Source organism: Camelus dromedarius, chromosome 7 (assembly GCF_036321535.1).
Source record: "Camelus dromedarius isolate mCamDro1 chromosome 7, mCamDro1.pat, whole genome shotgun sequence".
NCBI lineage: Eukaryota > Metazoa > Chordata > Mammalia > Artiodactyla > Camelidae > Camelus > Camelus dromedarius.
The window spans coordinates 24,850,682-24,994,860 of record NC_087442.1 but is presented as its reverse complement, the minus strand read 5'-3'; the positions used below and the strand labels follow the sequence as shown (position 1 = coordinate 24,994,860).

The 144,179-nt window shown below is 37.3% G+C and overlaps 1 protein-coding gene across 1 annotated transcript; it reads right to left on the bottom strand.

Moving 5' to 3' along the window:
- Positions 1–50,713: 50,713 nt before the first annotated feature.
- Positions 50,714–124,888, bottom strand: SLC13A1 (solute carrier family 13 member 1). The gene is made up of 15 exons (XM_010975605.3): positions 124,597–124,888; positions 106,176–106,304; positions 97,190–97,326; positions 94,823–95,010; positions 94,153–94,210; positions 94,023–94,065; positions 78,629–78,780; positions 69,705–69,824; positions 65,308–65,406; positions 64,857–64,958; positions 61,608–61,714; positions 59,477–59,586; positions 54,563–54,724; positions 53,093–53,230; positions 50,714–51,387 (listed from the first exon to the last, which is right to left on the bottom strand). Exons 1-15 carry the CDS (start codon positions 124,693–124,695, stop codon positions 51,250–51,252), a joined length of 1,782 nt encoding a protein of 593 aa, XP_010973907.2. The 5' UTR covers positions 124,696–124,888; the 3' UTR covers positions 50,714–51,249.
- Between the last annotated feature and the right edge of the window lie 19,291 nt (positions 124,889–144,179).

Genomic DNA, 144,179 nt, shown 5'->3' with positions numbered 1-144,179 from the left:
CCCTACCTGTCCTAGAGTTGGGAGATGCTTTGATGATATTTTTCTCTTTACATGTCTATTACAGCAGGCAATTATGATTCTGCTGGCTAAGCCCTGTTTTAACATCACTATGATTTGAATTCAAGTTAAGTGAAATGAAACTTTCACCTCAATGTACATCACTTCTTCAAAACTTTGAAGGAGTCTTTATGAAAAAAAAAATGTTCAGCTCTTGTGGGACTATATAGGTTTTAATTCTGTTGGAGAGCTAACAGTCTTTGACTCTCTGTGTCTCCTAGTAAGTAAATGAAAACTGTTTCTTCTGTTGATGTAAGGCCTATGATTTTATTAACTTGGGTGGTAACCACAGTTGGGCTCTGACTGCCGTTAAGCATTTTATGCATTCATGAATGTAGAAGTGAAAAAACAAATGTATTTATAGTCTTAAAGATTAGGCTGTATTTCTTGGTTTGGGCAATTCATAAATCAGAAAATATAAAGTGTGATAATTTAATAGTAACTACAATTAATGAAAGTAGCTCTATTAGTTCCTAGGGCTGTTTTAACAAACCATTTATCTAGTGGTTTAAAACAACACACATTCATTTTCTTCCAGTTCTTGAGGTCAGAAGGCTAAAATGGGTCTGCAAGGTGACCTTCACTCTGATGGTTCCCAGGGAGAATCCATTTCCTTGCCTTTTGAGCTTTTTGAAGGCTGCCTGCATTTTTTGGCTCATGGCCCCTTCATCTTCAAGGCTAACAGTGTGGCATCCTCAGATCCCTCTCTCTTCCCCCTCTGCCTCGATCACTACATCTTCTTCTCTTTCTCTGTCTCTGTCGCCACCTTGCCTTCTCTGCCTCCTCTTGTCTCCCACTTATTAAGACCCTTGTGATTTACATTGGGTCAACCAGGATAATCTGGGATAATCTCTCCACCTCGAGAAGCTTAACTTAATCATACCTGCAAAATTCCTTTTGCTCTGTAAGGTAACACATTTACAGGATTGGAGATGCCCCAAGGCATTTTTTGGAACCATTATCCTGGTCTACCACCGTAGCTTAAAAGTAATAACAGTTAAAAACAACAAGAGTTAAGAAAATATAGGCATTCCACATTTGTCTGGGAGTACAGATCCTTAAATTCTGTAAAACGTTTTAGTAATATGCACCAAAGAACTTCAAAATAGCTATATCCTCTTGGTCCCCAGAATATGTATGCATATATATATGTATAATATGCATATTATATTATTTATCAGAAAGGAATTTAATCACAATAAACAGAAACAACTTAATGCATCATAGGAGAATTACTTAAACACATTTTGATATAACCATAATAATGTACCAACAGTATCTTAGTAAAATCATTTTTAAAGGATATTTTAAAATATGGAAAAGTCTTTAAGGTTATTTTCATAAGTGAAAGAAAAATTTACACTCTATTATATGCCATATGACCCTAAAATTCAAATTTACATGTTATAATACTTATAGGCATATTTAGATGGATATGAATGGATATACAGCAAAACTTTTACTACTCACATTTGGGTAATGGAGCTGGAGTAATTTTAATTTTTGTGGATATGTTTCTCTATATTTCCCAGTTTTCTAAGTTGAATAGGTATTATTGCTATGATAAAAGAGAAAAATCAACATGTTTTTAGAAATTTCAGTGATCTTGGCCCACCTTAGAAGATGATAAAGCAGCAATGAATGGGCGAACTATCGCATTTTAACTGTGACCATCACAAATACTTCTCAAGCCTCTGTTATTTCTCAGAAACACCTCAGACTTCTTATTTTTGTGACTGCTTTATTTTGGTGTTGTTAATACTATTCTTAATTCCTTAAGCTTTCTACTTATGTAAAATTTAGAGGATTTATTTTTCCTGTGTGCCGACTTAATTAAACTCCCTTTAAAATGTATTAATGTTGTTATTGGTTATCTTGCTGTCAGATTTTAGTTTATAGAATTACCATATTTCTAAAAACACATTGTTCAAACAGAAAACCACGTAATTATACACACATAAAAGAAAATTTCTGTGGCAAAATCTTATGCAATGTTATCATACAAGGAGATGAAAGCTCAATTAGCCAGAAAGCTTGAGGAGTAATTAAAACACCCTATACCTCAGTTAATAAATGTCTGTGTATTTACTACTTCTTTGTACCAAGATCTTAGAGATACATGGTAAACACATCATACTCTTCTCTACAGTCCCCTTTGTAGCCTAATTTTAGTAACTGGGAGACACTGAAGACATTTCCTTTAGTCATTCCACAGGTCAACAGCAGAGATTCAACAATAGTCTTGCAAATAATTTTCTCTGGAATTCGAAAGCATTCTTTCAGTGATTGCTTTAACATCCTAGTGAGTTATCAGTATTTCATATTTGCAGGTCTAAGAAGGAAGAATCATTCGTCTCGTGACAGCAATAGAATAATACTCCTTGGAGGCTGTCCAGGAGTCCTGAGCCACGACCTTTGTGTTTGCAGACAAGTGACTTAGTTCTCTGGGCTTCAGTTTTCTCACCCCTCCATGGAGGGCAGGAGATGGTGTTGAAGGCTTCAAATATCTGAGTGACTCCTCTGATGTCCTAGAGGGAAGAGAGCTGAGATGTCAACCAGATGCTCTTTTGACAATTCGAAAATGTCCAAAAAGATGCCAAGGCTAGAGAGAAACCAGTTAACTGTCTCATGTGAGGATTTGGAGAAATTTATCAGAGAGAAGTGATGACAGAAAAGAAACTTATTTAAAAATATATGTAGAACCATCATAAGGCTGTATCCAGTGGGCTAGGGTCAGAGGGTCTGGAGAACATAACCAAATGCCAGGCAGACTGCCCTACATAGAAAAGGCAAATGCTGTAGATGCTGGGAAGCTGAAGGGAAGAAGATACTGGCTCCATAGAAGACAGGACAACTCAAACTAACATGGAACAGGCTGGCATACACAAGACGGAAAGCTCCCTGGCATTGGTACTGAAGAAGAATCCAGAGGATGTGATACGCTGTGGAAACGATTTATGGGTAGAGTGAGAGACTGGCCTGTAAGAGTTTTATCATTTTTAGAGTCTATTTTTCAATAATCAGAACAATACCATTTTTATGAAGGAAGAGAAGCAGACAGTTAAATATTATTTTATGTTATTTTTAATTTTAAATGCATAGAAAGGCAGTTTGGGGAGTGGAATCGGATGACTGTTTTAGTCAAAATTTTTATTCATCTGAAGTGTGTGACTTTGATAAAGTCACTTGAAGTCTCTAAGTTTCCTCATCTGTGGTATCCACTAGCTAGCTATTTCCTGATTTGCTGTGAGGTCAAGTTAGGAAATACACATACAGGAAACCTGCATGTGAAGCCCCTTTGCATTGCTGCAATTGCTAGGCAGACACTCGCTTCCTGTTACTAGTATCCTCATTATAACCTCTTTAATTGATCATGCAGTAGGACCTTTGTCTACTCTCACAACCACTCTAAAAGGATTATTCATCCCTATTTAATAATTTCAAAATGAGGTTGGATGCAGGTTAAATTATTACTTATATCTAAACCCAGAATAGGACACGGACTTTCTCCTCAGCATAAAAATGAAGATGCTTTTCTCAGCTGAAGGAGACATTTCTATGACCTTCTTCGTTTCAACCTACTGTGCTTGAAATTGGTGTTCAAGATTCCTGGTGTCTGATGTGTCATTTGATCTGCAAATGGGTGAAAGCTGAAAAAATGACATAGAGAAGTAATGGGGCTGAAACTAAGGGGTAATTCACAGGGAAAAAAGGAGAGAGTATTTGTAAATTGTCCAATACAAGCCAGCCCTGGAGTAATTCGGACTGAGTTCAACCGCTTGATGAGCAATTATGGGATGGGGGATCACTTAATTTGACATAGATTTTATCAGAGTTTAAACTGTCTCTCAGAGAGGTCACATTTTCAATTTCCCCAGTGGGTGAAGGAAAAAGTACCTTTCATTACCTTCAGACATTTTTCTCTTCACTTTTTTGTGAAGGACTGAAATTTCGAGAATGAAAGTAAAAGATACATTCTATATTTCCCGGCTGTCGGAAGTAGGAGAAGAAACTAGAAGGCAGAAGGAACAAATAAACCCCAAAAAAGATGATACAAATCCTGCCAAAAGCACATACAATAAGAAGAAAAAAAAAACCCCAGAAAGTTTACCTGAGCTGCCAAGAATATTTACCACTTAAAAAATGCAATCATCATTATTAAGGAACTACAGAAAGCCGTAGGGTGTGATGCACCCAACTGACCACCGAGATGTGGCCAGCTCAGAGGAGTCTGGACGTGTTGTCTCTGAGCTGGTGCAGGACACATAAGTATAAGGAATGGCTCCAATTCCTGAAAAACATCTGTAATTCTTGGTTGATAGATTGATAGATTTCACAAGAAGTGAAGAAAACTGTCACAATGGAGATTCATGGGAAATAAAAGTCTTAAAGGTTTTGTGTGGGATTATGTTCATAAAATTGTCATAGCATTAATATTTTTCACTAAGTACTACTTTAAAAGGTAAATAGGACGATAATTGGAAAGGAAACGTATGAGTCATCAAAGGAGTAGTGTTGGAAAGAGTAGGGTGATTGGTGGATATGTTTTTGAAGCAGAAATGTCAAAAATTGGATTGTTTATATAATAATCATGACCATAATAAGTGATTTTTATTTAATGAGCAATTGCTTAGACAAAGAATATCAAAATTTTTTTTGGAAGGAAATGCAATATTCCGCGAACTTTGTCATTGTACTAACACTTGGCAGTGGGAACGCCAGAGTACAAACCAAGAAACTGGACTTACAAGGCACGTTTACCAGCAAGCAAACATCACAAGTAGGCAAAAGCAAAAAAAAAATATCACTGGGAAAAAGATAGAAACTTAATTGAGTTACCTTTTCCCCCCTCTTTCTGGAATTAAAAGACCCCTAAGCAACACTTCTTTATTCTATTTCTCTAAACTTTCTCTGACCTTCTTCTATAAATGCTGGCAAGCTTCTGAAAAACTCCAGAGAGATATCTGAGCTCCAATCTGACTAAGAGAGTGGAGGTTGTTCATAGTTTTGTTTCTCATGTTGTGACCTCCTTACATTGTCATGTGTTCAAGTCTTAATTTGTTTGAAGATTCTCTCCCTGGTATACAAAGATGTTTAAATTAAGTGTCAGCTGGAAAGGACCTCTAATCTCGGAGGCAGCACCATAATTTGGCTGTAACCATAGACATGGAGACTAATTCTCCTGACACGTGGCAATCCAGAAAGAACCCACTTTGTTTCTCCCGTCTCTTGCCTTCTCTTCCACCTGAGTCTCTCTGACTTCTCTAGACTTTTGTCACTCATACAAGGTCCAGTTTTTCTGAAGGCAAGTTTCACCATCTCTGTGGATAAGGACAGTTCCCATGGCCAGACAGTGATGGATTCTCACCACCCCTCAAAGCAAGAGGCTTCTTTTTTTCCAGTCTCTTGAGAATGGGCCATCTACAATATACATATTCAATTGTGTCTCATGGTAACATTTGATTAAACGAAGTCTCTGCGTTACCAAAGCCCCTCCCCACGAGAGTAAGACACACACGAGAGTAAAGGGGTGAGAGCGAGCTGTCTGATCATTCATTCTCCTGATGTCTCCTTACCCTCACACACACTTGATTGCATCCATTTGAAGGGACTTTGTGATGCCATCCTAATAATAGCCTTTGAATTGTTTAGGCAAATTGTAGACTCTTTTTTTTTTTCCAACTTGATATCAACCAGAAAATAAGCCAGTAATTTCCTGTACCTTCTGAAGGATGGAGAAACTGAGCCAACATAATATTAAAAACATCTTGTCAATTCAGTTAAAAAACAATCAGTCTTGTTCCCTGTTACCATGGCAGAAATCCTAATCTTATAAAATTTGGCTTTTCATTTTATTTTCACTTCTTACTAGCTCTTGTTTTTCTGTTGCTTCTTTAAAATCACCGAGAAAACGTTTACTTCTTATCTATTTCACTGGGTGGTTTTGAGGATCACATGAGCTAACGTACGAGAAAGTGCTTTGAAAAGTGCAAAAACAAACCAACAAAAAACCCTTTTGTAATTGTGGAGTGGCATGTTTTAATAATAAGTGCTCATTTGATTTTTTCCTCTTTTTAATCAATGTAGGTTGAGTGCCAGGGACTATTAGTAATACAGTCAGTGTTTAATCTCCCCTTTTCCTTCCCAACTGGGATGGCAACGTGCGCAGCTGAAAAATCACATTCCCAGGCTTCCTTGCTGACGAAGGCAGCCACGCGTCACGGTTTTGATCACCCAGGTATGGATAGAAGTTACTGTCTAGGATGTGTGGGAAATCTTACCAGAGTGACTAAACTCAGCTGGTGAGTGCCCTTTATCCTCGCTTCCTGCTCCTCTTCCTTCATGGATTGTGGATGTTTGGGGTAGAACTACAGCCGTCATTTTATGACCCTGTGGTGATTTTAAGGCTGGAAACCACCAGAAAGCAAAGTGCCGTGGAAAAGCCTAGGGGTGCCTGGGTCACTGGTCACACCTGAAGCGGATGCATCAAGTCCTGGCGTATCCAGCTCCAGTCTGGTCCACGCTATCTCGGGGGAAAAAATGTCTATCTTGTTCAATTCACTTTTTCCCATATTTGTGATTCACAATCAGGGCGGTTTCTAACAGGAACAGAATAATTGTATCTATAGTTTCCATTACCTGATTTTAAGTACACATATATCCAGTAGTAACATTTGCTATTTCTCTTAACATTGCACATGTATCATATTTGTCCCAGTGGCATTTGATATGCAATGTTCCACTCTTCCTTCTCACAAAAACCTTTTCTTATCTTTTATTCTTCAACTCAGTAAAAGGTATCATGATTCCCTTAGTCAGCGGAACCAAAATGTGGGCTCATCCTTTTTCCTCCTTGGAGCTATTAATGGTACCTTCTTGTTAGCAATTCTCAACTCTGTATTTGACCTTTAAACCTTCTTTATCTTTTACGCAATTGCTACTGAGCCTTTCAGATTGCATGTAATTTATTAGTTTAAAAGTTTTAAATAGCTCCTTACTATCTAGTGGAGTATGTCTCTGCTTTTCCCTTATCATGTCACACATAGAAAATGACATGTATCTTGGGGTAAATGGGTGAGATTACTTGTCCTGAGTGACTGGCCAGCGAGTCTCTCGAGAGCTGAGTTGTTCCTGGAATGTGTGCCTATAACAGATTCATCCTAGAATTTGAATGTGGCACACTGGGAAACTTTGGCCTAGAGGATACAAAGTCAAAATACTGTAACATGTCACACAAAGCTCTCCCAGTCTATGCCCTCCCTTCCAAATTTATCTTGAGCTGCCTTCCATTTCTGCTCTTTCCCTTACCCTCCCTAATCCATGGCAATAAATATCATAGATATATGATGTATTATATATGTGCATATATGTAAAACATACTAATATATGTTTTTGTGTGTTTCTATATCTATATCTGCATCTACATTTTATCTGTGTCTCTCTTTCACTCTGGCTATTCTGAAGTTTCTTCAAGAAATATATGTAATTTCCATCCTCCTGGCCCCTACGTCCTCATGTCATCCACATCTCCAGTGCGCATGTTGAATATCAACTTGTCTTTTCAAACTCAATTCAAGCGTTGTCTCTTCTGTGAAGTCTTTCCTTCTCTGTCCAATGTAATTGATCTTTTCCTCTGTATACCCATTGATCCTTGTTAACACTTCTGTAACACTTCACTGCTTTTTTGTTAACGTATTGTTCTCCCTGTACAAGGCTCTCGACAAATAGAAGTCAGAGGCCATGAAATATTCATTGTTGTGCTCAGCATCTAAATACAACAGTGCCTGACTCATGGTAGATACTCAATAAATATTTGTCAAATATTGTTTGGTGACTTAAAAAACACTTTGAGAAATTGTTCAGAAAAGTTAGACCATATTTATAGATCTTATAGACAGAAAATTTTCCAATTTACCCGGCTTAAGAATTCAGTGTTAGTTAAAAATAAAAGCCCCCAATATTTGTCACCTGTATCTGTCTCTTGACTATTGTACCCTGTGGCCTGTGGTTAATTTTAAAGACAAACACTACATTTAAAATAAGTCTTGAATAATTTTGGCTTTGCCACTCTGGTTATGGATAAAGCCTTAAAACGTAAGGCTTTAAACTTCCTGGCTCTTGCATAAGGAAACAGATGTTCCGCTTCCTTGAAGATATATGTGTCCCTGGTATTTCTTGACCACCATGAGCTTTACTACTGACCCTTCATACAAGTCACTTGGCAGTACTTTGAAGTCTAAAGCCTATCCCAAGAATGATGATGAATCAGAGTAAAAGCAAGAAGAATCTGATGATCCACAGAAACATCCGCAGATTGAGTAAATTTTTGTAGAATAGATGGGAACAAGTAATTTTCCTTTCCCCCTTCCCCCTCCATATTTAAAAAAAAATAGATTTTCCATAAATTTACATCTTAAATGCTACTTCATAACACAAAGATGCTTACATCCCTAAAGAAAAAGAGAATTCATCAAGTCTTTGCCATTAAAGACATTTATTGCTGGAGGGAAACTGACTGCATCTATCAAAATTTAAAATGTACCTCCATTTAATCCAGCAATTCCTCTCGCTGTGTGAAATGTAATACGAGGATATTCATGAAAGCATTGCTTGTTAGTAGCAAGAGTAGGAAAACGAATGTCCCTCAGTGGGGGCTGATTAAGTGCATTATGCCATATCCACTTTTACATGGACTGATACGGAAATACCATAGATATGATAGAAACTTTAAGCTATGATATTTAGTGAATAACCAGGTACAGTGTGTCTAGCCTGCTGCTAGTTACATCAAAAAGCAGAGTATGTATGTATGATTTTCAAAGGTATAACACTTCTCTAGAAAGATGCACAAGTCACTGGTAAAAGTTTTATCTCAGAGAAGGGGGGCCTGGTAACTATGGAAGAGAAAAGAGATTGGGATTTACCCTCCATTGTTTATATATTTTACCTTTTGAATACCCTACCAAGTGCATTTATTACCTGTCAAACAAACAAAGAGACAGACAGCGGGAATGTATTTCAAAGAAAACATGTTCTTATTTCAAAAGGAATGATATTCTTATGTCAATGACAAAGTCTCAACATAGAGATTATGTGGTAAAAGTTTAAGACCACAAAACTTATCTCTGAACAGTTACTAATCAAGGGTCTATGCTCTTGTCTAAGTGTGGTGTGCTTTTCATTTAAAAGAAAAAACAACTCTAAATTTCCATAGCTTTATCAATTCTACAAACTTAAAATATAGCATATGATCTCATTTTTATTTTTGCATATATGATTTTCTTCCCAAACTAGATGTCATCTTCAAATCAGTGACATTATTTGCATTTTTTAATGCATCAAAATACTTAATATAGTTTCTTATATATGGCAGGAGGTCGAAAATGTACTTACTGATTGTGCAAGAAAGAGATTAGTAACGGTGCTTAGCATCTTCGTAATCCTTACCTCTAGCTGCATGAAATCAAAATGTAGTAATTTATTTCAGTGCCTGCAAACAAAATCTTAGCATGTGCCACCTTCTTTAGCAATTGAGCGATCTTAGTGAGTTATTAGCTATTAACTGGATTTATGGAGTGTACTCCTCAAATAGGTCTGTAGATATATTCATAAAACTATGAAATAAAGATGGAATTCTTGCTGTTAAGGTTTATAATGAAGTCATCTAGAGGCAATTCATAAAAGCAGGTAGTGGATATCATCACACATGTACACCCCGCTGCTCCTCATCTAGTTTAGGAAGAAGAATGAGTGTAATGTTCCTCTTGCTTTAGCGTACTTTTCTTTCCTAACATCCTGTCATCACTTTTCATCCTTTATAGCCTTTTTTAACTGATGTGCTAGAAATTTTGAGAAGTCTTAATAAATGCTTGTGGAAGAAATGAATGTGTACAGGTTATCCTACCTGTGACTTAAAATGTCAAAAAGCCTTTTGGAGCAAACCATAGATGGATTAATCTGGATTAGTCATTTTGCATGAGACCTTCTGTTTCTGACAATAGAATAAGAAGGTGCTGGTGCTGGAAAAGCTCAGACAGGAAGGGGAAGAAAAGGAGGAAGAGGCAGGGACAGTGCATTATATGTCTCTGTTCAAAACTTCTTTGGGAGCAGGGAAATGCACCAGAATGGCCCGTTTTCAGAACGGCCATTGAAGAACACATGACATGGTCAAGTCACAGCACAGTGAGAACACTGGTATCTGGTGGCCTCACTGGTACTTTCTAGGGAAGGCTTTAGGGGGAAGAAATGTGGTGGGGCAGCAGCGATGTCTTACAGAATTAGAATTGTTTGAGAACAGACATGATTCATGGGAATCCCAGAAGTAATTAATGGGAATCTACATGGCTGAAATTTTAGTTGATAGGATGACAAGAATGAAATGAGCTATTACCATTATTCTGTTTCTATCAAAATCATAGGTCAGGCTTTTATAAACAAATGTAGATAAGGCACACTCAAACTTACGTGAGGGAATTTGGTAAAGAAATACTACCATGGGCATATATTCATAACATGGCAACTATTTTTTTTTCTGAATTAAAAAACATTAGCCTATTATTCTGGCATGAAATCAGGATAGGCTTTCTGTTGTTTGATCAAGTGTTAAAACTCGTGATGAATTAATATCATCTTTGTAAACAAACTTCAGGGTGTTTTCCTAATAAAAATGTTTTTGTGTTCACAGAAACAGATGGAGTGATAAGAGATCATTTAATAGGCTCTTCTATTAGAATTACTAACCCTATCCAACTGCCTAGCACACTAGGAAATGGTGAAAGTGGAGTTTTAAGTCAAAGGTTTGGGTTTCGGTTAAGACAATGGAATTCTTGACATGAACTTCAACAATGACCACATTAGCGTCACACATTTTACAAAATTTTACAATAGTTGGTTGCTCAGTTCCTCAATAAAATAAGACAAAAGCTTTAAAAATACTGCATATATACATACATATATATACATACACACACTTGTGTATGTATTCCTTCATTTACAAATTGGAAATATGTAACGTTTATGATCTATGCTGAGTTCTTGGGTAAAATCCTTTTTCCAATGTGAAGGGAGCTGCTTTCAAAGCAATGCTGTACTTTTTGTATTTTTCTTATTTAACCACCAGGCATTCAATGTTTGCTTGAATCATCAAAAAATTTATTTCAGACGGCAACTGACATTTTCTCATATTAAAAAAATAAATCCTTGAGTTGACAGACATCCAACAGTAGGAGGGAAGGCTTGAGCTGACAGTTGCTTCCTTGCACAGGCTTTTAATTACAGAGTCAGCATGCAAGCGTCAGAAGCCCCCAGGAGTTGGTAGCTAACACTGACTGGCTTTCAATCCATTGCTAGAACAGTAACAGAAGGAAGTGTGGCAATTATTATGTTTCAGTGGGAACATGGAGAGTATATACCTGCCCCGGGGCCAGGAGTCATAGTTTTACATAGCAAAAGGAAAAAAAGACTCATTTCACCTATTTAGCTTTATCAGAAAATGAGTTGCTTCCCATAATTAAAATTTTTAAATAATCAAGACTTAGATTTTATTCACTCTAATATTTAAGCCATGTAGATATTTAAGTCACATCTTTTAAAATGCACATTAGATATTTTCCCATCTTATTAAGCACAGTATTCTAAGCAAACCATAAACTTCTCTTAGGCAATGCAGTGGTGAATTTGAGTTATTTCAGTTTTCCTGTGAACACAATGAGACCCTGTTTTTCTAGTTCTGGGTCTTATAGCAGCTATTTTTTCTCCGCATCATCTATCAGCACAAGAGTCTGGTGGTTTTTTCTAAAAGATTGTTTTCTGTAATCTCGGGACAGAGATAACCAAATGTGTTAAATTTAAAAAATTCATTTCCTCATCATGGTAAATCTGGGGGATTTTATCAGAGGTTCGAAAGAGGGCTTCTTTTCCTGTGAATTCAAGGATTTTATTATTGCCGTCTTTGCCAATCAGTTCCCTGAATATTTACAAAGCATCTATTATGTGCCAGGCCTGGGGGCAGTTGCCAGAAATGTGTCCTTTGGATGAGCAAAATGCCCCTGAACTCAAATAATTTGGAAAACAATGAGTATGGGTTTTGCTATTTCTGCCCAGGCCGTCCACACTTCCAAGCCTGGTTAGGAACTCTTGCTTTCCTTAAAGACTGTCTCTCTCCTTCTGCATCAGCAGAGGATGGGACGTTGACCTCTCCAGACTTTCAGTTTTGGAATCAGAAGCGTAGTGTTTTCTATGGCTTGTCACCCTTCACAGGGCCTTTAGATTCTACTGGGAGAAGTCCTAAGCTAACTGTATAAAGAACTCTGGTCCAGATTTCCACATAAAGAAGCTTGTCTGGGGGTTTCACACTTAGAGTAACGTGGCTCATTAGTTTCTCTGTGAAGTTTGTCGCCCTGTCTGCTTGCTCACAAATGAAGGCCCTGCATGAATTTGGGCAGACCAAATTCAAGAAAATATATAGGAAGACCAAACATAAGAAAGGAGATAAGGGAGTTTTGTACCATTGTTTAGCCTTAAACCTTTCATGGAATAAAAAGATATAAACTAATGTACAACCAGACTCCTGGTCTTACAGCTTCTCCTAACCTTTCAATGTTGTCTTTTAGGGAAAATCAATGGTCAATCAGTCAAATCTTGGTTCTTTTTAGAAGCCCCACTCTTGTCCCATGAAGTTAAAAATCTTTGGGCTCCTCCACTAATAACACCAAAAAATTAAACTTTCTCAGGTGACTCTAATTAATGTATAGCACTGAATTTGATTGAATTAAAAGGCACAGTGACCAGACACTGCTTTTGCAAATTCCTAATCTAAACAGGCATTTGATGTTTTAGTTAATCTAATTTCTGAGACAATTTCACTTAAGCAGAAAGTTGGAACAAATATGATTGAAAATAATCTTTGGAAAAATTGTAAGTCAAAGACAACATATCAGAGACATATTTTTCCTCCAAATGGGCTAATCACAGACTACAAGATGTGAAAAGAGTGTGACATGTTTTGACATTTCAACAATAGCTATTAATCAGAGTCTCATATTTTACTGTTAAAAAATTGTTATTTAAGCACCATTTGTTAACGATAATTTTTCTGGAAGTCTATCCGTATGTAATCTAACAATGAAAATAGTTCATAGTCTATCTTGAATTATACATCAAATTGAAAAAACCTTTTGCTAAAAATAATCTGGGACAGAGAAGATATTGTGCAAGACACTAAAAATGTATGCTTGGGAAAGGAAAGTAGGTGAGCTAGTTTCTACCTCTTTTGATTTTTTTTTCTTTACAAAATTTTCATGTAATAAAAAGTGCAATTTACCAAAAAAAAAAAATCTTAGGAAATAAGAAAGTTACATCAGTTCCTTTTGGCCAATGTGGAATCTTTAAATGAAAGCATTATAACTTCCCCCTCCAGGGTGCTAGAATTCTTTAGGGAATAAAAATTTTAAACCATTGGAACTGGGAGAAAATCACTTTCTAGGTTCTTTGGAGAAATCTATAATGTATCCTTAAATGTACAAATAAATCACATTATGACACATCAGAATTATGTTCAAGGATAGTTCACTTACATTCTGATCAATCTTGGGGGGAACTGTTCTGGTAAAATTAAAGTGGTTTCATACACTTAAGAAAATCTAGAGTCTGAGTGCGTTCCAGATATTTTCATGTGAACAACAGTGTCTTAGGATCTTGAAGATTTCAAGGAAGAGAGATGCTCAGGTTAACTTAGCAATGAGTCCTCATCTGTAGTCAGATGGGGAGGGGTGGCCCCCGAGGATCTCATCACAGGCAGCTGAGCAGCCCTCCTGATGCCAATTTGTCCAACTGACATCAACAGAAACGGAGCACAGAGCAGTGGCTGAATAACCTACCAGGGAGCGTGGAGCTGGATGTCTCAGAACCTGCCTTCATGACCACTGAACCTCACTGCCTCTCTGTGAAATCTCAGAGAAGCAGAATCAGTTAACAGAGACCCTATGGGGAGCGTAGAAAACCCAGGTCTGGAATTGAACTTTGAAATCCACTTAGGAGCCAGGACGCCAACTGTAAAACTTTAGAATTTAGTTTTGTATCTTTGTACTTGTGTATTTACCTTATCCAATCTCCTGAAAGCATCAGCTGCAAAATAAAAAGAGAAGAGAAAACAGTTGCTTTACAAATATGCTGTTATAAAGCACAGTTGAGTGAGGAGAAAATATTCCCAGTCAGGGCGACCTCTGGGCAGAGGGAGCAATTGGGTTTCTCACTATTGTGCAAAAGGTCTGTAAGAAAAGCCTTTATGCTTGACTCAAGACGGCCAGCATCTAAACTCCACTTCACACGTAGAAGCTGGGAAATTCCAAGGAGGCTGCTTTTCCCCCCTCCCTTCTTTACTTCCTTCTTTTCTTCCTTCCTGCCTTTCTTTTTTTCTCTCTTTCTTTCTTCCTTTGCTTCTTCTTCTTTTTTTTTTTTTTCCTAAGAAAACCAGCTCAAGCTGGAGGCAGTTTCTCCTCCCAAGGTGAGAATTTGTTGCAGGAAGATGGCCTTCGGGTTGGCTGGGGCTCAGATGAGGCGCCCTGAAAAGGAAGGAAGGAAATGGAAGAGGCAGATCAGGTCTTAAAAAGGATTGTGTGCAAAGAGAAAAGGACCAGTTTTTGACCTGCTGTATCCAAGAGTAGAAATTTAAGGAGGAGGAGAAATAGCTAAACACATCTCTATAGTTTCTGATGCATCACCATACGGAGTCCCCAGGGAGCCCTGTTTTATTGTGGTCATATTAAGATCTAAGAGCTATTGACTGCTTTGCCTACCTACAACTCTAACTGAATTGGTAGCCTCTAACATCACCTTTTCCAGGATGCTTGATTTATGGTTTCAGGAGAATGGACGGCAACCACCTTAGAATAAGAAGATTATGGAAGCTATTCTGGAATAGGGATTGCAAGCACTGTAATAAAGCAATGTCTGGGTTTGGTGTATTAGACAGAGAATGGAAGAGGAAATCAACCCTCTTGTAATCAACAGAACTTTGTCACACTTTCTCAAAGTTAAAAATGCAATTTAAACATCCTGAATGATTTATTTCCTTGAATAATCATCAAAACCTCTTTATAGACCTCATCTTTGTTCTGATTTCCCTGGCTTTCTTACCTTTTAAATACATACCTAAATCTCAAAAGGTGATGGGAAGGGATAAATTTGGGAGCTTGAGATTTGCAAATGTTAACCACTATATATAAAAACGGATAAAAAACAAATTTCTCCCTGTATAGCACAGGGAACTATATTCAATATCTTATAATAACCTTTAATGAAAAATAATATGAAAACAAATATATGTATATATATGCATGGCTGGAACATGGTGCTGTACACCAGAAGAAACTGACACATTGTAACTGACTGTACTTCAAGTTAAAAAAGATTTAAAAAAAAAAAAGAAATCAGATGTCCTTATGAGGTTTGTTCTCCTTGGTTAAAGGCTCATCTTCCACTGTGGATCTTAAAGCAATTCCTAAAGATGCACATGGGATAATCTTGGGTTGAGCTGCGCACTGAGACGTCAAGAAATGAGATTTGGCAGTCCCTGGCCTCTGGTTGATAATCACCTCATTTTTTCCTGAATATACACAAAAGCCATGTTTCAAATTTCGTCGTCTATTCCCCACCCTGCCCCACACACAGCTGAATTAGATTTAGGCAGTGTTATGTGACATATCCAGAATGAAAGAGTGTAAGAAACTCTACTTTAAATTTATAGGTTGGAAACAAGTTTTTGTCGTTCCTATCTGTCACTCACAGTTTATTTAGGAATCAGAGTCCCTCCTAGAAATGGAGCCGAAGTCTCTGATGCTCATAATTAGACTGAAAACTTGTCAGCAGCTGAGACCAGGTCCCTTGGAGACTGGGCTGCCAAGATCAAGCAGGTCTGGGCAACACTGCTATAAGCTGTTTGCTACAGGAATTTCACAGGTATTACTATGTCGAGTATGAGGCAAGAGGACATTGTTTCATGGTTAGAAAATATATTGAATTATCACAGGGCTTGCAGACCTTGGGGGCTGAGCAGAGATTTAGGTTAATGGGATAGTCTGCAGGAGCCAGTATTAGGAAATAATTATGCCCACTTTGATTTTTGTAGCAGATCATCAATCACAGAGGCTAAAACAAGGAGTGTAGTTCCTGGGTTTTCACGTTGAGATCACACCTGCCTGTTGACAGCAGGGTAGATGTGCCCTACCTTCTTGTTTAGGCTTAGGGGAAATTGACAGGGGTCCAACCAGCCAGGTGTTGTGAAGCACAGTTAAATGAAACTAAAAAAAAAAAAAAAAAAAAAAAAAAAAAATCTGCATTAAGCCAATGAGGGGCCTCAAAGATGGCAGAAGTTCCTATCAAGCATTGATATTCCTCAGAATCCCAGAATTCTTGCTACTTGTGAAGCTACTAATAAAGTATAAAAATAGAAGCAATGCCTCAGACTAAGCAGAGACATCATGACCCGACCTTAGCTATGAACTTGAGGGCCGAGAGGTGAGGCAGGGACATCCCAGACTCCCGGCCAGCAAGTGCTGGGGGAGCTGAGAGGTAGATCTTTCTCCTGGGTCACCTCTCCCTAACTTTCCAGCACCCGGGGCATCCCATGGGCCCCACCCCACCCCAGTTTGCTTTTCTAAGAGCAGGATGTTTTCCAAGTGAGGCTGTTGACAGCAATTTAGCAGGAGCCCCTTGGCATTTTGCAGACCTCAGCATGGTCGAGACATTAAGAAACACCTGGACTCCAGAAAGGAAATACCTCTTTGTCTGCCCCCAGTTTGTTCGAGCTGCTGTGAGGAAGGACAACTCCTGGCAGAGTGCAGTCAAGAGCATAAAAAAGGCCTAACACCTCTCCTTCTCTCTCAGAAGAAGCAAGATTCATGGGGCAGGGGGAAGAGAGAAGTCAATTCTGATGTTGCTGTGTTGGTTTTTTGGATAGTTACCAGTGTTCCAGTCTCGAAGTAAGCTCATTATCATGCTGATTATAAACACACACATGTACACACACTATACCTATATTCATCCCTGTGTGTTGTGCATCTACACCGTAACAAACGTTTGTTGACTTCGTTATATATAATAACATATTACATAATATAGATCCAAACTGGGTAATTTTCAAGGTAATAGAAGAGAATTCATTTTCTCTTCAACAGATATTCACAGAACAGTCACAGTGATTCAGATACGGTTTGGGGTGCCAGGAATTTAAGTCAGACAAGGTCCTTCCCCTCATGGAATCTATTTTCAAGTTTGGGGGAGACACAAAGTAAACAAATAACAATATAAATGAATTCCAGGTAACACTAATTGCTAGGAAGAAATGAAAACAGAGCAATATAATTGAGAATGTCTGGAGTGAACTTGGGAGGTTAGGCAAGACCTTCAGAACAAACTTCTATTGAAATCTGAATAATAGTCCAACCATACAGGTATCTGGAAGAGACAGATGTGCAAAAAGTCTGAGGCAGCAGTGAGCCTGGCTTTTTTCAGGAACTGAGGGAAGGCTCTGGAAAGAAGGAAACTGGTGAGAAAGTTGAAGTGTTGAGCTCAAAGAGGTAGGAAAAACCAAGTCACTCAAATGTTGTAGACAATCGTAAGAAGGAAGGATTCTATTCTCACAGCCATTAGAAGCTACTAGAGAGCTTTAAGCAGGGGAGTGACATATTCTTATTTATGTTTTAACAAGTGAGTCTTTCTTGGTGTTGCCCAGATAAAGTTGAAAGAGAGATAGGGAGATAGCTTTTGGAGTTTCAACCCCACCAAATTAGAGCAGCTTAAGAAATACTTCCGGCAATCTTTCTATATGCCCAACAAAGTGTAAAAGGACATCTTTTCAAGTTCAAGGTAGATCACCCTATAATCGCACCATCGATTCACAGGAAGGTAACAGAATCTAGAATCTCTACAATGTATCATTCTCAAAGCCTAGACAATCAAAAATTATTCAGCATGCAAAGAAACAGGAAACCATGACTCACAGTCAAGAAAAAAAGTCATTAATACACCCCACCAAGACAGCCTACATATTAAATTTAGCAAACAAATATTTCAAAGTAAGGTTTCCAAAAAATTATGGAAAATATGTTCAAATAATGAAAAAAATATTTTCTTGCTAAGGGAACAAATAAGAAATCTCAGCAGGGAAATGCTATCTATTAAAAATTGCAAATTCTAGAACCGAAAATTATGAGAACTAAAATGGAAACACTGACTGGGCTTAATGTAAAATTTAGGGGAGTGGAGAATGAATCAGCGATGTTGAAGATACAGTGTTAACTATTTTCTAGTTAGAAGAACATAGAGAAAAAATTGGAGAAAAACAAAATATACTTCAGAAATATGTGGGGTAATGTCCAGTAGTCTGGCGTACATGATACTGAAGTCCCAGGATAAAAAAAAATGAGAACAAGTAGGGGAAATATTTGAAGACAAAGACCAAAACTCCTTCAAATTGCTGAAAACCTAAAAATGGAAGAAGCCCAGTGACCTCAAGCAGGATATTCTTCCAGCAACTTATTCAGCAGTTCAGTCAATTTATTCATTTAATACTTGTCGAGTACTTGCTGTGTTGGGCAGGAGGGAATATACATCTGAGCATGGCATGGTCCCTGCCATAGGCAACATTCCAGGTCTATAACACCCAGTTCTCTAACCACTAGCCACCTGTCACGATGGAGCACTTCCTTGAAATGTAAATGTAGAGAGTAGAATATGGTGAAATGGCAATATTTGGGATTAAATTAAATACATTCTAGAAATTAATTTCACCTGTTTCTTCATTTCTTTAAACTGTATTGGTAGAAAAATGTTAAATTACACAGGTAGTTTGCACGATATTTGTGTTAGAACCAACCTAGGAGGTCATTATCTAGTTGGTAAGACAGGGTCCATACAAGTAGCTAGGTCTTAACGCAGATACACTGGGGCTAGATACTTTTGCTAGTATTTTTTTTTATTTCGTTAGTACCATTTTCAGTTAGTATAGTTTTCTTTGTTTCTTTTGAACTAGCCTTAATTTGCATTTCCAGAGAGGAAGCAGAAACACAGTGAGTAACAGAGGATGTCTGTCATTAATAATAACAATAACTTATTCTGAACTCAGGATAGGACACGTGGGGTTTTAAGGTTATCAGTTTGGACGACTTCCCCTCTTTATCTCATGATCCACATCACTGAAAGGAGGTATGACTTCGTCTGCTTAGTACTTAGATTTCACATGGTCCTCTCAAATATAAAATGAGGAATATTAGAAATATTTTAAAAGCTCAAGTGTTGCGTACAATGGAACTTAACAGATCATTCGAAATAGAGTAAACTTCACTTTTATGTTCTACTCTTTCAACATTTTTAAACTTTTATTTGGTAGACACATTAAATTAAGGGGAAAATTTTTACCTCTAGTCACATAAACTCTGCCCAACAAAACATTTTTAATTGGGCTAGATTTCATGGGTATTAATCACTATACTCTTAAAGGAGAACTATTAAAAAGAAAATGTTGAAGTGATTTATTCATTTCCTTGGGCACGTGCTACACGGCAAAGACTACTTCAGCACTGAAACGCCACAGTTGACGCAATCTGTGTGATCCTTGCCCTGAGGGAACCAGCCGTCCTGTACGGGGTTATTTCCTTTGCAGAGTTAGGTTTGCTCCTCCACAAACGCTTTGCTAAAGTTTGGTCTTTGATCTTACAGATTTCAATTTTTCAAAAGTGAATAGCTTTAAGTTCTCTCTTTGGGAGCTTCCTCTTTTGCCTTCCTCAGATGTGACTCTCCCTTCTCAGATGCAGCTTTGCAGGTTAGTGTGCCCAGTGGGCCGTGGGGCTAGCGGGTGGTGAGATGGCTCAGAGAAAGAGGGCTCCTAAAATCGATTAGAAATGATGGGGGCTAAACGGTTCACACTGACAGTTTGCACGGTGATGATTTCCTGGCGTTCGTACTTTGCCAAACTGTGAGATACTTAGGAAATCACCACTGCAGATTTTGCGGTCCCTGGCAAGGTAACAAGGCCAGACTTAAGTGAAGACACCTTTGCTGGGAATACTTTGTTCAAACAGATATTCTGTTTCCATCTCCAGAGCATGCCTTGGCCCAAACAGCGTCTATTTCCAGCCATACACATATTTATAAAGGACACTGCAAATCTGCTGCTGTGGTACCTATAACCATAAACGGTGTTCTGACAGATGCTCAAAGGTGGGAAAAATCTATGAGGAAAGTATCTCAACAGGATTAGAATCTGAGTTGCTTTAGGAATCAAAGTGTCACATATGAGACATCCATGCAAAGTTGGATGGGAAAAATGAGCGAAGGCATCTTCTGCTAACATTCCTAAATTTCCACCAAAAAGACCAAGGGCATGTAAAATCGTGTTAAAGCCCACAACTGTGTTAGAAACTAGGAAGAGGTGTCAGCCACATCACAGAAACATCAAAGAATTCTGCTGGATATAAACGCTAAATCTGCTTGGTTATTCTAAGAAAAAAATGGCATCGGGGAAGGAAATAAAGGAAGCTCTGTAAGAATACAGCCACCCTTCCTAAGGAGGAGAAACAATTTGGACCCTAATTAACCAATATTCAACACTAATATTTGAGACAAAAGCACAAAAGGGCCAAGTTTAATTCTGCCAGGCAGGAAGTTTGAGTATTAGTAACATCAAGCAGAAAGTTAGCATGAGCTAAGGAGTGGATAAATAACTAAAGGAAAATCCTGTTGTATATCCATACAATGGAATACTGTTTAGCAATGAAAAGGGGTGAACTACTGATGGATGGTACAACATGGATGAAAAAAAAAATTTGTGTGAAGTAAAAGAAGCCAGAGGCAAAATGTTACATAGTGTATGATTCCATTTATATGAAATGTCCTGAAAAGTCAAATCTGCAGACACAGAAAGCAGATTAATGGTTGCTTAGAGTGGCATTTGGAATGAAGATAGGTTGGAAACCTGCAAAACTGATCTTTTGGGGGTGATAGAAATATTTTAAAGCTGGATTGTGATTATGGTTGCACAATTCTATAAATTAAATATCATTCAATTGTACACTTAAAACAGATGAACTTTATGATCTATGTAATATAGTTCAATAGTGCTGTAAACCAAAACAGAACGCAAACGTCAAATGGCAAAAAATGTCACTAATAACATGCAGGGTTTAAAAAATTCAAATAAATATCAACTGGTCTAAATTAAATAGAGTTTAGGTAGATAATGGAGGGTAAGAGATAATCACAAGCACATAATCTAATATTTGAGATCACTCTGTTTGTAAACATAATTATGCTTCACACACGAGGCCGAAGTGTCCTGTGCTCACTGTCCCAACCCCAGTCCCCTCTGCTGCTGTCGTCACATTGGTGTGTTTCTTTCTAAGCATTTTTTATACATTTATAAATGTAACCATATAATGTATAACTGGTCTGTTGTTTTCTTTTTTATGTTATTACAAAAAGTGTATATCAAGATAATGTTGAGTTCATTAAATGAGTGGGGAAACCTTCCCTCTTTTTCAAGTCTGTGGAAGGATTTGCAAAACATGGAAAATAACTATTCCTGAAAAGCACAAAGTCACCCAAAATACTCTCTTTGCCTAAAGATTTAAAAATATCACCCATCCATTTTTTTTTTCCAAATTATCTCCTCTCTTTAGGCTCTCCCCTTCATCTTCAGTCAACCATGAGTGCTGAATGGGTAGACTAGGGAAGGAGGCCAGAGTTCTACCCCATCGTCCTGCTGGAATCACAAAGCTTGCACCTAAGGGAACGGCTGGGCTGGGCCTTCACCATCACGACCTTGAAATCCAGGGCTTCTCTCTGGCGCTTCTTTTTCCTTGAGCACTGGCTCTAGGTGTGATGGACACCAGGGAACTGTGCACCTGCCACAGATGACCCCTGCCATGGCTAGTTTGCTCCAATAAATGCTGTACTGGGTCTGGTATGGACACTGCTGGGTCATAGCACTCCTTTGTTTTTAAACACATGTGAGGGTGTGTTTATGAATGTTTATTGTGAAAGATTTTATAATAACAAAAATATAAATATTATAAATGTCCAACAATTGAATACTGATTAAATGAGTAACTTATACATATTAAAAAATATGACAAAATGAATGTGAATCACATTGTTCTGAGGAAAAACCCTGCATTTTGCTAATCCTATAACCCATATCCATTTTATCCTTCCTTCTTTCTTTCTGACCAATTTTGTTATGAACATTCAATAAGTAATTTTTTCCCATGAAGTTTGTGTCATGTTACTTCAAGGGATTGATAACAAAATCTAATCTTACTAAAGTGACTTTAGTCACTTCATGATTTTGCCCTGTATCTAAAATCTTCAGTGGTCTCTCTCATTTAAGTTGTTGGTCACACAGACTGAGTAAGACTGCAGATGACTTGGTGTTAACCAAAACATATGCCTTGCAGAAGTGAGGTTGAAGTATATCCTTCTGAATAGATGGCCATTATCTTTAAAAAGAAAAACTTGGGGGGAGGTAATTAAGTTTATTTATTTATTTTAATGGAAGTACTGGGGATTGAACCCAGGACTTCGTGCATGCTAGGCATGCACTCTACCAGAGCTATACTCTTCCCCCATTATCCTAGCTATTCTGGAAATGTTAAGACTTGAGTTAAGAGTAAACGTGGGCAGTCAGAGGTTTTAAAAAGTTGCAGTCTGTGTTCACCTAACTCAACTGAGTAGCCAAACATGCTCCAAACGAATAGGATTTCCTCTCAAGGAAACCCATGGGGTGTGGGGAAAACGGCGAGATGTCGGTCAAAGGGTACAAATTTTCAGTTGTAACAGAAATAAATTCCAGCGCTCTAAGGTGCAGTTTGATGACTGCAGTTAACAATACTGTATTGTATACTCAAAAGTTGAGAGAAGAGACCTAAAATGTTCTCACCACACACCCACAAAAGGTAGCTACATGAGGTGATGAAGGTGTTCACTAATCTTATTTTGGTAATCATTTCACTATATATATATATGTCAACACCTTGTATACCTTAAACTTACACAATGTTATAAGCCAATCGTATCCTAATAAAGATGGGAAAAGACAAAAGAAAACACATAGGAATTCTAAGAAACCGTACCCTTTAGAAAAAATGCGGTACTGGGAGCCCTTGGCTTTGAGCAATTCATAGAGAAATAGCAATTAGGGCAATATTCTAGCTGTGAGGCTGGGTAATTTTTGACAGCTACTGATAGTAGCAAAACTGCTACGGTGCACAATTTGTGCGGGTTTGGGCGATTAATCCAAGCAGCATCCTTGTCTGTGAGTGTTACGAAATCAAGCTCCGACGATTGGGAAGTGAGCTTCTTTCTAACTTACACTTTGCTTGTATGATGATAAGTATGATTAAAAATACACACAGAGATTTATACACAGAACATTACTCTTTAAGCCACTGTTATTTTATTTGTTGGGACAGGTGTTCCAAATGCAGGGATGAGAGTTGATTTCCATTCAGTTTCCATTAACCAGCCTAGAGCCTGGTTCCAAATGCAGTTAATTTTATTTATGGGATGCTTTCTGGCTTCTGGGTGCCTGAAGAAACATCACTCAAGTCTTGTTTAAAAAGTAAGATGTTAAATAAACTTCTCAACTTCAAAACAAAAACAAAAACAAAAACCCAAAAATGCTGTGGGTGGGAGTAAGGGAGGGTTTAAGTTGGGAATGAAAATGGAAATCCTTAATTTTTGATGAGAAAGTTTGTTGTGTGGGATATGGAACAACTTCATCATTGCATATCACTAAAAAGAAAAACAGGGTCTAAGAATGCCGCCTCTATGTCTGAGCATAAAGCAAGTGCCCAGAAATGAACTACTCTTTCTTCAGGTCACTTGAACCATATGATGACTTGATTTCACTTGAAAATGAGTTTTGTGCTTTAATCATATTAGTCAGGAAGACTCTGGAAAACCATGCTGATGTCATATGGTTTTCAACATGTATTTGGGTAGAGATCTGACTTAGAGGAAAAACTGCTCCCAGTGAAGTCATTCTTTAGCCAAACCTTCTTGTATGGAATTAAGATAAATCTATTTCACACCAAATTTTGTTTTGTCAGAACTCATACTGTGGAGACACTGTGGTTCAGCAGGATCTAACATGGCCTTCACATAACCCTAACCTGGCGTGACTTTAGACAGGCTCTTTCCTAACTCCAGGCTTCTGACCTCCTTTGTCCTCAGAGGATTTCCTTTAGAAAGCATGTAAATTCTTTCTGTGCCCCTTTGAGATATAAACCTTTTAGGAGCTTCAGTGCCAGCTTTACAACCCAGGGATGTCTTTCTGCAGGACCTGGGAGTCATCCCTTTGAAATGTAATCATCATGGAGATAGAGTCCCTATCTCTCAGTTTCTGTGGGAGAATAAGAGCCTAACTTCTAAACTTTTAAGGGTTAGCAAACACAGATGGCATAATCACAGAGAAAACCATTTGCAAGCTCAGGAATAACTCAACGGCTCCAGACATTGCCTTAACCAACCATCCCCCGTGATAACCTCCAACACTCTCCCCATAAGCCCACCCCAGCGCTTTAAAACTCTCCTGCTTTCTGTTTTAGTGGTGATGAATTCAAACCCAGCTCTGGCCTTGCTCCTTTGTTTCAATAGCTTTGAATAGAATCTTTCTTACTTGTTTAACTTTGGCGGAATTTTTGCTTTGACATCCAAATGTGAATGTCTATGGTGGTTGTGAAAGTCTCTGATGTCCCTGTCAGCTGCCTCATAGAATTAGTGAGGTTAGAAGGATTTTTTTTTTTTGGTTAAGGACAGGGACAGGCTGCGTTTAGGAAAAAATTTATTTGCATGTAGCAATTAGTTTCTATTACTTCATCTATTCAATTTTAATGAAAATAACAATAAAACCGTGGATTACATTGCATAATTTGTGTAGCTATCTTATTACAAGGAGTTTGACAGTTTCTGGTGTGAATGATTGATTCTGTTTTATTTTCTTTCAGCAACATTATTGGCTGTCGTACAGAAGAGTATTCCGACTGATCGTTGGAGAGAGATTGAAATAGAGACTGAGCAAGCTGGGTTGGTGCCCCTCTTTCTTACATGCTTAGAATAAATCAGGCAGGACTCATTGAGACCCCTGAAAGCAAACATTAGGGACCACAGCAAAGAAAGCAGCAAACCAAGGGGAACTTTCTGCCCTCATGTTAACTGATTCTGACTTAACGTAGTGACTGTAAGGAAAGTTATTTTTGGAAAACATCTATGGACTTAGAGCAGACCATGCACATTTGTAGATATCCATTATGAACCGAGCTCCTTGAAATTCTTAAAACCTAAACGAAAGATTTCCAAAAATGTTAAATATATCAATAATTGAATTTTCTTTTTTTGAGACATTTTATTACTGTTTATCTTCAGATCATCCCCAGTAGAACATGATTATACCAAAGAAAAGAGAGTTTGTTTGTGGTGGTGACATGGCAGTGGTGCGAGGAAAGGACTGGAATTTAGAATAATACAAAGAACAAAAAGATGTACAATTGTAATCTCTAGTCACTGCCTAATTAGGCAGTCCTACTCTCTTAAAAATGATAATAGCACAATTTAATAGCTTTAAGTGTCACTTGAAGATCAATTTCACAGATAACTAGGAAATTGCCTAAACTTCAAAAGTTTTCAGTAAAGCTCCTGAGTTAAAGTCAACATTTCTTGTGATGAAATACTTTCAGAATTCTGGGAAGAATAGAGGGAGGCTCTAAGGTGGGTCTTGGAGGGAGAAAGATACCTGAGATTCTTGTTTATGACAAAACAAACGTTGATGCCCCCTAAAACTAAGCAGTTTCCTCTAGATCAATAGCAAAGCAGGATCAGAGGCAAGCTGGTCTTTTGCAGAACTCAGAGCTGTCAGAGTCCGTAACTGTTTTGAAGTACTTCAGCTTAAACTCAATGAGGGACTTTCTTTGAAGATCTGGTTTGAAGCTGTTGCTTCACCTTTTGGAGGTTTCAATGATTTCAAGACCCTAAATTCTACTGCAGATTAAACCTGATCCCTGCACATCTTCAAGGTCCAAAGTCTTTCACATGTGTTCATTGTCAGGGAGAACAATCTCCCTGAGCCCTGTGGGGGTGGGTATTTTCAAGGTAGTCTAGTTTCTCTGAGAGATGAGTGTAGAAGGCTGAGATTTATACACATCCTTTCTCTGGTCCCCCCAAACAGCAAACTTTATCTTCTTAGTACAGACACTCCAGCTCCACTGCAAAGTTCAAACATGTTGCGAACGTTCACCTCCAGTGGTAGGTGGGGGGTTGAGCATGGGAGTCCCCTTTCGCTGAGGTTGCTACAGAATAGAAGTCTCCAGCTTCTGAGTTAAGTTCACTAAATGCTTATAGGATGCATAAGAATTCTTTTATGTTGTTAACCCATCAGTTTTTAGACTCACATCTAACAAACATTAATATTAAAAATACTGTTTTCAAAACACGTTATTTACTGATAGTCTCTACAGTACTTAATCATTTAGGAAATCTTTTATACAAACATTATTTCAGCCTAATTTCATAACTACCACCCACCCATCCATTTTTGTATTTATTCAATCAGCATATAATTTTCAGTAATTATTAAATGCCAGATGAAAACATATAAGCTACGTATTTATACATTTTTGGATTGAGGAGACTGCAGGTAAGGGAGATTAAATGACTATCTCAGCATCACAAAGAGAGTAATTTTTAGATCCAGGACTTGCGCCCAGAGATGAAAGCAAATCCAGCACCTTTCTCGTTACTTTTAGATTTGGAAACGGAGTTTATTCTGGCAGTACAAATGACTAAGACCTTTTGTTGCTAGGTTAAGTTTGAGCTTTAAAGTGTTTTTTTTTTTCCCCCCTGAGAAGTAAATCTTCCTCCCATGTAGGTGGGAAGGCTAGCTTAGGAGCAAGAGAAATATTATAAATATTATGTTTGTGTTTCATCATTTCCAGAAGGAGAAGAAGTAGAAGAAAGAGCAAAGTCAGATACGTCATGTCAATTTGTATCATCCTGTGATACATTTAGGCATCTAAAATTATGTAATCGCCATTTCTTTATTTGTATGTGCCCTGGAAGGTCAGCCTCAAATAAAAGCTGTGCTGTTTTTTGTTAAGTGTTTTCCTCTGAGACACTTACAAGATCAAGTTCAAAAACTAGTCAACGTTCTAATTTTTATAGCATTGTGGTAAAGAAACAGTGGCACAGGGAATTTAAATTATTTGGACAATAATTTCAGAAAAAAGTGTGAGACAGAAGAGTTGTGTCTATACACATAAACTGGTTTAAACAATCTGAACTCAAAGTAACAAATAACAGTGATAGTGTTAATATTAGAACTTCATCATATTCAGTTTTTATTATATTAATTCTGTATTCAACTTATTAGTTTTTTAGAGAGTCCAATCGTGTTTCATAAGGATATAGTTGCAATTAACTTTCCTTCCAGCAGTTATGCTGTGCCAGCAAGGATGCATTGCTGTGTATTTTAGGATATGGTAAAACATTAGTCATGAATCCCAGTGCTTTAATACAGTCAAGGTTCATTTCTGTATCGTGCTACATGTTCAAGGCCAGACAGAGGCAGGCTTTGCTCCAGAGTCGCCCAAAAACTCTGGTTAAGAGAGGCATTGACATTTCAACATGAAGTTTCAGGGTTTGCTGCCAGAGATGAAGGGAGAGACTGGAAAATTGCCCAGGGAGGTTTTTACTCCCTCACCCTGGAAGTGACATGGTCATTTCCATTGACATTTCTTTGGCCAAGACTAGTCACTTTGGCCTGCTTAATGGCAAGAACTTCTAGGGAGTTTAGTTTCCCATATGTCCAGGAAAGAAGGAGAACTGGATAGTTAGTATTTATCTCAGCACATTTGTGATACTCACAGCATATAGATGAGATCTGAGAGTAGAGATTTTAAAAAAAAAAGTATAAAAAATAGTCTGAGTAAGTGAAAACACAACTGGCTACTCAACATTGTGTATAACTCTGCTTAAATCAAAATATATGTTTATCCATCTTTCTACATATTGTTGAGACATCATAAGTTGTTTCTTTATATACTGTATCACTTAGGGTTTTTCAGAGAAACAGAACTAATAGGATGTGTATATATACTTAGAAAGAAATTTATTTTAATGAATTAACTCATGTGATTATTGAGGTTGGCAAATCCAAAAATCTGCAGGGTAGGTTGATCCAGAGAATAGCCAATTCTGCAGTTCAAGTACACAGGTCATCTGCTGTAGAATTCCTTCTTGCTCAGAGGAGGTCAATCTTTTGTTCTATTTGGGACTTTACCTGATTGGACAAGGCCCACCCACATAATGGAGGGCAATCTGCTTTAGGTATTATTTGTATGTTAATCTCATACAAAAAATTCTCGTAGAAATATCTGGAAAAATATTTGTCCATGTATCTGGACACCATGACCCAGCCAAGATGACACATAATTAACTGTAATACATTCTCAAGTATAACCCTACTCACCAGCTATGAGAGCAAGGATAATAAACTTGCCCTTACAACTAATAACCTCAGTATGAAATATTCTTTTATAGCCACATCCAGATTTATGATTCCTTAAGGATCATCAATACTTTCATAATAATCCTTTCAGAATTACTGAAAAATGTTTTATTTTCAAACATTAAGCTCAGAAATAAAATCTAATGAAATCTAAAACTTAATGGCATTGTTTTATCATGATTAGTTTAGTAAATTCCTTTACAACATTAGGTTTTTTTGGAGGATTCTAAATCACTAAACCATTACAATTTTTTTTAATAAATACTTTCCTTAGATTTTCATTAAAGCATGACAATATTTCTACCCACCCAAATAAAATTTTAAAATGTGTATTAAAACTAGATTCATTTCTATGCTAAGAATTAAGTACTTAGAATTCAATAGTATGTTGAAAAGTAGGAAGAATGTTTTTGCCTTAAAAGAAAAGTCATCCAACTTTTATAAGCAGAAGAAAGGAAGAAATGGTTAACCATCACATAACAGTTGAAACAGAGAACTTCATGAATTACGTTTTCAATACTTTTTCTTTTATAATGAACATGGGTAAAGCACTTAATCTGTCTCTGAAGTAATAAAACAAGCCTAATCAAGCTGACACCTATTTCTAGAGCATTGAATCAAGATTAACAAGATAACATTGGTAAATTGCTTTGAGAATCTCAGATAAAGGGAAGCACTGATTACAATACATTCACACACATACAAACATATGCATGCACTTATATGTATGTATATGTGTGTCACAGTGGGTGCTACATGTCCCTGTGTCATCTGGAGCAAAGATTCACAACCTTGGCACTATTTACATTTGGTCAATTAAGTGAAAAATGTTTTATATGTTTATCTTGGCATATACACCTTTGTAATGACCTGAAGGGCGAGTATGAATTTATAATTCTTGGATCCCTGAAGTTCTGTGAGAGAACGTGATGCTGCAGGAAAAGCAAGCCTCTGACTCCAGCTCATGAGCCTTTGCCCAATCCTGTTTTCTTCCATCCCCAAAGGTCTCATGCACACATGTGTGTGGACACCAGGGCCTTAGCTTGAACATCCAAGGTCTTTCCACACACCCCTCAGGACAGCTTCTACTTGGCCAGCCTTCATGGTTATAGGTGGTATGGTATGGCTTTGGGGGAAGCAGATTGTGCAGACCCTATAAGCAGACTCAGAGTTGTTGGGCAGAAAATTCACTGCAGCATCATTTGTAATAAGGAAACACTGCTAATGTTCTCAGTGTAGATCAGTGGAGGAAATACAAATACTCCACAATATAGTCTTACAAAGACATTTTCTACATTCATTAAAATGAATGAAATATGTGTATTATCATGTTATATTTTGAATATGTATTAAGAGAATGCATACATAAAAGAAACCTGTATGAATATGAACAAATGACAGGTCACTTTCAAATCATGTTTGTCCAGTCATGAAAACAGATCCCCTAAAGTTTTGGTGTTAAATTTTTATTACTTTAGTTTGAATAACATCAGGCAATGCAAATAAAAAGATTTACGAAATAATTTTTGAGAACTTACAACACTCTACTGCTGAATAAAATTAGTGAAATTTTACTTTTTATTGACACTTGTGAAGTTAAGCTTTTATTCAATATCTACTTAATACTATGTTTCTATTCCTTAACGTTTTTAAGATTATAGCTTTAGAAAAACTCTTTGCCAACAACGTGTTACTTGAAGAAAGGGACTGTTTGGTTTTGATTTCATGTCTGCGATCTACGTCCTCTGCACAATTTCTAGAGCAGAGTAATTATTCCAAACTGGCTGAAGGAAAGAGTGAGTGGTGCCTCTCGGTTGCTGTCATGCAAATGCCTAATAGCCAGCTGTTATGTCCTGGTGGCTGTAATGCAACGTAAATTTGTTAATATTGTTGTCAATCGGACCAATTTAAAAAAGTACTTTACTTTCTTTAAATATAAAATTTCAAAACATATTTTGTTATAATAGCCACCCTGTTTTCTGTCATTATTTATCTTCTGTAAATTATATTATTATATATAATTACAATTAAATATATATATAATTAAATAGAATATATGACTGTGGTTCTCAACTGAGGGCAATTTTGCCCCCTTAGGGGCATTTGACACAGTCTGGAGATATTTTTGGTTGCTGCAAATGGAGGGTGTTTGCAACTGGCATCTTGACAGCAGAGGTACGAATGCACAGGACAGCTCCTCACGTAAAAACAAAAAACAAAAAACACACAGAAAAAACCTCAGCTGGACCAAAATATCAATAGCGCTGTTTTTGAGAATTCTGATTTATATTGAAGGGAGAAGGAAAGACATTCAAAGATGAATTAGTAAGCAAATGTGTAACAGAAAGCAGACTCTCTTAGAATAAGACATTCTAATGAATGTTAAAGGCTGCGTGTTTCACTTGTTTGCTTGACTTCTTCTCTGTAGGAGTGGTTGGTGGAGGTGCCCCTGTCCTCTTCACTGTTCTTTATGGGACTGGAAGTTGGGGCAGATCCTGGCTAAGGGCAAATACTTCCCTACCTAGTGATTAGAAAGAAGGACTTTTTGCCAGAACACAGAAGATGAAGGGCAAGCCTAAAGAATCTGACTCAAAAGAGAGCTAAAACCCTGGATCTCTTGGCTCTATCAATAGATACAATACAGTTTAAAAACAAAAACTAAAACAAACAAACAAACAAAAAACAACAAAAAAACCCAGAAGGACAAGGAGATAGTTACCAGCATTAGAAAACAGTCCTCTATTGGAGAGCTCAGCTTTCAGAATAACACATTAAAGCCAGGTCCTGCCTCCACAGACTGTATGAGGACTCTGTATGTACTTTCCCTCATCTATTTGAACATGAACAAAAACCATTAAATAAGCATGCAAAGGCAGTGAATACAGCTTTAGTAAATGGCACCAAATAGATGGAGATGGAAAATGATTTTGAAAAATTGCGAAGATCACTTATAACCTTCCATAGTAAATGGCCAGACTTAAAGTGTATTTAAGGCTAAATAATAAATTATATTTCACTGACTTCGCATATTTTTCCAAAGCCTATGCAAATAATAACTGAAATTATGTTAATCTAATAACTGCAGCAATCTTAACTTGTGAAACAAACATTAAGTACATCTAACTGTAGGAAGAAGGTTAAAAGTGTTATTATGAATACTGTGAAATAAAGTATCCACACTCGAAATATGTAAGTACGTGTATATCCCCTAGGACCATGCCTGCTGCATGATAAACACTCAATAAATGTGAGCTACTGTTTTTATTAAAGCCAAGTCCAAATACAGCTTTGAATCTAGTGTCTTGTTACTATAACCAAATGAAGGAAGCGTAAGAGAGGTGTTCTCAGTCCTGAAGTCCTCCTGTAGTTGATTCTGAACATTAGGAGGAAAATCTGTCTACCCATAAAAGGAATCTATTCTTCTAAGATTTGTAAGAGGAATATATTCCTTTGAGATACCAGCTCCAGTAATGGCCATGCACAACCGTCATTCTTTGCGTCCAGCAAATGTTCTTCAAGTTGACCCCTTTCTGGAGTTAGAAAGAGAAGAGGTAATCTGAACACAAACAAAAATCTGAGTGAGAAAAATCGGTGACACATGCCATCTCCCAGCAAGAACAGATGGAATGACAGTTTTTAGCCACGTTGAAACAAGCGGAGGGAGGCATGTACTGATTATGGTGAGTCTGTTGAACACTGTATGGAATTAAACAGGATGAGTAGCCCAGTTGAAAAGTATTTGTTCTGCTGATGATAACATGAGTAACACAAAACCAGCACGCGACTGTTAAGAATAAAACTGGGGAATCTCATTAAAGTGCATACAATGAGATCTGAACAAATGGAGTACAAAAGAAAATGAATATTGAATATAATCACAAATCAGTTGGTAGCAGTACATGCTGAGAGCATGAAGATGTTTCAGGCAAGTAACAAACAGAGCATATGTACCATACACTACAACATATAATACAGCATTATATTAAAATTTATTAGAACTGTTTTTTAAATTTCTAAACTTGTGGGGTAATTTTGAACTATCTTTTTGCTATTAGCTATGATTTTATTGCCTTGTGGTCAGAAAACACTGTCTAGAATTGAATTTATTGAGACTTGCTTTGCAAACTAGCTTATGATCAACTAATCTGTAAAAACAAAGAAGAGAGATGGAGCATAGTTACAAATACAGTAGACAAAATAACAAGGATCATGTTAAACACTTTATTCCAGTAATTTTGAAAGCTAAAGTGAAAGTCACTCTTAACAAAATTTTTAAAAATTTGAATTGAATTATAACAGTAAATCAGAATCAGCATTTATAATCTGTTTACTCACCAGTTGGATAGAGGGGTGTACAGACAGACAGATAGGTGGTAAGCAAGCAGAGTGAAATGTTACTGATGGACTCTAGGAGGTGGTATAGGGATGTTCACTTAAATTCTTTCAAATCTGCTGTTTCCTTGAGAATTTTCATAATAAAATGTTCAGGGGAAATTGTAAATGTTGATGTCGTCGGTATTTTCCAGGCTTGGAAGAAAGACAACCCATATCGAATATAAATGATTTCAGAGAATAGAAATGGTGGAAAAGAGACTGAGCTCACATAATAAAAATAATGCAAACCTTGGTAATAAAATTGGACAAAGACAAAAAAGAAAACAATTATAAACTAATTTTATATGTGAGCTTTGGAGCAAAACTTGAGAGAATAGCTTTAAGACACTGCCGGCAGGGACGTGTTTCCTAAATAAGATGCATAAAGTATATCCATAAAGGGCAAAAAATGCAAAGGCTAAAGGAAAAAAACACATTTTACTATACTAAAATTGACAATTTGACTCAGCAACAATCCACCATGAAAAAATTAAAAAAAATAAAAAAACAAGAATCTGCCAATCAGAAGGATGATTATTACCTAAAGTAAAGAATTCTTATAAATAAACACTAAAAAGAAATCGTAAAAAAATAGGGAAAATATATTTACAGATAATTCAAAGAATATGAAATTCCAAGGGCTAGTAAATATACGGAAGGATGTTCAGTCTCATAACACATTAGGAAAATGTTAAAGTAACAACAAGATAAAATTTCTACAAGAACAGTAAGCACTGAAATGTCTAACAGTAAATATTGACAAGCATGTGGGCAGATGGAAACTTTCATGCACTGCCATCGGGAGTCTAAATGGCAGCAACCACTACTGAAAACAACTAGGGGATATCTAGTAACACTGGAGGTGTTCATACTCTAGAACGGAGCAGTTTCAATGACAGTGATCTTCTCTAGAAAAATTCATCCATGTGCACAACAAGCCATGTGCACAACAAGCCATGTGCAAGGTTGTTACTAGGGAAAAAACATATTGTCCATCATTAGGAGAATCAATAAAGGTGTCCTTTAAAATAAAACCTAAGGCTGGAGAAAAATTAAAATGAATAAACTAGATCTACATATATTAATACAGTTATGAAGAAAAATATGTTGTAAAAATGCAGCCACAGAATAATAGTTATATAAAACTTGTAAAACACTATAAACACAGCATTATAAATCACATATATATACATACACAAAAATGTAGGAAAACCATGAAATCATGCAGAGGGGATGACATGTACCAAACTGAGGCTAGTGACTACCTCTGGGAGCAGTGATGAGTTAGGAGGCTTCAGCTGTTTCTTTCTTTTGGGAAAAATATATGGAACAAATATTACAAATTGTTACATGGGATGATGGACACACTGGTGTTGTTACTATTATGTTTGTACTTTTCTATATGTTTGGGATATTTCATAATTAAACATTTTTAAAAGATAAAAAGAATTGATATATATATGGAAAATATTCCAAAGACTATGATGTTCCTTCTCTAGATGAAATATTCAGTCAAGATGGTCAGGTATCCTTTACCTGAAACACAATGGTGTCCTTTTTCCTCCACTCTGCCCTCATCCCATCTCAACACACTTCCCCTACCCGCCTCCTCCACCTCGGGTTGTGACAAGACTTGCTTTCCTGAGTGATGTTTTGTCATTACTCTATGGGCTTTTAGTATTGCATATTCTGAGAAACAGTCCAGGCATTTAACTATTATATTAATGTCATTAAGGATGAGATCATTTATATTACCAAGATAAAAAGACACATGACAATATGGAAAATATCTTAAATGTACCATAAGATATTTAGCTTAAGCTGACTTTCCCGTATTTATTTTCTTTACATTCTTTCTTCCTCTATTTGTAAAAAATTTCTCTTTGATTTAAATATCTAGACTCTAATTGAAATCCTTGTCGGAAGGAAGTCCAGATAAATGTTTGAAAATAAGCAGATTAAAAGAAATTATCAAGAGGATTCAAAAAAAGGAGTTGAATCCCTGATTCTTCTCTTGAGTAAAAGCAGTTATCCACATAGGCAAGAAAACATTTTATAAACAGTAATGATATATAGTAAGGACTATTTAAGAGTGCTTCCTGAAAACTAAATATATGAATTATATCTTATAATCCTAATAGTTAAGTACTATTATTATGACATTTTACAGGCAGGGAAACTTGAGATTTAAGAATTAAGTAACAGGGCCAAAGTAATGTAATTAGAAAATGGTAATATTCAAGCCCTGATATTTCTTACTCCAAAACCATGCTCTTGCCTCTAATTTTTTTTATTATATTACTTTGCTGAAAAAAATGTTTTAACTACAGTAATGTTGGTTTATAACATTGTATCATTATATATGTTTCACATATACAACAGTTTGACTTCTGTATACACCACAGCCTGCTCACCACCAAAATTTTAGTTTCCATCTGTCACCATACAGTTGGCGCCATTTACTTGTTTCACCTCTGCCTCTTCCTCTCTGATAATTACTGCTCTATTTTTTGTATATACATGGGTTTTTGTTTTGCTTTGCTTTGTGTTTCATTTATTTCATTTATTTTTTTTATATTCCACATTCGAGCAAGATCATATGGTATTTGTTTTCCTCTGTCTGACTTATTTCTTAGCATAATACCTCCAGGTTCCATCTGTGTTGCCATAAATGGCAAGTTTCTTTTTTGACAGCTAAGTAGTATTTCATTGTAAATATGTATATCTATATCTCCACTCATTCGTTAATGGGCATTTAGGTTGATTCTGTATCTTGGCTACTGTAAATAATGCTGCAATGAACATAGGGGCACATATATCTTTTTTCAAGTTAATTTAACTCTTATTCTTTACTTTCCTAGTCTTTAACTAGATAATTGCACTCTGGCAATTAACCTAAATGCAAAGGCATTTTGATAATATTCAAATAAAACTCTACAAAAATCTTCCTATTGCATTCTTTAGATATGTCTTTCTTCACCTTAATTCCACACCCCCAGGCTCTCACAGCTCTACTCATACAATCAAAACAACAAACCAGTCATATTTTCTTTAAAATCAACTGATTGATGAATGACTTTTTCATACGAAGGATCTTTATGCATTCATATTTATCCCAAAAGTGAAAATGTGGACTAAATGGTCTTCTACAGATGACCATTGTTGATTTAAAATTTTTCCCTAAGAGAGACAAGAGTGTTTATTATGCTGATGCATTTTCATGAAGAAATCCTAGAACCTATCACAAGGTCTTGCTTTTGAATTATGCTTTGTACAATGGGTTGAATCAACCCACAACTAGTTCTAACCTCTGAACAAGGGGGAATAGCTGGTTTTCTAACTCTTCCAAGAATTTTTACTCTTTTGTAGGAATTCAGAACAATACTGGAGAGACAGAAGGCACTATTAAATCATCATTTGTTATATTTTTTTCTAAGAGGATAGAGAAAAGGGATTAGAAAATGTCAACACTTTTTTTTTTGAAAATCTCCTAATTCACAAGCTGACATTTCTTCATGGAAAAGAGTTAGAAGATACGCTGGCGATGATTACTTTGATAATTCAGATATCGTGCTTTACCTCTTAGGGGGCACTTAATCAGACTCTAATAAAAATGAACAATGTGAAAATTCCTTGAGAACATGCAATTATGGTGTGATGCATCTTTCAATTCACACACTGCAATTCTGAGTGCTTTAAAAAGGTACTTCATCAGCCATTCAGATGGTGGAAATGAAAAGCAGATGGATTGTGAAAAATAAAAATAAGAAGAGAAAAACAAGACTCAATATCACTGTGGCATGTGCAGCGTATTGCTTCCATCTCCTCAGTTTACCAAAGCTCAGGCGTAGCTAAAAGTGATGTCTGTACCTCTGAGAGCCAGTCTTTCAATAACGTCTGCTGTCTCAACCTCCATCTCCACATTTGTTTTTACTTTAATTTACTCTTTGTAGAGAGAGTCCTTAGACAATATAAGGAATAAATATTTACAGCTACTCCACAAAGTTCTTAGCACTTCAATAATGCAAACCATCACTGATACTGAAGAAATAGTCAAGGCACACCTGGTCATCTTGTGTCACTAGAAACACTTCAAGAAGTGCATTGGACTTGAGACCTTAAAAGGACCCAACTCAGTGAGAAACAAAGATGGAAGGCTATAGTTTAACAAATAAGGTTGATTGTCCAGGAAAATGTGTGTAAGCCTTTCAGCTTTCTATAGTCTTCTTAATGTTTTTTTCCATTGATGTGGACAATAAAGGGGTACGCTAAATGTTTGCAGGCTTAGAGTTCAAGAGGAGATTTTAAAGATAATACTAGGCACCCTATTGCCTCAGGAATAACTGGAAGTAACATTTTAAGTACTCTTAGTAGGTATGAGTTTCTCCTTTCTGTCTTGACACTTAAAAAATGTCTATTTTGATCACTTTTAAAAAAACATTCCCACCACACACCCACACACACACACAAGCAAAGTTAACTATGTGAGGTGATAAGTGTGTTAATTATCTTGATGTTGGTAATCATTCCACAATGTTTACATGTATCAAATTATCACATTTAAAATATATTAAAAATGTATTTATAATGTATCTTCTAAGTTAAGTTTTTTTACTTTGACATAATTATAGATTCCCATGAGGTTATAAGAAATAATAGAAAGAAATTGCCTATACTTTTTACCCAGTTTTGCCCATCTTACAAAACTGTAAAACACATCACAAGCAAGATATTGACAGTGACACAGTCAAGATACAACACAATTCCTTTCCCACAAGGATCGTTCACGTTGCCCTTTCATAGCCCCACGAGCTTCCATGCCACCCTCACCTCCTCCTTAACTTCTGGCAAACATCAGTTTGTTTCCTGTTTCTGTAATTTTCTCATTTCAAGAATGTTCTATAATTGGAGTCATACAGTTTGGAACCTTGTGAGATTGGCTTTTTTCCCTCATCAAAATTCTCTGGAGGTTAATTTTAATTTACATGTATCAAAAGTTTGTTCTTTTTTTTTTTAATGCTGAGTAATATTCCATGATATGAATGCATCACTGTTTCCTGAATGAGTCATACTTTGAAAGACATCTGGGTTGTTTCCAATTTTTGACTTTATTAAGCTGCTATAAATGTAGATTTTTGTGTGAAAATCATTTTGCATTTTCATTTTTCTGAAATAAATGTCCAGAATTGCAATTACTGGGTTAGAGGGTAGTTTCATGTTCAGATTTCTTTTTTTTTTTATTTTAAGAAATTGCCAATCTGTTTTCCAGACTGCCTGGACCACTTGCACTCCTACCAGCATTGTCTAAGTGATTGTTTATTCACATCCTCACCAGCATTTGGGGCTGTCACTATTCTTCTTTTTAGCCATCTGACATGTATGTAGTAATAGCTCATTGTGGTTTTAATTTGCATTTACCTAATGATTAGTAATGTTGAAAGTCTTTTCATGTGTTCAACATCTGTATATGCTCCTCTCTGAAATGCATCTTCATATCTTCTGCCCATTTTCTAACTGGATTGTTTATTGAGTTTTAAGAGTTCTTTATGTATTAATCAATATTAGTCCCTGTTGTTTGCAAAAATTTTCTCTCATTATGTAAAATTTATTTTTTCATCCCCTTAATGGGGTTCTTTGCTGAGAAAAAGTTTAAACTGTTAATATCCAATTTAATAATTTTTGCTTTTGTGGACTATGCTTTCATATCAAGTCTATAGATTCTTTGCCAAGCCTTAGATCCTGAAGATTTTCTTCTGTATTTTTTTCTAAAGTTTTAATAATTTTATGTTTTACATTGAAGTGTTTAAGTCTATGATCAATTTTGCATTAATTTTTGTATACGGTATGACACTTAAAGGTCAAGGATATTTTCTGTTTTTTGTTTTTCCTGTGGATGTCCACCACTCCAGCATCATTTGCTGAAAAAGGATATTTTTCTCTATTGAATTGCTTTTATGCCTTAGTCAAAATTCAGTGAGGCATATTTATACAGGACTAGTTCTGGGTTCTCTATCTAGTGTCAATTATATGTGGCTGTGCCTTTGCCAGTCCCATAAAGTTTTGGTTATGATATCTGTGTAATGTCTCAAAGTTGGGTAAAATAGCCTGGCTCTATTTTGTCACTAAAAGAAATCTAAATTTAAAGTCTATTTTAAACCCCTTGAAATACTCTTAATGGATACACAGAACTATCTAAATACTGATTCAACATCCATAATGTTTGGCAAACAGGTTCAGAGGAGGGTGCACGAGATGCAATGGCATATTATCTAGCAGCTAGTACTTGGGGCTTAGTTATCATCTCTGCCTTCCATACACGTTTTTCCAGAAGATACACAAAGGATTACTGATTAAAAATACTCTTTCTTGCAAATTTGCTTTATATTCTGTAAAGTAGTTGACCCACATCAGATTTTAAAAGGCAAGTTACTAAAAATGGTCAAAAACACTTTAGGGAATTGTATGCAGTTTTGTTTCTTCATTTACATTCTTTAGTCAAGTGAATATATGAAGAGAAAGAAAATTGATGCAGGAGCTGGAATGTAAATAGGGACCAATGGGACCTCTCTCCCCAGGGGAAGACTGAGGCTCCTTATAACCCTCACGGTTCTGGCTTTAAATAAATAGGGAAGTAAATACAAGTAACACTAGCCTTCGGGAAATATTACCTATAAAGCTGGCTTTAACCCAACGTATAAATTATCTGGCACATTAAATCCCACATGTAGTCCTGACTACAGCTGCAATAACAGAGATGCCAAGTTCCAGTTCTGATGATTGATTCTGGCCCTTTTCAAATTCTAAGGAGGACCCGTGAGTAGGTTCTGTATGGAGGAAGGTGAGGGCATCTCAAAGCAACCTAGTAGATTCTCTGAGGACAGGAGTGCTCACACCCAGTGGACCCTCATCTCTGACCAGAAGTAATTACTTTCCCAGCTGAGATGGAGATTAAAAGTTTATGGAGAGGAATGTCAAGGACTGTAGTCAAATACGATTTCCCAGCCCCTGAGAAATAACCTGCGATTATTAATTATTCATTTAACATTTGTTAGATGAACCACCCAAAAAGCCCTGTGGCTGTGGAGATAAAATTTCTGTCAAACCATGTCAGGGACCTGCTTCCTCAGGTTGAACTGATGTTGGGGTTGAATTATTTTCTGAACAATTTCCCCAAGATTTAAACCTTTACATCATCCCCTAATTCTTTTTACATAAAACAAGAAAGTATAAATTATGTTTGTCCCAATATACTTTCAACCATGGCCATGAAATCTTGCAGTCTGAATTAAAATAATAATTCAAAAATATAACAGTTCAGGATATGACTATCAGGTAGCTATCACAGTATTGAAGTTGAAGAAAAATAGAAAAGAGGTTCTTACACATTTTTTTTTGTATGCTCTGGACTCACTGCATCTTATAGAAACATATTTTAAACGTGTGTGGACAGAAATGCAGGTGTGATCACTGTCCTCAGTTTCACATCTGGATTATTCAAGTGCCATTAGTCATTTCTTCTTGACTCTCACATAAGTGATGAATAAATCTCAAACTCAACAAATTCAAAACTGCACTCACAGAAGAATCCTCTCTACTTCCCAATGCCACTACAGAGGCTCCTTATCCACTATTTACTCTCTTATTTAAGAGCTGCATTATACACCAGTGATCAAAATTGGAGACATCAGAGTCATCCAATTAACTCAACTCGTCCTGATTCCAAATTTACTAGGAGAAAAAAGGATTATAATTAAATTTGACTTTTCTTGAGATTTCCACTTTTGGCAAGATGCAGCATTAGGAACAGGATTTACTCTTCTTCCTAAAACAACTGAAAAACAGAAAGATTTTAAATGAAATAACAGTTTTCAGACATTGCATATCAGGTAACACAGGATAGTGATCTCTAGCAGAGAGGAAATAATTGCATCCTATGATTGCTCCAACTTATAACATGAGGAAAATTTCCAGGCAGCAGCACCAAAAAATAAAGGGGGGAATCCAGGTAGATCCTGGTGATAACCTGAGTTGCTTAGATGGAGTTGGGAGTCTGGAGAGGACAGGTGGCTACTGTTTGCCGGGCAGAGTACCAGGGAGGAGAAACATGCACAGACAGAAAGATCTCCAGAAATCCTGTCCATTTTCCTGCTGAATACTGATCAGCACGTGTCTATCAGGAAGCTACCTGAAAGAAAGGGAAGAATCACTCAAAATTATTAGATGAGGTAATCACAAGGGCTCACACAGAGTTGGGAGCAATCCATATTCCAACAAGAGTGTAAAAACCTCAAAATTAATGGAGCATCAAGTGCAATACTCAGAAAAATACTGCCTCAGTAGTGACGCAAATGTAGCCCTAAATTAAAGATAGTTTTGGTCTTACCCAATAAATCTTAAGAGCAAACTGTTTCCAAATAATGTAACTGTGCCCCAGAATAACACTAAAGAATATTTACAGAAATAAAAATACATCCAACATTAAACAATAGATCAAATGTCTGACCCTCAACTGAAAAAAGTTACTGGGTAGAAAAAGAACTAAAATATGGCTCTTAAAAGAGAGGAAAATCAAGCAATAGGAATAGAGGCAGTTAAAATTAGTAGACAAAAATATCAAAAATTTTAAAAGTATATTATATGTGTTCAAGAACATAGAAGAAAAAATTGAGTATGATAAGTAGCAAGAGGAAAAATATATGAAACCCAAAACAAATTTCTAGAGTTGAAAATTAGAATGTTTGAGATAAAAAATAGCCTTGATGGAATTAACAGATGTTTAAACACTGCAAAAGAATGAAAGAGTGAACCTAAAGATACAGCTGTAGAAACTTCACAACTTTGTGTTATAGTTGTCATGTTTGATTAAAACCTAAAAAAGCAAGATTCAATTTATATTTTACCTATAAGAAATTCACTTTTTTTGTGTATATATATTTTTATTGAAATATAGTCAGTTTACAGTGTGTCAATTTTTGGCGTACAGCATAATGCTTCAGTCATACATGAACATACATATATTCATTTTCATATTCTTTTTCACCATAAGTTACTACAAGATATTGAATAGAGTTCCCTGTGCTATACAGTATAAACTTTTTGTTTATCTATTTTAGATATAGTAGTTAGTGTCTCTAAATCTCGAGCTCCCAATTTGTCCCTTCCCACTCCCTTCTCTCCCTGATAACCGTAAGTTTATTTCCTATTTCTTTGACTTTGTTTCTATTTTATAAATAAGTTTGTTTGCCTTTTTTTTTTAGATTCCATATATAAATGATATCATATTATATTTTTCTTTGTCTTTCTGGCTTACTTCACTTGGAATGCTGATCTCCAGGTCCATCCATGTTGCTGCAAATGGCATTATTTTATTCTTTTTTTATGGCTGAGTGGTATTTCAGTGTATAAATATACCACAACTTCCTTATCTAGTCATCTGTCGATGGACATTTAGGGTGTTTCCATGTCTTGGCTATTGTTAGTAGTGCTGCTATGAACACTGGGGTGCATATATCTTTTTGAATTAAGGTTCTCTTTGGATATATGCCCAGGAGTGGGATTGCTGGATCAAGAAATTCACTTTTAACTATAAAGACACAGTAGGTTGAAAATAAAAAGATGGAAAAAGATACATCATACTAAAATAAAACTAATTTTAAAAAGTTGTGATAGTTACATTAATAGCCATGTATTTCAGAGTAAAGAATATCAACATTGATCAAAAGAGCTATATATAGTGATAAAGACATATATTCACAAAGAATACAAAGCAACTTCAGATGTTTACATACCAACCAAATACCAGAATATAACAAAACAGTACAGAACAGAACATTCAAAAACATAAAGCAAAACCCAATAAAAATGCAAGAAGAATTGACAAATCCACAACTGTTGGCAAAGATTTCAACATTCTTCTCTCAATAATTGATAGAACAAGGAGAAAATCAGTAAGAATATAAGATAATTGAAAATTCTATCAACCAACTTGATTGACTGACATTTTAGAACACTCCACCCAACAACAGCAGAATACATATTCTTTTCAAGGGCACCTGTAATATTTACTATGATAAACCATATTCTGTTGTAAATAAATCTCAATAAATTTAAGAGGGTTCAAATGCTACAGACTTTTCCAGGTATTTGAAGTGAAGAGAATGCTTCCTAACTCACTCTCTGAGGCCAGCATTACCCTAATACTAAAATCTGACAACAAACAAACAAAAAAACCTGTAAGAAAGAAAACTATAGACCTATGTCTCTCCTGAACATTGATGCAAAAATTCTTAACAAAATTTTACTAAATATAATTTAATAATATATAAAAGTATAATATATCATGCTCAAAGTTTGTTTAGTTCAATGTAATTTAGCATGTTAACAGACTAAAAAATAAAACCATAAGATCTTCTTGAAACATGCAACAAAAACATTTGACAAACTCCAAAATCCATTCCTGACAAAAAAACTCTCAACAAACTAGCAATAGAAGAGTTTCCTCAATCTGAAAATTCTACAACTAACATTGATAATTAATGGTAAAAAAAAAAAAAAAAAGGGCTTTATTGCTAAGGGAAGATAAAAAAGGTAAGGCTAGATCTTAAGACAAAATAAAAAATAAAAGTATCCAGATTGAAAAGTAAGAAGTGTCACTGATTTTATTCACATAAGACATTACTGTTTATGGAGAAAATCCTATGATCTACAAAAAAGAACTAAAACTAATAAGTAAGTTTAGAGAGTACAGAATAAAAAAAAAAAACCCAATGTATTGTACTTCTAAATCCTAGCAACTATTGATCAGAAATTGAAACTAAAAAAAAAAAAAAATACCACTTACAATAGCATCAACATGTGAAATAGAGTAGTGTCAAAAATATGAAATACTCATGGATAGATATTTTTAAAGATGAGCAGGACTGTACACTGAAAGCTACCTAACATTGCTCAGAGAAATTAAGGAATACCTAAGTAGAGACAGTGTGTTCATAGGTCAGGAGACTCAAAAATTTTAAGATGTCAACTCTTCCCAAGATGATTTATCATTTACGACTAGAGTTCATTGAGTTCCTATTATAGTCTCACAATGTTCCATTGCAAGTATACACTTTCTTTTAAATTCTCTAAGGTGATAAAAATCCATAAACACTCTAAAGAAGCGTGAGAGAAGGAAGGATTCTGGAAAACAGTTTGGAAACCCAACATCTAAAAGACAGAACATTGTTTGAAGAATTGGAGTCTTTAAACCAGAAACAGATTTCATGGCAGTCAAGTTTAGATGGATCAAACATGATGTCTTTAGAACATCTTTTCTCTTCTGCCCTAAGCTTTCCCACCAAAGTTCAACCCCTACCCCACTCTCTTTCAGGATGACCTGGAGTTTGAAAACCATTGCATAACGTATAAGGTATGTTATTTTCAAGTTTCATTTGAAATTGTATCCCTAGGTCATAGCACATGAAGTAGATGTAGGAAACGATTTATAATTTCTTCATGTAGAAGCACTATGAGAGGTCACTAATTTAGAGACACTGTAAGAAACACAGTTTCTGACTTCTCTGAAGAGTCCAAGCACTTCTGCAGCTCTTAAACAAGGACACTGTGTCAAGAAAGAAAGGCGCACTAAATAAAATAAGATGGAATTAAGCAATTAGAATAAATGAGAAAAATAATGGAAATGCTGGCTATCACATAGATGCAAGTGCACATTAGTGTTCTTTGAATGAAGGAGAGGCTATGTGACTTTTCTGACATTTTGGTAATCTTCAGTATGTACTTTTTATAGAACAATGACCACAGAGGCTGACTCGGTGGCCCAGCCGCAGACTTGCCGTTGAGGGGAAGTCAAAGGGTAGGTTCAGCTTAGCAGGTGTACAGAATTACAGCTGTCCAGATCCATCAACAACCCTGCACACAGTGCTCCAGGGAGCCCTGACAACGCAGGGGTTTGAGCTTTCTCAACATCCCTGAAGAGGAAGCTAATGATGAGAATCATTTAATAGAGTGGCTCATTCATTACCAACATGTCACATTCTTCCAATAAGCTATTGAACTTGATTTTTAGTATTGTATACACTGTCTAAATTTCCTGTGTTTTCTTTGTGTGCTGAATTCTGTAAAATGGAGATGCATTTTTTTTAAGTGTACACTTTGTACACTCTTTTACCTCCAGTATTCTCTCTCAACCAAGAAGTAAGTAATTGGGTAAAAATTAAATCATTCTCTGGAAATCTATTTTATGTGTATTAACCCTGTGAAGATATTCTTGTGCCATCAGTGGTCCATTTTTGGATGAGGACACTGCAGCATGTAGAGGTCAGGTAACATGTCTTAGGATGGCGTGGTGAGCAGAGGAAGTCAGTCTCCAGATCTGATGCTTCTAAGCACTGCTCTAAACACAGTGGTTTTGGTCTCAACTTGAGCTCGGCTGATATGCTGTTTTGTGGCCACAGGCTACATCAGCGATTTTTTTTTGCCATGAATTAATTAATATACTGACTCTTCTCGAGAAAGATGTGAGCTTCAGGCTCCCTCTCTCTTGCACTTAACGGGAAGACCTGCAGTAGACAAGACTGCAGTAATGACAAGACTCCTAGGATCCAAGAGAGGTACAGAGGGTATCAAAAGTTCCCTAAGCCCTCAAAGGGGTGGGTCAGTGGGACTTGTGGCTGTGATGAAGAGGTGTTGATTTCAGGCATGATGTGAGGGGCATGAGCCAGAGAGCAGGAACAGATTCTGGAATCAGAAGTGGATGATAAAACCAACAGGAATCATACATTTCAGAGGATCGTACATCTCAGTGGAAGCCAACATAGACAATTGCTAATCACAAAGACCAGATGCATCTCACCCATCTGGTGCGAGTCTCATATGTAAGATTCACAGAACTTAGATAAAAACTGCAAGAAGAAAGGAGTAAGAGAGGGAATCTAAAAAACAAAAGCCTAAGTTGACTAAGTTAAACTCTGAAATCAGTAAAAACACTGAAATGACTAAATTGACTTTGATTTAGTTAGATTAAGTGTTGTGCCGTGAAGAAAACGGATGCTTAAGAGCTAAATTAGAATACTCTGTCTTCTTTGAACTTGTATCTTATGCTTTTTCAGTATTTTCATTCGAGTTGTATTTTTTTAAGCCATATGTTTAGCAATACTCGCCGTTCCTTATTGTGTCACACGTCTGTCTTGAATTATTTTTCTTTTTCCATTGATACAAGCATTAGGAGTACCTTCACAAGCTTCAGTTAGTGGTAAGCTCTCTTAGTTTTGTTGGTTTGAAAATTCCTTAGTTTTCCTTCATTCTTGAAACAGATTTTCTAGACATACAATGATAGCTCTTTATTTTAGCACTTGGAGACGCTTAACTGTTTCCAACTGTTCTTGAGAGGGTAGTCGCAGTCTAATTGTCATCCCTTATATGTAGTCTGTCTTCTGTTTCTTTTCTTTCTTTTGAGTGTTCCACTATTTCACTATTATATAGGTAAAGGTAGATTTCCTTTTCTAAAATCCTGCTTTGGCTTCATCATGCTTCCTGCAAATCTTGATTAGCTTCTTTCATTAGTATTGCAAAATTTTCACCCATTGTGTCTTCAATGATTGTGTCTCCCTCATTCTTTTTATTTTCTACTCTTGGAATTCTGACTGAACGTATGTTTCATTTATCATTCTAGCTTGCCTTTTTCTTAACTTCCTTTTCAGAGTTATTTCTTTGTCCATCACTGGGTTGCATTCTAAATCAGTTTTTAGACTGTGTCTTCGACTTCATACACTTTCTCTTCTGGTTTGTACAGTGTACTATTTCACCTGTTCATTAAGTTTTTAATTTGAATCATTATACTTCTTCTATCTAAAATGTCTATCTGACATCTTTTCATATCTATCTGATCACTTTTCACGGTCTGTTGTTCCTTATTGAATTTGTTTTCTATTGTTGCTATAACAAACTACCACAAATATAGTGGCTTAAAACAATACTCATTATCTCAAAGCTCTGTAGATTAATTGACTTGTCCAAAACAAGCCTCATTGGGCTAAAATCAAGGTGTCCGCAGGGCTGTGTTCCTTAGTGGAGGCTCTTAAGGAGAATCTATTTCTAGGCTTATTATATTGTTGGTAGAATTCAGCTCCATGCAACTGTAGGACTGAGGCCTCTATTTCTTTGCTGGGTTTCAGCCAGGGGTCATTCTCAGTTTCTAAAGGCTACTTGCATTCCTGGGCTTGTGACGCTTTTAATCATCAAAGCCAGCAACAATGGGTGTAGTTCCCATGTTTCAAATTTCTCTGATTTCCCATTCTGTCCCATCACACCCACCAGACTCTTCTGCCTTCCTCTTCTGCTTTAAAGAGCTCATGTAATCACATCAGGTCTACCTGGATAGTCCAGGATAATCTATTTTAAGGTCATCTGATTAATAATCCTGACTACACCTGAAAAATCCTTCATAGCAGTATAGTAGTACCTAGATTAGTGTTTGATTACATAACCAGGAGACAGAAATCTTGGCGGGACATTTTTAGAACTCTGCCAATCATACTTATTATACTTCCGTTACCCTCTTTCATATTTTCAAACATTATGCTTCTTCATTTTATATTCTTTACTTGATAATTAGAGTATCTCTTGTCTTTGTATATGGGGTTCTATTTCTTTTGTTTATGTTGTCTCTTGCACAACATGATTTACGTCTTGGCAGAATTTATGAGTTTTGATTAAAATCTTAGAAATTCATTGAGCTCCAGGTTGAAGAAGGTGTTCTTTCTTTTGCCAGGTACTTGGTGAATCTACCAACCTAGGATTGTTTTAAAATAAAGCTTCAGATTAATGTCCCCTGCACACACACACTGATATTGCGACTTAAGCCTCCTAATCTGTATGGTTATGAATTTTCAAAGATTTTACATTCTCCACCAAGTGCATAGGCCAAAACATTAAATTTCCCTTGAAGTTTCCCTCAATTGGGTGTTGTTTTTTTTTTTTTTTCTCTCATTTTCATTGAGAATATAGCCTTTTGAGATCCTAACTCTATGGAATTTTCATTCAAGCCCTAACTTGCTTAGCTCTTAGCTTTGTCTCCCGTCCCTTGTAACCAGTGTACTTATTAAAAGAAAATTTCAATATCTCTAGGGATTAGCAGTTGCCACCTTCAGTCCTTGCCTAAGTCTCTAGATTCTTGCTGGTCCTTCACCATAGTCCTCTTTTGAGGGCCTCCGTTATTTTTTTGCAGCCACAGTAATGTATGATATACAATATGTTTTATTATTTGGCTTAAAGATCTTCCTCTTCCTGCTCCCAATATCTATACCACCATACTGTCATTAAGAAAAGCACTTTGCTTTTTTAAAACCCCATGTCTTTTTCTTCCTAGAGGAATTAAAACTCCCTATATTCGGAAAAAACCTTTTAATTTCTACTTTCTTTATATGCTATTTTTGTTGTACTCCTGGACTAGTCTGATCTTGCTTTGCACTGGGGACCTCTGTTTTTGATATTTGCATTCCCAAAACTTACCTAGTAAATTTCTACTTTCACTAAAATACTTCATTTGGGAATAACATGGCTGATGCTGAGCTGGGGCAACAATTTAAACCATTTTCATTTTTATATTACGTTACAGTAGTAAAACTGTTTGGGTTTACCCTTCCATTGCTAGTACAACCTCCCCCTCCTAAAAACAGAAACATTTAATTGGGAAAAATCCACACACAAGATAATAGTCATGCATTAATTGCATTAATCGAACCAAAAACTCCGGAACAAAAGTGCCTTGACAAAGATTTTTATCAAATATTTAGCCAAAGCAAAGATACAATAAAATAGTATTAATCTTTGACATCTAATAATACACAGCACAAATGTCCAGACAATTAATGTGTCATGATATTGTTTTATCAATTTTTGCTAATAAGTTTAGTTAGTAATATTGGCTAAAAGTGTACCTCCCCACCTCCCAGGCTGAGAAAGAGAGAACAAAGCCTTGGAGACCAAGTAGGGTGAAAACAGTGTGCACATTTGAAAAGAAGGAAATGTGAATTCTAGAGGTGTTGAGATGCACAGTGGCAGCTGTGGTGAGTGAAGGATACCTATGTGCTGGGGGAGCCTTCCAAGCACTCGCAGAAACAGACAGTAAATAGTCACTTAGTGAAATTGCTCCTACTATCCACACAAGACCTGATCCTAAGTAAGATGCAGGGATTTAAAGTGACAAAGATTTCTAGTTAATCTCTGAGTAAGGCTCAAGACAAAAACAAAAACGCTATCTGCCCTAGAGTGGGAGGACAAAGATTTGTTAGATAATCTGCTTCTGATGCCTTTTGGAAACTCTCAAAGACAGCCTGCAACTTCCAGACTAAAAGAGCTTGAGAACTCTGATGTGTATGGGACAAATGTGAAACGGATGAGTTGAGTCATTTTTGATACATCAACTAAACATAAAGATGTAGAGAACCATATGGCTCACTTAAACAAATTTTGACTAAGGATCATTTTCCTGTACTCAGCTGGCAGCTGTTGGAAGCAATTTATTAAAATGATTCAAGCTGAAATGTTTCTATTATTTTCTTGAGAGCAAAATTTACTCATTATAATTTGAAAAGTCATTTCATTTTTTCATAATGAAAATATATTTATCCTATAATATAATTCAGCAGAGATAAATTGAATGACTAGAAAAAAGCAGCAAAGTAATAAATACTATGGATCATAAACAAATGTGTAACATATGATACAGAAGGGAACAAGTGCATAGGGTGAGCATAGATGATCTACACAAAGCAGCAATATTATATTGTCAGGTTTAAATGGACACTTTTTTTTTTCTTGAAGAAATGATTAATTTTGCATTAATAAATTGACAAATAATGAACATGGGCAATGTACCATAAATAATTTTTTTAAGAAATGTATTACTTAAAAAAATCCTCTTTACCATATTTAATTTTCAAAAATAATTTTATAATTTCATTTGTAAAATCTATACAGGTCTGATGACTTCTTTGAAAATTAAAAATAGCAAAGGTGTTTTTTTCACTTTTTCTTCTATTTTATTGTTAGCATATTTTCTTAACTGTACACATTTTTTTGTCTTGGATTGTCAATTTTTTCCCTTTAGTCTAATTTTGGAATGTCAATAGACCTTACTCATTCATGTCCTGAATACTAGGAGACTATTCTTTTCCCATTTTTATTTGAATGTTTAGTTCTCTTTTCTTTTTATTTGCCCATCAATAATTTATTTATCTCTTTTGTAAATATATCAACAATTTCAATTATTTATTCTTTACTTTCTCTGGTATTTCATTTCAATGTTGATGTCATGAAGTTATGTGACATTTTAATGGCTGTATACACAGTGATAATTCATTTAAATTTCTAAATCTCTTGTCTTCACGTATGACATTATGTATTTCTGAAATAAAATAAATACTTAAGTAAAACTATTGTACAAATATACAAATGTGTTAATAGATTTATACTGTTTACCTTTCTTTTCTAACTATACTTTGCTAATTGTGCAAATCATAGGAAGCCTTATCCATAGCTCTACAAAACGCATTTCTCAGTGCACTGAGATCATAGAAGTGTGAATTATATTATTTTAGCCTTTGAATCAAACAGAAATTAATCCTTATCTGTTTTCTGTTGTTTAGTGGATTCAGCCATTATTTTATAACTACTACTTAATTTCAATTTTTATGCTCTATGTATATATCAAGAGTAATCTGACAGGAATTTTTTTAAATGAGGGAATGTACATTTTATTTAGATTAAACTTTTCTCTTGCACCACCAGATGACCACAGCTTTGATTTTTCAGAAAATTCTCTTGGACAAAGACTACAAAAATGATTTATACAAATACCTAATTAACTTGTTTTATTTTCTATTTGCAGCTTCATGGAAAGTTTCTGAAATAATGAATTGACATTTGAAATGTTACATTGAACCCAAACTGTAAGATGAAGCAAATGACATAATCTCTTTCAAGAAGGTTAAGTTATGAATTATTCTTATGATGAAGCAGGTTGCATATGGTTCAGGAGCAAAATCTCAACTGTGGGCTTCTGGATGAAGGCATATAGATGATCTTGGTTACATCTCAAAGGAATGCAGACTCTTGAGTTGTGACAGATTTTGGGTGTTCACTGGAACTGTAGCAGCTATACCAGGGCTGATTTAAGTGTGTCATCAGTTTTCTATAGCCAGATTTTGCAGTGATTCTTAATGGTTCCCCAAACTCACCACAGGATAGTCAGAGCATTCATGTTGTTAGGGCATGGTCTCATTGGAAATTGTAGGAGCCCAAGAAGGGTAAGTGTGGAGGTCAAACATGGGTGCAATCCAGGTAAACATGCCAAGCATCACCACAGCAAGACCCACAATATTAATGCCAAGTCCAGCTTTAACCTTGAATACGAAAAACATCAATTTCAGCCTTCTTCCACAAAAAACAAACAAACAAACAGAAAAAACCTATAGGAGAATTGGAATACTGTTGCAGAGGCATATGGCAGATTTGCATGCATCCTAAATGATTAGTATCAATGATTGTTTTCATAAGACAAGGAGTCCTTCCATTTATGTTGAAAGAGAATCTGTTGCCAACTAAATGCCATTTAGCTAAAGAGACTCAGAGAGCTTTCTCTTAGGAATATACTGAAGTCATTCTGATTAGAGAATCCCTTTAGAAGTCTACCATTTCATGTCAAATCAGGATTTGAGTTTTGTAGTTTTGTACTTCTGTGAATGAGGTTAAGGTCATTATATGATGACTGGTCCCTTCATGTTCAATCGACGTCATCTTTAGTTTAGCCTTAGTGAGTACATCTCTCACTTAAATTTAATGCCTCTCTTAGCCATCTTTCTTAGAGGTCCCATTTTTCTAGCTCTGACATCATTATTCTCATGTCCATTGACAATCTCAAAGTTGCTTTCTAGCTATTAAAACAGAGGGTGGCAAACTGCCCATAGACTGTTTTCGTAGATAAAGCTTTGCGGGACCACAATCATGCCCATTTGTTTACATACTGTTTTTGGCCACCTTCGTGATACATGTGACAGAGACCATATGGCCCCACAGAGTGTCAGGTATTTACTACCTGGCTCTTTACAGAGGAGGTTTGATTATCTCTGCATTTTCTGCATCAAAACGTGGAGCCGCAAGGCAAAATGGGGACACCTAGCAGTGAATGCTACAGAGGCCCCCTCTTCTGTCCGTGCAAGCTTCTCATTTATTTCAGAATCCTGTTTTTATTTTTTTAACTCACAAACCTAGCACATTACTTTCATTGTATATTATGTACATTTCCTTTACCCAAAGGAGATTATATGGCTTCTGCATAGAGGCATTCACAGAATTTTTACATTACAGGGGTTTAGGGACAGCAATCTGTGTGGAAGGAAGGAACCTGGGACTTAACTTGAAACTTTATGTTACACAGCTAACTCGTTGAAATTACTTTATTATATACTTGGTTTGGTTCGGAAGTTGGTGATCAAAATTAAGAGAAGGCTAGAATGTTCTTCAGTTAGTTCTTGACTACCACTACTTTTGTATTTGGCAAAAATGTGCATGTTTTGTCAGTTAGATTTTCTATTATTACTTGTGCTAATATCATTTCATTTCATTTTATTTCAGATGCCACTATTAGAATCGGAACAAGAAAGATGACTTTTCATCAGTCAGGCACTGAGCCCAGCGTTTTATTCAGAACAAATGTTGGTTTGTGTGAATATTCGTGATAGCAAACCACAGCTTGATGGTTGAATGTCATTAACCCTATTTCCTTCTTTTGTCCAGTCAGGCTGGATCCTGATCTCGACATGTAAGTTTAAGCCGTTGTGTTGAGTATATTCAATGCTGTCTTCCTCTTCCAGCATATTACTGATGCATTCAGTATCTCTGTATTTGAGACTGTCCATATTAATGGCATGTTTGCTGCTGGTTATCACTCTTGAAAACAATTCTATGGCCAGTCACGCACTTACCTTCCAAAGCAGAACTCAAGCTACGTATTCCCTAGCAGTTGATTAGTGTGTAAAATGACAGACAAGCTAAGACATCACAGAATCATGTACGTTGGACCCGACGGTACTCCTTCAGCTTACTCACCATGTCGATGACCTTTAGGTGGCCGTATGAAAAAACAATAGCATTGGGTGGATTTGCTACTGGGAGGAGGAATGCAAATGAAGTGGACAGAGTAGAAGGTAACAAAATATAAAGAGGGTTGACATGAATGGCTTCAGCCTGTTGGAAAAGATAAAAAGGAGTTTAAATAAGGTTTTGAGATAAGCATCCAAATGAGCAAAATAATTATGATAAACTATCCCAGAAGCAAGTTGAAATGTAAAGACATAAAATTACATACATAATGCAGTTATAACTGGAAGAATATGTTTTAGAAAATGCATCTTTCTCTCATTGCTGTTTATATGGTTATTGGTGCCCATTTAAGAATTCTAGTTCATATAGAAAGTAAGGTATCATTTATTCCAGAAGCAAAATAAAAATCACTACTTGTCATTTATCTAGAGTTAAGTGCTGTGTTAAGTATTTATACATATATAATATATAAATATTTATATATGTGATACATGTAAAATTTAACTTAGGTAACGTATAACATAATAGAACTTCATATATTTATACATGTAACTTGATCTTCACAATGACCTTATAAGATGGTAACTGTAACCCCAAATAACAGATAAAGGAACTGAGTCCCACAAAGGCTAAGTTAACTGATCCGGACACATAGGTGGCAAGCAACAGAGCTTAGGGAGGGTCTCAGGTCCCTTTGGCTCCAAAGCTTCTCATCATTCCATTAACTTTACTGCCCTGGTGACATATATAATTTAAAATTTGCTTAGAGATTATTACAGAAGAGTTATCACTATTCTTAATTCATCACATAATTTTTAACTGCTCCATGTTGAGAAATACATATCAAAATATCACCAAGCTCATCTCGCCCAGTAAGAAGAACATTTTACCCAAAGCTATTCCTTGTAATTGCTAGCTAGTTGCGGAGAAGAAGAGAAGACAGTCTTTCCCTCTCTCTTTTTGCAAATCTGCTTCTTACTTGTCTTTTTAAATTCTTCCCTGGGCTGTAGAGAACTGTGTCTAAGATATGTAAGCTTGAAGCCTGAAGTGTAAACCTAGCTTTTTATTCCCTTGCAAATCACTTATATGAAGCACTTCTCAAAAACTCAAGACTAATCTTCTGGAGTGTCAGTGTCAGAGATCTAAACACTAAAGTTGCTAGGAAACAACATGGAAGCCCAAAGTCTTAGAGTTGGAAGGGATCTGAGCTGACCCTCCTGTTTATCTGCAAATGAAAATTCTGGGCAGAAAGAAGGTAAAGGGTTCACTTAAGATCATGCTGCTTGAACATGGACTCAAGAGTTCTCTTGAGTTGAGATCTCCCAAGAAAGCATGAATGCAAATAAGGACCACTCTATAAGTTACTGACAGGGGGACAATTCAGGTCCAGAGTGATTCCACACCACAATGAGAACAAGGGAAGTAGAACACTGCTCTTTAAGTGAAGAGTATAAAAGGGATAAATGAGATACTCACCAATGGAGACAGTATTGGAAGAATGAGGGTAATGGTAGCTGGATTGCTGGCTACCTCTGTTAAAGATGTGACGAGCAAAGAAGATACCAGAATTATTAGCCAGACTGGTAATGAACCTAGAGGAGATAATTTATTTCCCATCCACTTAGATAGTCCTGACTCCTAAAACAAAAAGTTGCGGTATTTGTTATTCATAAATAATTCATTTTAATCAGACAATTTAAATATATAAAAAGCATTATTCACTCTTAGAACTCAGTTTCTAAAACGTAATTTTAACCTTTCATATTTTTTCTGTGGTTTGTTAGATCTAGGTGGCCTTGACCTAGAGAAGTTCTCAATTATTATTTTAATGCTACCAACATACTTTAAGAAGTTTGAATTGTCTTCCCACATTTTTTCAGTTGAAGTTTAATTTTACCTAATTAATAAATGTGGTATTTAACAAGCCACATGGTATTATAGAGCTTTAAGAAAAGAGCAGCCCTTCTGGTCTACCTTTCTCCACTTTTCAGTTGTGTTCCCCACAGGCAACAGCTTTCAACTGATATCAGCTATTTATAGCTGTTTATGTGTTTATAGCTATTTTACAAAATTATACTTTTTTCAGATTTCTAAATTTTAAGTTTAGACATTATTTACTGACTTCCTAATATGCTACATGAGAATTCAGCTTTCTTACACTTTCCACCATATGTATATTTTGTGCCCTTCCCCCCATTCCCTGACACTCATATATCAACACTCTTGGTTAAATCAGTATTTAAAGTTTGCCATTATGATTATATTGTTCACAACTGAGTCACTTAGTGTACTGTGACTGCTTTCAGTTTTTTTAGTTGGCCTTTTGATCATTTGTTTTTTTCCAGGAAATTTTTATTGCCTAATTCTTTTGTTGCCTTAGTTTTCTAAGTCTCTATCATTAAGTCTTCAGTACATGCTCCAGTGAAATTGGAAAATTCCTCACAAGTAGACAAACATTTCAGGTAATTGTTCTTTTTCACTTTCCCTCATGGAGTTGTCCATTTTGGAGCATTCCCTCCTGCTCCATCGGGACTAGTTGCTTTTTGGATCTACTTTACTATTGTAAAGGGACTCCTCTCCACCAGCATACTCAGATTCCCTTCACTGCCCTCTGATGTGGAAATCGTTTCTTGTTAACTCTTTTGTGCTAGTGGACCACAGGACCACATTTCTACAGCTTCCTAAAAACTGGTGCATGGGAAGTAATTTTTTTTTAGTCTCTGCATGTCTGAAAATCTCTTTCGTTTCTTTTTGCCTTGCTTTGATAGTTTAGCTATTGTACAGTGCTAGACTTGAAATAATTACCACTCCAAATAATTATAGCTCCATTTCCTGGGGCTTCCATTTGGGTTCTTTAGAAGCATGATGACTTTCTGATTTTTGATTCATGGTACATAGTATAGAAAAATAGCCACACTCAGGTTAATAGATATGTTTTTCTATTTTTCTCCCTAAAATAGAAGGGAAAATTCTCCACTGTGAGAAGATTTCAATGCACTGCTGCACGTGTCATTCTGTATGCTCATGACAACGTAGGATGGACATCAGTAAAGCTCTAATTACAGGCAGTATACTCTCAGATCAAAGCTGCCAAAAACATCCCCAGATGTGGATACTAGATGTTATGTATGTAATTTGTAGTTTTGATTTATATTTTTGCTTGTTTGTTTGGGGTTTAACTTTTAGATGGAAAAGACTATCTACTGTTGAAATTACATTGGCACAAATTCATCTTTAAATATACTTTAATAACAGATTTTATCTATGTATAATTAGATGCAGCTGGAAAAGATTACAGTACTTACTGTTCCCCTTCTCTGGAAGTCACTGGGGTCCTATCATCAAACCCAGGGTTCTGAGATTCTACATGAGGTGCTTTGGTATCAGGTTCTCAGTAGCTCTCTAAATCCCAAATCTCAAATTCCTTAGTTCTGTGAAATTTCTTGTATTATTTTTTGGAAATGACCTCCTGTTTGTTTTCCATCTTTCTTGTTTCTCTTCTCTTTCTGAAACCCTTATTGGTTTGCTGTTGGACATTTCTGATTGATGCTCTAAATTTCTTATCCCTTCCTTTAAAAAATATTACTTTCTCTTCATCTTTGTTCTATTTTCTAGGATAAGTTCATACTTCATCTTCTAAACCTGCTACAGAATTTTTAACTCACTGTTACAATCTTTCTTCTCTTCAGTGGCTTTTTCTTATTTCCCATCTATTCCCTTAAAAAATAACATTCTGTTTTGGTTTTGTGACTTTAATGTTTCTAACACGTTTTTGAAGCATCAACGAACAATTTTTTAAAGTTCTCTTTTGCTTTATACATTTCCCTTGCTTTTTGTATTCTTTTTCTTTTTCATTCTTTTATTATTATTATTATTTTTGTTACTGGTTATTGTATCAGAGGCTTTCCCAACTGTCTGGGGATCTCAGACTACCTATTTATGTTTGAAAGGGAGGCAATAAAATGATGGTTGAAAGCTCTTTGTGCCTGGGTAAAGACTGTTGAGAAGACATTACAACAGTGACTGAACTGTGAGCCAGTGTCTCAATGACTGAATTTTGTTACAGAGTAAATTTACATTTTTTTACCAGGGAGGAGAGAGAGCAGTTGCCTGTCTGTTGAGGACTGGAGAGGGTATCTGGGAGTCTCACACCTCCTAATATACTTTTTAAGCAAGCTTTGATTGTTAATCCTGGTTTTTTCGTTAGTTTTCAGTTACTCTTTGCTTCCGATTCCTATGCTCTTCTGGAATCTTGTGGCTGAATCAGTTTGTTTCTTTTTGGCTTTTTTTTTGGCAGGCCCATAGATTTAATCTTTCTCTATTTCTTCTACTGTGCATAGTCATTGACCCCTTAAATATCTTCTTTCCATCTTCTAAATTTTATCAGTATCTCTTGTATGTTATTATTCTTGCTGTATATTCTTTATCTTTGTGGAATAATACTTTTTTGTTGTTACTGCCGTGTTAGCAGAGATCTGAGTAAAAGTGCTAAATCCTCCACGTTGAACTTAACAGAAAAAGTTTGAAAGATGTGTGAAAAAGGGAGGGAGGAGTTATTCACCGGTGAGATTTTGAAGGTGACTGTCACAGCTCATGAGAGTTCAATCATGTTAAAGCAAAATCCAGAGGCATTTAAGAGAGGGAATGAAAATGAGGTGAGTGCTGTAGGAACTGCTACCTCAAAACAGTTCCCAACTGGAAAGGTTATCTAGTGCTGGATATTTGCCAAACTAATTACAGTTTGGAACAAAATTTTAAAAAATTAACTGTCTCCAAATCTTTGTAAAACCAGTTTCTAGGGGAATAGTTTTCCACAGCTATCTTTTTTAAGTTCATGCCTTCAGTCTGGCCACTTAGGGGTAAGGCGATTCTGGGTATCCCATAGAAATCTGATTCTAAGTACTAGGGTTTTCACAGCAAAGCAGACTCCCTCCATGATTTCCCCAATTCTCCCGGTGAGAGAGCCTGGTGCATTAGACTAAGTCCACACCTTTTCATTTCCTTCGATTTTGCCATTCTGGGGTCTGGCCAATGCTTTTAAATCCACTTTAAGAGTCTAGGATCCAATCTCAATTCTGGGAAGGAAGGATGAACAAATTCCATCAATGCCAGTACTGCTGATTCTGATTTCTTCATAATTCAAATTAACAGACATAGAAATGGAAGTTATTTATTCTGAGAAACCAGATCTCATTACTACTGAGCTAGCAGAAAAGGGTATTTGTCTTCTATTTCTATCATTTATATTGGAACAGTCCACGAGGCAAGCCAAATCTAGACCTAAAATGACACTGTAAAGGGCACTCAGAATTTAGACAATTTCTAACACTTCCATCTATTACTAAACTGCTGAAAGCTCAGTATCCAAATATCATACAGAAAAAAATGACAAAGTCAGAAACAAAAAACAGTCTTCCCTTAGGTTATCAAGAAGAGACAAGAACAGACTGCTATTTGCCTTGAAAACTATAAAAATTTAACTTTCAGAAACTGAAGGGCTGGACGCAACATCTCTCTCACCATCCTTTTTATTTTGATGACTGAATAAGGAAATGGAATATCCCTGAGCTTTGAGTGTTTTGCTGAAGGCTGCTAAATCCAGAAATGAGAGGTTTATAATTAGTCAAAGAGTGAAGGATTTTCATGGAGTGTTGGAGAAGATACTTTTCTTCGAGCAACCCTGTAATGACCAGGCCCATTTCAAGGGACACAGGCCTCCCCAGATTTTTACTTTATATCAACTGGATAGATGATAGGACAAAAAAATAACCAACTTTATTTCTCATGGTGGTTTTATTTCTTCCTAAAATTAGTCACAATGCAATATTAAACACGGCTATGTGAAATTCTTTCTGGACTTCATTTAGTAAACATGTACTAAGTATCTCTAATGTATCTAATATGTAATAAAAATAATATAATAATTAAGCAATATGATAAAGTACTATTATTTCTCTTTCTTCTTTGACAACTTTAGGACCATAATATATTGCGGAGAAGTCTGAGAGCTACTTAAATTCATCATAAAATAGGGTAAAGGTATAAACAAAAAAATGTGTTCTGCTAGGAGTCACTGAACATATAATTTTTATATAATTACTTTTCTTACTGAGCTGGTCTTCTAATACTATTTCATGGATTAAGAATTCTAATTTTCTTCATTTTATTTCTTTTGATATACTGGGGCATCATAAAAAATGATGTTTTATGCCTGTAATAAATCTTGAGCTCTGAACTCACCTAATCGGTGCCATATACTGACTGCATGGTTACTGAAGTCTGCATCATTACAGTGAGGGTGAAGTTGAACACGCCAAACCTTGCCCGTCTCTGCGCTCTCCTCTTGAACAGTCTGGTTAATTACCAACTATCTTAGACACAGAGTCTTACCTCACAGCCATCTGCCAAGGCAAACCCTCCACCAACAAGAATGGCTATATCCCAGGGCATGAATGACTGGAATTCTTTCCAAGTAATCAGTGGAGAGTAATCAAAAGCAACTGCAACCAAAAGTCCTACAGTTACACATTGCATAAAATACGACAATATACATTCTTTATTATCCTGAAGAGCCATCTCAAAAGAAGTTTTTAATACTCCTATATTGTTTTTAAATAGGAATTTGATCTGGACTTTGAATAACTTCCATCTGGCCTTGGTAGAATATTATAAAAAGAAAAATGCCGTAAGTTGGAAAAATCTTTTGGATTTTATTAGAGAATAAATTTAGATAAAAATAATAACATTGTCATCTATAATGCTATTTATTTATTCACTTATTCCACTAACATCTTTGCCTATGAGTAACATGTGCATTGGACTATACTATCCTTTGCTATGGAAAATGTCTGTAATATACCATTGGTTCTAACAGCATCAGTGGAGCATTATAATTATGATTCACTAACATTTATTTGAATATTATATTATTTTTTTCAAATCATGAGGAAGGTCATGATAGATTCATCAGGATTTCAATTTAAAATAATTCAAAGTTCAGATTAAATAATTTACATATTATTCATGAGACCCTTAAAGTACTCATAAAGCAATAATCCTAAAGATTTCTCTTGATATTTGGCACTGATGGCTCCACTGATTTTCTTAGAAAAAAAGATCATCCATGAACACATGATTCCCATTGAACATTTGTGTGTAACAGGGAGACTTCTACACGGTGAGATTTTAAGGTTAAGCCTCTTTATTATCTCCTTCCCCGGAACCTAAACCAAACCTACCCTCACTGTTGATGGAAGTTTTGCTATTTCCTACTTGAATTAAGGCCATATGTCCTGTTAAAATGTAAACATCTCGGATTGTACCTCTCATGTAAAATTGAACATTTTATGTCTTAGCTGTCATTTTAAAACCTAGTGCGAATGAGTTTCTCAGGGAGATGAGCTGAAGCATGAGAAGAGAGAGACTGATGGGTTGGGCAAGGCTGTTTCTGAGAGGGGGATCCAGCTGTGGGAGCCAGAGGAGTTAAGCCGAGTGTAACACTTGCCACTGCAAGGCCTTAGGGCTTTGATTGCATGGTCAGAGTCCTCAGGGTCTCATAGCAATCATTGCTCAATATCACAACATCTGCTTATAACACATTTGAGTTACTCTAGTCTCAAGTGAAGAGCAAAAGGCATTTATTTCTACACTACACTGTTCACATATATCATAACCTAGAAATCTGACTCAATAGGCATTTATCAATTCTGAGTCAAGGAGTCAGGTGGGCCAACGCAGCTACTGGGATGAGGGAAGGAGGGACGGGAGGAAGGAAGGAAAGAAAGGAAAAACAACTAAAAGCCACAACTCTATTAGGCTATTTCAAACAATTTTAAACCCTTTGTCCCACACTGACAACATAGGAATCTGACTACCCAAAACATGTTGTGTTAGAATAAAGCACAGGCATAAATGAATCCTGTATTTAAGAAGTATGTGTGTTGTGGGAGGGAGGGGCATGAACACATAAACATACACACTTCTTTGTCCATGAGTTATAAAGACAATGAATGCTCCCTGAATACGTTTTCTTTCAACTGTGACACTAGGTTATGGCTAAGTATGGGGCTGATCAGCATTTTCTCCAAGGTTACTAGGAGGCTGTAAGTACTCTTTCCCTTGAAATTCCTCACGTTGGATCCTTAGCATTTATTACCAAGGGTTCATCATGAAGTAGGACTTCCAAGTTTTTGTTTCTATGTTTGCCAATAGTAAGATTAATTCTGATTATGACAGGGGAGGGGGGCTTATAGCAGACTGAATGAATGCATCACCTCTAGCAGAATCCTAATCGTGGTGCATAAGGAAGTCTACCTCTCACTTCTGCACAGTCAGATGATCCTTTAGAGGGGGAAGGAGGGTGTGTGCTGCCTGGTTAGGGGTTGCAGTGTGCACACGGGGTATGTATCTCAGGGGCTGCGTCTGAGTCCATCCTTCTGTTCTACGTGCTAACTGAAACCAAGGGGGTTTTGTATGTTGGCTCTTCTGTCAGATTCAGTCAGAACTATAAATAATACTCAACCAGTTTCTCCTGCAGGTGTAGTTTTGGTCAGTCTCTTAGCTGGGATAAGGAAAAACAGGAGTCCTACAAGCAAGGCAACAGTTGAATCTGTAGCAAAACCAGGATACCTAAAAAAAAAAAAAAAAAAAAAAAGACAAGCACATGCATTTAAAAATGCCATCAAGAATTTGTATGAACTAGGCACCACCGGACTATGCCTAGAGCATAAAGTAGGAGTGGTGGTGTAGGCTATTTGTTCTGGATAATCTGTTCTAAAATCTATGGTTCCCAACTAAATACGTAACAGTGGGACTGAAAATCTCAGACCACGCTCCCATTGTCTGTATGTGTCTCCTTAATTTCAAAATTGTGTATACATACACATGATGATATTATAGGCCAAAAATCCCCTTTTGGTAAAGCTGATGGATCTGGTAAACAATTCCTTCTCTGAATTATTGCTTTTAATTACATTAGGCCAAGTCCTGTATAACTGATTTATAAAAGGCTACTGTTGAAACTGTGGCAAGGCATGGATGTTTCTAGAATCCTCTAAAACTCTTCTTTGGATTTGTGAAAAGGAACTGATTTTTGTTTTAAAGATATGACATCTGCTTCTGTGTTTATAAGCCCTGGCCACATCATACACATGAAATCAACCCATTTAATGCTTTGCACTCTGTGAAACTCAATCAAGAATATCAATGATTAGCATGGCTTATGAGAGATGCTCAAAAATGATCACTGTACAAATTAACAGTGATTCAGGAACAGATGGGGCCTTAGAATCACCGGGTCATTCTAGCAAGTAAGACAGGTTCCCAGAAGCCTCAACAGTTAAGAAGGACCTGGAGAAAAGATATGAACAGGCATAAATAACTAGAAATCAATTTTAAAATTCAGCATATTAACTAGTGAATCTTTGTAGTCTGAAAAGTATGTACACCCTAAAGATTAATTTGCTACCTTGTAACTCAGCAGTGCATACGTACTATAGAGGCTCTCTACTCCTATAATTTACTTCAGCAATCTGAATAATGAGGGAAATGTATTATTTTATTCAATCTGATAATTTTACAAAGCAGTCTGTTTTCCCTAAATATAGATTTCTTTATTTCATTGTGGAGTAAAAAGCTGCCTTGGGTGTAATTTCTTCAACAAACTTAACCAATACTTATTATTTTGTTGTTCCTTATTTCTCTTATTTCAGTTATCATTTTGGTTGAATTTTGGCCAAATTGGGTCAGGCATCATGTAATCTGATTTTGTTTTATATGAAAAGACATATTGAATTCCTTCCAGGTTCAAACAGATGGAATGAAAACAGGAGGTGGTAGCTATAAATCTTCATCTGCCATTCTAGCTTTGGAAACTCTAAATGCCTAAAACCTCTATGTTACAAATATATTCTACAGAATACATACTTTAAATAAAATCCAGCCATAAATACTGAAATAACTGCTTTTCAAAAAACCTTGAAAAATGTTACTGTTTTATTCTTGGTTTATTATGAACTAAGTTAGGTTGCCTCAGTATTACAAGCTTCTGCGAATTTTATTTGCTTTGGCAATTTATAAGTCTAATAGCCAATTAGATGCATATATTCAAATCCTTTCCTCCCTCAAACCTTCGTTCCTTTTCTTATGGTTTTGTCAGAATTCTAGGTAACATGAGCATCTCCCCATAATAAATACATTGTCTTCTTTCTGCAGACAGAACATCTCCTACATTTTCCTCCCATAAGGAATAGAAATTAGAAACTGATTATATTGAATTTCTTATTGGGATTTCTGCCTGGTTTTCATTAGCCATTGTCTGGTTTCATTTAGTTTTTACACACTGGTGTTTAGAGAAGACTCTCCCTACCTGGAATGATAGAGGTGGGATTTTAAGAAGGAGGGAGAATTATTTTTTTTGTTGGTCTAGGTCCTCTTACCAAACTACAAAGTCCTAATCAAACTGTTAAGCAACAGTTTGCTTTGAATAGCTTGCTTTGAAGGATTGGATACTGCCTTTTGCTTAGACTTCTTAAAATGAGAAGTTTTAGTGCCAACGGAAAGAAAAAGTTTGCAAGGGTGCAGCTGACCCTTTGTAACATGTACCACCCAGCAGTGCTGCACTCGTGTGTTCACTAGGAATTTGCACGCGGACTCTGCAGCTTTAAAAAAATATTGGCAGTGCCTGTATCACCAGAAGGCTCTGATTCAAGAAGAGAGGAATTTCTTTATTCCATGTGGGCAGAACAGATCTGACTCAAATAATTTTGTTTTCTGCCCCTAACTACACTGAATTTTGCTGGGGGGTGTAAGACAGGAAGTTCAAATCAGAGATCTGCTGAATTTAGGAAGTGGAGTGCTTCGGTGAAAGATAAGACTTGGGAACGCAAATCGCAAAACCAGAGTATTTATATTGGCATGTAGGATGGTCCTTAATTTAGAAAAGTATGCTACAATCTCCCCCTCACTTCACATGACTCAGCAACGTGTGCCGGGATAGAAGACGCTGAGAGATAAAATTAACTCTGGCCCAGCTTCTAACGTTAGTTTGTACACTCAGTCTTAATACTTATTCAGGACTTCCTCACCTATAAAATAGGGGCAGGGGTAGGTTTATAGTGAACTCATACAGAGATGGACATCAGCAGAGGAAAAGACAAGAGAGCGAACCAAGCAGACAACCCTCCACAGAAGTACAAAATTTAAGTCAGCAAAAATCACAGACTATGAATTCAGATCAGGTTACTAAGAAACGCTGAGTGGCATTTAGTTCACATAATAAGTATTTATATTGCACTTCCTGTGGGTAGAAGGGGAGCACTGTTTCAAGTGCTATTATTAGTGCCATTTTACAGATGGAGAGACTGAGAGGTTAGTGACTTGCCCAAGGTAAGTGGAAGAGCCGGGAATGGGACCCAAGCAATGTGGCTCCAAAGTCCATACTCCAAACCATCTTAAAACATGGCTTTCCTGCCAATTATATTTCTAATTTCGTAAGGGTGAAAATAGCCTTGTCTGAACGAGCGTGATTTTTAGTTACAGGGCAGTTTGGTCATCTTGTTTGCTGCCTTATCCTAGATTTCATTCCTTATCTTTTTTTTTTTTTTCTGAAAAGATTAGAACGAAAAAATCTTTTCAATGGAAAAGGAAGAAAAAAAAAATCTCATACAATCTTCCAGAATTACAGAAACCATTTAGGCAGAAAACAATAAAAAAAAAAAAAAAGCAGAGTATAAAACAGAAAGGGTTCACAAACATAACATGTAATGCTTACTCTGAAAAAAGTGCAGACCAACCGGTAACAAACCCAGGTTCTCGGGTAAACCAGAGCACAGCCATTATAATGAAGAGAACTAAGGTCACAATTTCTTGATACCTGTGGGAAAATTCCAATCCTTTCATTTATTTTCTCAGCCAAGACATTTGCAGAAGCTCCCTGAGCTGTTGTCAAGTGTGATCTTAGCAGAACACTAAGCACAGTAAAACCCCAACGTGTCAATAATTTAAGAGAATCAGCAGAATCCTCCCAGCCTCTTGTCCTATCCGGTAACTTTTAGTTAGATGAGGTATGTGCTTTATTATGTTGAGTTATAGTCGCAAAGGTTAGAACATTTTCAAGGGTTAATAAATACGTTACAGACATTATGTGCATATTTGCCTTTAAACAAGTACTTGGAGTATAAGCAGCATATAGCTGTGTGTGTGTGTGTATGTCTGTATCTTACCTTATTGGTCCAAGTTTTTGGTATTCTTGTTTAATCACCTCAGCACAAGCCTTTTGTCTGGATGTTTTGGTCTTACCACATTTGAACATCTCCTTAAAACTGAAAAGAATAATTAAGCCTGTTAAGCAAAGAATTTTTCCTTCATAGAATTCTGTGTGAAAAAGTCAGAATATGCAAATATCCCCGCCAATAATAGAAATTTGTGTTTTTTGTCTATACCTCTGTCTCCTTTTTTTCAATGTTCTCTCCCCTCTTTTCTGTTTTTTCCTGGTTTGCTCAATGTTCAATGCTTAACTTTCCTTCCACATTTTCCATGACATCTCCCACTGATCTCTTCCTTTTCCAAGTCCTTTTGCACCATTGGAATTCTGCCATGTGCCACTCACTTCCAATTTAATACTTTATTATACACCTGATTGATACATATTTTAACGTATTTCTTAAGTATCTTAATTGTTCATTGTGCATATGTATAAGATTTATCTCACTAATGAGAAAGCAAATTATTTGAGGGCAGGGGGCGGTTTCAAGAATGTTTTCTTTGGCCCAGTATCTCTAAACACTGGTATAAATACTTGACTCATTAACTTTGTCAAATTTATAAGATAGTTGGTTGTTAGATCCATCAGTTTTCACAGTTATACACTAGGGATGGAAAGTCACACACACTGATCGTGAGCAAAGTCCAAACTAGGTCTCTTCTTAGAACTAAATCCAGTTCCATTTTTCTTTGAGTTTCTTCACTCCTTATGTCCTAATAGCATCCACCAGATAATCTTCCAATTTACTTTCAATAGCAACTGTCAGTCTCTTATTTTAGCTGCTTATTTTAGTGACCTCTTTCCCCTGTGAATAATTTTCTTATCCTGAAAAGTCCAGGGTCTTCAAAACCTTGAACAGTTTTTTTTTTTGTAAGGTGCTGCTCTAAAGCCTGATTTAAAAAAAAAACAAACAAAACCCAGAGAAAGAAAGAAACGGGAAAATGGTCAGATTATTATGGATTATCTCTTGGAATGTATGATATGAATAGCTAAATTAGAATATGTTATATGTTGGTATAGAAAGCACTTCTGGGCATATATCCGAAGGAACTAGCATCTAAATCTTGAAGAGATATTTGCACTGACATGATCATTGCAGTATTATTCACAATAGCCAAGATATGGAAACAACTCACATGTCCATGGATGGACCAATGGATAAAGAAAAAAGTGGTGCACACATACAATGGAATATTATTTAGTTATAAAAAGAAATGAAGCACTGATACTTGCTACACTGTGGATGGACCTGGAGGATATTATGCTAAATGAAATAAGTCAGACACAGAGAAACAAATAGTGTGTGATCTCACTTATCTGTGGAGTCTAAAATAAACAAGGTGATTGCCAGGGGCTGGGGTGAGGGGAAAATGGGCAGACGTTGACCAAAGGGTATGTTTCAGTTATGCAAAGTAAGCAAGCTCTGGAGATCGACTGTACAAAATAGAGCCTATAATTAACAATATTATACTATATACTTAAAATTTTGCTAAGAGGGTAAATCTTATGTGAAGTGCTTGTACTACAGTAGGAAGGAAAAAAAAACAACAAAAAAGCAAAGGAGGTGGGAGGAAGCTTTTGGAAGTGATGGGTAAGTTTACGGCAATGATATCGACAATGGTTTCATGGCTGTTTGCTTACCTCCAGATAGTAAGTTCTGCGTACATCTAGTATGTACAGCTTTTTGTATGTCAATCATATCTGAATACAGCAGTTTAAAAAAAGAAAAGAAGCAGGGACATTTTCTTTGGTAAAATTGCTGGGGTAAACATGGATATTTATGAGGGAGTAAAGAGGAAGACTGCTATGGTGGGAGGGCAGCTATCACACAAAGACGTGTTATGTTTACTCCTTTTTCTGCAACTCTGCTACTCAGATGGACTGTTATTACCTTTGAAGGAGCAGAGTTTCCTCAATTCTTAAGTCATCCGTCCTACAGATTTATAGTCACCCTTCTACCCACACGACCCCCACTGAACGCGATTAGGTGGAAGCTGTTGCACTGAAGATCAGCAAGATGATATTTAATTTTTATAGTCTCAGTTAAATTACTGACTAGTGTCCATCTTGAAATTTTACCCTTTGTCACAACATAAATACTACCATTAAAAGAAACGAATCCACGGACAACCTTGAGAACCATCTGTAGAATAAAAAAGGAGAGTTAGAGAAAGAAATGAGTCTCCTCAGAAACTGGTTTCTACCCAGTAGACTGTATGTGTATTTTGTCACTTTGGTTAGGGGCAAGCAATGGTTAAGTCAAAAGCCAAATTGGCTTTGCTACAAATGAAGGTTAATGCCTTCACAAAGGAACTGATGAAGCATATGACAATGCATCAGCCTCTCCATCTGAGTAAGTTCGGTGGCATGGATAGATGACCTCACTTCCCAGGTAGGCTGGGGTCATTTATAATGGGTGAGTTAACTGTGTAAACAGCCAACACACTAATCAGAAAGCATGGTGGCCTGCCAGGGGAGTGGCTGATAATTTCTGTTTGTCGATCTAAAACCTCCGGAGGTGAACACCCTGGCAGACTGAAGAGGACACTGAAAAATTAGCTGAAGCATGAAGCTGCGCTGTGTTGAACCAAAAGTGGACAGCAAAGGGACTGTTTCAACATGCCGCTGATCATGATTTATGGAATTTGCCTAATGTATGCACTTCACAGGATTTTTTTTTCCTCATAGAAAACACATTTCATCTGCCCTTTATCTTCTTAATTTCTCCTTTTTAAACGGTGGGACATTTCAAGAGAAAAATGACAAGGGTGGCATACATATTTTATAAAGTCATTATACACAGCAAAAAAAAAAAAAAAAGAAAAAAAGAGAAAGGAACAGTTGTGGGTCTGGGACCAGATGCTTTCTCCATTGGTTGGGGATCCCTGCCCCCTGCATCCTGCGTTGCTACCTGTACAACTGAATAGACCCCAAAGGCTTGGATTTCCAGGAAGAGGCATTTAGTATGCAGCTGGCCTCTCCCTACTGATGCCCACTTGCTGAAGTCAGTGACATTCCACACATTTGCTTCAGCAGGAGGATGGCCTCACACTGCTCCCACAATCTGGACAAATAGATTTTTAAAAAAATCATCAGTGCCATCTCCCCATTACTAACAAAATTATAGCAGTTCTGGAGAAAAACCTGGAAGAGGAATGGAGAGGGAAGAATATTAGTCCTTATATGACTCCAGCTTGGAAAACTCGGACATGGGTGTGGACCACCACCCGATCTCAAAGGCAGCACAAATAGCTGACTTCAGTCTCACCCGCTTGGTGGATAACATGCTGTTTCATTGATAGGTCCCTGCAATTATTCAGATCAAACTCTCTAAAAATGAAGTTAAATTGTTTTGTTTTTTTTAGGAAAAACTCCTCAAGGTTTGATACCCAGCCCTTTCCCCTTTCTCTTTGGAGTATTGTTGGATTTATGATGCAGCATTTGAGATTTTGCTCTGAAGCCTGGCAAGATAATTTTCAAAGCTGGGATAAGTTATATGACTCATCGGTATTTATGAACCACCGACTTTAGTCCCAGCCAAGGTAACATTTGCAAATTCTCCGTGAATATGTATATTTGACATTTTCTGGCTCTTTGTTTTTAAATTTTATTTTCTTTGGGAGGAGGTAGGTAATTTCTGGCTCTTTATTGATCAGTGTTCCCTACCTTGACTTCTCTGTATTCACCTTGGGCCTATCCGTGTTAGAATCACGGCGTTGTAAGTGATCTTGCCGATTTTCCGGTTAAATTCTATCATATTTTGTTGAAGACACTAAGACTGAGAATGGGTTGGGACTTGCAAGGGTCACTCATCTGTCTTGAAAGAAGCCACAGCTTTGTCCTTCGTCTCCTGATTCCAATCCAATATTCTTTCCCCAGAGCACACTCTCAGATCTTTATTTTAGTTTTTCAAGGATGTATCAATGTTTGTGCTAGGATGAAGCAGGAAGCCCTGCACATCAGTTTAAGGTAACTTGACAATCTGAGGAAATCCCCACATTAAACCAAGAGGAGAGACAAAACTTCTGAAAATTCCACTTTAACAGGTTGGACTGTGTCCGTCCTCCTCATAATAAGCTCCTTATGCCCTTCTGGTCTATTAATACCTTAATGGCTTAGGATCAAAGGAGACCAAGATGCATTTGCTTTCTGCAAACTCTCTTTCACAGCCAGCATGGTTTAGGTGATATTCTAGAGTATCTTTACTGTATGTGTTCATACGTGTCAGCTGTGCAGGGGAAGAGTAGTGCAAAAAAACTCAGCACATGTGAAATGGGTGTAACGCCCTGCATGAGGAGCCAAGAACGTGGAACCCAGGCACCTTTTTTCTCCGACTGAAATGGAGGATGTACTCACTTGAATCCTAGGAACAGCCACTGAAGCCAGACCCAGGACAAGAGGAGAATAATAACAGCAGCCGGGAAAGACATGATAAACCACGACCCGAAGTTGATGCAGTGACACTCAGGGTAGCGCCTGTGTGAAAACACGGGGAAAAGCGTTCACGGAAGGAGCACGAGCAGAATCGTCTCTGACGGTCAGTGGGAAGCGGCAGCTCCCGCCTTCCCTGTGCTACCAGCCAAGAAGGGAGACGAGGGGGATGCTCACCACTGAGGACAGAGGTGACCTTGACTCTGCATCTCTTGACTCTCTACCTGGAGAGTCATCACTGCTTCCCACAAAGACAAGAGTGAGTATGTTGTAATTGTTGTTCCCTTTATTCAGTCTAAAAGGAAGTGCTTGCGAAGGAACCTAGCGCAGTACTTGATACTCATGGGAATTCACGAGAAACGGGTGTGCGGGGGGGGGGGGTGTGTGTTTTGTGGTTAGTACACACATCATCGGCACGTGAGTGAGGGAAGACAAATGAGCAGACTTGGGAGCAGATGAAAATGAACTTAACAGAACTGAATGTGTCCGTTGGCATTTCACTTTGGTAGCTGGCATCCCAGGCTCTGAAGGGACTCTGGTCTGGTCCACTTTGCCTCTCAAAGCTGTTTCCCCTCTGTTTCTTCTGCCCCAAAGTAATTGCAACCATCTTACCAGACGTATTCTTGCTCTTCCTAGAATAGATAGTGCTTTGGGGCTTAGTCAAATGGAATAAATCTGGACCAGACAAAAATAATTAAAAGTTCTGTGAAAAACATCAACTCTTCCTTTATCTCCCCTAGTTATTTTCAGCTTTTTGGCTCACAGAATAACAACAACAACAAAAAAGAATAGCAATAAAGAAGGTCAGGTACAAGCACAGTTTCTTTGGTAACCTCACATCTATTGTTTCCAAATGTAGTCTACATTCTCATTCAGTTATCTATTTTATTGTGGCGAAAAAAAAAGAAAAATTGAGAAATAGTTGTCTTTAATTTTTCTTCTTGAAGCAGTAACACCAAGAATTGGACATTGGAAAAGTACAGAAAATAACACAGAAGTAATAAAAATACCATTAACATATTTTTATTATTTTTGAAATCATAAAAAATATAAAGAACTTTATAGAAATGATAGATTTTCAGTATTTTTCTATTTAAATCACACTTTGTATTTTTCCACTTAAAAACATGTAAATAAATAAAGAATGCATTAACAATAAGCCAAATTTATTTATTTTGGAGTACTCCCTCTATTTTAAAATGGTTCCTAAGTAATGCAAAGGCTGCTTTAAAAGAAAAAAAACAAAAATAATCTTTCAAAACTGTAGATTTCTGAAGTTGTCTACAATTTCTCTGAACTGATCTCCCTGGGTCCTAGAGTTAACACTGGCAACTGGATGATTTTCCCCACCCTGAAGAGATCCTAGAATTAGCTTATATATTTATGCAGTTAGAAAGTGGTAAATGATAGGTAAAAAATGCTAAAGGATACCTAGAATTGATGAATAGAAAAAAATGCTTTATCATGTCCACGAGGCTTTAGTGAGAATTGCCTTCTTAAAAAAATGTTTCCAAATGAAAAATAAAATAAGCAGGAAGAGGCTTATCTCCAGTCAATTTATTAGACTTGGATTATAGGTCAATGACCGATGTTATTCTGTTCAGCCCACATAGATTTCTTCTATCAGAACTATGCTGAGTACATTTAATTCTGATGGAATCCTTTTCTTTTACCCAACACACCACGACTGTCTCCCACGTGCCAGGTGCTCTTCAAGCTACTGGGGATATAATGGTTAGTTAGATGGATATAGTCCAGGCTCTCACAAGTTTACAGTTAAATGAAGGACACAGATAATGAACAGATAAGCATATACTGAATCAGAAAATAAAACATTTTAATGTGATTAAAAAGTTATTAGGCAGAGGGAGAAATTTTATATTGTGTGAGCAAGGAAAGTGATATTTGAGATGAGATCTAACTGGAAAGAAGGAACCAATCATGTAAATAACTTAGAAATAGCATTCCAGACAGAGGAAATGGCAAGTGCAAAGGTCCTGGGGTAGGAATGAGTTTGGAATGTTTGCAGGTCAGAGAGAAGGCCAGTGTGGCTGTGGGTAGTGAGTTAAGTTTACAGTCACATGAAACAAAGTCCAAGAAGTAGTCAATAGGGTTCAAACCATACAAAACCTTGTAGCCTATCAGAAGGAATTTGGATTTTAGTACTAATGCAATTAGGAGTAATTGGAACATAGTAACTTAGTATCATGATCTAATTTAAAGTTTATGTAAATTTATGAATTTCATAAAACATGTTGGCTAGCTGGATTCTCAAGATTGAAGGTAAGAAGAGTGGAAACCAAGTGTGGGAGGCAGAATTCCAAGCAACCCCTAAATTTCCTGCCCCTAGTATATAAGCCTAGTATATTCCTCTCCCCTTCTGTGTGGACAGAAGTTGTAAATACAATGAGATTTTATTTCTGGGATCTTTTAGGTTCTTATATAGCTAAAGTGAAGGAATTTTGCAGAGATAATCAAGGTCCCCATCAATTAACTTTGAGTTAATCAAAAAGGAGATTATCTTGGGTGGACCTGACTTAATCAAGTGAACTCTTAAAAGAGAGATTTTCCCGCTGGCCTAAAAAAGTAAGCTTCCATGTTGTCAAAGGAAGGGGCCACATGGCAAGGGTCTGGGGTAACCTCTAGTTGTTGACAGTGACCTTATAGCAATAGTCAGCAATAAAATGGGTACCTCAGTAATTTAAACACAGGGAACTGAATTCTGTCAATAATCTGAATCAGCTTGCAATAGAACCCTGAGCTTCTGGGGAGATTACAGGCCCAGCTGACACCATGATTTCAGCTGACCCAAGGACCTGGCTAACCAGAGCCTAGACTTCTAACCCACAGCAATTATGAGGCAGTAAATTCATGCTGTTTTAAACCACTAAGCTGATGGTAAGTTGTAACACAGCAATAGAAAACATAGACAGGAAATCCGTCAGGCAGTTTTACAGAGGAGCAGAATAGAGTAGGGAGTTGAGTAGATTTTAGCTTAATTTAGATTGGTAAAAAGCAAAGATGAAGAGAAGGCAATACATTTTACATATATTTGAGATAAAATGTAAGAAATGAGGAAAAGGTGCCATTGATTGAAATGAAGGCTAAGGGAGGAACAGTTTGGCAGAAGGGAGTGGTGGGTCAAGAATGCTGCTCAGGCATGTCCATTTGAGATGTCCCTTAGTCTCCCAAGTGGCCATGTGGGGTAGGCAGTTAGATAAATGAATCTGGAATTGAGAAGGCAGGTTAGAGATATAAAGTTGGTGGTTACCAACATACAGGTGGATTTATAAGCCATGGAAATGGGCGTGATAATTTTGGGAATAAGTGGAGGTGTGAGGAACACAGAATGCACCCTAAGTCTTGTAAGTCAGGCAGAGGTGTAGGAATGGGCTAAGAACATTTAATTCTAACAAAAATCCTGTGAGCAAAGCATTGTATTTCCATTTTACACAGAAAACACCAAATCTCAGAAGGTCAAGTGGATTGCTCAAGGTCACAGAATGCTCAGTCAAGCTGGATATTTAAATCCACAAGGCGTGCTGCAAACACAACCTCTTTTCATTAAAGCATGGTGTTCTCAACTCCAGCTCCCAGGTGAAAAGAGAAAATTCCATATATATTGCAAAATATAAATAAGCTAGAGTATAAACCTGATGTTTTAAGGACATTTTAAAACACAGTAGAAATGATTGCAGCATAGGAGAGACATGCTTTGACTTAAAGCATCCATGTGCATCAATGTTGGAATTTAAGAAGACGGTGTTATTGATGCCGTTCTGATGCCCAACTACAAAATCACAAATAATACTAATTAAATACACAGCAGGGATCTCAAAAGAAGGGATGTGGTTGTGGACATTCACAGCTTTGAAACAGATTTTGGCCATTGAGAGGACGATAAGCTGTTATCCACATTGATTATAGCCCTTTTGATTAATGACCGTTTTGATTATTTCTGAGTCAAAGTCACTTTTCAGTCTTGTATTTGTGTACTTCCAGAGGTTTCTTTTCAAACATTAACTACTTGTTACCCATGAGCCTGGCTTAGATTTCTAACAGCAATAGCAAAACTCAAAGCAGCGGTGACACAGAAAAGCTTAGGACCAGATGGTTTCACTAGTGAATTCTACCAAACATTTAAAGAAGAATTAGTGCCAATTCAATGGATAGTGTTATTGACAATTTCCTACCTGCCAGACCCCCTGCTAAGAGCCATGTATGCATTAAGCCATTTATTTCTCACAATGATGAGGAGTTTCGTCCCCATTTTACAGATGAAGAAACTGATGTTCACAGAAGTTAAGCCAATATATGGCAAGATTGAAATCTGAACCAAAATCTGAATCCAAACTCTGCAATGTCCACATTTCTTCCATAGTATCTGCTAGAGAAATTCTTTATTAGAATTACATATTGCTCTTTTCTGCAGAGGAAAATCACAGTAACTTTTGAAAGTAGCTATTGCTAAGTAACTGGTTTACCTTCTCCCTCTCTAATTAGCCAAGAAGAGAGGCTAGGGAGGTGGGCTTTGAATTTAGGGCACCTATAAACACATTTCTTTTATTATTTCTTGGTCTGTGAACCTATAATAGTTATTATTTAACATGTAATTAGTAACAACGACTGTGCTAATCATCGATAATTCAACTTCCTTCCAAGCTGCTTTGCGTACCCACGTATTTCACAGCTGACACCCACAAGCTGAATGATATACTTTGATAATCAGCAAGCCATGAAATTTTACTTGGGATAATTTTCCATTCTTGATCTTAAACAAAAAAGATTTGCTTTTTATGTTTAACTAATAGCTGTTGTATTTGTTAAGTGATATTGATGCATCAAAACTATACTGTTAGGAAAGCAGTAATTGTCCCTAGTAGTATTTCCCTTAATAATTTTATTTTAATATCAAAAGATTATGCAGTTACTTAGGTGATTCCCGGGAACAGTCAGCACTTCATGTGTTTCTTGGTACAGTTCATCTCAATCAATCCTTACCGATCACCTACTGGTGCCCCGTGTAGGCTTAAAGAAGGAGACAAAATTCATTCAGCTTTTACAAGCTGGCGATCCAGGGTGGTAGCTGTGCATGTATGTGGATAAGGCAAGTTTATAGAAATGTGAACATAGTTTATGACAAGAAGAGATGGGAAAGGAAGTTTAGGAGAAACTGAACAGAGTCTCAAATGGTATAGAATCCACACAAGTCAAGAAAGAAGGTGGCAGAATTGGTGGGTCTTTCTAGAAGCAGAGTAGGAAGAAATGGGTGAATTACAGGGTGGCATTTACTAGCAATAGTGTGAGGAAAGGAGAAGATTGGGTGATGATTGGAAGAGTGGATCAGTGGAGCAGAAGGGTCAGGTAGAGAGCACCGAGCAAGCAGGATTTCCCTAATGAGGAGCCAACAAGAATCCAAAGGACCTGTCAGATTGTAACAGAAGGTAGAGTGAACAAAGTACATTTCCAGAATGCCCTACTCCAAAGATTAGTCAAAACTAATGGTGAATTAATCACAGGGGAGTCAGAATTCAGGCACCACAGGTCCTAGATTCAAAGACTAAGAATGCGAGAAATTTCATACCTTATGGTTGAGTTAGCTAATCGCCTCAGTCTTGTTAGTACTGTTCTGAAAATCACGTTCCAAGCTATACATCAGTTTATGACAAGAAGGAGATGGTTCAGCCAAACTAGCCACATTCTCAGCTTTGCAACTATTTCAAACTGTACCTGTTACATGTGCATGTTTATACTTTATGAAAAAGAAATTGCAACCCATGTGTGCAAATACCAATGCAGTTTTTAATTGTCACTGGCAGCAAACTTTCTTTTTTAGAATTTTACCCACATGGCCCCTCACAGATGGTCTGCGAGGCAATGAGGCTGCAGGGTGGAAAGGGCACTGGGACTCAGGCCATCTGCTTCACCTCCCAGGGCCTCCACTGACTAGTGATCGTCACTTAAACTCTTGGAGCCTTGGTTTCCTCACTTGTGAAATGAGGGCATTGTATACTCAATGTGAGCTTTCTGTCTTCACTTATTCCCTTTCATTATCACTCAGGAGGACATGTCCTTCTTTTCCAAGACTAACATTTCTACTCGTTTCTAATTTCATTTCATTCCACTTGACACTTAGCCAATCAATATTCTTTTTCTTTTTTCCCCTAAACCTCACGTGTCTGTTTTTACTGGCTCCTTTCTCTGAGTATAAAAGCAAACTGACATCTCCTTTGTTCTAAAGGAACTCTCTGCCTCTGGTTATACTGTGCAATGTGCAAGTCAGTCCTCAATAAATGTTTGTTGATTGACTATGTGAATGAATGAAGATCTGTTTTTATTTGCACTGAATAAAATTTAGTTTTCTCAGAATTCATTATTATTTTCTTTGTGTAAAAAAGAGAACAAAAGACATTACATACATAATATAAATATATATTTTATATACAAATAAATAGACAGATAGATAAAGCTTTGAAATGTGTTATCCAATCTCTTCCTCCCATAGTTCATTTGTAAGATGTTGCCTTTCTCTAAATGTCAATGGTAGGAAATCATTGACTGTCAGTCTTATGTGCCCTTTGGAGCTTGGTAAGACCCAAAATGAATTTGTACAAAATGATCATTGGCATTGCTCAAAGAGATGGCAAACAGTGTCAAGACGAAAGGTGAGATTATTGTAATGGATTTGGAAATAAAGGGCGATTTCTCTTTGACTCCAAACATCTGGACATTAAAGTAGGAATCTTTTTTTTATTTTTTGCAGTTTTAAGTTTCTGGAACTTTTTCCCGTGAAACTGAATGCATTTCATCCTATTGTTACTTTGGGATGCTGCTTTATCTTTCTGGGTCAATATTCATGGAAACATTTATTAAATATCTAGCTTGTTTAATAGTATCAGTTATATTTTGTCACATAAGGTTGTTTTCCCCCTTCTATTTCAGTATTTTCTATCAAGAGGGGATACTTTGATTTTTTTCCAGTTTTCAAATAAGTCTTAATGTTAAACAAACTGAAGAAAAAAAAATCACTAAATTTCAAAGTACATTTTAAGCATTTTCTAAATTTAAAGAAGATTTTGGCCAAATTCCCATGATTAGGAGAATTAGAAGTTTAGACAATTAGAGAAAATAGTTGCTGAAGCGTTTTGCTCAAAGTGCCACAGTGCTCTCAATCTGTCACTGCAAATGGATGAATGCATTCAAAGAGTCAAAGGAACAGTTAAATAAAAGAAAGGAAATCTTGTTGATACATCGGACAAGAACACAAAGACCAAAGGCAAACTCAATATGGATTACTTTGACGATCTCAGGTTAATTTCATGGGAATGATGGAAAGCAGCAGTTCTTTAACATCAAAAAAGATAAAACAAGAAAACTTGCTCTAATTTTTAGAAAAAGAGATTTACAGAAAGGACTAAGAAGTGGAATCTCTTTCTTTGGGGAATTCATGAGAAAGGACAGAGGTCCAGCTCACAGAAAAGGATCAAGTACATTTCTTGCCTTGTCTTGAACTAGGAGATATATTGGATAAATCCTTTCTGGCACTGTGAACTTCAGAAGTCTCCCACTTGCAAACTAAATGTCTTTCAAAATTTCCATTCTAAGTGGGCAGTTGGAGTTTGCACAATAGATATGTACTCACAGAAACAATGAGTGCACGTGGAGGTCTGTGTTATATTGTCCCTAAACTGCTATGCCAGTGATTTTTTTGTTGTTTGTTTCTTTTTTTAAAATGGAGGCACTGGGGACTGAACCCAGGACCTCATGCTAAGCATACACTTTACCACTGAGCTATACCCACCAGTGTTTTTTGTACACAAGCTTTCATTCTTTACAGAATGGAGGATGACACATTTTGATCTTGGATTTCTTGGAACATTTTGCAAATAATTTCAGAAAGTTCACAGAGTCTGTGAATCTGCTTCCTAGAATGTGGTTTTCCTGCCTCTGAACCCTAATTTTTCTGTGAAAAGGACCTAAATCCTGTTCTAGGACATCCTCAATGCCACCCACCTTCTGAAACTCTGACTATTATCTGTCCTATTAGTACTTGAAAATACACCTTGGGTATCGGATCAGTTTCAGCTCTCACAAAGAAGCATGGACTTTCAAACTACTGCTCCAATAGTTCTTACGTAGTGTTAAGTATTTTTACATAGTTTATTTCATTTAATTCTCACAATCATCATATCAACTGTGACTATTTGAGATATGAAAAAAGAGTTATTTACTTTTTATTGTTCAAATTCACCAAGTAAGTGACTGGAAACTGTGGCATTTTTAACTCAAGTGCTCTGACTGTATCCAACTTTCCCCATTTTCTGCACTGGACTGACATCACAGTACTAACTATATTTAGATTTGTAATCTGTCCTTAGAATATGCTATTACTGCAATTTTTTTTGTAGTTGCCCAATCTTTCATATCTTTTTCAATTGCAATGCCAAACCTTCCGTGATGGGCACTTCTGTTTACCACTCATCACTGAAGTTCAAATGTCAGTTGCCAAGCCCTACATAAATTGTCCCATCTGAACAATTCCTTTTTCCCTTAGGTAGCTACGATTTGCAATATTATTTGTAATGAAGAGTATCTCCTGTGTTCGATTAGCGTGGTCCTCTACAAGTTATTTCTTCTAAGCTGGCCTTGGAATCTGCAGACATCTGTTAATTCACTACGTCCTACACATTTAACTCTCAGTAGAAGGGAACATTTCTAGACCTATAGAAGTCCTGGCGGGACTCAATATGGCATCTCTGTCTTTGGATTCTCTGAAACAGGTTAAGAATAATTCTTATAGTTTGTGTGCTGCCCATTTAGCAAATCACCAACCCAATAATTTTACTTACGTATTGAAATGCTCAGCAAAGATCAAGTTGGTGGAGGTACCAGTGATCGTTGTCAGTCCACCAATGGTAGAAGAGTAGGCAATGCACAAGCACATAAGTTTACACATCATGTGGTCCTTCTTCGTTCGATATCTGTTTCCTGTGCCTGAATTCTGTTCAACAATAAAATGTACTATGAGAAGTAGCTCTGTTTGTGGTCGTAACAAGCAGTAATAGCATCTGTTATGGGCTGAATGTTTGTGTCCACCCCATCCCCAAAATTCATATGCTGAAGCCCTAGCCCCCAGTATGATGGTATTTGGAGATGGGGACTTTGGGAGGTAATGAGGGGTAGATGAGATCATGACGGTGGGACCCTGGCATGACGGGATGAGTGCTCTTGTAAAAGGAGACACCAGAGAGCTTGATCTCTCTCTCTGCCACATGAGAACACAGAGAGAAGGCAGCCATCTGCAACCTAAGGAGAGAGCTCTCATCAGACACTAATGCTGCTGGCACTTTGATCTTGGATTTTCAGGCTCCAGAATGGGGAGAAATAAATTCCTGTTAAGTCTATGGTATTCTGTTATGGTAGCCCAATAACACAGCATTTGTCTTTCCATCAATAGAAATGTTAACAATAAAAATATTTAACCACTGATATATTTTATGAACATAATTTCATTCATTCAGTCATTCTTCTTTCTTATTCCTGAGCTAACTCTTACCTCCTTTTTTCCCTTCTCACCACCACCCCAAATCTTCCCAGTTTTCCCTCTGCACTGGTGGTACACGGTCAATGAGTTCCTAAACCTCTTTTTGGAGCATTTCTCTATTTTTGGTGCTTTGGTGCTTTTGATGGCCCCCCAGAGGATACCACTATGTCTGAAATTGAGTGCTTCCAACCCCATATACTTCAGCATTGAGAGATGGAGTCAGTGTCCTCCTGTTCCCCACTCTCTTCCAGAACATTAATCCTCTACTCACATGGAAATAAATCTATTTTTCTTTAAGGCTCATGTAACTTGGGTATCTCTCTCTCTCTGCTCATTGTTTTGAACATGACATCCTAATCTCCTGGTCACCCGCGGCTATCACTTTTTAAGGTGACATTTGCATTCCTCCACTTAAGATGACACAGCATTCCTCTATCCTCCAAATCCATCTGCATCTGGGTAACTATACCATGTTCATTATAGCCCTTCAAATACCCTGGCCTTACACAGTTTTTAGAGACCTTCAAGCCTGCTCTCCCTCAGTCACCCCCTCCTACAGCTCCTGGACAACAGCACATTCTCAAATGGCTCCATCTGAAAAACCACTATTTTAATGTTTTTGCTTAAGAATGGAACTTCCTAAGGGATAAGATAACAGGAACTTCATTCCTTCTCTCATGCACGGCCCATTTAACACACTCTGTGGGTCTGATTCGTGCTATGGTTGGGGTGGTATCTGGGGCAAAATCTACGACATTTTTTGATCACTTCATTTAATAAATGATCTTTTAGTCATGTTTAGAAAAAAAATCTAATTTCAGGGCTAAAATGAATCGTGTGCTATTTAATAACAAAAGTCCCACCTCTACTAAGGTCGCTTGCACTCGCCCCCTAGGTCAGGCCCGCTGAACAGCCCACTGTGAGAAGTGGGCCTGTGGGTTAGGCCTTGTCTCCCTCTTCTAGCGCCAACTGCTCCCACCACCTGCTAGTTCAAGTTTCTAAATCCTCCATATTCGGAGTGGCAGGGAACAAACAGGTTCAGGAGAGGAGTGGTAATGCTTAAAAGAGGTCTTATTTGACTGGTTTAAATTAGATGTGACATCAGTACTCTGCAGGTTTGATGGGTGTTCAAAATGGCTCTATCCGGTGGGCCTGCCATGGATTTTTATGGATAATGGATTCCTATCACCCAGGTAGGGACATCAGGTTGCTGCCCCTCCTGTGTAGTAATGCATCTCTTTCTCTTACGACACACTTGTGGTTTTCGAGTGTGATGGTCGTCCACCCAGTCTCTTTATGTGGAGCTCAACGTGCCTGTCAAGAAGCTGTTTTGGGGAAAGTTGCTTTTGAAATGACCCCAAGTGCCACTTCTCATATATATTCCCTACATCTGGTCCACGGGAAACAGGCCTCTCTACCTGTTCAGTGAGAGTGCAGCTGGAACTCCGTTAGTAAGGAGATTCACCCATGACTTTCACTTCTAAATATTTCAAGAGTACCTCAGATACTGGCCCATTGATCGCCTCTAAGTCTAGGAAACAGATTCTCAAGTTCTCCAAGCGGTGATTTCTCAACATCTATCACACTGTCTTGAGGTAAGTGGACGACTCCCCCGCCCCGACCTTGACAGGTTAGACTGGGTTTGGGAAAATATTCTAACTTCCTTCAAAGGTAGACCATCTCTCAGGCCTCTCATCTTCAAAACTAAATTTAAGAGTCTAAAAGGGTTTTTTGGTTGCTCCCTTTGCAAATCCCACGCAAAGAAAGCATGGGAATACTTATGGTATGTGCTTGTTCTTCAGGGATAGAAAGAGTCTCATTTTACCACCCTATTAACCAAGAATTCTCCTGTTTAACCACAGCATCTTTTCCAACTTACTTTTATCTCTGCTTTCTTTCAACTCTACTGACAAGTCTAGGTCACCGAAGTACCTAGTTACTATTCTCCTGTCTTCGCTTCCTGTCTTATCCAGTTTGGATTCCTTGGTAAACCAACTCAGTAACTTTCTCTTTTTTTAGGCGTGTAGTTTTAAAGCCAATTTACTGAGGTATGTTTGCCATGTAAAATGCTGTGTATACTTAATGCATACACGTTGATGAGTTTGGGGATAAGTACATACCTAGGAAGCCATCACCAGCATCAGTAACTTTCTCAACAAAACCCTAAACTCTCTTGTCTCTATCTGAATGGTAGTTATTCAGCAAAATGTTCGCTTTGGATGAACTCAGCCGTTTACTTTCTCCGTGTCATGTCTGCCTCTGAGCAGCCCAGTACAGCTGGTGATAATTAAACATGGTAGAGAATGGGTTCCCTACATTCAGGATCACAGCCTTCAATTGCTTCGTTCCTGCCACACCTCTACCCTGCTGTGTTTCTCTGACCAAATGATTCTAGCTGTCTCCCCAAGAAACCTGGGAACCTTCCCACTTCCCTCCTTTCACTCTTCACACGTAGCTTTGCCTCCCACTCCCCAGGGAAAATGGAAGCCAGCAGACAGAGGACTCATTGTCAAACTAGAAACCTACTTGCACCTGCCCCTCCTTCTCCTCCTTTCAACATACAAAAGAATAAATGTCTCGCCTCCAACTTGTTTCTGGACTCCTGTCTCTCAGACATTCTCAGAAACCTTATACAGTAGACTTTACTGGAATCTTCCCATCAATGTTTAATCATTTTCAAGTCATCTTTTCAAAAGAAAACAGAGAAGGCCTTTTTAAGTCCCCTCTCAATGACCCACATCACCTCCATTTTCACAACCAAACTACTCAAAAGAGTTCTCTGCATTCACTGACTCCATTGCTTTACCCAATCAAATCTGGCTTCTGTCTCTTCAATCCACCCAACACGCACTTGCTGTGATTAACAATAACCTCCATATTCCTAAACCCAGTGGATACTTCTCAGTGTCAGTTTGGTAGACCTCTTAGCAGCACCTAAAAGAGCTGATCACTCCTTTCTGCCGGAAAACTCTTGCTTAGGCTCTGCGATATCTCAGTCTTCCAGTTTTTCTTCTACATCTCTGCCTGTTCCTCTGTCTTCCTCACCAGTTTATTTCCCTTGGTCCTTTCTTAAAACAAATTTCTTGAAACTTCATCAAAGGTACTTGTCTCTTCTCACAGTAATATTTCTCCTTAGGAAATTTCATATGTTTTCATTGATTTAATGAAAGATATATGAGACCACTGAACTTCTGTCTTCAGCCAGACTCCTTTTAGACCTATATATCCAATTGTCCATTCAACATAATTTGAATGTTTTAAAATAAAACTCCAACCCCAAAATGTTCAAAGCTGAATTCATTATTTCCCTTCTCAAACCCTGTTTTTCTTCAGGATCATCTATATAAGATAATAGCATTACCAGCACCATAATTACAAACACTTAGAGTGGGCTTCGTATGTAAAGGCATTGCTTTAAGTTACAATCAAATAAATGGTTCAATTCACCTTTTTCTTACAACACAATGAAGGTAGAGCTGCTTTTATCTCACTTTACACATGAAGATGCGAAACACAGAGAGGTTAAGTGTATTGCCCAAGGTGACAGAGCCTGGAAATGGCAGACTTGAAGTCTGAGACCATGTAGGGCTTATACCCTCACACCGCCAGCCACTACACTATTTTGCTTGTCCTCCTTGAAATCATTGTCTTCCTCATCCCATGAAATCCTGTCAATTTTATCTACTTAAATACGTCTGGACTCTGTTGGGTTTTTTCCATCTCTGCTACCACGTGAGTCTAAGTTGTCATTGTCCCTGACTTGGGTTATTGCAATAGCTCCTTCCAGCCTTCGGTGCTTCAATTCTTGCCTGTTTCAGCCCTGTCTTCCACACTGAGCCTTTTAAAAAGCTAGATGTATTTAAGAAATAAGAAATATGCAAACAGAACTGCCTTATCTCATACAAATAAGCATGCTGTGTGCGACACTGGCACTGAAAGACCTTCTTGAGAAATTGTATGAATGACAGGAGAAAATTACTACTCTCCAAGAGCCATCATGGGTGTGGGCACAGCATTTAGCGTGGCAGGGTCAGGTGCACTGTAATTTGCCCTTAACTTTCTAATTAACTTAAAGGTTAGCCCCCAAAGGTACTTACTCTTCACCTCTAACAAACTAATTTACAAATGTCTCCTTTTGCCTTATATTTTCTGTGTGGAAAGGATCTGTATTTTCCCCATGATAAAACTTTCCATTGGAAATTTGAAAAACAAATGATACGTAAATAAGACAGCAAAATAAGTTTAAAAATTCTTATGAGTGATACAAAAATGACAAGTGAAATTTAGGGCTTAACTTTTAACTATTTTACTAAGGAAAGACCTCAAACGCAAATCAGAAAGTGATATATAATTTGGATATTATTAAGTTGATAATAAGGACAAACACAGAGATGTAATGTGTATATAACTTCTCATTGTTACATTAAAACTTCCAAAATATAAAGAAAAAAATTAGATTCCATATTAAAGCTTAACTGCAGTAAATGCACATATATGCCTATATATGAAGCAATGATGAAACTGCATTGGCAAATACAAAGTTAAAATATCAAAATAGAAAAACATTAATATATTGGCATAATTTATGGACTTCTCTCTTTTTCCCTACATAAAGACTTTTAAAATATACATGAATGCTACATACACGATTATGTAAATATCACGGACAATTTAGAAAGGCATTATGAATTCAAGATAGATTGAAATTCTGCAGTAAATGGTAGTGCTAATACATCACAAAACACGTTCAGGGTTAAGTGGAGGTGTCTGGGGGGTGGGATGGGGTGCACCACTTGTGTTATCTAGACAGTAAATACGAGCCCGGGGTAGTCAGCTTTATTCTGTTTTGTGCTTAGGGCATGTGACTGCTGGGCTGAACTGGCTGAAGAGACCACACTGTGTAGTAAGAAGTAAAGATTAAGGACCAGAGGGACAGTAGTAGAGGACAATGGGCAAGAAAATAGTGCTCTTAAGAAAGTCTAAGAGGAGCCACAAATTAAGCCAACGACTGGTATGGAAAGGAGTGGGGGAGGGTCCTCAGTAGGTCAGTCTTCTGCTCAAGACAGTAGTTTCAACCTGAGACCAAGGGTTTGACCCGGATCTAAAGGGGAGTTAAAATAAGTTATTTGGGGTAGAAAATAAGACCCAGAGCCTGACAGCACATGTTTGCAGATAGAACTCATCACATTTTTCCATAAGTGAAAGGAGTTCGGTGTTTGTGCGCGCATGCGCATGTGTGTTGTATGTGTGGTGTCTTTTCTCCTAGGGGTTTGGGAGAGAAAACAAACAAACGAAGGGATGAGAAGCAAAGCATCTAGAGAGGTGAGGCTGGAGACGGTCAGGGATGAAGAGGCCAGAGAAAACCTCTTGTGCTGGTGATCAAAGGAGACTGCCATGACGGATAGACCAGGAAAGCGCTTGCTTTATGTTTCACGTGGGGAGACTTCTCTGAAACCAAATACACAGAATATAATTTTTAAAATAAAAAACATATCCACACACATATATGTGCCTAGAAATAAGACTGAAATGAAATATGTCAAAATATTAACAATAGGATTATGGGGCGGGGGGAGTAGCCACTACCTTCCTGATACTTATTGTATCTTTCACAATCATAAAAAAAAGTTTTTAAATGTATTTAAAAAAATCATAGACTACTAGAGAAGACACATATTTAGAAATAATCTGGTACAAAGACCTAACTTTTTAGAGGAGTAAAATGAGTCTCACTGTGACATACGTAACTGGTCACAGCAGAACTGATGCAGAATCCATGGCATATGCGTTCCCTCTCAGTGATCTCCCCTGTGTCACCTTGCCTTCCAGAACAATTTTTACTTATGTGAGCTCTTTAATGGATATAAGACTTTACGGTCAATTTTATTTCATCACGCTTGTAACCAAAGCAATTGTAACCTATCGGGATTTTATTCAATCCCAATTATCTGTCATACATTCGCGTCTCCCACAAATATATGACATCTAAGACCTTGTCAGTGTGTCTTCCACAACTTCTTCCAAGTGACTGAAAGCATTTTATACAGGATATGACCAAATTCAGAATCCTAAGACATCACAGAACGAGCGGTGCTCACGGGATATTTCAGAACAAAAATCCTACAGGTCCAGATATAACTCACTATTGCCACCTGGTGGCAGTGATTGCAGATTCCAGGGGCATGTTACACACGGATCTCGGGTGCTAGTAATGCACACACGAATCACTGTGGACTAAACCAGTGGTCGCCACTGCGAGTACAAAATAATTCATTTGGGTGAGTGTGATATAAAAACATTAGGGGTTCTATTTATATTTAAGTAATTATTCAAGGCTAATTGCACAAAATATTAGTTCCCATTAACAATCTTCTGCTTGTCAAATACAGCCAGTTTGAAACCTTCCAGCTATTTTTGGATATTTATTTGCACTTACTTTAACTATATTCATATGATAAAATCTCCTGATTTCTCAGCTGTAGGCATTACAATTAAAATTCCACTATGTTAGATGAGACTTTAGCTTTCTTTCACAGCCTCCTCCCATATTCAATACTCATACACACTCATACTTTTTATGTCACCATCATCCTCCCCTCGAAATTTTGCTTAGAGCAGAGCTCAATGTTCAGAATGTTGTCTAGAGATCTATTAACAGCTGAACAATAGGATATATATAACTTTTCGTGTTTTGTATCCCATTACTTGCTTAGTTTTCTAAGTGGATACCACCAAATCAGCCCCAAATATTCTGTGGTTGTTTAAATCTTCTCTCCACATAATTAAATAATAGGATAACTAATCTACATCACTTCATTGATAGTTTGGGTATTGATTTCTAGATTGGAAACAGTGTTACCCAGAATTTTGAAAGCATTTTCCCCTATTGTCTCCGAGTTTTCAGTGTTGCTGTAAAGAAGTCTTCTGTCACCCATGCTTTTTGTCCTAAGGAATCATGCTTTTTGGAAACTTTTAGGGTTTTCTCTTCATTCACCATGTTCTGAAATCTCAAGGTCCTTTCCTATGTGGGTCTGTTTCATCAGTTTTGCTGGCACCCAGTGGGGCTTTACGTCATAAAAATTATATTCTTTCATTATGAAAATTTTCTTGAATTTTGAGGTAACCTTAGTTTTCTCAATTCTTTTTCTGAAACTCCTATTATTTTATCTTGTTTCTTCTATTTTATACTAAAATTTTCATTTATATTTTATAGCTTTATATTTCTATCTTTATTTTATATATTTTATATTTATAGTTTGTATTTTATATATTTATTTTCTATTATATATATTTATTTTTGTCTTACTCCTTTTTTATAAAATTTCATTCATATTTCATGACTGCAATTTCTTTGTTCACCTCTCTGAATATATATTAATGATAATTTTTTCTTGTGTTTTCATCTTTCTGCACAGTCTTGTTTCCTGCCAGTTTGTTTCCTTTTGGTTTGTTTGGATCTCTCTCTTTCATGCCTGCGGTTGTCTTCAGGTACCCAAGAACTCGGGTGGTTTGCTCCTATTTAAGGCAGTGGAAAGCTGGTTGGAAGCCCTGTACCTGCTCTTAGGAACTTGTTGTTGACTGTGGGCTCATAGATGCTATCATCTGCCTGGATCTTTTTTTTGAGAAAACCTAATGCAATATATTTTCATCTTTTATCTTGTGTTGATTACATTCCCCGAAGAAAAACCTCCTGGCCTCTTGCCTGCTGACACCTGGAGGGTATAGGCCTGGCTACTGGGGCCGGTGAGATGGGGCAAGGTTCTCACCATTCAACATACAAACGATCACTCGGTGCTCCAGTTTTCACTGTGAAGCCCTTCCCTGAGCCTGAACTGTGTCAAGTCCTCCTTACCCTCTGCTTTACCACGTCTAAAGATGACACTTGTCTGGTGGAGGGGAAGCAGCTGCATCCAGGTGGAGTTGAGGAAGAAGTTTGGGGATTTAACTGTTTCATAAGCAATTTTTTTTACTTACCCCCACTTTTCAACATTGTAAAGACTTTGAGGGCTGCGGCTGAGTAAATTAGATCAGTAGCTTATTGTCCTTCCTCACGGCTGACGGGATTACACTTTCGTGGGATAACTGAGGCACTTCCCACTCACTCTTTAACTTTCTGGCTTCCAAAGTGATTTTGCTGTCATCTCCTTTCTTGACATTTTTATAACTATGACTTATGACTTAGAAAGTCTATTCTTGTTTTAACGGAGATTTGGGATAGAGTGAAGGTAAATGGGCCCATTCAACCTACCACCTTATTGCAAGATGCAATATTTCTCTTTTTACATTAAAAAAAAAACAAACCAAGAACTAAATGATTCTTAACTAGTAGTCATTGCATTGACCTTGGTGCCCTTGTAGGCCATACATGGTGGATGCCATAGGCAAAAGGGAGAGGAGAGTCCATGGTGCACAGAGGGATTGACAGTGGGGCCTGTCTCCTCTGTTCACTCGGCACACTGAGTTTACATGTGCTTGGTTAAGTGGATAACAGAATAACCTTTCTAGTTTTAATTAAACCAGCCCTCCCATAATGTACATATGACTTTAAATAATTTCTATAGGAAATGACTTATGTAATGAAACTGTAGAATGAAGATAATGCATAAGTGAACAGCAAGAAAATCTTAAGAGACATCCTTCTCCTACTCCTGATATGACCTCCTCATGAAGATCTGGTGAAGATCTAATCAGAAATAACCTGAACAACTCAGAAGAGTTGGTGACAAGTTTGAAGCTATCAGTAAGACTCTTTGAAATATGATTTATATCTACTGTAGTTAATAAAGAATTATGTCACATATTGTGATTTGGGATATTAGTTTATACAGTAATGGTATGAGGCACAGAAGGATATTTAAAATTTAGCACTCAAGACATGAGGATTCTTCATAAAAATTATATTTTTCAGCAATGTTGAAAATCAATTAAACCCAAAATCCACTTTACAAAATGTTATATCTTGAATGTTATTTAGAAGCCTCCTTTGTGATTTCTTAGTGAAGAGCAAAAAATAAAAATATACATGCTGTTGGAAAAAAAAAATCTTGTTTTCTTTTCATAGTGATAGAAATGACTGAAATAATGTGTAAATAATATAACAGCTATCTCTCTATCCGGCTGCATGACAAATCAGATTTTCTGTTAAATGAAATGCTGTTTAAAATATTAAAAAGTCCCTTTAAAGATATATCACTGAACTGATACAGAAGTAAGGAATCTGCCTTGGCCCCAAATAATGCACAAGTGGGAATCTTAAGTGAAGGGTCTAAGCAGTTTTTGACCTGAGGATTTCAGTTTATTCTTTTGCAGAGAGAGCTGAAGATGGCAGATAATGCCTAAGGCCCACCCTGTGTGGTGAATAGTATAGGAAAACACTCATAAAGCTGGTATCCTTTGCAGAAGCAGAAGGCAAGGAAATCTCATGCTGACTTAAGGAAAAATGTAATGTTCCCTGAAAACTCCTAAACCATGAGCATTTCTAGCCTAAACTGATGTTACCTGTGCATTAGACAAAAAACAGCGATATAATTCAAAGCTCTTCCATGCAACTGCAGCTTAGGACTTGAGGGATTCCCATAGGGTTTCAAAGAAAATCAGCATTTCAATATTTGAAAGCACAAAACATGCAAGAAAATATGACAACAAAAATGAGAACCAGCAGAAAACAAAAATAGGCCAAAGAATGAGATCCACAGGGCTTCAGACACTAGAGCAATTAGACACAGAATATAAATAAACTTGTTTGTGATTAACAAGTTAGAAGATGGAAAATATGAGTAAGAAGAAAGAGACTATAAAATTACCAAGCAAATCTTAAAAAGAGACAAACAGAATTTATAGAAATTGAAATTTAAGTTACTGAATTAAAAAATTCAGTCAATGGGTTAAACAACAAAACAGACATAGCCAAAGGGAGAATGAATGTTTCCACAGTGATTGCACACTTTACAGTCCCACCAACAACACAAAAGGGGTTCCTATTCTCCCCACCTTTAACACTTGTTACCTCTTGTCTTTTTGATGCTTCTGTGAGTCCTAAAGGGTGTGTGATAGTCTCTTTCCCTCCCTGCTCACCTCTCTGTAAACGTCAGGATTTGGCTGGATGAGTAAAGGAGACGCCTGGGTTGTGTCAGGTCAGGACTGGGCAGCACTAACAACTGGCTTTGCTGCCCAGTTTCACCCAGTCTAGGAGAAGGGGAAAGTAGTCAGGAAGGACTGTGGTTTGTAGCACCTACCTGATCTAATGTAAAATACATTTTCCATATTTGATCTAGGGGCCAGATATTTTAGAATTGCTATCTCCTTACCTGACAGAACTAATGTCCCTAGTCCCTAGTATTATGGGCCGTGCTTATTACTGTTGTATGGTACCTTGAATTCTTGGAGAACATTAAAGAGTTCTGTCTTACAGAATTTGATTTTTAATAATAAGAATTTTCACCCCCAAACTAAACATCACCTAATTAAAAGCAAGATTCAATTTGTTCAAGGAAAATTTCCTTTGAACTTTTCCCTTTCGGGAAGTTCAAATTATATAAGATGAATGGAAAACGATTACCTTAGACGTCTCATTAAAAGCATACTGATTTTCCAATTGTTTTCATTCAAAGATGCCTGGAGGTTTAGAAATTGAGCTGGTATAAAAAATCTGGGGTATCTCTGAATAACACTAGTGTCAAGAAGGAAAAAAATACAGCAACTTGGTTCTTCTTTCGGTGTGTAAAAGTTGACTTTTGGATACTCAGAACTTATTTCTCATGGAAATACTATAGGGGATGATTGGTCTCCCAGTTTCTCCACTGGAACCTGCCAAATCTATTCCCCCGTGCATGTCAGTTTCTTCAGTGTATATTGAAGATTTATAATTGTTAAAAATCAAAACATATCTCCAATGTACAATATGTAAAATAATACTTTCATGCTATCTCTTACAAAGAACACTATTATAGACCAAAACGTTATCACTTAATCCTTTCTTCTTGTTCCTTTTCTTCTCTAAAATATTTCAGCTAATTTGAAGTAACACAGAATTTATGGGCTAAGTGTCTACCCACCGCTTTTATTCGGGGCACAAGGAGGGAACGCTGCTATTGTCTGGGTCGTGGCCTATAGTGAAAAGGGCACCTGGGGAGTCATGGAAGACATCTCTTTTTTATGTACGAAGCATAGGAATATGACTCTTAGATAGGAGTGCTCTGTAATCAGTTCCTGGAATCTAAGGGACTACTGAATATCCATCATCTTCAAAATCAACATATAACCATCACCATCAGCTGCAGCAGCAGCAGCAATGGGAAAATTATCTTCAAATTATTCACCATTATTATCTGTATCAAAACTTTGTAGTGCTATTAACAAGAATTTTATGGTTGATAAAGTATATAAAGAACCCATAAAACTCAACAGTAAAAAACCAACCAACCCACCCCAGGATATCCAATTGAAAAACAGGCAGAGGAACTGAATAGACCTTTTTTACACAGAAGACATAAAAATGGTCAACAGGTACATGAGAAGGTGCTCAACATCACTAATCATCAGGGAAATGCAAATCAAAAGCACAAAGAGTTATCATCTCACACCTGTTAGAATGGCTGTCATTATAATAGCACTATGCTAAGAGAAGTAAGTCAGACAGAGAAAGACAGATGCTGCCTGGTATGATTTATACGTGGAATCGATGAAAGCCAAACTCATAGAACAGAAGTAGAGTGGTGGTTACTAGGGCCTGGGGAGGGGAGGCGGGAGAAGGAACAGGGAGATGTTGGTCAAAGGGTACAAACTCCCAGTTATAAGATGAGTAAGTTCTGGGGATCTAATGTACAGCATGACTATTATAATTAATAGTACTATATACATAGCTGGAAGCTACTAAGAGAGTAGATCTTAAATGGTCACATTGAAGTAAAGAAATGGTAATTATGGAGGGGGAGAGCATAGCTCGGTGGTCGAGTGCGCGCCTAACATGCATGAGGTCCTGGATTCAACCCCCAGTATCTCTACCAAACAAACAAACAAACAAACAAATGAATGAATGAATAAATAAACCTAATTCCCCCCTCAAAAAAAAAAAAAAAGAAATGGTAATTATGTACCGTAATGGAAGTGTTAAATAACACTGGTGGTAATCATTTACAATATATAGGTATATCAAATCAACAGATTGGTGATTCCAATGTGTGAAATTTCAGTAATTTTCATACAAATCAAACAATTTTTTAGTGCATATTACCAAAAAATCTATGCCCTTCATTGTTTTTCCTTTTCTTTGAAATTTATTTTAAACCATTTCTCTTCAAAGGGAGTAATATTTAGATCTTTTTGACTTGTAGTTCACATACAAAGTCAAACCACCCAGGATTTACTTTTAATTAAATGAAATGCCTCACCAACACCATGAAGAAAGTAGAAGACCAAAATATTATGTTATGAATATTCCTTCCATTTCATAGCTAGTTTAACTAGATACAGATTCTTCCACATAATCAGTTAATGTTAAATTATCTAGTTAAAACCTGGCAAAGAACAGGTACAACTTATAATAATTATAACACAAACTATACAAAACGTGTATATTGAAGATTTATAATTGTTAAAAATCAAAACATATCTCCAATGTACAATATGTAAAATAATACTTTCATGCTATCTCTTACAAAGAACACTATTATAGACCAAAACGTTATCACTTAATTTTTCTTTGACATAAAGCTACATTTTTATGTTCAGAGGCCTTGTTTGAACTCAGATCTCAATCTTTACGGCCTAAGATACACCCAAATTATCTTACTTTCCCTTGTTGAAAACTTACCTCTCCCTCGGTGTTCCTCACCTCGTCAGTGGTATCACACCCTGCCTTTGCCCAGCTTACTGTAGCAGAGGCGTCTCCAGTGCTTTTCTCTCTCTCATCCACCAAGTCAGATTAATCAAAAAGTCCAGTTAGGTCCATACCTTCTGCCCTATGCATTATTGCCACAGTAAGCTCTTCAAAGGGCAGAATCTACCATGCCGTCCCCTAGTTTCAAGGCTCTCTATTCCCCTTAAGATAAACTAAACTCCTTTGCATAGCATGAACAGCTATTTTTATCCTGGTCCAACCTATCTGAACGTTTCACTCCCTACAACTCCTCACCTGGCACCTGCACTGGAGATGTTTCTGAAAAAGCCCTGCTCTCTAAATAATTGGGTCTTTGAATACATTGTATTCTGAGTACATTACCTCTTTCTTTTTCACTCCTTCATTAGTCAAGGTAAGCATCTATTGAATACTCACTCTGCTTCAGGCAATGGAACGAGATAGGGGATTGAATGGGGAACCAAGCAGACTTGGTCCCTGCAGGAATGGAATCTGCACTCCTCAGACTGCAGGAGCCATCTTCCCTCCATTCTCAAATTCCTTTACCTCATATTCCCTTCTGGCAATATGCCCAGATGAGCTGGTTGCTCCAGACTCTAGAAGACTTGGCCTCTGTATGTGCCTGTGCTGTGGTATTTATGTCACACTTTTTTTTTTTTTTTCTAAAGTCCATCTTCCCCACTAGACTCTGAGCTGCTTACACTAAGGAGCAGGTCTTTTCATCAATAGACTTTCTTATAACGCCTGGGGCAGTGTTGGATGGCAAATCTATTGGAAAGGCTTTGACCCAAAATTTAGGCATTACGCCAGAAAACAGGGTTTCTGAAGATGACCACAAGAAAATTACTGAGTGCAAGTATATCCAACAGTTTTTAAAAACTATTTCTAATGTATTCTTCTGTAATATACCTGGCATACTATTGATTTTCTGCGTTTTAAAACAATTACTTCCAGCCCTAAAGATGATAAGGTTTTCATAAATACATATTCGATTCTCATCTTAAAAACCCTTAATATATATGATAGCTAATGGCTTAAAATTAATGTTTGTATTAGTTTTCTCTTTATATAGAAATTGTTCTTCCCTTGAAGATTTCTGTAAATAACAAAAGGGTTTTCTTCTTCCTGTTGAATTACATGCTAATGCATCATAGCCTGAGGAAGGAACATATGCTCCACTCTCATATTTCTAATGCCATGGTTACTGTAGGACTATTTCTATGCAGGATTATTTTCCAGTGGTCTCGAGATATATTATTCCCAATACAACCTAGTATAGTATTTTTATATTGATTTATCCTGGGGAAATGAATTCTATGGGATAGTTTACAAAAGTCTCCTCCCTTCCTTTGATAGCTAGGATAGCTCCAACCCCATCTGTATTGGGTGGTAGCGACTCGGGAATTCTGCATCGCAGTTTCTAGTGGCAACGAGGACACTAAAGATAACTGGGTTGTAATTACATAAATAGCAGCTGCTCTAAGTTCATAACCTGAAAGACAGGATGCTCCTAATAAAACAGGCAGCAAGATTTTAATAAGAAAGTGAAACAATATTCTGAGACCAGCATTGCATTTCTTTAAAACACATGTGCTCACTGACATCACCATGAACCTGGTAAAAGGAGAAAATGATGCTAATTTTCAGAGCCTAAAATGTTTCCTATCAGGATGTTGATTATGTGTCTACCCATGAAGGCTTATCAAACCATTATACCAGGCTTTGACTTAGGAAAGCAAAATAATTTATAGGTTTTACAGGTCTGAAAATGCATACAATATCTAACTGCAGATCTAATATAATTTCATGTATAATTATTTAGAAAGAATCAAATTTAATGTACCTTTTCCAGCTCCATCTTGCTTGAAGTTTTCCCTGAATCATTCCTGTATATGAAAAATAAATTGACCCAGTTTATAATTTTATTAAAACGTAATTTGGAAAATCCTAATCAAAATGTCAATATTCTTTACCCTGGAACTGGTTTTGTTTTCTCTTTCTTCTCATTTGTTTCATTTCCATCAACACTTTCTGCAAAATAGTAAATAGAAAAAGAAAAATTAAATGAAGGGTTATCAGCGTGTGCCCGAGGGGTGGGGGTGTGTGTGAAGATGAAAGCATTATGAGAAACTAAAAATAAATGAATTCGCTTTATACTGAGATAACACTCCTTGTAATGAAGTATTTTATAAATACAAATGTCCTCCCAACATCTTTTCACTGCATTAGAGTAGTTTTTTCAGGGCCAGAAATAACCAAGTGAAATGTGATGCTGTTTCCAAACAGAATATAGGAATTAAAGGTTCCCAATACTATGCAGGAAAGTCATTTCAGTACAAAAGAGAAACCTGAAGGTCTACTGATAAAGCCTTAAAAGACAGATAAAAAGGCTGAAGAATAGAAAAGTCATTCTTATTCTTTCCCTTTTGCCAGAGAATGTAAATTCAACCATTAATTGCAGGTAAAATATTTGGGTAATGTAATTCCTTTGTATAAATATTGGGAAATACAGAAAAAGGAAGGTTAATTTCACATCATACATGTATATATGAACAGTTCATTCAAAATACAATCCAGAATTCTTGAGTTTATTCTAATGCCCAAATGACTAGACCCCATTTTGGCCATATCAGCATGAGATACCATCAATTTCCAGTCCCTGGTTGGTTGATCCACTGAAATAAGTCATCTGAGTGGCCTCGACCTCTGCTTCAGCACTGATGATCTGCTGTGCCACAGCCTCCACGATGGGCATCACCATGGCCGCAGTTGAGGTGTTGCTCAGCCACATGGATAAGAAGGCAGTACTACTCATGAACCCCAAGGTCAGCCTGAAATGAGAGGGCGTTTAGTATGAACTCTGCTGTCTAGATTAACTAGCTCTGTGTTATTTAACTGTAAGGGATGTTGTTTGTGAGTTGGAAATTAATTTTTTCAAAACACAGAAGGTTAGGATTCCTCCCAGATGAAGAACTCTGAGGACAGCGATAGCCAAGTGGAAATCAAAATGGCACACATTAAGAGTGGATTTTTTATGAGATTTGTCTCCCTGGAAACCGTTAAGAATCTTCTCTCCAAAAACAGAAAAATGGTAAAACTTATAATCAAACTGCAAGTTGGTTGATGATATACCAGCTATAATGTAATGCCAATATTTGAATGCCCTTTACAGATGACACTTACCTTCAAATCCTAGTAAGACATGGTGCCATCATCATTTGAATTTAGAACACTTATTCTTCCCTTTGTCTTTGGGTTATAGCTCTGTTTATTAGTGCGCCAGGGAGGCACAAGGGCAAGGAGGGAGATTAATATTTATAAATCTGCTTTTTACTTGTTCACTACTCTGGTTTAATACGTGGTAGGTGGAGGAAATGGTTTTAAAACCACTAGCTAAAATGAAGTTTCAGAGTTTTCTGTAGATTCAATGATTTATGCTCTCCTGAATCTGACATTCCTGCCTGTTGTCAGAACTGGATATATTGCATTGTCTTCTCTTATAAATAGAGTAATTCTTCTCTCTTAAAAATAACATACCTAAGATTAGAGGATTTTAAACCATGTCTATAAACTTTCAAAATCACATTTAGGAAAAAAAAAAACAAAACATGATCTCGTATGAGTAGGAGGTCCCAGAAAATCACTCAGAAGCACATCTTTCCATATAGAGCCATTTATGAAATTCTTTGACTCTTCTTTTGAAACAGATCTATAAGAAAAATTCCACAGTATAAGTTTCAATTACAAATAAGGCAAATATTTTCTATTTCTAAAAGAAAACTTTTAAGAAAATTGTTTAAACCAGAAATGATTCTTAGTTAAAAAAAACAAACAATTTTAACTTAAGGCATTGGCAAAACATGAAATCTTTCAATACAAAAAGGCTGGGATCTAATAAACCTTCTATCTGGTAAAAATGCCTTAAACTGAAAAGCCATTTAGTGGTATAATGAACAGGACTTTTGCACACTATGCAGTGCCCCACCCTGTCGACCCCCTGGGGTCAGTGGCCAAGGAGAAGATACATATTTCTATAGCGCTTCAAGAAGCGTGGAACATCATTTCATTTTAAGACTGAAATGCCCTTAATACCCGCATGTTATAAAATTTTTCAGTAACAAATATTTTTTTAAGGATCTGTCTCATCTGAGTTATTTAATATTTTTCTATTTAACAAAACAGTTTGCTCCACAAATGATGAACACAGACGTGCTTATACCCTAGAATGAATTATGCAACAGAGTTCAATACAGTTTTCCTATTTCTAAAGAAAGATGAGAAGGAAAGAACCACCTAAGGCTTTAAAGCATGCCATTATGCAAATGATTATGACACTGGAATTTTTTTTAACTCACATTTACGTTCTTAACAAGAGCTAGAATTAAAAGCAAAACACCCAATTAATTTAAAGTAAAAAGAGCGTTTATGTTAGTGGGAAAATTCAGTCAACTGCCTGCTTTCACATTCTATAGATGAAACTTCGTAATTGCTTCACTTTGCAACTGTTCATTTAAAAAGAGAAAAGTTCACCTTGGAATTTTTCTGCACACATTTGTATTTTGTCAGTAATGTCTTTGTCTTTGGTTCTTAACATCCTCTCTGATGATCAAGGATACTCTTGAACAAGTCTTGAATGTGTAATCAGCCAAATAAACAAGATAGCACTGAAATCTACTCTGAAGTCTATCAGTCTTGTCTGTTGAGGTTCAAGGCTTCTCTCGGCTTTGACTCCTATGGTGCATAAAAGGTGACAGAGTTGTGTGCACTTATTCCAATCTCCCTGTAATTAGACCGGCAGTGAAAGGAAAGTTGCTGGGTTTTTTTTTTTCCCCTCCTCCAACTCAAGTGCCCTTTATATCACTTTCATATTTGCAGAGAGGAAAAAAAAAATCATGAATTACACTGCCATACAAATGATTGTCTGGATATGCATTACTTATCTGGTTATTTGCTCTGCACAAAAATTTTCTGTTTGGAATATAAACCTCGAACAGTAAACACAGTACTTACCATGCTGGGTTCACACCCACCATCATCACCATCCTCAGAGCAATCCTTTTATGCAGATTCCATTTTTCTATTGATGTTGCTAAACAGATGACTCCAATTAGCAGTAGGTGAAAATCTTTGAAATAAGCAGATGCCACCTGAAATTACAATTAAACCCATGATTATTTACGTTGGTGAGGGGAAAATAACATTGCATAAGAAAGATGTTGCTCTCACTGCTCTTAAATTTGACCTTCAACTGCATTATCTTTCTATTTTGTTGAAGGAAATGTAGATGTGTCTGAATACAAATTTAAATAAGTTCCATATCCTTACCTAGAAATAGTACTGTTAAGAAAAAAATATATACATTTTAAAAAGTACCCATATACTAGGTTTTGAAAGAGCTGAGTAACCTCAGGTAAGTGCCTTCTATGCCTTAATTTCTCCATCTGTAAACTGGGGTTAATTAGTTTGTGCTCCTGTGGCAGAACGGCCGAGACTAACACCAGCTCGCCAGTATCTTCATCCCCACTGCCAAACCTGCAGAGTCACGCTTTTGTATTTTGAATGGAGATTAGTAGAGTGTACAGACACTTAATCAAGCAGCCGTGTGGTCAAATAAGTTTAGAAAATAGTTTTCTAAAATTCTAGAATCTTCCTTTATATAGACCTTCTCAAAACCTTTAAACACAGTGTATACTATTATAACTCTCAGCGAGGGGGATACCCTATACTATGTGTTTTCTAAACTTATCTAATCATAGAAATATTATTTTAAATTACCTCAAGGTATAGATATTCAAGAGTCCTGACTGTATGAAATACTTGGCTAAACTGAATCACAAGGCTGTGGGAAGAGGAGAGGATTCTAAGAGGAAATATCGCTTTAAAAAAAAATCACATAATGTCTAGTAGAAAAAATGGAAGAGTTGGAACAAAACTACTCTGTTATGAAACCATGAACGAATAGGAAAATCAATTCTGATGATGAATTTGCGATTTTAAATTGTATCTGCATTTTTAATACAACTCACTAAGCTTGCCTGCCTGGGTTTTAAAAAAAAATTGAAAATTACCCTTGGAATTAAAAGTCAACGAGTGGTTTATGGTTTATGAAAGATTAGTTTATGATGCTTTTCAAAGTTTATATTTCTCTTTACACTTTGTAGTAATTATATAATAGAAAATAAGTAATTGCACCAATTTCCTTATTATTTTCATTTGTTAATTACTCTAACATTGCGTGAGCATCTACGATGCACCAAAACTGCTCCAGGAGCAAGGGATACGGGTAAGATGTCTAGCATGGTTTTTCCCTGTTTATGCCTCTACAATTCTTAAACGGTGAGCTTTTCCAAGTAGGTCCTGCCATTTTTCTGCATCGCAGAGCCCTGTTTGTTTTCCTCATAGCATAGCACATTGTGTAAAGACTATTTGTTTACTTGCTTATTGCATATCTTTTCTATTATACACACATTCTGTGTGGACCAGGAATCTGTTTTGCTAACCATCGCATATCTGGCACGTCGCACAGTTTTGGGACGGAGAGTGGGCAGTAGGCGGGAGTGAATGTATAAGCTGTGGTCTCTGAGCAACTCAGCCCATTGTCTACACTCTCTTCCCAAACTCCTATCTTCCCAACTCCCTCTAACTTACTCTTGGTAAAAGCATTATTTCAATTTACAAATTTACTCATGTTTCCAGACTTGTGAACTATTTTTACACCTCCCTGGTTCTATCCCTGCCTCTCTGAAGTTTTCTTCTCAGCCGACTCTAAAAATTCGTTTTCCGCTGCCTTCCTTAAATGCTGGTGTTCTACAGGGTTCTCTCCGCAGTATTCCTGTCTTATCCACTCGATGGCTGAATCTTATGGATTCAGCTACCGTTTCTATGTGTCTAAATAATGTTTGGCACATGGTAGGTGTTCAGTACACATTTGTTGAATGAATGCTGAAGACACTAAAATCTTTGCATCCAGGCAGATATGTCTGCTGAGGTCCAGACTGGTGTATCCAATGGATACTTCCATTCGAATTTCCCACAAGCATCTAAAAACTCAATATGTCTAAACTAACGCTTCTCATCTTCTCACTCCGCATCCTTCACACTTGCACCTCCTCATGTATCTCTTTTTGTGAATGAAAGTTCCATCTACTCAGTTGCCCAAGCCAGAAACCAGAGGGTCAGTTATGATGCCTTTTTAACTTCCAATACGTGTGTATCACCAAGTCTTATCATTTCTAGTTCCTTTTAAATTTGTCTACTTTCCTCTGTTCGCACACTACTACCTTAATTAAGCGCCTCACCATTTCTTACCTGGTTACTGTATGATCCGTTTCTTATCCACCCCTTACTGTTGCCATTGTCACTCTTCCAACAGGTACGTCTGATCACACTGTCTTTCCTAAACTCTTTTAGCAGACCCCAGGTCTTTTGAGACTAAATCCAATATTCTTAATATGTTACAAGACTCCTCATCATTTGGTCTGAGCTCATCTCTCCCGCATACACTTTCAGTGCTGCACCAGCTTCTCCCCACGTGTGCAGTTCCCCAAACACAGAAATGCTTTAGCACTTCTGGTCATTTAACCTGGAATGACCCTCTTCTCTCATCTTGCTAAACTTTATCTTCCTTCATGGATTAACTCAGATGTCATTCTTTCCTAGATGCCTTCCCTGATCACCCTCTACTTAGTTGGATGGTAATTCCTTTTGTTATAGCACAACTTAATCAATACAATGATCATTTTCTGTATTTAATTAACTACCCTGTTCATTAGACCAGACGTATTTTGAAGGCAGACGTGTCTTTTTTTTTTTTTTTTGAGGTGTGTCTTATTGATCCCTGTATTTATGGACTTAGCACATGTCTGGTACATAGTGGATGTTGAATTAATAAGTCCCTAAGCACAAGAAGCTTACAAGTTACTGTAACAAGTGAAACAAGTTTGTTTGTTAAAGTTAATGAAAAGTGCAATAACACATCGTAAGGGCATGAGAGCTACTTCTTCAATACAATTGAGATTCAAAGGGTAAGTGACCACTTTTTCCTAAGGGAATTGAGAAAGTCTTCTCACAGGCGCCGATATTTGAGTTGATTATTAAAAGATTAATAGACATTTGAGTTTTCCTCTGCCCTTACCTCTTTTGCAGTTTTGCTCATGGAAATAAACCCCACTGACCCTATTTCACCAACACTCTGAGAATTAAATGAGAGGATAAATACAGAATTACTTTAAAAATACAAAGGGACACATAGAAGCAAGTCATTATTAGGAAGCAATTAAACACAGAAAGAAGTCTAAGAACATGAGATATTCTGGTCATAATCTCTTTAAATTATACCAGCAGTTGACAGACTTTGTCTGTAAAAGGTCAGATAATAAACATTTTAGACTTTTATGAGCCTTTCACAACTATCACAACTTGTCTTTGGAGCGCAAAAGTAGCCAAAGACAATATGTAAATGAACAGCTGTGTGTTTCTAATGAAACTTTATTTCAAAAATTGGGTAGCTGGCTGGATCTGGCCCTCAGACTCATCCCTGCCAATCCCTTAGTAGACTATGTAAACAACCTATGGCCTGCAGCTCAGTTGTCTAAATGACATTAGTTGTTAAATCTAAAGAGGAATTTTCACATTCTCTCTTTTACTTTCTTACCCATTCTTTGTTTTTCATCAGTTAGTGTATTTGCAGAAGAACTTTAGCCACAGGCAAATGTGTTTGCTAATGATCTACTTGTATAAGATGTAATAAGAAAAGATGTTATTGGTTGTAAATGGCATAGGTAAATATAACCATATTCTAGGAAAAATTAGTATTTCAAGTAAAAGTCCTAATAAAATTTGAATTCTATTTACAAGATCAAGGTAGTTACATTTATGCTTGAAAATGGGATTTCATAAAAAAAAATGAACCTTTATGATCAAAACACCTGTGTTCTCTCTTAGCTATGTAATTTATACCAGTTCAGCAATCTTTCTACAAATCAATATATTTACCTATAAAAGTTAAATAATACTTCATGTTAAGTTTGTGAATTTAATGAAATTTTTAAAAGGTGCTTTGTCAGTTATACTGTGTATAATTATAAAGCCTATATTTTGTTGTTGTTTTTTTAAAAAATACTGACTTGTGTTGTTAAATCCAGTAAGTCAATTTCCAGTTCTCACGTTAATTGACCTGTTAACAGGTATAACATCTCATCATTGCCTCATCCTTAAAACATCTGCTTCACTTGGATTCCAGGATTCCACATTCTCAGGGTCTCCCTCTTCCCTCAGTAACTTCCCCTTCACAGTATTCTTCCCTAGTAACTTTCTCTCTCACCAAACCCTAATGAAGCAATTCCCCAGGGCTCAGTTCTTACTCCTCTTTGCTTTTCTACCTCCATTCACTCCCTAAATGATCTTATCAAACTGCAGGCTTTAAATACCATCCACATGCTGATAATTCTCAAATCCTTATTTCCTGTTCAGGTCTCTCTTGTTAACTCTGGACTCATCTGCATCTAACTGCTTACTCAACATCTTCACTCAGATGTCAAACAGGTATTTTAACCTTCATGTCCAACACTGAACTCCAGGTGTCAGCTTTTCTTCTGCAACAAGCCTACTCTGCCCATCAATTTCAATTGGTGGCAACTCCATTTTATCACCTGGCAGGTAAAAAAAGCTGTGTGTTATCCTGGACTCCTTTCTTTCCATAATCATGCCATATTATGTTATTTAGGAAATTTTGTTGGTTTTACCATAAAAATATATCAATACTATATGCAAGATTCCTATTGCTCTCCTTTGTCTGAATTACCATGGCCTCTCGCCTGGATTATTGCAGCAACCTACCCTGTCACCATTTTTCACCATGTTTTTCAACACCGCAGCCCAAGTTCTCCTTATTACATGAAAGATAAATGGATCATGTCACTCTTCTACTTAAAACTCTATAGAGGGTCTCTTCATTCAAAGTTAAACTTCACGGTGGCCTACTTTGGCCCCACATGATCCAGTCCCTCTTCACATTGTCTTCCTGATGTCACCATCATCTCTCATTTTCCCCTTCACTCTGTTCCAGTCACACTGCAGACATAAACCCAATTTAAGGTCTTTGTACTGAATATTGCCCTGTTAGCAATGGTATTGAGGTAGGAAGCCCCATAAAAAGACCGGCAGGACTCCCAGGCAGGGCCACTACTCTCCTGCCAGCACCATCCAGTTCTCTGGCCCAGAGGCTCTCTCACTTTTTGCCTCTGAAATGGCTTACTTACCTCTAGAATTCTACTGGTTCCCTAAGCTCACTCCTGATTGGTTATTTCCTTCACTCCTGATTGGTCCATTTCCCTAACTTCTGATTGGTTCATTTGTAGTACTTTACTTGCATGGAGCTCACTCCTGATTGGTTATTTCTCTCACTCCTGATTGATCCATTTCTACAGAGCTTGTTCCTAATTAGTCAACTTTTGTTATACCTTATTTGCATATGATGTTGCAAAGTGTAAACTGGCAGCCTATAAAACCCTGTGTAAACCTACAGACGGGGTCCAGAGTTTGTAGTGTTAACTCCTCTGGGCCCACTGGCATAATAAACCTGAGTTCTCCAACTCTGTGAGTGCTGCTTGGTCTCTCACCCGGATCCAGGTTACTGTCACAACTGAGCTGTAACACAAGAGTTGCAACACTGAGCAGTGACATTTTTCTGCAACAGTATATATGTTCCTCGTTTTACCAAATGGCTAATTCCCTCATCCTGTGTAAATCTTTCTCCAGGTACTGACATCTCATTGAGGTCTTCCCTGGTCATCCTATTTAGAACTACAGCCCTCTTCTAATCCTCATCATCCTTCTGCATTTTTTCCATAGCACCAGTTACCTTCTAACTCACTATGTAATTGACCAAGTCATAAGGTATATTGTTTGTTGTCTCTTTTCTCCTAGGAAGATAGGGATTTTTTTGTCTGTTTTTATTTATTAATGTACTCTCAAGTGCCTGGCAGAGTCCTAGCATATATTTATTTACTGACTGAGTAAATTTGTACTATAACATACACACACACACACACACACATATAACATATATATGTATATATAGATGTATGTTATCTTAACATTTGTATATGTAAAACTTACATATAAACATATTTTCAACAATAATAATAAGTATACATGTTTTGAAATATCTAATTAGGAACACTAAATATTTAGCACTTCAGGTTTAATTCAACAGATAGGAGAGAAAGTCAATATTTGTTGATATTCTTCAATACAACCATGTGCTCAGTAAGATATAGGTATTTAGCACTAACAAACAGGTAAAATAAGTTGAAGACTGTGGTGGCCAAAGAGAGTGATGTGCAGGGCTCTAAACTTAGATAAGGATATTGAAAACACATCAGTCTCCTCCATGACAGAGTTGAGATTCCAAGTGTTACAGCAGGCTAACACTCACAAGCAAACTTTAACTGTCACTATTAAAACTCATGGGAACACTTGATAGCTAGTATGTTTCACATATATTATTTGATTTAATGGTTACAACAACCCTTGAATTATAAGGCATTATCATTCCCTATTTACAGATTTTTTAAAAAAGCATTATTAAGACACATGATCAGGCATACAAGTAATTAGTGATGAATATTAGGTCTTAAACTCAGGTCTTCTGACCAAATCTGTAGCTCATTCCCTGTAGCTTTGCTCAGCTACTTCTGAGTAAAAGGTCAGTTACCCTGCCTGGAAAGAGGATCACAAGACCAAAGAATAGTTTTCTCCACTGGAAGTCCTAAGGACTTCTGATTTGTTCCAAGTCCCCATCAAGCTTAACAGGTGAAGAAAATCAGGTTAAAAACAAATTTAGGCTGAAATACCAGAGGGGAGAGGATAGATTCACCAAGCTTTGCAACACTCATTTCCTGAGTGATCTATTCACATTTGTCAATGTACAAATAACAATAATATTAACTAACATATATGGAGCGTTTAATTTGTGACAGACTTTACAGTTATTAATTATTGAGTCCTTAAATCTCATTGCTAAACTAGACACAGATCCTGGAAGAGAAAAGGAGATGCTGGTGATGATGGAGGTGTGGGTGGTGGGTAGAGATGGGGAGTTGGTTCTGAAAACCATCAAGACTGCAGGTGGGGAGACTTGGGGACATAGTGTCTATGTTCAAATCCTAGCAATGCTATCATGTGGAATAAAGACAAGAATTATCTGTAGAATCTTAGATGTTAGAGAAAAGTTTAAAGAATCAAAGTCACTGAGTTCAGACATGGGCTCAATAAAGCTGAGTTGCTTAAGTGTTAAAATTATTCAAAAATGGTATGGATATCCCTGTGAGGTATTACAGGCCCACACAGGGAAGTCTTCAGCACTTGCTGAGTGATCTCGTCTGTAAGGAATATCGCGGAGGGGAGTCCTTGCCCAGGGTGAGTGACCCAGAACTCCCTTCCAAGTCAGAGAGTCTACGACTGTGAAATTAGTCTAGGCTTATACTCTTGAGTATAGAGGTCTTTTGGGCAGGAATTGGCAGCTTGAATAATGCAACTACCATTGGCACCTAGAATTTTGCTGCCTCTAGTTGGGCCTCCACAGCCCCAAAAGATGCAGAGAGATTTCTTTGGCAGCTCCCACAAAGCCAGACCCTCCTAGGCATCCTCTTCCTCTTGTCTGCCTCTAGCCTGCTTGCTACACAAATGTCTCGTGATTCCAGTTAATCTATCTCAGCCTCCTTTAAAAAAAACTGATTGTTATTAAATCACAAGGGACAACTATGTGACTATCAAACTTAATTAACTCTGGGAGTAGGACTCCCCACTCCAGCAAGACAGGGGCTGATAACTTGACACCTTACTTTTGAGAGTTTTTCAGCCCCTTCTTTTTATATTTCCTTTACTGAGAGCCTTGTTGGAGCATTTGAGAAACTTCTTAGATTATAGATCCTGGGTTCTGGGGGGCAGCAAAGCTTCATTCTGGGGTGAAAGGAACAAAATACAGCCCTGGCTAAACTCTCTTCCAAATCAGTGGTGCTTATTAAAGAAAAGAGTGAGGATTATGAGGGATGGGAAAATGCAGATGGAAAACAGGAGCAGAAAGGATCAGAAAGGCAAAGAGATGGAATTGGACTCCAAAATGGGAAAGAATGACATGAAGGTCAGAAAAGGAATAGCTTCTCTTATAGGAAAGTAAAAAAACTGTATCACGGGTTAGTTAAAAAGAAAAATCTCAGCCCACATTACAAGACAGATGAGCCTTATGTTAGCAGTACTGGACCAAACTGAAGGCAGAAGTCCAAGGGTGATAAATTGCATGGACTGGCATCTTGAACGTGACATCTTTCCTGAGAACGTTTCAGTGGTGGTTTAGGCAGCTGTGTGCTGGGTGGCTGAAAGCTGCATGGAGATAGATATCCTGGTTTCAATGCATTTCATGCTTTTAATGGGAAACTGAATCTATTTTCTTCAGACGGGTACCCTTAGATTGTATAAAGGTAAGAAACACCTCTCAGCATGAATAAACTCCTCTCAGCAAGAACAAAATGGAAATACACGTGAAAGTTAATTTGGCTTTATCTTCTGAAATGGCAGGTTTCTGGAAAAGAAAACAGGGAGGCTTTTTCTTCATTAAAAACAAAAATTGCTTTTCCAACACTGTGTGAGACCAAATTCTGTTGAATAGAAAAAACCTGATGCAGGACATGAAAAAGTCAGCCCTTTTGTTGGGAGGGAGACACTGGGCACAGATGTCAGCCTGGGGAGCTGGGACACACATTTCTTCCACTGACACGCATGACTCAAAAAGCTGCAGCTTGAGTTTTGTTTTTGTCCACCTGAAGGTGGACACACACGCAGAATTCTAGAGGCAAGAAACGAACAGGAGCTTGGAGGACTTATGTGGAAGCCTTATCAACAGGATCATCACTCCTTTTAAATACAACTTTCTCATTGGAAGTATCAGCACAGAGTAGGGAATCTGATCATGACAAACATTCGCAGGAGTACTTACCTCCTTAGAAGCCATGATCCCAAACAAAGGCAACATTAAAGCAGGCAGCAGAGCTGTTACCGACAGAGGCAAAGCTTCTGTCAGCCAAAAGATGGCGACGACAAAGAGGATGTAGGCGCATTCTGCTTCCTGGACAGAACAAAAGCATAGTGCGAGGTGAAGTAACGAGGTTGGAAATCATCAGTCAAATCACAATCACATTCAAATCACTATCAAAACTACAATGAGGTATCACCTCACACCTCACCTCACACCAGTCAGAATGGCCACCATGAAAAAGTCTACAATTAATAAATGCCAGAGAGGGTGTGGAGAAAAAGGAACCTTCCTACACTGTTGGTGGGAATGTAAGGTGCAGCCACTATGGAGAACAGTATGGAGATTCTTTAAAAAACTAAAAATAGAGTCATCATATGATCCAGCAATCCCACTCCTGGGCATATATCCAGAGGGAACTCTAATTCAAAAAGATACATGCACCCCAACATTCATAGCAGCACTATTTACAATAGCTGAGATGTGGAAACAACCTAAACGTCCATCGACAGATGACTGGATAAAGAAGATGTGGTGTGTACATACAATGGAATACTACTCAGCCATAAAAAGGAATGAAATAATGCCATTTGCAGCAACATGGATGGACCTAGAGATCATCATAGTAAGTAAAGTCAGACAGAGAAAGACAAATGTCATATGATATCACTTACATGTGGAATCTAAAAAGAAAATGATAAAAAATTCTATTTACAAACCAAAAACAGATTCACTGACATAGAAAACAAAGTATGGTTACCAAAGGGGAAAGGACAGAGGGTATAAATTAGGGATTGGGGATTAACAGACACACATTACTATATATACAATAGATAAACAACAAGGACCTACTGTATAGCATAGGGAACTATATTCAGTTTCTTGCAATAACATATAACGAAAAAGCATCTGAAGAGAAAATGTACATATGTGTATGTATATGTATAACTGAATCACTTTGCTGTATACCTGAAACTAACATTGTAAATCAACTACACTTCAATAAAAATTTTTTTAAAAAAATCACACTTTTGCTGAATAGAGCTGAGTTGAGTCACAGAGAAAGTCAAGAAGAAACTGAAGACCTCTGCACCTTTGAGTTAGGCAGCAAACAGTCATCTCTTAGGGGTTCTAAGAGTCAAAATTTAATACATGTGAAAAACCAATGATACAAAAAAATTCTCATTGAAGTTTCCTTCACATTTCCTTCACAACAGATAACAGTATATTATCAGTTGTCTGTGCTTTTGTCAGCATATATGGGTGTTTGCACTCACCTTCATGTGGCCTATAAAATGCACACCCATCTGCCTGGAGTGCAGAAATAGCCAAGTTACTGCCTTTCCCCGGGGCTGGACACACCTGCCTTTTAACTGCATTTTTTGGTGCCTGGTTGGACCCATGCGCACTTGCCTTCCTTTCCCTCTACTAAAAAGGGAAATCAACCTAGAAGAAAACTTTTGGTATATTTTTTTGCTGAGAAAGAAGGACAGTGCCTAGTTATATGGCATGGATAATACTGAATTAGCTCCTAAGTGACCCGGGCCTAGAGGTGATTGCCTTCTGCCTTGCTTTTTAGAAAGTTAGCTGAGCTTCTAGGGAGACACAGGGGGACTCAACAGGACAGATACTCTTAATAGACACTGTTGCCTTGCTACGTTTAACAGTGTGGGTTTCTGTTTTAGGCCACTGTTGAGAAATGGTTGAAATTTATCATTATATTTGGTTGATAGAAATAATTTTGATATGAAATCACCTGGATGTACTAAGTGATCGGTAAAGGTTAGCATCTCTTCTGTGGCTTTGTTTTGCTCTCCCAAAGCTTAATCTCTGCAAATTTTGAGCTGCATTTAAAATTTTTACGAAACTGCTATCCGAGTTTAATGAGGTCTTTTATTTAAGGCTTTCCCAGGGCAATAAAGATTTCTAGCTCCGCTGCCCTCTCTGGTTCACCTACCTCAGGGTGAGTCCTCTGGGCCTGGTATTTACTCACCCAGCATCCCTGCACTTTGAGTGGGTTTCTAAGCAATTCTTAGTAAGCCAAGATTGTGTCATATCTTTATTGTGCTCTTTTTCAAGGAGAAAGAATAAAGGTGTTTCGATGTTGGCAATTTTATACAAAGTCTGCCTCTATAATCTTGACAAACAATAAAACAGTGAAACAAAGCTGAGCCTTGACTAAATCTTCCTGACTTGCTCCGGAGAGAATTTGTGAATACAGGCTTGATTTAAAATGCCAGAGTAAAAGAAAGACGGGGTCCGCTTTTTCTCTTAGTCAGAACACATGGATAAAGCAAAAGCTCTTCATTGTGACTCTGTGTTTTCTATCTTACTTATAAGAACCTAGATTTCAAAGATAAAATGGATCTTTTTACTACCTTGCTTTTTAGCCACAGCTAACCAGTCTTTTGGTCCTCTCAAATCTGCCCCTTTACCTCTCAGATCTGCCCTTTAGGCTCCATTCCATGTCCTCCACTGTAGGCAAGGCTGTTTCAAAGCCAGATCATCTTCCAAGAATCCACTTCGATTTTGTAATCCCCTTGCATACAGCTGGATTAAAAGACTAGCTACCCTGACAACTGTCTGGAGCACCAATCTATAAGGGCCTGCTAAAACACCAGGAAAAGAAATAGAAAACACAGTGCAAGAGGATGCTGTTCACCACACATAACCCTGGCCATTGTGTTGAAATTTCACTTCCACCTGGGTCTACTTCAACTAGACACGCATGGTCTGCTTAGACAGGGCAATTTTGGAGATAAAATAAAAAACAAAATTTCAGGTATTAAATTATTAACTTGCCTAGACTGCTTTCATATTTTAACTGGCACAGCCCTGATTTAAAATGATCAAGTTAGTGATTTTTCAGTAGTTCATTGTAAAGAATCCAAAATCCTCATCTTGCCTTCAAGGCCATCTTCACTTTAACTATGATAAGACTCATCCCAGTATTTCCTGAAATATTTCTAAAGAGTCTTAGTGACATTCCTTCCTCATGTTTGGGTTCTGATCCCTGCTCCTCGTCATGCACTCTTTTTCTAAACTCTAATCCATAACGTTCATACCAGTAAGCCCCCAGATACTCTTAAGTGACAGCTTCTACCTGCCTATGACTATATTCTGGCCTCTTGGGCCCTTTGACCAAGTTTGACTATTTAAATGAAGTAGTTGCAAGCTAATGGCCAACTCTAGCAAGAAAATACATCTTATCTGACTTACAATGAGGGGAGTGTGTGTGTGTGTGCTCGCGCATTTAATTTGGGTCAAGATTGGTAAATCAGCAGATTTCACGTTAGAAATAAAACCTGAATTTCTGGCTTCTCTTGACAAACTAAGGAATTTGGTAACACTGAGATCATATTCTTCCAGGTCAACAATTCTCCAGATTCGAGGAGAGCTTCCCCTTTAGAGGCTGACCTGTGCTTTGCGGTCGTGTACAGTAACTCTGCACCATCAAATTCATTCTGTTTCCTGTTTGGCCTTAGTATTTAAGTAAAATCTCCAGTAATAAAAACGCTGCCTTTTACCATCCTGCTTTTACCATTCCTGCATCAACACCTAGATTGCTCATTTGGATTTCTCTGCCTACTGGCTGTGTGGTCCATGGACCAGCACATCAGCATGATCTGGGAGCTTATGAGAAATGCAGATTCTCAGGGTTTTCCCCAGACATACTGAGTCCAGATCACCATATTCAAGTTCTCCAGTTGATTATTAATTAAGTTAAAATTTGCTAAGCCCTGGGTTACTACCTCTTCCGGACCTTCCCTTTTATCTTTATTGCTGGGTCCAACTTTCAAACCAGAAACGCGCTTCCAAGAAGGGTCATTTTGCTTAAGCTGAATCATTAGACTCATAACCTATTCTGAATACTTATCCATTCTTCAATGTGAAGTTCAAATTTACGTCTTGTCTGCAGAGCTTCCCCTAAACACTTATGTACATTTCATATTTTTGCATCTACATCCCAGGGGATTACAGCTGCATCTGGCTAAGGCACCATATCTGTTGTCTCTGACAGCTACCCTTCCAGAATTTGTAGGAAATGCCTCCTTGTCCCCATATCTTAAACTCAAAGTCTAGAATAGGAGGAAAACAGAATTATCTCTGTCTGAATGTGCTGCAACTCCAAAGACACCCTGAATGTTTGATCTGTAGAATCATCTCTGAGATAAAGGGGAAAATTGCTTCATTTTATCCCTGGAAATGCTTCATCACCTGTTCTCTCTAGCTATAGCATCTCTGTCTCTCGTTGAGCTCTTTAATTTTGTTCTCTTTCTTCTCTTTTTCTACTTTTTTATCAAGCCCCTACTCCTAAAACAGAGGGACGCCACCATCACCACCGTTATATACCACAACCACCACTAATACTACCACCGACAACCAATAATACAACAACAATAAAAGAAGGCCAATTGTCAAATAAGTTAGACTGTGGGTGAATCATTTTCCTTTCTCAAGCTCTCTCAAGTCTAGTGCAAGTCACGACTACAATCCGATGCCTTTCATAAAATTAATCCTACAGCCATAACAAGTAATGTTGAATCAAATTCTGTTCTAGATAAAGCAAAGCATTTCAGTATCATAAAATTCTGAACTGAATGAGAGCAACACAAATAACGTCCACTTTTATTTTGTTTATTGTGAAGGAAAATACAGGAAGAAAAAAATGATTCAAAATTATGACTGACTGATCTTATAAAAATACTCTTTAAGTCATGATTCCTTCTCAAAACTCTATATGAAACAAAGAGGGGAAAGTCCAGAGGACTTCCTCAAAATTTTTTCTTTTTAAAAATCTATACACCCCCTACCACTTCCAAAAGTTACATGGAGAAGTTCAGCAAACAAACCACATCCATCCAGACAGGGGCAGCTGTGCAGAAACAGATGCTGTAAATTCTGTCAGGTAGTATGAGGTGGAATGTTAAGTAACCATGCTTTCCTGCTCTGTGTGTACACTATGCCTTTCTGGCTCTTTTAGGGCCATCTCCACCTTTCCTATTAAAAGATGCTTCTCTCAAACTACCAGAGAGATGAAGCGATTCCTTGCAGACTTATTACCAATAGGGACGAGAAATTTGTTTCCTGATTAAAAAAAAAAATTTAAGTATAACTCTTCTAGCAGAATATCTTTTAAAAATGTTTTTAAAATTGTGAAATATTAAGAACACATGGAAAAATTATAATAGTAACTGCACTTGTGTTCACATTTTAAAAATGTTGACATTTTGCCACATTTGCTTGACTTTTTAAAAAATAAATAAAACATGCAAGATTTATATAGACCACTCCATTTCTTTCTCCTTGGAAATCATAGAAGTCAACCATTGTTTAGAGTGTGGTCTGCATCCTTTCTATCCATGCTTTTGTGATTTTACTATATGTAGACATTAATACATTAATAAACATGCAATTTTAAGAATAAATAAGACTTTCTGTGTATGTGATTTTTCAACTTGCTTTTTCACTCAATATTTTATGTATTTCAAATGCATTCATGTTGATACATGTAGACCTATTGTTATTTAATTTTAAGTGACTATAGCATTTCTTTTTATAAATATATTACAATTCATTTGTGCTTTTTTCTACTGATGGCTCTTTAGGGCTCTTTCCCCAATTCTTCATTATCATAAGACTATGACCATCCTTGTACCTAGTTCCATGTGAATATAGGAAAGAGATTTTCTAAGATATTGTATAAAAGTAGTATCAATATTTCTGGGTGGAAGGGATGCATTTGAACTTTACTGGGAATTGCCAGATGCTATGCAAGATGGTTGTATCAGTTTATATTAGCACCAGCAATGTGAGAAAGTTCAGTTTCACCAACCATTGGTATATTGGACTAATTTATGTATTTGACAATCTGATGCTGTGGGAAGTTCTTAATTTAATTTGCATTTGCTTGAATACCACTGAAGTATTTTTTCATGGCTATTGAACATAATTGTTTCTTTCCTGCAAATTACCTTGTTTATAGTCTCTTTCTATCTTTCTGTTCAGTTGTTTACTTTTTCTTCATGCATTTGTGGAGTTATTTTTAGATTCTTGATAATATTTCTTTATAAGTATATTTTTGCAAGTATTTTTCTTAGTCTCTGGCTCATCTATGAAATTTGTTTTATTGTATTTCTGGTTGATAAGAGGATTTCAACTTTAATGCAGTTATTTTAAATCCTTTCTATTACGTTTTATGTTTTTACTGTCTTGTATGAAAAATTCTCTCTATATTATATTGTAGTCCCATGTTTTTCCTAAAGCTTTAAATTTTGTTTTTCAAGTGTAGGTCCTAAATTTATTTGTGTAGGAATCTGATAACTCTTTTTCTAAATGGATAACCAAAATGGTCTGGGTTTTTGTTTTTTTTTTTATTGGATGGTCCATCTTTTGCCCACAAATTCATGTTGGTACCTATTTCCTATGCCAAATTTCTACAAATGTAGGCACATGTGTTTATGGACTTTTTAATTTTGTCCCTCAACTCCTACCCTCACCACAGCTTTCAAAAATCAATTCTTGTAGAATTATTAAACTCATAACTACTATAGCTTTTCAATAAGTTTTATAATCTCTATCTAAAGTCCCTTATCTTACAGTTTCTCAAACTTGCCTTGATCGTTTTAAGCTTTCATTTTTCTCTTTGATTTTTAGATTTGTATTCAAATTACACAGAATTTATAGAGTAAGAAATAGCCGTAAAATATTTCTATCTATTAATCTCTCTATTCATTTAGGTGTTCATTAAATTCCTTCTATAATATCTTGTAATTTTCTCTGCAGGAGTTTTGTATATCTTTATTAAATATCTTCATTATTGTTGAGAATGAGAAATGAATCTAATTATCATCCTATTGTAGAAAGTTTTTTCCTCTCTACTGTTTAGTAGCTTTAACATTTTCTCCTTATTTTCGATGGTCTGAAGTTCCATTTATGATGTGTCTGAATGTGGGCTAATATTAAATTATTTTGTACTTAGAAATGTATATTCTGCCTGAGGATTGATGTCTTTTTAATTCTGAAAAAATTAGCCATTATTACTTTGAATATAATCTCTTTTCTATTCTATCTCTTTCAGGAATACCTCTTGCATGCATTTTGGGAATTCTGAATTCCTTCCTCAAATTATTCTTTAACTTAAAACATATTTACTTACTATTCTGCCTGATTTTTTAGGTGAATTCCTAGTATTCTTAGTCCACATAATTATGTCTTCAGGTGTACTCACTTTAAAGATTATAGTTTATTTTATCTTGAGTTTTTAAAATTCTAATTGAGTTGCTTTTTTTCTTTTTTAATTTCAGAGATTATCTTTTTCATTTCCTGGATTTCTAACTAGTCATTTTTTACATTTACTTTTTCTTGTTTCGTATTTCTTTTTTAAAAAACAGTTTTAATGAGGTGTAACTTGTATACAAAAAAATTGTATATATATTATAAGCAGTTTGCTGAGTTTGGATATATGTGATATATACATACACCCATATAACTGTCACCACAATCAGTCACTATCACCACAAACAGACATGTCCAAGGTTTGGACCAAGGTCCAAATGGCTTTGTTTTCTTTCATCAATGTTTTATAGTTTTGTAATTTTCAGTGTAGAAGGTGAAGTTCCTTGCTTAAGTTTATTCCTAAGTATTTTATTCTTTTTGATGCTACTGTAAATGGAATTGTTTTCTTAATTTTCTTTTCTGATAGTTGTTAGTGTATAAATTCCACAACTGAATTTTTACATTGATTTTGAATCCTGTACCTTTACTGAATTTGTTTATTAATTCTAATAGTTTTTTGTGGCATATTTAGAGTTTTCCACGCATAAGATCATTTTACTTCTTCTTTTTCCAATTTGTTGCCTTTTATTTCTTTTTCTTACCTAACCGGTCTGATCAGGACTTCCAACACTGTATTAAATAGAAGTGGTGAGAATGGGCATCTTTGTCTTATTCCTGAGCTTAGAGGAAAAGCTTTCAGTTTTTCAACATTGAGTATGATGTCACATGTGGGCTTGTCATATACATCCTTTATTATGTTGAGGTTTGTTCCTTAATTGTTGTCGCCTAATTTCTTGACAGTTTTTTTTTTCATTATGAAAGAATGTTGAATTTTGTCAAATGATTTGTCTGCATCTATTGAGATGATCATATGATTTAAAAAAAATCTGTTATTCTGATGCATCACATGAACTGATTTGTGTATAACTGAATCACCGCTGTAAATCCCATGTGGCCGTGTTGTATGATCCTTTAATGCGCTAATGAATTTGGTCTGCTAGTGTTCTGTTGAGGATTTTTATGTGCATGTTCATTAGGGACAATTTCTTTCATTGTAGTCTCTTTGCCTGGCTTTGGTAGCAGGGTAAAGTTGGCCTCATAAAATCAGTTTGGAAGTGTTTCCTCCTCTCCAGTATTTTTGAAGAGTTTGAAAAGGATTGGCATCAATTCTTTTTAAAACATCTGGTAGAAGTTACCAGTGGAGCCATCTGGTCTTGAGCTTTTCTTTGTTAGGATGTTTTTGATTACTGATTCAAGCTCTTCAGTAATTATTGGTTTGTTAGGGTTTCTTATTTATTTATGATTCAGTCTTGATAGACTGTGTGTTTCTAGGAATTTATTTAGGTCTAGATTATTCAATTTGTTGGTGTGTAATTGATATATTTCTCTTTTAAAAATAATTTGTCATCTTTTGCATCTTTTTCAAATTTCCCCCCTTCCTCATCTGATGATTGCCCTATTATTTTCATTTTATTTGGACTGTTTTCATCTTTGTGTTGATTCCATTGTCAGACTTTCTTAATTGTCTTATTGCATTTTTAAATTTTATTTTCAGATTCACCCTGAGTGGTAGTTGTTTTGTTTTAGTGGTTTCTTTTCTTTCTGTACTCATTACTCCCCATCTAGAAGTTTTACAGTTGCCTCCAGCCAGTCCCTGGCTCACAGTCCAGAATGTGCCTTATTTGTCAGCCTGAGGTCCTGTCCTGCCAGAAGAATGCAAATCCAGGCTTCTAGCTGGCTGGGAGGCTGGGCTGCTTTCTGTGAATGCCACCACAGACAGCGGTCTGTCTACTTTTTTAGTGCTTTCATAGCTGCAAGAAAACCACTCTCCAGCCCTTAGTCTGTGGCAGTGACATTAACTCTAACCTCAGAATGATGTGGGAGCACAGTAGACCATACAGGTTCTCACTTTTTGGGTTTGCTTGTTTGCTTTTCTGCCCCATTCGGGTCTACAGAAATATTTATTTGCTTTGTGTTTATGGTGGAGAGTGTGGTGGGGTGGAGGGGTCTTAACTGCACCAACATTATGTAGACTGCTGATCACAGGCTTTATAGACAGGCAATCTTACTTACAAGGTGAAGATATTTGCCAATAAACAGACAGATCTGTTTTTCTGACTTATGACTAAATAAGAGGAGAGGAAAGTAGGTATTGTAATTCCATGCTGAACCAAGGATCCATAATCACTTTGCTAGTATGTAGTAGAGTTCAATCCAAGTAGACCCATGAGAGCATCTCTTGTTCATTGACTGCCCTATTCCCAGCACCAGAACAGTGCCTGGCATATGGTAAGTGCTCAGTAACATTTGTTGAATGATGAGGTTTTTTTCCCCTCACTCTGTGCCTTTTCTACAACTGTTTTTATTCATATATCTTGACCCCTAAAGAAAACACTCAATCACCATCCTGGCCATAAAATTCTTCAGCATAGGAATCTTTTGCTGTGTTTTCTTTTCTTCTTGCCTGGCAGTGGATCTCTTGACCCTCATCCCAGTGGCTAAATGTTTATTTCTCCTGAGGTTCTCATCTCTCTTGCCAACAAGCTAGAATTGAAACTAAAACTTTTTACCTGCATAGGTCAGTTCCCCACACCTGACACTCTCCCACTTCCCCATTTAACAATATTATAGTCATCTCCTGTCTTCACCACCTCAGTAAGTGCAGCCAGGCAACTGCCCCCGAGGCAGAAAAGGCAAATGCAACTCTGAGTAGGCAGCCACGGCTACCCCTCCCCCAAAGTCCCGAGTGCCAAATATATTATCTTGGGAAATGTGGCTGATTATATTGAAAAATCACCTTAGTTCACTTTTAAATTATAACTCCAGATGGAATTGAAATATAAATTAGGCTTTAAAATATAGTTTTTTCACCTCCCCCTTTTTAATAACACACTGACTGATATTAGGGAGTAATTTGGCTGATGAATTAGCATGTACGTGGGTACGATCTCGCAGCACAGCTTGAGAAAAGCGGGACCAATCCCAGGCCTCACTCACTGCAATTGACTTTCTAAAAGGAACACCAAGCAATTAAGAAGGGGAAAAAATCATGCTTTCTAAATCTGGGTGCTACAGAAAAAACACTATTATTATTTGACAGAGCCCATGAAGGGCTTTGCCTGGTTCGTGATACACCTACCCCTACTGCTGCAGGAATTTCTCAAGACTTAATCCTTAATCTTGAGAGTAAGAAAGAGCTCAACTACAAAGTCAAAGAAAAATAATCAGCATTTCTTGTTAGTCTTTAGCCCAAAATGGATAGCAGGGAAAGGCAACTGGTGGCTCAATTATGTCAATTACAAGGGATTTTTAACTCTTTCTTTTCATTTAACGTCTACCACCATTTAGCAATGGAGATGTACTGCGTTCATACCCCATGCACACAGTGGAACCGGAAACAGCTGTAGAGGTCATCCGGTTCTCCAACCTGACTTTACATCGTTAGGGTGTGATGGAAATGCGGTCCCTGGATTAACTGCTTCATAATCACGAGGAGTCTGTTAAAAGTGCAGCATCCCAGACTTCACATCCAGAGGCTGTGATTTTAAACAAATACCTCCAGTGAATCTGGGAGAGCCAATCCACAGATAAGATCTAAAACACTTTTAAGAGTCTTTTTCATTTTACAGATGAGGACATGGCCCAGAGGACAGCATGACGGAATCACTTGGGGAGTTTTCCAGAATATACCAGACAAGTCGGGACAGCCTAGGTTATGCTGTGGCAAAACTCCCTAAACCTCAGCAGCTTACAACAATCAAAGTTTATTTCTTGTTCACATTATTTGTTCATCAAGGGTCGTGGTTGCTCTGCAATCCAGTCAGTGGGAGACTCATGTCAGTATGTGTTTTTGTAATTGCAAATGTAGGAAGAACGGTGCACAAGCCATTAGAAATCTGATATAAATGCCACTGAAGAGGCAATATCATTGATGAGCTTGGGAGTCAGTGTTTAAATCCTCCCACCTTCTTTATTGACTATGTGACTTTGGGCAAATTACTTAACCTCTTTGTCCATTTGCTCATCGGTAAAAAGGGGATAATGTTGCCTATTTCTAATGGTTGTTAGGAGGCTGATAGCCGACATTCACATATATTATTGTTACCAAACAAGATATAAAAATGTATTGTGAAAGGTCAAGAAGAGCTCCACGGAAGAGACACACCCTTTGTCCTGTCTCTTAGTCACTCTCTTCACTGTATTTGAAGTTCCTTCCTTTCATCATCTTCTGTCTCCTGCATCCTATCTTTCCTATAAGATCTGGCTGAAGTCCCTACATCCTTCTGCCTCAAGCGGTCTTTAGTCCATCCATTCAGCACAATGATCAACTCTCTCCTGTGTGACAGGCACTGCATTTGGGCCATAGGAGGAAACAAGCTAAACCACACATTCCATATTCTTGAGGTATTTACAGCTGAGATGGGGAAGCAAAGATAAAAGCAAAGAGGAATACATACTGTAGTGGAGGCCGATGTCTCCATGATGGAGCAGTGAGAGCATGGAGGATGATTCTGACTGTATCGTAACCTGAGCTGCCTTTCCCAAAGAGCACAGGGCGGGAGGAGAGGGCATTCCAGGAAGAGGACACAGACAGAGAGGAAGAATAGTCATGAGTATTCCAAGGGCAACAGACAGTGAAATACTGTTAACGCAGGAAATGTGAATGTGGGAGATAAGTATGGGGGGCTTTGGGGAGGGCTGTTAGGACACATAAATGACAAAACCCTAAAACTCCATTAGTACATATGTGTTTTGTTTAGATATTTTCCACCTGTCAGCGAAAGGGAGCCATTGCAGAAGTCTGACCAGGGGTACAATAGGACCAGGCTGGCATTTCTGACTTGGTGCTCGGGCAGGAGACTTGGCGGGGAAGGAGTGTGACGATGGCCTATGAAAGAGAGAGGTGAAGACAGCCTCGAGGAGAGCAGGGCCAGCGGGAGTGGAGATGGGGCCGCAGACAGGAGATGGGTGGATTCGGGCAGTGAAGCTACATACACTGAGTGATGGGAGCTCAGGAATCTCTGAAGCATCTGACATGACACACAGGTTTCAGGCCTGGAAGTGGGGTGAAGAGTAGCAGATTCTCTGAGATAAAGAAAACAGAAGGAGCAGCAGGTTGTGGGCAAGTGGGACCGTGTGTGGTCGGGGGAACGGAGGGCAGGACGATGATGACTCCCTAGAGGTGCACCCACCTTTTAGTTACACATCTATACCACAAATGACGTGTTCTAATCATTTGGCATAAATTTATAAGCAGCCTTGTTTTGTGATGAATGTTTGCCACAGTATATATTGACTTTCAGCAACTGTACCAGCTACTGGAAAGCAGAAACGTTAAGCTTCTGTGTAATGTCACCGTTCACTTAGCACGACCCTTTGGCCTTTGCAGGTTCTCAGAAAATATTCATGAAATAAATATATCTCACATTTGGATTTTCTGGTTTTGGTCCTCTCCTACCACATTATTGTTGGCGGATTTCTATGTTTTCTTTTTTCTTGCCTGCCATCATTTTGATGCTCTTTTGGATCAAAAATGTTCACTGTCTTGGAATTTATAGTATTCTCCCCCTTACCTTAAATCCCTACAGTATTCTAAACCAACATCCAAAACAATACCAATTGTTTCTATTAATAATGTTTCATTACTCGATTTCCTGCTTTGAAAGTTCTTCGTGTTTTCTGGGAATTCCTCCCCTCCCTCTTCTCTCACTTGTAGTATTTTAAAATGTCTCCCACTCATTTTCATTTGCTTTGTCAGACTTTCCGACCTACCACTTTCCCCTTCCCCTTAGAGCCTGTATCCCGCTAAAGTTTACGCTTCTTTACAAGCACTGTATTTCTCCCATGTTTCATTTGTACAGATGTAGCACTGCATCTCTCACTATGCATCATTTCTTATCCTTACTATAATTTCTATTATATTTGCGATGCATTAGATGCCTAGGTTGGGAAGGAAAGAAGCAGCACATGACAGCTGCAGAAACAGAGGCGGCCCTCCCAGCCGTATCTCCTCCATGTCTAACGGGGTCGGTCCTGCGCACCAGCACTCTGCTCTGCTCATGCTCCCACTCTCTTCTCTCTTCAAGTTTCTCTCAGAGTAAAATATCTTCTAGAGAAATCCTGAAGTATCTGACAGAAATCCAAAATCTGGTCTTGGTTTTACAACCAATCAACTAGGGAATGCTGCTCAATATCTGTGCGGCTGTTTTCCCGACTCCTTAACTGAAAAAAAGGGATCCATAATGAATGGATAAACTGGATGGAGGAGTGGCATACCTGGAGGAAATGCTCGCTACAAACAGGAAGTATTATTGTTCAATTTTCTTCTCTTACTCCTTCTCAAACAAATCTGGCATTCTTTTTATCGTTTTGTCCCATCAAAAGAAGTATGAAGAAAAGCCAAGGACTAGAAAAGTAAGTAAGAAAATAGTACAGAGTTCTGAGAAGAATAAAAATGAACAAGCTGCTAGAAGTAGTCATACAAGAACAAAGCTGCGTAGAGAACATCACTGGATACGGCACAGAGTCTGGACCAGGTTTAACAGGTTTTTCTCTGGCAGTATTTAAGAACATTTGGCTCCAAAAAGGGAAACATTCGGTGCAGTTTGTTAATGTTATTCAAACGTTTACATAAATATCAATTACATGACGGGCTTGTTTTACTGATCACTAGCTACTGATTGGGGAAGACCGAGCCTACCTTTATGTTTGTGTGGCAGTTAAAAAGACAGGATTTCTGATGTTTTAGCGAAAGGCAGTAAGAAGTCAGGATTCCTTTAGGAAAGTGACATCACACCAGTGTTTTAGGAGTATACTTACTACCACTGTGGAAGCTATAAAGACACAAATATGGGCTCACTGGCCGTAGGGTCAGACAGATGTTGATAGGAAGCATCTGTATAGCCACATCTGGGTAAGCCATTTACTTGTTTCTGTCTCCATTTCCGATCTGCATAATTTGACCAAGTATGACAGCGAATTCATAAGGATTGAATTTGAACTTCTTTTTGACTTACGCTCATGGGCTTCTGGGATGAGACATACCTTCCTTTGCTATAAAATATTATTTCCGTGAAAACATTCATTCATTCAAGTACATAGTTCCAAGGTCTCTTTCCAACTAGAAGTTATCGAGATGCCAGTCTAATGCTATGACCCATAGTAAACATTTGGGCACAGGTGTGAAGGGAAGAAAAAAACATCCTGACAAGCTGATAAGACCAGCTTGTGTAGCTGGGACTCTGGGACATTCAGCAAATGACTGAGCCTGCTACTCTGGTTCTGATAGTTCCACCCCCCCGTAGTTAGAATCACTGCAATTTTCTATCTTAAAGACACTGAGTAACATGAGACCAATTGGGGAAATGGCTAAGATATACCTCTTCTCTGGTTTTACCTGTCTAAAGCATTATCTTAAAGAGATATGCCTGAGTTGGTAAATGATTACCAAGCCACGCTTTATGTAACTATGTACAGAACCTGAGTCCAAATCCAGTTTCAGTAACATCTGTGTGGCTTTGGTTGGGTCAACTGTCTTGGAGCATCACTTTCCTCAAGTGTGAAAGGAGAATGATAGAACATATGTGCTTGTCTTCTTAGCTTGTAATGAAAGTTAAAGAAGATAATTTGGATAAAGCAGCTGGCAGAATGCCTGGAGCAGAAGCATGCTCTGCAAAATGAACCCCTTCCCCTTCTGTTTGAACTTTACCTTGCAAAATCACTTAGGGTCTCTCACCATTGATACTACATTTTTGAATTGATATGGAATTAAGGTAAGAGTTAAGGCCAGTCTATAGAAACAACTCAATAATCAGTAGGAAAATGAAAAAAAATCAGTCAATTAATTTATTGTTTGTTGGTTCTATGTCATATAGATTGATTGTGCTTTTATAAAGCAAAATTGACTTTTTGAGGGGGTTGAATTCTTTAGTTGTTCTATTAGAGTTCTCCAGTTTGGTAACCTAAAAGTTACAATGCATTAATTTGCAGCCCTGTCAAAGTAAACCTCTACTTAAATTTTATACCATCCAAAGGCTCATGGTCTCTGAAAAAAAAAAGTTCTGCTTTCATTGTAAGCAACAGTTAAAATAATATTCTTTGAGTTTAATTAGCAGTTGATTGAATGATTAAATATGCATTTAAAGTAGCCAAAAAATGAAATCACTTTATTGTACTAGGAAAATATCCTCTCATTAACATTTATTGAGTTTTAACAAATGAGTTGATTAGAGGGAAAAGAGAGGAACACAGTTCATCAAATGCAACTTGATGTCAGGCTTCCCCACAGACCTAATGTACTCTTATCACAGCACCTCAGGGAAAAAATCAGCGACTGCCTTTCTTAGCAAGAATACACTTTCTGGTTAATGAATCACGCACAGAGATTGTTGCTTTTAATTTATTTACTTGTTTGCCTTTTCAAAGAGTTTATACTCACTTTCTCTGAAAACTATGCAAGATAATCAAAGTGTCGAGTGTATATATGTCAAAGGAGCATCACCGATGATATGCAGTCATGGCCAAAGTTTGTCTTGACTACTTTAACTTCTTAGTTTCTCTGCCTTAAGTAAGGACTTATGCTGAGACTAATCCAGAAATACTAAAATATAGCAGGGGTCCCGGTATGAATCAAGATGTACTCATGGTAGGATTCAGCCAGGTCTGGGGGACACGTGGGACCAGGGGAGTTGGAAAAAGAAATCCATCACACACACTAGATGGATTATCGAGTCTTTGAAGAGGGTGAGGGTAGGAGTTCAGCTTAGAGTCTTGTGTCTGTGACTCAAATTTGTCATCTACTGGCTGCCAGAGACTCATAGAGGGGTCCTCAGTCCACAAACAATAAATGCTGGAGAGGGTGTGGAGAAAAGGGAACCCTCCTACACTATTGATGGGAATGTAGTTTGGTGCAGCCATTATGAAAAACAGTATAGAGATTCCTTAAAAAACTAAAAACAGAGTTATCCTATGATCTAGCAATCCCACTCCTGAGCATATATCTGGAGGAAACTAATTTGAAAAGTTACATACACCCCAATGTTCATAGCAGCACTATTTACAATAGCCAAGACATGGAAGCAACCTAAATGTCCATCGACAGATGACTGGATAAGGAAGCTATGGGATATATATACAATAGAATACTACTCAGCCATAAAAAGGAATAAAATATAAACATTTGTAGCAACATGGATGGACCTGAAGATTGCCATACAAAGTGGAGTACGCTAGAAAGAGAAAGAAAAATACCAAATGATATCACTTATCTGTGGAATCTTAAAAAATGACACAAATGAACTTATTTATGAAAGAGAGACAGATCAACAGACATAGAAAACAAACTTACGGTTATCAGGAGGAGAAGACGGTGGGGAGGGATAAATTGGGAGTTCGAGATTTGCAGATACTAACTACTATATATAAAATAGACAAACAACAGGGTCCTACTGTATAGCAGAGGGAACTATCTTCAATATCTTGTAACAGCCTATAATGAAAAAGAATATGACAAGGAATATATGTATATGTATGTATAAGTGAATCACTGTGCTGTACATCAGAAATTAACACAACATAGCAAACTGACCATACTTCAATAAAAAAAAGAAGTAGCTGAGGTGGGGTCGGGGGGGCAGAGGGAAGAGGGGAGGATTAGTCACACAGAATTTAAAGAACAAAACCACCAAACCATAAACAACTGGAGTGTGCCTGCTGTTTTCACTAGAAATTCTGTTAGACTTTGGGGGTTCAGAACAATGTTTGATGAAAAGGGGGTGAGGGGAGCTCTTCCCTCCCTCCACAGGGCCCTGAGACCTCAGTGCCAACAGAGGCCCAGCCAAGTGGTTGCCCCCCAACCCCCTGCAGGAGGTAACCCGCAGCTGTGGGCAGCAGAGGTCGGTCCCTCTGCCAGCTTTGCATGAGTTCAAAAGGACTTTTCATTATCTCACATGAATTTCCTTCAGAGATTCCCATACCAGTGAAAGGCTTCTGAGGCAGGCTGGAGTATTATAATTACCGTGATTCTATTTTAACCTAAGACTAGTATAACCTTGGTTAATACTTGTTGGAGAACATCAGACACGTTCTTTTCTACTCAGAGAAAAGGCGTCATGAGGTGGCAGGAATCACACAGCTGTGGGTCAACAGGTTTGGGGAGATGCTCACTAACCCACGTACGATGTGTCAGCCACTGCTCCAAGAAAGTGCTTGATGAGCGCTTATTCATTTAATCCTCACAACAAGCCCACTACTATTCCAATCTTACATATGAGAAAATGGAAGCACAGAGAGGATAATTAATTTGCCCAGGTCACACAGCTCTAAGTGGAATCCTGGCAACTCAAGGAGAGAGCCTGGCTCTGGTGACCATCCTCTTAGCACCAAGAGACACCTGTCGTGCCTGGCATAGGGAAGATGTTCATTAAATATTTGCTGATACAAATCACTTTACCAAAGTATTAAAAATACATTGAGTTTATTGTTCTGGACTTAATAGACTGACCACAGGTAAAAGCAAACAGAAAAATCCCTACAAGTACACCAAAATAAAATCTCAAAGAATCAGAATATCTACAATAATGTAATAGATTTTCTGATTAACCAAGAAAATTACTTCGTGTTTTCAATGTCTTCTTATCCCGTGAGGAAACTAAATTTCCAGAAGTTCCAAGGCTTACACCAAGCCATGAAGCTGACAAGTGAATTAGTCTGTGCTACACCAGTTGTTCTAGCTCTTTCCCCCAATGTCACAGTGCTGCCTAATCTCAGGGGAAGGGACTATGTTAACCCAGGATGCTCCCTGGAGACTGATAACCAGGACAACAAGATCTCAAGAGCTGTGCTTTTTTTGTTCTTCCTCTCACCTGGTTGCCAGGCAGAGAATAATTCTGCTTGAATATACTATTTAATTATGCTAGTTAATCATACTGAGAATCTACAACATTAGTCATTAAAAAGGAGAAAAATGGACAAAACACAATGTATAACCATCCTGATTTCAAGCCCAAAGTGTCACCATCCATTCAGCTCTGAGCCAATGACATAGCGACAATAAATGACAACTAGATAAATCAGAAAATCCACCAGCCTATTCTCTGGGTTCGCTTACCTTGGTGCAGAGGACGATTGGCAATGGCAATAGGATCAACAGACTGAAAACCACAAGGAGAAGCCGGCGATAAACTAGAATATAACTGAAGAATTTCATTGTCCCGAGCAGGTGCCTTCAATAGTGTTCTCCTCAAAATAAGGCAGATGTTAAATAACCAACCTGGATTAATATTTCTCCAGCTCATCATCTTCATTTACTGCCCCAGACTGACCAACATGAGTTAAAATTAAATCTTGATTTTTATTGTTTTACTGTCACAATTAACATGGAGAGATAAGCCCAAGAGTGTTTTCAAGAAACCAAAGACCATTTACAGGTACGGTTTTTGAAAGGCCAAACTCTCCTTGTTTCCTTTGTTCACATTAACCGGAATATAGACCGGCCAAGTCTAGGAGAAGGCAGAACTGTGAAGTGGGTTGAGTCTGCCCACAATGAGGACCCTCTGCCCGTTCTGATGTCCCCCGACTTTGAGGCTCCACACTTGGGTTGTGTCTTGAGCAAGTCTTTTCTGGGTCACTCCAGTGTCCTTTCCAATGAAGTCCATTTTCAGCGTGTAAATTGAAATAGCAACCCCAGTAGCGGGAATTCCAGTGTGAAAGGGCAAGTTTTGGGTGCAGATGGGCTTTTCTAGGGCTTCTTAGATAATGTATTAAGGCAGCTGTCTCACTGCCCACGTGGGGTTCGGCTCAGAGGAGTGCTCCGGACCTCTCTCGTCCAGGAATTCTCTGCTCTCATTCAAAAGATAAATACCTGTTTCTGACAGTGAGTAGTATTTTCCTCCCCAATACCACACTCGGTTGTACAATGACTTCTTCACTGTTTGGAAACAAAGTTCTGTGTATTTCTTGGACTTTATGACCTCTTTCAATAGGAAACCAAAAGATTGAGTTAATAGTATTGCTCTGATACTGACTAGATTGATGAGTTAACTATGAGGGAACCTGCACAGAGATAAGTCATTAGAGCCATGTACGAAGGGCTGTGTGTGTGTGTATAGATGGGAAATGTTCTGACAGTGATATCAAGGATCTGTTTTGAAATGCCTCAGGGCTAGGGACTGGTTGGTTTGTTTCTCGTTGTGTTGTAAATTAATCATCCCAAAACGTCAACTAAACAATTACTATGCACCCAGCCCTAGGTATAAACAAAACACATTCCCTTCTATAATTTATAGTCAATTTCTCTTGGCACAAATAACCTTACTTTTATGTAATCTATGGTTAGCATTCAGACCTTATTTCTAATTCCTCACTAATGTAACTCTGCTCTCTTTTCCCATCAAGGAAGATAATTTCACCAACACTCATCTCACTGTACTGTTAATGTGGGTGAGAAAGCATTTTTTTCCCTGTAAAAGTCTAAATTTCTAAATATATATATATAGTGTTCAGGAAAATCACCATAGTACACAGAAAAAAAAAAGTCTCCAAACCAGAAAGGCACATTACATCTTGAATTTCTCAGGTGAAAAAAAAAGTGGGTAATTATGAATAGTAGCAATAAATAATGAGCAGTAATAAATGAGCAGTAATAATAATAGTGTTAAAAAACACATTAAAGGAACAGAGTTACTTAAAGCAATTTTGATACATTTTTTTTCAATATATAACACCCTGTACATTTCATTGCATGCTTTTTTTTTTTGAGATTTTTTCAAGAAACCATTTCTGTTCTGAAATTTCCTTAGGCCACCTGGTGAGACCATTTGAACTTCACTTTCCTCATCTTAGATTTTACTCTGTGAAATGACACCAAAAATGAAAAGGCATTTATGTGACATTTAATGGAAATGAGTGCCTATGCATGCAGCGACTAGTGGCACTCAAGCCAGACAGAGGCTAAAGGAAAACACTTGACATTTGTCAGGGCCTCCTTTCTGTGCCCTGTTTTCTCTACTCTGGCGCCCCTTTCTCACCGGACAAAGTTTTGCAGGACCCTCCTATAAACCTAGGTTCTAGCCAGCTCCATCTTCTGTGGTGGCCCCTTACTACAAAATGGTTCTACTCTTCTTTATGTCCAGCCAATCTTCTGTTCCTAAGGGTCTTCTCTCCATTATCATAGAGAGAAAAGATCTGATAGAACAATTCACACGAAACACGAATGACTAATATGACCGGTCTGCCTACCTCTGGAAGAGTCAGCAGGAAATGAAACGCTAATGGGAGACTATGGGCCCCTTGGAAACATATCTTAAGGTGTCTTTCAAATCATATCACATTGCTAACCAGTTCCACAGTCATGAGGTTTCACCTCTTCTTGGTACAGAAAAACATAAATCTCTTTTACTACATCACAAATGTATTGTTTTATCTATTTGACCTAAAATGAATCACACCATTGTGTAATCACAGATGAGTCCATTTAAAACATCTTCTCTACAAATATAAGAATATTACAAATATTGTTCATTCATTCACAGTTATATACTATGTTCCAGGAAGTTTACCATCTCATTTAACCTTCAAAACCCAATGCAAGTTGTTGGTATTGTGTGTATTTTTATAACTATTTCTCTTGTACAGATTTTGAAACTAAAATCCAAAGAGTCCGTGTAAAACACACCAGGTACTAAGTGTATAGCAATGATTTAAATCCAGTTCTTTCTCGTACCTAAGGCATTTTTTTGGGGTAATATGTCATGTGTCTACCATGCTGACTATTAATTTGACACTAAACACTAAATCATCGAATCCAGCATTTGTATATCAGCATGTGGTTTGGTTGGCTAAGGGGCGGATTGTAGCTCTAGGGCTTGTTTACTTTAATGTCCATCAAGCCTTATGATTGGACACAATTTATGTGAAAATCAGGTTCGGGCATAAAGAGAAAGAAGGATTCCTTCTTTATATTCTGATTATTTTCATGAAGAAGTTTGGTGCTGAAGTTGTATAGACAGTCAACATGAGGGGAGCAGAAACCAGCTTTACATGCCGTGCCACATACTTCTCTCAGGCTTGTTTTCTGGCCGCCCCTTCCTTATGCCACATTTACTCTCAACTCTGTGCTCTTCTTCAAGTCTCTCCCTATTCCAAGAACATGCTTCCTTTCTCTGTCTTTAAACCCCACCCATCCTCAAAGTTTGAACTCGTAGACTCATCTCAAATCTGCTGCTTCCTATAAATCCAACCTGATGATTCCTGGCTTTCCACAGGGGAAGCTCCTTGGGCCAACCATATCCAAATAATCTTGAGAGCTCCACGAAAGTGCAGATTCCCTGCCCTATTGGGTCAAAATGTGTCTTCATGTTTAGTTGGATCCTTACGAAGTTTTTATGCACACTAAGATTTGAGACCCATTGACGCAGTATCTGTAAGATGCATTCTGGCCTGTGAGTAGACAGATTTACATTAATTACTATTTCTTTTAATTGAAGTTTATAGTCAGTTGCAGTGTGTCAATTTCCAGTGCACAGCATAATGACCCAGCCATGTGTGTGTGTGTATATATATATACACACATATATTCATTTCATATTCTTTTTCATTAAAGGTTGTTACAAGATATTGAATATACTTCCCTGTGTAATACAAAAGAAATTTGTTTTTCATCTATTTTTATATATAGTGGTTAACATTTGCAAATCTCAAACTCCCAAATTTATCCCTTCCCACCCCCTTTCCCCTGGCAACCATAAGATTGTTTACTATGTCTGTGAGTCTGTTTCTGTTTTGTAGATGAGCTCATTAATGTCCTCTTTCTTTCTTTTTTTTTTGATTCCATACATGGGTGATATAATGCACGTAAATCTTAAATCCTCAATAAACTTGCTAACTGTTTGAGTACAGGGGACATTAATTTCCTCCCCTATGTCCCTAGCAAAGTGACAGGTGAATACTCGGTGAAAATTTTCTCTGGATTTACCTATAAATATAGATAAATGGGAACCAATTAGCCTCACTGTTTATATAGTGTGGTTTACAGGAGCAGTTCTTCAATTAAGTATTCAGGACTTCAAAGAGATATGACTTGCTCAATGGGGGAATATTTGCTCCATTGCAAAAATATATATAAATACTTAGATGAGAAAGTGTGTATGCTCGGTGTACACTTTGACTAAGAAAAAAAAAGTCAAAAGCCTTTCCTGTTGGTGAAAGCAGGCATTATAAACATTTGTATATAAAAGACTGACTGCATTCACTTCAATTACGTGTTCCAATTTTCATTGTTAGAATGTGTGGAGCTCAAAGTGCAGTCCAGTTTTAGCTGATTGCTATTGTTGAGACTGTCGAGTCAGGATGTAAGTCAGATTTTCTCTTCACAGTCATTTATTTCTAAGCCTCAACTAATCCTTAATTCTGAATCTCACTCATGGTCCATCCCCTTTTATATATTCTGGTTACCTTCATAAATTCTATCATTTCCAGATACTGCACAGTAAATTGTTTACTCTCTGAGCTCCATGTGCGAGCTATGCCCTAAAACCTTTTTAGATACTCTGAAAACTAAGATCATTTTTCCCCTCCTAACTGGCATCTAGCAGTCATTCCCTTCACCACTTTTTAATATTTTCAATTTCTTCACGTTCAACTTTTCTATTCCTTAAGATGATGAATTCCCTTGATGAAAGTGAAATGTAAGAATATTGTAGTGAAATTTCCAGGCCCACATCAATTAACTGTATCAGTTTTTATTTTCATTGCCTAAAATAAAGGATAAAGGCATTACCTCGGGATGGATAATCTACCCTAGAGACTCCTGGCTCATGCACAACCCTCTAGACACCTAAATTGGTATCATTCATTATTAACCACAACTTCAATAATCATTCCTCCAATACCATGAAGTAAATGACTGACTGAACAGATGAAGACTGAACCATGACCTAAAAGGTGATGACCTGAACTCCCATGAACCGAGAAGCAAAGCAAATTCCAAAAGAGGAGGATCTATTTTTGGCAAAAACAGCAGCTGCCTGAACAGCTGAGTACTCCTGTCCAGACACAACTGGTCACACCCTCCACCCGGGTGCGAGGAATGTTTTTCCCTGACCATGTCTTTATCTTGGGCAACCTGAGGGATAAAAGGGGAAAATCCAGGGATGGAAGAAGAAAGAGGGGGATGTTGGGAAGAAGAAAGGAGAAAGGACACGCTCTAATAAGCAGCATATTGTTAGAAAAGGAAACTGAATAAAGCTGCCCCAAAATGTCTAGATCTCTCTTTACTCCTGCTCCCTGCTTGTCCCTCACTTCCCTGCCCGGTCACCTTCTGTAATAATCATCTTGCAGCAGCCTTCACACATGAGACAGTATGGGGACCTTCGTGAGAACTTTTAGGGTATTTAGAGGTGAGCCAGGACTCCTGGATGTAGCATAAATTACCAGCACCTAGGTGGGAAAGGAGACCAGAGTTCCAGGTGCTCTGAGAGGATTGCTGTGACACTAGGACTCCTCAGAATGGAAGCTGAGGATCCATGAAATAAATTACATACAGCTACCATACCATCCCAGCTGATCTGAGGGTTCCCTCCTCAGACGTCAGTAGCATTCCATATAGTTCAAACTAGGCAGTCAGGAACTGCTTTGGGGTATAGCTAGAGAGACCCATTTAAAGAAGCCACAGAGGTAAAAGTTTTGCCCTGGTAATCTCAGTGCTGCTATGAATTCACTGTTGCTCATAGCCAAATGTGTCCATTTTTCTCTCCCAGAAAAAGAAAATTAGTATTTCTCCCACCATCTTCACCACCAAAACTGTTGTCCATTTGAGCCTGGTACATCTCCTGCCCTTGATGACAATGAAAAAATAAAGTTCCTGATGGTGATTTTATTTTAAGTGTAGTAAGCGGTGTTGACACAATCCAGCTGCCAGGCTAACCCATCTTCCTTGGAAATAAATTTTTCCATAAGCATAGAATATTTCACAATATGCCATTAACATGACTACAGGAAGTTAGCCAGGGTGCCCTCTTGCAGTAATTTTCTGTTGGCATAGCTACAGCATCACTGCTCTTCTTGGCGACTTGGCCTTTTATTACCATTTGGATTTGGTGGCTTTCGGTTCAAAATGGTTACTCATAGAGTAAACTCACTCTTAAGGAAAGGAAATTTGTGCCTTGTGGCTACTAACAACCTTATGAAGAAATATCCCAACATTTATTCTGGCAAGTTATTTATGCTTTCATTCTTGTCCATTTTCTTTACCATAGACTCACAGAGGTGTATTTTCAGAACATTTTCTTCTTCATTTGTATGATTGTATAGTTAAACCACATTAATTGATAGACCACAAGCCTGATTTACATCTTTGGCCTGGGTAAATATGATGTACAATGGCAGGGGTAAGGAATAGTTTGAATTCTGGGAGGTTTTAAAAGAAATGGAACCAATAAAATGGACTCGTGTAGTGAGTGCACTGATGTGAATAAGACACTGTGCCTTCTTCAACTGGGAAGGTAGCGTGCACACAACCAGGAGCTGGTGGCTCAGTAGAGCATAAGACAAGTGCTATGGGAGGACAGTTAATTCTGAGTGCTCTCTTATCTTTCATAACAATCTCCATTTTCATAGTCCCTAAAATAACTAATTATAAATTCTCATAGCATGAGTCTTGACCTAATGTGGCTGTCTCTACTTTTAGAGAATCAGAGCATCTCTGATTCAGAAAATTGCTCTAGGCACCCCCAGGAAATATCAGTGCCCAAAAGTCCATTCTTTCCCAGCATGTTCTTGAATGTATCTCATGATGGATGACTCGTCCCTCCCTCCGTATTTAAATATCCCCTCCCTTTTCTGTTAGACATTTTTCCCCATTGAGCCAAAATCTGTCTTTCTGTAGCTTTCAGCTCTGCTATAATTCTGCTTTTGGGGACCATGGGGTGAGGGGGAAATCAAGTGACAGCCTTTATATATTTGAAGTCTTCCCCTAACCATTTGCTTCAACTATATCTCATGTCTCAAATGTTAATTCTCTTCACTATCTTGGGCACTCGTCTCAAATTAAGAACATGGACTCCTTTTCTGTCTCCCTGGCTGGTGCCTGAGTTCAATACTCTATTGCACATGCTGCTTGGCAGACAGGAGCAGAACTGGACCAACACTTCCCTGGTTCTAGATGTGGTTCTTACAACAATGCAGGCTGCATTTGCCCCATTATATTACTGAAACATTTTGAGTTTACTACCCAATAAACTTTGAAAGTATTTTTCTGTGTGATATAGCTAAGTAATCTCTATCCTGTCGTCTTAATAAATACAGCAAATTTTCCTACTAATTTCCATCTTGTTAGATTTTTACATATGCTTTAAAGTGCCATGACTTCTGTCGTTCATCACATGCAGGCTAAACACATAGTTAATAATGATGTCCTCACATTTTAATTCAAAATCATTGATAAGGTATTCAATAGATTCCCTTCTCCAAATGCCTTCTTTCATTAGAAAGCAGCTTTTGGATACTATTATTAACTCAGTTCTACTGAATTGTCTCCCTTTAGCAGTCCCACTCTACAATTTGGCCCAAGACTACTTTTCACTCACTGATGAACATTTAATAGCAATCATTTTTGCCTTGTTGACAATCAGGATGTCATTTTTCTATCTTTGAGCACAAATTCACATTTCCTACACAATTTTTGAAATCAACCTTCCCAGAAATTTAGGTTACACATACGATTATGTCTACCTTTCCACTCCTTGGTTAGCATAGATGCCAAAAAGCACATCAACAGTTTTTCCTAAGGCATAAGTTACTTTCAGCTTCGCTAACCAATTCTTCTTCTATACACTGAAATATGCACTTGCCTGGATAAGAAGTGTTAGCTATTATACTTATTGTGTCATTGATTTCTCCAAAGAAAGACAGATTATCCATTATCTAAAAATGAGAAATATTCATATTTTCTAGAAAATATATGTTATCCGTATTAAATATGTGTGAATGCGTATGTGTGACTTTATAAACAGATACCCAGCAAATTACATGTGGAGTTAGTGTGAATCTAGTAGTACTGGAAACCACTAGCATGTTTCCTCCAGGCCACTCTTTCCTCTCTCTCCTCCTATAGGGATGTTATCTCCTGGGCAGACTTAGCATCAGCCACTCAGGGACCTTGGCAGAGGCCGCTGAGGAAATTGAGAACCTGGACTGGGAAGCACCAAGGCTCAGGGAGTACATGGACCTGAGACTCTCCCCTCAGGGGAAGGAGGCATTATCTGAAGCTATAAAGATCCAAAGAAAGAAAAATCAAACTGCTGATGGCTAGTATTTTGTATTTGTCATACTCTTGATTTCCAGCAGCAATCTTGTTTTTACAGATGAGGCTTCAACAGGTTAAGTAACTTGCTTGAGGTCACTCATATGAAGTCCACACCCAGATCTGTTTGATTCCGAAGCTGGTGCTCTTTTCCCCCAATTCATCACTAGTTCTGGCTTCGTATGGACACCATAAGTCGACTAGTGGAAGGCATAGAGCACACGGCTCCAAAAGTGAGGCTATCTAAAGACAGAGGGGCTGGAGTCACTTCTGAGTAGCCTGATGTTTACTGTTTCTGGACAGAACGTGGAGAATAGGGTGCAGTCACTGGGAGCGGGGGGGTCTACATAGCACCCTGGCCAACTGCACTTGGGTCAAGGGAACCATCCTGCCCAGGTGAGTAATTTGTTCTCAGATCAGGAACTGCGAGCAGAATGCAAATACATTATTTTGTAAAACAGAAACTGGGAGAACGGTAGCTTAGTGGCCATGAAGCTGCTTGGTGGTGGTGGTTGTAACTTCAGGGGCCAGAATATCAGGCTCATACTTATGGTGACAAATTGTACCACTTTCCCCAGGACTGAGCATCTTCTGGGACATGAAACTTTTGGTACAAAAATTAGGAGAGTTCCAGGCAAACTAGACTGTGTGGTCACTCTGTCATGGTATTGAGAAGGCTCCTGGCCCCTATCAACCAGAGATCTGAACATTATATTGACGTTGTCTTCTCATTCCCACCCCTCATTTCCTCCATCAAGGAGGCCTCTTCACTTTACCTTTGCAATGCTCTCAAATCTCTCCCTTCCTCATCTCCATGACCACTGCTCTTTGTTTAGGCTCTCATCATCCCTGACTATCACCAGCCTCCTAACTAGACTGTCTCCATTCCTGACATCTTCTTCAATGATACATCCTCCACAATGCCACTAGAGAGATCTTTCTGCCCAAATGAATCTGACCACATGTTTTTCCTGTTTGGACATATCAATGGCTCTCTACTATGGAAAAAAGAAAGTCTAATATCCATACATAATTTGAAAGGTCCTATGGAATACAATTCCAGTCTCTATTTTCAGCCTCATTCTTCTTCACTGCCCTGCTTTACATTTGATATTTTTCTGTAAAGCAGTTCCCCAATAAATTATCTACAGTCTCTTCCTGCCCCAAGCCCATATTTTCTTATACTTTCATGCCTCTGCATCTGATTTTCATTCTACTTAGAGCCTTATACTAAGCTCTAGCTGTATACAGTTACTATAAGTTTGAAAGTTCCTTCCATTTTTCAACTCTTTCAAGACCTTGGGTATAGCCTCCTACCATCTCTCCTCATTGCCTAACTAATTCTCCATGGATAACCTCTAGATAAATAAATTCACCTTCATTAATCTCCCTTTAAAAATATCAAATATTTACATTATATGATCTTACATCTCTTCCAGCTCTTCCATTCTATATTCCCAGGCTTGCATTATATTCAAAGAATTTTTCAGAACATACATTAAAATTTTCGCTTACAAAAATGTAGAAGTCTCAACTATGGTTACCAAAGGGGAAAGAAGGAGGAGGAAGGATAAATCAGGAGTTTAGGATTAACGTATACACACTACTATATATAAAATAGATAAACAACAGCATCCCTACTGTATAGCACAAGGAACTACATTCAATATCTTATAATAACCTATAAAGGAAAAGAATCTGAAAAAGAAAATATATATATATATACACACACACACATATATAACTGATTCACTTTGCTGTATATCTGAAACTAATGCAACATTGTAAATCAGCTATACTTCAATTTTAAAAATTAGTAAATAATTTTAAAAAAAATGTAGAAGTCTCAGAACTTTCAGAAAAATCTAGAGATTTCTAATCTTTCTAATCCATGTTTCTCCTAAAAATGAAAAAATAAACTATTAAAAATACAAAAGAAGCTATCCAAAGTCAATTCAAACAGTCAAGAGATTTGTTACCTAAAAAATGGGTTTTAGCACAACCTCTTGCCATACAGAACCTCAAGAAATCTAGTCTACATAATATAAAGGAAACTTTAAGATGATTTTACACAGAATCATTCATCTTCTCATAGGCCCAAGGACTTGTTATGATCACTCAGCCTGGAAGATGTTTTCATAGATATAGATCTTTTCTCAAGATTGACTTCTTCATCACATGCTTTCGCTAATTATCTAGCAGCCAGTGCTTGGTCTGGGAATGTGCACTTCGAACTTGGGTGAAATGAACTAGTCAAGACTGACTTGGAAGCAAGGAAAAGCTGGGGTAAAAATAAACCTACTCTGATGAGGGTACCAAGACACTTCACTGGGGAAAGAAGAGTCTTTGCAATAAATAGTGCTGGGACAACTTGATATCCATCTACAAAAAAATGAAGTTGGACCCCTGAATCACACTATACACAAAAACTAACACAAAATGGATCAAAGAACTAAACGTAAGAACTAAAACTGTAAAACTCTTAGAAGAAACATAGGTTTAAATCTTTGTGACCTTATTTATTTATTCATTCATTTATTTATTTAATTTGTTTTTGTTGGCTTTAACTCAAGTTTATTTTAAATTGAGATATAATTGACTCATTGTTTTAGGTCTAAACATAATTGTTTGATATTTTTGTATGTTGAGAAATGATCACTACAATAAGTCTCTTTAACATCCATCACAGAAGATGGTTACAAATTTTTGTGTATGTGATGAAAACTTTTAAGATTTACTCTCTTAGCAACTTTCAAATATACAATATTATTAATTATAGTCAATATGATGTACATTACATCTTCATGACTTACTTATTTTATAAATGGAACTTTGTACCTTTTGACCACCTTTACCCATTTTGCCCAGCTCTCCAACCACCTGGCATCAGTTATTTTAGATATAACAACAAAACACAAGTAACCAAAGTAAACCTAGAAAAATTAAACTTCATCAAAATTAAAAACTTTTGTACTCCAATGACACTACTAAGAAAGTGAAAAGGCAACCCACAGAATGGGAGAAAATATTTGCAAATCATATATCTGATAGGTATCTAGTAATTAGAATATATAAAAACTATAACAACTTAGTAATAAAAAGACATAATAATACAAATTATATAAATTCCACATTAAAAAAATTGAGCAAAGCATTTGAATAGACATTTCTGTAAAGAAAATACACAAATGGCAAATGTGCACATGAAAAGATGCTCAAGATCATTGGCCACCAAAGAAATGCAAATCAAAATCACCATGGAAGACCACTTCATACCCACTAGGATGGCTAGAATTTAAAAAGATGGAAGATAACAAGTGTTGGCAAGGATATAGAGAAATTGAACCCTATACATGGTCAGTAGAAATGTACAATTGTGCGACCATTTTGAAAAACAGTCCGGAAGTTCCTCAGAAAGTTAAACATAAAGTTACCATATGACCCAGCATTTCCACATTTAGGTATATATCCAAGAGAAATGAAAACATGTCTGCACACAAAAACTCGTACATGAATGTTTACAGCAGCATTTTTCATAATATTTTTGAAAAGTGGAAACAACCCTACTGTCCATTAAATGATGACTGGATAAACAAAATATGGTATATCCATACAATGGAATACAATTCATTCATAAAAAAGGAATGAAATTCTGATACATGCAACAACATGGGTAAACCTTGAAAATATTATGCCAAATAAAAGAAGCCAGACACAAAAGGACACACATGGAATGATATATATTTATGAAGTGCACCGGACAGGTAAGTTCATAGAAACAGAAAGTAGATTAGTGGTTGCCAGTGGTTAGGAAAAAGGGAGAATGGGGAGTAACTGCTAATCAGTACGGGGTTTCTTTTTAAGTTATGAAAATATTCTGGAATGAGATAGTGGTGACGTTTACGCAACTCTGTGAATATACTAAAAGCCACTGAATTGTATACTTTCTGGAGTGAAATTATAGGTCCATAGCAGCACTATTTACAATAACCAAGACATGGAAGCAACCTAAGTGTCCATAATAGATGAACAGATAAAGAAGATGTGATATAGATACAGCAAAAAATTAACCAGCCATAAAAAAAGAATGAAATATTGCCATTTGCAGCAACATGGATGGACAGAGAGAATATCATACTTAGTGAAGCCAGACAGAGAAAGATGAATACTGTATAATATCACTTACATATAGAATCTAAAAAATAATACAAATGAGTTTATTTACAAAAGAGAAACAGACCTAGACAGAGAAAACAAACTTATGGTCACCAAAGGGGAAAAGGAACGGGGAGCGCTAAAATAAGAGTATGAGATTCATGGATACACACTACTACATATGACGTAGATAAGCTTCAAGGATGTACTGTATAGCACAGGGAACTATATTAAATATCATGTAATAACCTATGTGGAAATAATCTGAAAAAATATATATACAACTGAATCACTTTGCTGTACTCCTAAAACTAACACAATATTGTAAATCAACTATACTTCAATTTTAAAAAGTGAACATTATAGCATGTGAATTATATCTCAATTTAAGAAAAGGTAAACTTACTAAAAATTACACAATACATGTGAAATTACTTGAAAAATACAAAATACTTTATCAGCAGTTCTCAAAGTTTCAGCAATCTTCTATAGTCTTATCTAATTTTTTTCTTATGACCAATTAGAAAATAAAACTGAGAAAATTTTTAAATGTTTAGCAATTTGCTTAAAACTAAAAATAGTAACTCCATTAAATGCTAAGATAAAGAACATATTTTAAGAAATGAAATTTACTTTCCAAAAAATTTTGTGAGAATAATGGTATTGTTTAGAGACTGAAAACAGTTGGATTCTTTCTTCAGTTTATTGCCAGGTCACATGTCATGCTGTTCCTGGAAAGCTCCACTGTGTACTTGTGAGAGAAGCAGAGAACTAGGCAAAAAAGGTCTTATTATTAAAATAGTTTGAACTTGCAGACCCTCTGAAAGGGTCTTAGGGACCCACAGGGGTCCCTGAACCTCATTTTGGGAAGCGCTGAAATAAATAGGTATGAGATAAACTATGGTTAGTAGGAAGAGGTTTGCCTTACGAGGAAGGGAGGTAGTCAGAGATGTCCATTAAATTTGATGTTGATAAAAAGAAATACCTCTACTCAAAGAAGACTCTATTCAATATGAAAACTGTAATTGCTAAATTCTAGAACATGGACCCTTCTGTGTTACGATAATCACAAATAGATATCATTATGAAGTACCAGGGGTAGGGCTCAAACCTGGACACTTTTGAGAATAAAAGGAATGCTGTTAATAGTTACTCTGGAACTGTCCCAGACAACTTGCCCTTAGCCATGGCGGAAACTGAGAACTAAGCTGAGACTAAAAATAAAGATTTTGAATATCTGGAGGGCCTGGATGGGAGTGCTCTGCTTGGACAGATGGCCAAAGGGAGGGAGGCTGATCTGAGTAGATTAATTCATGGTACAGAGGACATTTAAAGATCCCGAGAGCTCACAGAATCTTAAAATTAACTAACAATTTTTCTAAAACTTTTAAACATTTGAAGTAATCTATTTTTTGAGTGTCAAAAATTAGTTTGAGGTACAAGAATATCCCTGTTAGAGACGGATCTTCCCTCTGATCCTGAGAGACTTGCTAATTCACACGCCACAGGGCTTAATTCCATTAAGAGAATAAAACACGTTTCTGGTGAAAGTAAAGAGGAAATCCATGCCTCCCCCATCAGAGAGGACCTCTGGGTGGAGGTAATTTAATTAAGGCCAGTGTCTTTCCATGGATAACAAACAAAACAGTCAGTAAGCAGGGATTGCAAACCCAAATGATTTCAGACACCAGATTCAGGTGTGAAAGGAAAGGACAGGCTAGGGACCTCGGTAAAAGTAAAAGCAGGTGGCTCCCTGAAGGAGGTGGCCGTCATCAGGGCCAGTAGGCATGAGACAGGACAGGTCCCAAGTTATCTGATTTTTCTGAAGTTTCAAAAAAAAAAATCAGAAACATATTCTTTTACATGAAATATCCTGCTATTTAAATGGTAGCAACAGATTCAATATGACACTAATAGAAATAAAGGCATGAGTGTGATCCTGTTTGTGATTCTTCAAACCAATACTCTGCCCTGTAACCCATAGCATAGGATCAATCTAAACTTAGCCAGCTACATATCACAGGGAGGGTGGATGACTCACAGCACAAATCCTCACCATTAATTAAGAAAGAACATCAAAGGTATGTTTAATTGAGGGTCAAAGCATCCTTGTATCCCAGGAGGAGCACAGTTTCTTGCCTACTGTGGTTAAGCAATCTCTAGAATATAAAACGAATCTACCATGATATAGGCACAGAATGCACTTATTACTGCAGCATTAAGGCTAGGTAACTATAGGTTATAGAAACCAAACTGATGGTGGACATTTGTATCTTCTAATTCAAATCTTTATATCAGAGATCAACAACTGAGCTTTCCTGGATGAAAGCTGACTTAAACCACAGTCACACTAAGACCAGGCTCTTTTCTCATCTCTGCATTCCACTGTAATTTAACATCCCATTATAATGTAAGACACAAGCAGTCTGATAGTATATCCTATGCTCACTCCTTACTTTTAAATAATATACATTAAAGTCATATTAATCAAAGAATCGACTTATTGTAGGGAAAAAAAATCTGCGATGCTGACTCTGTCCAACATTTGTCATTCTGACCATTTCTTCTGGACGATCCAGGACCTGAAACACAGTGTTCCTTCCCAGAGGGTCAGTATTTATCACGGCATCAGTAGGACTCTGCTACTTCAAGGAGTTAGACAGACTCAGCCAGCCAGCGAATATGATTATACATTAGGGTCAGTGCTTTGAAACTAGTCCGTACAGGAGAATCTGAATGAGGTGATCTATGAAATCCCCATGCCACCAACGCTTTACACAGAGGAAACATCAGTGCCCAAGTCACTCAAAGGAAAGAAAAAAGGGAATGGGGGAGAGAAAAAGGAGAACACCGATTGAAATCCCAGCTGTAGAATCATTCAACTCAAATCATTTTAGACTAAAATCTTCGCAGATGCCCAACTGAACTCTTTGGGAGTGGTCTTTAGAACTCTGCAAAAAATATCACGGTAGAAATGGAAAATCCAACAAGCCCTGCATGGGTGGTTTGCTGCAAGGCCCTCTGGTCTGCACCCGCACGTGCAGCCAGGCTGAGGGCACCCAGCAGCAAGCCTGGCATGTGTCAGTGCTGCTCCTGCTGGAAGGACAGTGGCTGAGACAACTTGGCGTCCCAAGGAAATGCATGCTCCAGGGACCAACTGCTTTGGCAAATGCTCGGGGCCCTCTTCAGGGTAAAGACAGAGAAATGAAAAACTAGTAAATGATCAAATAGATTTAATACTTTTTAAAACACGTTTAAAAAAAAAAAAAACCCTGTATCTATTATTTGCTTTTTGGCTGCTGTTATCTCATCTTATTGGTGTTACTTCCTTTGTCACTTCTAATGCTTGTTCTAGCTTTCTGCTCCCATCTGGTGGCATTCCTTAGTTCATCTTATCTGCTGTTATAACTTTAACTGCCTTCTGATGACAGATGATGCTCTGCTCTCTCTCAGATCTGTCTCCACTGCCTGCCAGGGTAACCGGAACTCCTCTGAGGTCAGCTGGAGGTCTCCAAGTGGCTGCAAGCTTTTCACCAATCTTGAACTTTCCAATGAGCAAGTAAATGGCCATTCACCACAAAGTTCTGTACAATGTTAAACTTGTGTTTCAGTTTGAGGCCCTTCCCATCTAGCTTTTTGGTGGCCATATTTCACCCATAACATCTTTCACTTTCCAAGTGTCACTGCTAGGATTGTCATTTCCATCTCAACCACCAGTTCCCTTTCCTTTTACATCATTTCAACTTCATGATTCTTCAGTCAGATCCCAAACATCTTGCATACAGGGCATACTTGGCAATAAAAATACCCACTGTATGCTTACTACTCTTGATTTGAAAGAATCCTCCCCTTATCAGCTCCCCCAGCTGGAAGAAAGGTAGGGTCAGGTTACACTTAAACTCTATAGGTTGTGCTAAGATTTGGAGCTTTGGAAAATTTAAAGCATAAAAGTAGCTTATACAGATAAGCATTTAAGAATGCCAATTCTGACTGAAGTATTCAGGAACAATTAGAAGGGGGATTTCTATTTTTTAAAATTTTTAATTGGTTGGATTCTCTCATTATGTCCCATTTCTCAACTGCATGTTCTAATTTTTCCATTTAATGTTCAGCCCCTTGTAATTTTTAAAGTAACTTGCTTTTTTTCTATTACGTTATCCTGTCTATCTAATTATCTATCTATCTACCTATAAACTAAATCCATCCCTAAAACTAAATATTAATCTCACTTTCTTCTGGAAACATTTCCTTTTAGTGAAAGAGTAAGTAGGAAGGGACAAGAGGAAATCAAGAGATTTTGGAAGACCAAGAAAAAGAAAGACCAAAATATACCTTTCCACTAGAATACACATGGTAGCAACATTCAAGGAATTTATCAGACTTTCATTAAGCTTCTCCCATTTACCAAGTGTTTTGGTCAGAGCTGGAGACATGAAGAGGACCCCTCCAGGGGACAGTTTAGACACAAAAAAGGGAGTGATTAAACATACCGGGGGGTGGGAGGGAGGACAGAAATGCTTCTTAAGAATGGGATAAATGAAGCAGCCTTGGTAACTACATTAAATGTTTCCAAAAGAATATCTGGAGGAAGGACTTTGCAGAAAAGAAATAGTGATGTCAGGACCCCTTGGTATTAGAGATGCTTAAGGAAGCACTTGGCTGGAGTTGGTGGGGTGTGAGCAGGGAACCTAAAGAGGTGAAGCTGGATGAATTAAAAAGACTAGGGAAATTCATTTGTTCATCTATTCACTTACCATGTGTAAAGTTCATACGGAGTATAGGGACTGTGCTAGGAGTGGGGACACGAGGATGAACAGCGTATTATCTTTTTTTTAATTTTTAATTTTTTTATTACAGTTTGACTCTACATACAAATTATATTGCATGTAAATACATATATACAGTATACTGCATTTTTTTTAGTTTACATATATGTACTAATTATTATTTTTAAGAACAGATTAGATCTTCAGCTTTTTGAACTTCCATAGTTATCAAAGGAATAAAGCCGTCTACAAAATAAGAATTCACAGAATGCGGTATTATTATTTTGATTTCTTGAATATGTGTAAGCACATTTGACTGTCCTTTATGATGTAGAATAGCATATTATCTTATCTTTGAGAAACATACAGTCTGGATAAGTGAGGCCAATGTCCACCCTAATAATTTCTGCAGTGTGATAAGTATTAAAATAGAGATATGCAGGACACACTGGGAAGGCAGAGGGGAAACACATAACCCTGCCAAGGGAAAGTTGTGGAGAACAAAGGTTGGGGAGAGTTACCTGGAGGAGGAGTGTGTTTGCCAGACAGAGGTGGTTAGGGGGCATTCCAAGCAAAGGGTACAGCACTAAAAGCGATGGCATGTAGAGGGTCCCGCATGTTGTCTGGGGTGCCTGGATCTCAGAGTCTGTGCAGGAAGAATGGAAAGGCAAGAGGATGGAGAAGTGGATGGAACCTAAATGGTGATGGACCTTGAATGCCAGATTGAAGTATCTGGACTTTATTCTGCAGGCTGTAGGGAGCCCTGAAGAAGCTTAAGTAGGGGAGAGAAATGATCAGGTGTACCTCTGAGAAAAATTATTCTGCAGTTATTAGAGGCAAGAAAAAGCAGCTGACTTTACTGACAGAACACTGGATGATGCATGGAACCCCTGGGAGAGCTGCAGAACTAGGCTCAAGGCTAACTTTGAAGAATGATGCCCAGTACCACACTCATAACTGGCTCCCCGGGAGATGGCCATCTGAGACGCTGCTGCCACTGGATGCTGCAGTGACTCTGTTGGTAGAACCAGACTTCTTGTCACAACACTTGCCAGTGAAATAGTATCCACAGTGAGTCTCTTCCTCCATTTACCCACTTTGGAATCCAAGTGTTTCATGGATGAGCCTAATTCATAGAGCCCACGGATCATGCCTGTGCCCTTGCTACCAAGAAAGGTTATTTCTGACTTCTGCCTTCAGAAGGTGGATTCCATGTCGGAAGTTCACCAAGCATAGCAAGCCTGGCTCTCAGGTGCTGGATTGTCCTGGCAGACAGCACCTTACCTGGCAATAGGGTTAATGATGAGTTGGAGAGTAAGAACCAGGCAACCCTGAGAAGAGTTCAAAACATTTTGCAGTAGTTCAGGTGATACATACATTCTGTGATGCCAATAGTGGGAAGGTAAAAGAGGCATCAAAACTAAATATGTGAACTTTTAGGAGATGGACTCTGTTAAACCAGAAGACAGATGAGATAAGGAATCTGAGAAACAAAGGGCCATGGGGAGCCTGCCTTGGAGGGACGGCGAAAAAAGAAAGGGAAATACACTAAAGGATGGTAAATGTGAAAATAGGAGAATATATATTTTGACATTTAAAGTTTTTGCTTTTAGTGATCCAGAAATTCACTTTTTGGATATTTGGTTCTCTAACACTACTGACCAAGTGAAATAATCATGAATTTATAAAACCCTTGATTGTGCCAAGGAATTGAGATGTTCACAATTTGGCTTTCATTCTCTGGACTATGTATGCATTATGTTATGCTAATTTAGGAATACAGATGAAGAGAACTATGAAAAATACATCCTCAACAAGTCATCAGATGTTACTTTTCCTGTCATTTATTTCTAGCTAGTTAGTAGTTTACTTATTTAAATGCATAGTATGGGTCCCAAGTTAATATCTATAGAGAACATTTCTCTAAGAATCACTTTATGGTGAAAGCTTCTAGAATCTATCCTGTCTGGACTATGAGGAAAAGTGACAAGAAGGATGAATTTGGATTTGTCCCATATCTACCATCAATCTTTTCCACTCAGGCAGGCACTCTAAATCCCTTGGGGGTGTCACTGTAGGGAGGTGGTGGCTCTGATCTGGCCACACCAGCAAAATGGCAGCCAGTGAACGTGCTCCTGGGTGGGCCACGTGGAGGTAACTTCGGCAGCACAGCTTTTCTCCTGGCCAGATACATGGGTCCTAGAGCAATGCAAAGACTTTCCTATATGTTGGCTACTTTTTCAGAGCTCCCATGGGTTCCTTGGAACCTTTATTTGACAAACCAAAGTTCTTTCCTTTTCATCAGTGGAATTTCAGCAGTGAGAAGCTGCTCTTTTCTTTGCATTTTGTCCTAGGAAGTGTAGGTGTTCGTTTCCTCTTGGAAGCAGTTACTGAGTAAATAAGGTCTCTCTGGCTCTGAACAAAGATCTATCTTCACAGCTTCCTTTCATCTAGACAGTTCTCCCTAGCTAC

Coding starts and splice junctions, on each gene's coding strand:
- SLC13A1 (XM_010975605.3), bottom strand. CDS start 124,695: ATGAAATTCTTCAGTTATATTCTAGTTTATCGCCGGCTTCTCCTTGTG. Junction 95,011..97,189: donor GTGGGTGTGAACCCAGCATG/GTAAGTACTGTG, acceptor CTCTCATTTCAG/GCTGACCTTGGGGTTCATGA. Junction 78,781..94,022: donor GCAAGATGGAGCTGGAAAAG/GTACATTAAATT, acceptor ATTGTTGAACAG/AATTCAGGCACAGGAAACAG.